The sequence below is a fragment of the Musa acuminata genome, chromosome BXJ2-6 (assembly GCF_036884655.1).
Source record: "Musa acuminata AAA Group cultivar baxijiao chromosome BXJ2-6, Cavendish_Baxijiao_AAA, whole genome shotgun sequence".
Lineage (NCBI taxonomy): Eukaryota > Viridiplantae > Streptophyta > Magnoliopsida > Zingiberales > Musaceae > Musa > Musa acuminata.
The window spans coordinates 37,314,916-37,433,402 of NC_088343.1; the positions used below are offsets into that span (position 1 = coordinate 37,314,916).

The 118,487-nt window shown below is 39.0% G+C and overlaps 12 protein-coding genes, 1 long non-coding RNA gene and 2 other non-coding genes across 21 annotated transcripts in view; 7 read left to right on the plus strand and 8 right to left on the minus strand.

Annotated features, from left to right (window-relative positions):
• The window catches only part of LOC103989073 (alpha-(1,4)-fucosyltransferase-like), a 1,457-nt gene extending 563 nt beyond the window's left edge, over window positions 1-894 (minus strand). Inside the window, exons 1-3 of the mRNA XM_009407824.3 lie at window positions 402-894; window positions 149-322; window positions 1-74 (exon numbers count right to left, since the gene is read on the minus strand). The exon at window positions 1-74 is cut by the window's left edge and continues 563 nt beyond it. Coding sequence (XP_009406099.2) covers window positions 1-74; window positions 149-322; window positions 402-887 — 734 coding nt within the window. The 5' untranslated portion in view covers window positions 888-894. The remainder of the gene's footprint in view (window positions 75-148; window positions 323-401) is intronic.
• Window positions 895-1,381: 487 nt separating this feature from the next.
• On the minus strand, window positions 1,382-3,039 carry LOC135613627 (alpha-(1,4)-fucosyltransferase-like). Its single transcript, XM_065110655.1, has 3 exons — window positions 2,455-3,039; window positions 2,181-2,354; window positions 1,382-2,089 (listed from the first exon to the last, which is right to left on the minus strand). Exons 1-3 carry the CDS (start codon window positions 2,995-2,997, stop codon window positions 1,526-1,528), a joined length of 1,281 nt encoding a protein of 426 aa, XP_064966727.1. The 5' UTR covers window positions 2,998-3,039; the 3' UTR covers window positions 1,382-1,525.
• A 34,078-nt stretch (window positions 3,040-37,117) lies between these two features.
• Window positions 37,118-41,737, minus strand: LOC103989075 (mitochondrial import inner membrane translocase subunit PAM16 like 2). Its single transcript, XM_009407826.3, has 4 exons — window positions 41,603-41,737; window positions 40,588-40,675; window positions 37,890-38,020; window positions 37,118-37,538 (listed from the first exon to the last, which is right to left on the minus strand). Exons 1-4 carry the CDS (start codon window positions 41,603-41,605, stop codon window positions 37,428-37,430), a joined length of 333 nt encoding a protein of 110 aa, XP_009406101.2. The 5' UTR covers window positions 41,606-41,737; the 3' UTR covers window positions 37,118-37,427.
• Window positions 41,738-42,489: 752 nt separating this feature from the next.
• Window positions 42,490-48,195, plus strand: LOC135615413 (calcium-dependent protein kinase 24-like). 2 transcript variants are annotated; one of them, XM_065113872.1, is made up of 7 exons: window positions 42,490-43,517; window positions 45,571-45,714; window positions 45,851-45,991; window positions 46,083-46,198; window positions 47,223-47,390; window positions 47,528-47,752; window positions 47,870-48,195. In XM_065113872.1, the coding sequence occupies exons 1-7, from the start codon at window positions 42,962-42,964 to the stop codon at window positions 47,996-47,998; spliced, it is 1,479 nt and encodes a 492-aa protein (XP_064969944.1). In that variant the 5' UTR covers window positions 42,490-42,961; the 3' UTR covers window positions 47,999-48,195. The 2 variants fall into 2 exon arrangements, with proteins under 2 accessions (XP_064969944.1, XP_064969943.1); XM_065113871.1 differs by having other exon boundaries at window positions 42,491-43,517; window positions 45,839-45,991; window positions 47,870-48,193.
• Window positions 48,196-48,869: 674 nt separating this feature from the next.
• On the minus strand, window positions 48,870-52,718 carry LOC135615414 (serine/threonine-protein kinase SAPK7-like). 2 transcript variants are annotated; one of them, XM_065113874.1, is made up of 10 exons: window positions 52,559-52,718; window positions 52,212-52,446; window positions 52,035-52,109; window positions 51,831-51,932; window positions 51,692-51,745; window positions 51,499-51,591; window positions 51,288-51,380; window positions 49,765-49,869; window positions 49,510-49,608; window positions 48,870-49,346 (listed from the first exon to the last, which is right to left on the minus strand). In XM_065113874.1, the coding sequence occupies exons 2-10, from the start codon at window positions 52,329-52,331 to the stop codon at window positions 49,005-49,007; spliced, it is 1,083 nt and encodes a 360-aa protein (XP_064969946.1). In that variant the 5' UTR covers window positions 52,332-52,446; window positions 52,559-52,718; the 3' UTR covers window positions 48,870-49,004. The 2 variants fall into 2 exon arrangements, with proteins under 2 accessions (XP_064969946.1, XP_064969947.1); XM_065113875.1 differs by having other exon boundaries at window positions 52,212-52,331; window positions 52,496-52,708.
• Window positions 52,719-52,878: 160 nt separating this feature from the next.
• Window positions 52,879-58,449, plus strand: LOC135615415 (uncharacterized). Its single transcript, XR_010488016.1, has 3 exons — window positions 52,879-53,740; window positions 57,194-57,343; window positions 57,952-58,449. It is a non-coding gene; the product is annotated as an uncharacterized LOC135615415 (long non-coding RNA).
• A 2,612-nt stretch (window positions 58,450-61,061) lies between these two features.
• LOC135615416 (filament-like plant protein 3) lies at window positions 61,062-69,289 on the plus strand. Its single transcript, XM_065113876.1, has 5 exons — window positions 61,062-61,296; window positions 61,804-62,034; window positions 65,324-65,519; window positions 66,825-68,629; window positions 68,793-69,289. Exons 2-5 carry the CDS (start codon window positions 61,924-61,926, stop codon window positions 69,126-69,128), a joined length of 2,448 nt encoding a protein of 815 aa, XP_064969948.1. The 5' UTR covers window positions 61,062-61,296; window positions 61,804-61,923; the 3' UTR covers window positions 69,129-69,289.
• Window positions 69,290-70,239: 950 nt separating this feature from the next.
• LOC103989081 (chlorophyllide a oxygenase, chloroplastic) lies at window positions 70,240-75,859 on the plus strand. The gene is made up of 9 exons (XM_009407834.3): window positions 70,240-70,410; window positions 70,862-71,107; window positions 71,563-71,667; window positions 71,771-72,052; window positions 72,150-72,297; window positions 73,289-73,473; window positions 73,599-73,711; window positions 74,305-74,599; window positions 75,311-75,859. The coding sequence occupies exons 1-9, from the start codon at window positions 70,336-70,338 to the stop codon at window positions 75,482-75,484; spliced, it is 1,623 nt and encodes a 540-aa protein (XP_009406109.2). The 5' UTR covers window positions 70,240-70,335; the 3' UTR covers window positions 75,485-75,859.
• A 538-nt stretch (window positions 75,860-76,397) lies between these two features.
• LOC135615417 (uncharacterized) lies at window positions 76,398-89,000 on the minus strand. Of its 5 annotated transcripts, none has more exons than XM_065113880.1 (8): window positions 88,580-89,000; window positions 86,940-87,138; window positions 81,042-81,141; window positions 80,837-80,957; window positions 80,209-80,330; window positions 79,969-80,090; window positions 77,852-78,011; window positions 76,398-76,853 (listed from the first exon to the last, which is right to left on the minus strand). In XM_065113880.1, the coding sequence occupies exons 2-8, from the start codon at window positions 87,019-87,021 to the stop codon at window positions 76,745-76,747; spliced, it is 816 nt and encodes a 271-aa protein (XP_064969952.1). In that variant the 5' UTR covers window positions 87,022-87,138; window positions 88,580-89,000; the 3' UTR covers window positions 76,398-76,744. The 5 variants fall into 5 exon arrangements, with proteins under 5 accessions (XP_064969952.1, XP_064969951.1, XP_064969953.1 ...); XM_065113879.1 differs by having other exon boundaries at window positions 87,755-89,000; XM_065113881.1 differs by having other exon boundaries at window positions 88,893-88,997.
• Window positions 83,256-85,036, plus strand: LOC103989784 (aldehyde oxidase GLOX-like). The gene has a single exon (XM_009408733.3). It carries the CDS (start codon window positions 83,303-83,305, stop codon window positions 84,977-84,979), a length of 1,677 nt encoding a protein of 558 aa, XP_009407008.3. The 5' UTR covers window positions 83,256-83,302; the 3' UTR covers window positions 84,980-85,036.
• On the minus strand, window positions 88,113-88,233 carry LOC135616023 (small nucleolar RNA snoR86). The gene has a single exon (XR_010488252.1). It is a non-coding gene; the product is annotated as a small nucleolar RNA snoR86 (small nucleolar RNA).
• LOC135616022 (small nucleolar RNA snoR86) lies at window positions 88,344-88,464 on the minus strand. Its single transcript, XR_010488251.1, has one exon. It is a non-coding gene; the product is annotated as a small nucleolar RNA snoR86 (small nucleolar RNA).
• Window positions 89,001-93,992: 4,992 nt separating the features above from the next.
• On the plus strand, window positions 93,993-96,450 carry LOC135615420 (auxin transporter-like protein 3). The gene is made up of 8 exons (XM_065113882.1): window positions 93,993-94,216; window positions 94,312-94,497; window positions 94,614-94,726; window positions 94,812-94,995; window positions 95,078-95,175; window positions 95,257-95,464; window positions 95,547-95,804; window positions 95,890-96,450. Exons 1-8 carry the CDS (start codon window positions 94,064-94,066, stop codon window positions 96,079-96,081), a joined length of 1,392 nt encoding a protein of 463 aa, XP_064969954.1. The 5' UTR covers window positions 93,993-94,063; the 3' UTR covers window positions 96,082-96,450.
• Window positions 96,451-99,851: 3,401 nt separating this feature from the next.
• On the minus strand, window positions 99,852-108,290 carry LOC103989086 (probable receptor-like protein kinase At1g49730). Its single transcript, XM_009407839.3, has 9 exons — window positions 108,041-108,290; window positions 104,967-105,518; window positions 103,438-103,728; window positions 102,632-102,893; window positions 102,490-102,542; window positions 102,337-102,404; window positions 101,341-101,430; window positions 101,177-101,258; window positions 99,852-100,689 (listed from the first exon to the last, which is right to left on the minus strand). The coding sequence occupies exons 1-9, from the start codon at window positions 108,120-108,122 to the stop codon at window positions 100,166-100,168; spliced, it is 2,004 nt and encodes a 667-aa protein (XP_009406114.3). The 5' UTR covers window positions 108,123-108,290; the 3' UTR covers window positions 99,852-100,165.
• A 5,456-nt stretch (window positions 108,291-113,746) lies between these two features.
• Window positions 113,747-115,697, plus strand: LOC135613628 (PI-PLC X domain-containing protein At5g67130-like). The gene is made up of 7 exons (XM_065110656.1): window positions 113,747-113,863; window positions 113,947-114,084; window positions 114,475-114,573; window positions 114,667-114,970; window positions 115,035-115,258; window positions 115,329-115,415; window positions 115,491-115,697. Exons 1-7 carry the CDS (start codon window positions 113,750-113,752, stop codon window positions 115,638-115,640), a joined length of 1,116 nt encoding a protein of 371 aa, XP_064966728.1. The 5' UTR covers window positions 113,747-113,749; the 3' UTR covers window positions 115,641-115,697.
• Window positions 115,698-118,487: the final 2,790 nt, after the last annotated feature.

Below are 118,487 nucleotides of genomic sequence, written 5' to 3' on the forward strand. Positions count from 1 at the left end.
TGAGCAAAGAACTTTTCTGCAAGCTCAGTTCGGTGTTGGTAGCACTTCGACGAAGACCAGTAAACAAGAACATCCTGAGAAGATTCATCATGAAGGTGAGGGGATATGCGTCAAAGCTCTGACAGTGGAGTTGGAAGCGATGACTTACGTTTCTTTTCTTGGAGGAGACATAGTAACTCCGGAATTTACGGAACATGGATCCAGCATATGTGCATTGAACATCATCCTTGGCATGGAATCCAACAAATATGTCTTCCGATCCTGTTGGTTGCCTGCTGGCTTCGAGATCCATGTAAACACGAAGTGGTTCACCCTTTCGCCTCTGTATTAAGAACAGGGTAGACGACAGAGGTGAGAGCTAGTCTGATTCCATTCTGCTATGTATATAAGTCTCTTCTTACCGTCTTAGGAGGCGTTTTCCACTCGAAGAACACGGCGTCGGGCTTGTCGGCTAGGGCGGCGGATTTGGTCCAGAGACAAGTCATGCCGCAGCGGCAGGAGTACAGGTTGTCCGTCTCGTCGGGAATCCAAGTCCACCCCTTCACCAGAACGCTGATGTGGGAGGCGCCGAGCGTCGAGCAGTCGCCTGCCTCGGCGTCCTGGATCGCCGACGGGTCGGCTGTCCAGTTGCGGTGCTTGTCGCGGAACCGATCGCAGCCAACCTCCTCGTCCCATCTCGCGAAGGCGGCCGCGAGGTCGGTGCGGGGCTCGGCCCGCCTCTGGAGGGCGGGATCGCCGACTGGCCTGGCTACGGCCATTGCGGAGGAGGAGGAGGTGGAGGAGAGGGATGAGAAGTCGAGGTAGCTGGTGACGAAGAGGAAGAGGAGGAGGAGGAGGGAGGAAGAGGGGAGGAAGCGGGCGAGCGCGTGGTGGCGTAGCGGCGACATGGAATGGGGTGAGCAGACACCGCGAAGAGTTTGACCCATATTCCCCAGTATTATTATTAGTCTACGGACAACTCATCTGTTTTTTAGGCACTAGTCTTCGTACACCTACCCTCTGTATGATTGGTAGAACGTTGGGTCCCGCAGGAAAACAATCTATATGTCCTCAAGTCAAATAGCAGGTAGGTTTCAAGGTAGCGTAACACGGGTAACGTGAAATGGTGGATTCAGTAGCATTATATATGGCTCGATATTAATTATACGTACGTAAATCTCAGCACGTGCCAAACTGACTCGAAACAATACAAGTATTTATTTATCTTAATTTAATGGTTTTTCCAAACGCCTCATCACGTGCAAAATCTAGGGATTGGTACAGTTTCTCTCATCGACCATTTAATGTTACTGGAAAGAAGAGCCCATAGATTTTGTAAGCGAGTCAGAGATTTGAAGTTTCGTATGATGAACATCATCTTATGATTATTATTTTTATTCCAATCAACAAATAGCTTCAGAATTCGATCACAGCAGATCGTCCCATCACAATTGAACAAAACGGTAAACAGCCAGAAATCCAACATGATCGACACCTTTCTTCCAAACTCTGAGCAGGACATGGCTCCGAAGAACTCACTCTGCCATCATGCAGCCTCTCTTCCACCTTTCCTGCTCACATGCTCGCACAGCCGGCACGGCAGCGCATCCAGGTTGGTGGCGCGGTTCTTCCCGTAGTACCCCATCACGCCGCACCTCCTCCAAGCATGGTACTCCGCGTAGGCAACGGGGTCATCTCCCACGGCCTTCACGTACGAAGCCAGCTCCTCCATTGACGCAAACTTGGATCCATCGATGATGGAATGCGGCGGGACGAAGCTGTCCACGTCCGGCGCCCCAAAGTAGATGGGCACCGCGCCGGCGTCGAGTGCGTAGTAGAGCTTCTCGGTGATGTAGCTGTCCGTCTTGGTGTTCTCAATGGCCAGGACGAACTTGTAGTGCGACATGGCACAGTGCAGATGATCCCACCAGTGTGGCTCCGCCATCATCTCCGTCTTGCACTCGGGGTAGAAGGCGAGCGCAGCATCAGTTCCCCCTACGCTGTTCAAGCACCCTCCGAAGGAGTGGTGGGAGATGTTGGCGAAGAATTTGGCGGCGAGTTCGTTCCGAAACTGGAAGCACCTTGAGGAAGACCAGTAGACGAGGGTGTCCTAACGAGATTCACAAAGGATCTTAATCATCTCAATCCGTCGAACACGTTTGAAGCATCGCAATCAAAGGAAGCCGGAAGAGATGGATTACATTTCTTTTCACAGGGGAGACACGGTAGCTCCGGAATTTGCGAAACATGGACGCTGGATATGTGCACTGGACATCATCCTTGGAATGATACCCCACAAATATGTCTTCGAATCCTGTTCTTTGCCTGCTGGCCTCGATGTCGAGATAAGCGCGAAGGGGTTCTCCTTTTCTTCTCTAGATCGGAGAGTAACAGATGAAGATATCACGAAGAACAGATTTCAATGTGTAAGGAGAAAGAAACGAGTTCACTTAGAGTCTACGTTTGATGGCTTACCGTCTGCGGAGGTCGCATCCATCCCTCGAAGAGCTCGGCGTCGGGCTTGTCGGCGAGGGTATCGGATTTGGTCCAGAGGCAGGTCAGCCCGCAGCGGCAGGAGTACAGGTTATCCATCTCGTCCGGAATCCAACCCCCTCTCTTCACCAGAACGCTGACGTGCCTGGCCCCGAGCGTCGAGCAGTCGCCGGCCTCGGCGTCCTGGATCGCCGAAGCGTCGGCCGTCCAGTTGCGGTGCTTCTCCCGGAACCGGTCGCAGCCGACCTCCTCGTCCCATCTCGCGAAGGCAGCGGCGAGGTCGGTGAAGGGCTCAGGGGGTTTGTCGTTGGCGGCGGCGGAGGAGAGGTTGGCGGTTGGCGCCTCCGGGGTGTCGGGGATAGGCCTGGCGGCGGCGGCGAAAGAGGCGGCAGCGGAGGAGGAGGAGGAGGAGGAGCGGAAGGGGGAGGAGAAGTCGAGGTAGCTGGCGAGGAGGAGGACGAGGAGGAGGAGGATGGACGAGGGGACGAAGCGGGTGAGGGCGGCGCGGTTGTTTAGTGGCGGCATCGCGCGGAGAGAGAAGCCAAGAGTAGAGCCGAAGTGGAGAAGACCGGACGTAGTCCACGAAGTTCTTATAGCGAGAAAGAGAACTCTAATCGCAAATCCTCGACTTCCCCGCCGAGTCACCAGCCTTAGTATTGGAAATGGAAGTGACAAAAAGGGGACCCACTAGTGGGATCCAACGGTACAATCAATTGCACTACTGGTTCCAAAATTGTCGAGATTATATTCAAATTCGAAGAGCTTAGAGCAAAGTATTCTCTCTCTTCTTTGAAGTAGTAGTGTTGGTGTAAACAACTTTTTAGCCGTGGCCTCGGGGCCGACGCGGCTTGGTTCAGGTCCGGATGATGGGTCATCGATTCCTTCGGGAGGGGGTTCCTTGCCAACGCGTCCGGAGAGAAGCGTCTCGCCTTCGTCCCTGCACATAGGTCGGGACGGGAGAGCTCGACCCGACCCCTCCGACGATCCAGTCAGTGAATAATCGTAGGGGGGTTATTATTTATATTGGTGTCCTCCCCCCCTTTCCTGTTTAGAATGCAAGGGTATTTATAGGGGGGTTCGGTGTTACCTGATGTGCTTGCCCGCAGGGGGTAGGATCGTACCTTTTGATGATGTCTGACATCGCTATTGGCGTAGCGTGCGGAGTCGAACCTGAGCGGTCGTTAATGGGCCTCGGTTGGCGTTACGACCCGTGTCAATCACGCGGTGTCAGCCTAACAGGGGCGCGGGGCGTCAGCGGGTGTCACGTAAGTCTTATCGTAATTATTACCCTCATCATACTCCACCCCCCAAAGGAAGCTATGCGTCAGTTGCCGTAAAGGGGGGGTCTGAGGCATGGCTTTAGTTTTAAAGAACTTTCTTCGTTGGTCGAAGGCCGGTACGTCGCCCTGGGCGTGAAACTCGTGGTGCTTGGCAATCGAGGAAGGTCGGGTGAGCCGTTACGGTGCTGGGTAGTGAATGGCCGAGGAACCTCGAAGAACGACTCGCAGGTCGGATTGGGTTCGGCCGTAGGGGCGGTAGCCCCCTCGGGTGAGTAGGTTGTGCGGGCGCGGTTTCGGACGTCATCAGGCCGAAGAGCACGACACAGGCGGCTGCTGTCGAGGAGCTGAACTCGGGCGAACGGGCCGTGCGGGCGTGGTTTCGGGCGTCATGAGGCCGAAGAGCACGACACAGGTGGCCGCTGCTGAGGAGCTGAACTCGGGCGAATAGGCCACGCAGGCATGGTTTCGGGCATCATGAGGCCGAAGAGCACGACATAGGTGGCTGTTGCCGAGGAGCTGAACTCGGGCAAACTGGCTGTGCGGGCGTGGTTTCGGGCGTCATGAGGCCGAAGAGCACAACACAAGTGGCTGCTGCCGAGGAGCTGAACTCGGGCGAACAAGCCACGTAGGCGTGGTTCCGGGCGACACAAGGACGAAGAGCACGACACAGGCGGCTACTGCCGAGGAGCTACTTCGATTGGATCTGTTACACTGTGTTGCGGGAGGTGCGGATGGCCGAGGATGGCATTGTAGGCAGCAGGAAGATCTACCACCAAGAAGGTGGACATCACCGTCTTTGTTCGGGGCGGCGCTCCCAAGGTGAGGGGCAAGGTAACAGTCCCCAATGGCGAGACAGAATCGCCGGTGAACCCCATGAGCGCCGAGCAGATAGGCTTTAGGGATTCTTTAGTTAGCCCCAACTTCTGGAAGGCGTCCAGATAGAGCATGTCGGTTGAGCTCCCGGTGTCGATCATGATTCTCCTCACCCTGGCGTTAGCGATTCAAGCCATTATCACAGGCGCATCGTCGTGCTCCTGTGGCTTGACGTCCTCAGGAGGGAATGAGACCTTGGGGTCAGGACCACGTTGGGGAGCGTCAATCCTGGCGGAACGGGCGTATGCCTTTCTTCCCGACATATTGGTTCCCCCAGCCGTCGGTCCTCCGGTGATGACATCAATGTGGTGCTCCACGGGGCCCTCCGGGAGAGGCGAGGGCTCCCCGTTATGTCGGATGTACTGACTGAGGTGTCCCTCGCGGACGAACTCCTTGATTTGCCGTTTCAGTTCGCGGCAGTCTTCGGTGTCGTGCCCGTTTTGCCTGTGAAAGCGATAATGCTTGGACTGGTCGGCGAGCTCTCGCGGGTTTTTCATCGAAACGGGAGCCCTGAGTAACCCTCTCTCCTTTATTTGGAGAAATATCTTCGTTCGAGATGCGCCTAGGGGGGGCAGAGGAGGCCTCGGAGCGGGTAGGTCGGATTGGTCCAGCCTGCGCTTAGTCATGGTAGGCTGTTGCCCGCAAGCCAGCTCCGGTCTAACCCTCGTGTGCTTTTCCTGCTTTCCGGCCATCCAAGCCTCAGCCGTGATGAACTGGTTCGCCCGCTAAAGCATCTCCGGTACCGCGGAGGGGGGTCTCTCAACGAGGGACCAGAAGAATCGGGAAGGTCGTAGTCTTGTCATGAACGCCTGCATCAACAGAGAGGGGTGAGCGTCGGATAATCCCCGAATCTGCGTGGAAAAATGGTTTACAAAGTGGGAGAGGGACTCGTCCTCCCTCTGGTGTAGTCCGAGAAGCAAGGCAACGGATGATTTCGGTCGTGCGCTAGCTAGGAAGTTGAGCTCGAAGTCTTTAGCGAGCTGGTCGAATGAGGCGACGGTCCTGGTCCTCAGGCCGCCGTACCACGTGCGGGCGGGTCCCCTTAGTGTTGTGGGGAACGCCCTGCACATCAGAGCGTCAGAAGTTCCATACAATGCCATTTGGGTGCGGAAGGCGGCTACGTGGTCCGCTGGGTCGGTGGAGCCGTCGTACGTGTCGAGAGAGGGGAGACGAAAGTTCTGTGGGACCGTCTGATCTTGTATTTCGGGGACGAATGGGGATCCCTGATGTATGTCCTCCCCGAGCTCTCCTCTCGACCTACGGACCTTTTTCTGTACCTCGTCAAGCCATTGACTGACGAGGAGCAACTGGGCTCGCAGGGAGTTCGTTGAGGCCGAAGGAAAGGCCTCGGGTTGGGTGTGGCCCCTCCGGTCCGTCGTGACTCGATCCGTGAGCGGGGACGACGGGATCCGAGGCGAAGTGGGAAGCTCCAAGGGCTGCGCCTGAGCTTGAGTAGGCGGCTCTTGCTGTCGCACCGGTTCGGCGGCCGGGGGGTGCAGCGTTCCGAAGACGAGTGGAATAATGGACTGTGTCATACCGGTTAGAACTTGGACCTGATAGGTGAGGTCGAGAAAGGCTTTGGACGAGACGGGCGATGGTTCGGTGGAGAGGGCGTCGGGCGGTAACAAGCCCTGGTCGTTGAAGATTCGCCAATAGCACTCTGGAGTTGCAGCGGGGTGTTCGCTACAGAGACCTGTTCGCGGGGGATGTTCCCTTGGAACCCCGACCGGATGCGCCCCCTCGACTGCGGTTTCGGTCGAGTTGGCCTGGCGATCCCTTGACATCGGCCCTCCTTCTAGCGCCATTATGTTGGTGTAAACAACTTTTTAGCCGTGGCCTCGGGGCCGACGCGGTTGATTCGGGTCCGGATGACGGGTCGCCAATTCCTTCGGGAGGGGGTTCCTTGCCAACGCGCCCGGAGAGAAGCACCTCGCCTTCGTCCCTGCACATAGGTCGGGACGATAAAGCTCGACCCGACCCCTCCAACGATCCAGTCAATGAATAATCGTAGGGGGGTTGTTATCTATGTTGGTGTCCTCCCCCCCCCCCCCCCCCTTTCCCGTTTAGAATGCAAGGGTATTTATAGGGGAGTTCGGTGTTACCTGATATGCCTGCCCGTAGGGGGTAGGATCGTACCTTCTGATGACGTCTGACATCGCTATTGGCGTAGCGTGCGGAGTCAAACCTGAGCGGTCGTTAATGGGCCTCGGTTGGCGTTACGACCCGTGTCAGTCACGCGGTGTCAGCCTAACAGGGGCGCGGGGCGTCAGCGGGTGTCACGCAAGTCTTATCGTAATTATTACCCTCATCAAGTAGTGTCCTTAAGCCCTTTGTAGTAGGTTTTTTTATCATTAACAAGAGTAAATGAGTGTTACTTTGACAAGAATGGATGAACCATCAAGTATTATAATTAGCATCATATCACATGATTTATTCAGTAGACATGTCAAATAATAACACCTTGTAGTAGTGGTTTCTGATCATTAACAAAAGTAAATGTGTGTGTCTAGCACAAGTAAGATGGTCAATTTATAGAGTTATAACACCTTGGAAAGGTCTTAGGCTGACATAAGCTTATCAAATAGAACATGGCCATTTGTGTTGACCAAAGGCTTGTGTAAGACTAACATTAATTTTAGCTGAGTTTGTATAGGTTCAAGTCATAGTCAAATAACGCAACCTTGTAATTGGTTATTCATTGGTTAAGCTCGTTTAACCATTCAAAAAAGACAGCGGTTTTGCAATGCCAAGCTCATTGTTTTACTTTTTTTTAATTTATCAAAAAGAATCCCATCCTTTTTCTTTAATATAAAGAAAATTTTTTTGAATCAGACTTTTACTTCCAACTCTCAATGTTTATATATATATATATATATATATATATATATATATATATATATATATATATATATATATATATATATATATATATATGTATAAACAAAGAAGAAAATAAAAAAAGTAAATCACCAAAAAAAAATATCAAGCTAATATTATCGATATTGAGTTAATAAAAACAAATAAAAGAAAACAAAATATAAATACAAAGTAGATCATCAAAAAAAATATGATGCTAATCTTATCCATATAATAGTGATAGTAACTAAAAGCTAAAAAACTATTTTATAAGTTTAATTAATAAACATAAAGAAGTATTGTTTATAATTAATTGAGTCAAACATAAGAAAAACTAAAGAGTTCCAAATGTCGCTCTTATTTGAATTTGCTATATAAAATGATAATGAATACATTACCGGTTAATCATCATTCGACACATACCCATCACATGGTATATAGAGAAGGAGGAGAAGATGAAGGCCACTCCTCTATCTATCTACCCACGTGGACAAAGATTTAGTGCAGATAATTTCAAACTTCTTTTTTATCCTTTATGACCAAAAAGATAATTACAGACTTTCTTCATGCCTTCTATGATTAAAAAAGTAATCTTTCGTATCCTTTATAACCGGTTATGAATAGTCATCTTGATTATGATAAAAGGGGACTTTGCTTGACCACTCATGCTTGTATTCACATACCTCAAGTTATTAACTTGGATGTTGGAGTGATCGGGTTAAGAAATCTCTTTCAACCTCGATCTTCGTACAAATGAAACCTCGAGAACTCAATATTTTCACCTCAGAGGCATCTCGGACAATCTCATGTATATGAGTCTAGACCATATTGGGTTGACTAAGACATCAATGACTTTTTCCCTTAACATTTTTATGCTAGAAGGAGGGCCCAATGTTGCAAGAACATCCGCCTACCAACCCTCCAAATGAATGCTCAAGCAAGGAGGCCCTACCCTTGATCTATAGTACTTTCATTCAAAGAGGGCACCAACCAATCTCTCTACACGTAGATGCATCCACCTTAACGTAAACACCGATATGATACTATCATTCGTTCAATGATCAAGGGGCGACCCTAAGTCACCTACTTGTCCCCATTGTGGCGTTCATAAACCTCACCTAATAGGTGCATTGCTAATGAATATGATGCAAGCTATTGCTTCACTCTTATCCCAGCTAGCCCAACAAGTGACATGATTAGTAGCTTAACAACCACTAGCACCCGATGCAATATCAACATCTCAAGAGCGCTTAAGGCCCATTGAATTATTGGTCGAGGGAGCACTCTAGTCCTTAACCAAGGATTTCAGTGGACCACTATATCACCATTATGCTCCACCTGAATCTTAAACCTAGTCGATATATTTGATGGATGATTTCTTGAGGATTCAACTATAGCAAATGGACCAAAATTTGTAGGACATGCAATGAGAATTCTAATACTTCAAAGGAGAAGGGCTAGCCAACACCATCTTAGGTTGGTCGTTATTCATCGAGGACATCCAAGAGGAGCTGATCTTGGCTAACTTCTACCTCTTATCATTGGAAGCTTTTGATGGTGGCATTGACCTGCTATAGCATATCTGTTGCTTTCCGTGCCCAAATGTTATTGTATAATACTTCGAATGTCCTGATGTGTTTGAAGCCACTCCCTATTAGTTCAATTGCTTAGCTCACCAGGGAATTCAAGCTTTACTTTCTCATGAGTATACGCCTGAAGCGATCGATGATAATGCTTCTTGAACTTAAGTAAACGGAGGAGGAAACACTTACCAATGAAATTCGAGGTGTGTAAGATTCTCATTCGTTGCATGTAATACAAACATTCATGATGAGACTCAAATCCTCTCGCTTTTCTGGTCATTGGTAAATAGGCCACCAGTGACGGTACCCGAGGCACTCTAGAAGGCCAATCAATATATCATCGCTGAGGTAATAGTTTCAGGCAAACATAAGAAAACATACAGACAGCCAAAACAAAAGCAGCGATAATCTGCCTCGACCCTAAGGTTATTACAACGAAGACAGACTATCAGATCTTGAATTTTTTTCTTTTTACGGGATCATAACATCTTTCCACAAGTATATTCAGAGCCAAATAAATGAATATCACTTTATTAATATAAATAATATTTAAATATTTATTATAATTTATTTATTCATCAAATTATTGGTCAAAAATAGTCATAAACTTTATTGAGAAACATAATAGTGTTAACTCGAAAATAAATCCAATTGACTTAACTTTTCGGTAAATGAAGATCATAAGCTTTATTGGGATTTGATCTAGTACTTCTAAGAGACTGCTCTGAAAATAAAAAATAAAGAAATTATAACAACGTTGAGTAGGATCCTTTATAAGTCAATTGTAAAATGAAAACATGACCAAAAGTCAATCAACCCACTGATGTATATCAAATATATGAAGGAACACTCCCTCAACAATGGATAAAGAAACTTTATCTTGAAATTAGTTTGTGCTTACCCAACAACGAATGGAAATAAACCCAAATCGCACTCCTAACAATGAATGTAGTGGTGTTCCTCACCCGCTAAAGTGAAAATACATTTATCCGAACAATGGATGGAGGAATTATCCACCCGCCATATTTGATGGCCTGCTAATCCTTGAAGGAAATCGCTCAACCTACCCTTGGTAGGAAAACAACATCATCTTATACTAGGCATATCTATATCAGGATGAAATAATATATTAAAATATTTCTTTCAAATATCATTAATATCAAATAATATTAATTAGCCCTTAATTGAGTTTAACCTAGTTTAATCAATCCAATTAAACTCGATTTAACTAGAATCTAACTAAATTGATATCTAATTCTCATTTAACTCTTGGATCTATTTCTTTAACTCCTTCAACTTAATTGATGCTATTCTTTAAGGGAGTTTAGAAATAGGTGTAGTGTGAGGTAGAAGATCAATTATAAATTAATCTTTTCTTGAGTCCAAGTATATCTTCAGAAAAAAACATTTGAAAAATCTTGTACAATGGGGATATTCTTGAATATTGGCTTTTTAGATTCTTGAATATTGGCTTTGTACAATGGGGATACTCTTAACATCCTTTTAATAATAGTTAGGTAACACTCATAGGCATATCTCTATACGAGTGAAAAGAGTCATGATTGATACAAGTAGCTCTGCTAATATCCACCACCTGAATAAGCTAAAGGTGGTGGTGTCAATCTACCATATGGTAATGAAATTTTCGATGAGGGCTGGTATTGAAGAGCAAAGAAGCAACCTAAAGAAGTCGTGCCAGTGCTATCTTATGGCAGTCATGGTCAAATATGTTCCTCTCAATAATAGATAGATGAAATATCCAGTTGTCACATCTGATGGCTCACTAATCCCCAAAAGGAATCTACTTACATTCGACAAAGAAATAACATCATCTCGTATTGATTATATCTATATCAAGATGAAATAATATGTTAAAATATTTCTTTTAAATATCATTACTGTCAAATAATATCAATTAACCATTAATTGACTTGGATCCTAGTTCAATCGATCCAATTAAAATCGATTTAATTAGAATATAGTTGAACCGATCTTTAATCCTAATTTAACTAGTTTGGAACCACCTTAAATCGATATAACTTGTACCAGATTTGATTTAATTTAGGTTAAACAAACTTGAATAACTCAAACTAATTTTGAATCGATCTAAACTATTCTGTTTGGCTTTAGATCAAATAAAATAAGGGCAATGAGCTAAATTGTATAATACTAAGCTAGGTGGTCATATGTACTATACATGATTATATTGTGCACCACATATGACTGCTTATATTGTGCTGGGCTAAGCTAGCATACTAGCTTATTTTAATTCAAATCCTAACTAATCACCTTAATTTTAAATTGTAAGATTATCAAATTATAATCCAACATCTATTCATTAGCAACAAGCCACTAAAATATAATAAATAATAATAGATTAAAAATATAATCTATATAAATAAATAGAAAATAACATTCTTAATAAAAATCAGATGTCATGCATTTAAGATAAAAATTATAGAAATATATATGACATGAATAAAAATTTTAGAAACTTCATATAATATGTTTTAATCTAAAAATATTTTTTTGACATTTAAAGGAATAAAGAATATTTTAGAACTATATATAATATATTTTAATCAAAAATAAAATTCTAAACATTTAAAGAAATAAAAAAATTAATTTTTAAGAAAGACATGAAAACTTATCTCTTTTTAATAAGATGCAACTCATTGTTCTTTTCGTTGTTAAGCTTGGATTGGTGAGAAATAATGGAGAGGAATCCCTCCTTTTAAATACGAGCTGGTGAGCCAAATAATTTTTTATTTATATATTAATTTAATATTTATTTTTATTTAATTTACTAATAAAAATGATATTAGCCTACTTAAATGTTAAATAGTTATTTTCTAAATTTTATTAGTAAGAAAAAAAGCCTAATTTGGGTATTTGATTACACAAAACGAATGACCCAAGTTGCCTAGCTTAAGGTCCGAGTTGACTCTTCTGAATATGACTAAAATTGAAATCTTCTTATAAATAAAAAATAAGAAATTCTTAAAAGATCCTCAATCAATGAAGACTCCATTAGTAAAGAGAGATAAATCTAAATGCTATCGCTTCTATCAAGATTATGGTCACGACACGGAAGATTGTTGTAACTTGAAAGAACAAATTAAAGAACTCATTTGTCGAAGACATCTTATACGGTTCACCCTAACCTCGAGGGCCTATAGAAAGATTAATGTTATCATTAGTAGACTCGTCTTAGGAGGAAACAACTCATCAGGTCAAAAAATTTACGCTTGAACTATTATTGAAAAGCACCCATAGATGAGGAATGGCCTGAAAATTATCTTCAAAATAGAAGAAACAGAGTATCTTGAATTAAACTATAATGATGCATTGGTAGTCTTTGTAAGGATAATCAATGCTCGAGTGAAAAGAGTCATGATTAATATAGGTAGCTCTACTAATATCTACCACCCAAATAAGTTGAAGGTGGTGGTGTCAATCTACCATATTGTCACGGACAAACTTTGAAACAGGATGTTTGATGTAATGCTTATATCTGTCCGTGTCTGTTGGCATGTTCATGCCTTGTACAACGTGTAGAGGGGCAGCCGAAGGCTTATAAGTCCCATTTTAGTTGGGTTGGTGGCCTCTTTAGGCTTGTAAATAAAGTAGTGTCATGTGGACACGTGAGAGAGCTTTTCGGTCTGTAATGGATCATTTTACCCTTTGTTGTGCCACTGTTCAGAGCTTGTAAAGTCTGTTTGTATTTTGCATTGTCTATGAAGTGTTTTTCGGACATGTTTGCTTGTGGATCCCGATTGAGGCGTTTTCTTTAACCCGTTCTCTCTTTTGTTGGTCCTAAGGGACAATGGGAGGCTTCGGGGAGGCTGACCTTTGCGAACGGACGCGCGAGGGTGCCGCACGACTTAGGCAAAACCAGCTAAGTCCGTGTCATATGGTATCAGAGCGGGACAAGCACTCATAGAAACACTTGACATGCAAATGTGGGGGACCTAGCGGGGCTGCGTTGAGGGCAGTCAGCACACGCGCGACCGTTTGAGGGAAAACGGGCATGGAGATGTAGGGAAAAGAGTCGCTCAGAGGAGCGGGCATCTGATCTTGGCATTCAGAGGAATGGCCAACTCTTCGCGCAAGAGGCACCACTAGAACAGGCTTGGAAGAATTTGGAGCGCACAAAGGTTGGGATGGCTGAGTTTGAGCTACGGCTCAACGTTGACAACTATACTTGATGGTGCTCTAGGCAAGCGAGGCGCTTGGCAAGAATGAGACCATGTAAGGTGGAATGAGTTGCTCAACGACCAAAAGAGTTATGCAAAGCTCACAGAGGTGAGGGGAATTGTTAACTCGAAGAATTTGGTACTCATGCATGGGCTTGTATGCGGACGACGGAATGTTCGTGGCCAACCCAAGGCGACCGAAACTCGGCGCCATGGAGCATTGAAACTTTCTCTTCGGCATGTGAAGGATACGTCCGTCGGAGGCTAAAGTGTGCAACGAGTTCAGCATGTTGCTAGGCCTTGAGGGGCGCAGCGGGGTCTGTATTGACGTGGAATCGCAATCTAGCAAGTGCGTTTGCAGGAGGCAGAACATGGCACAGTTTGTTCAGCAGATCGGAGTAGTCCAAGGGGATGGTGGTCTCCGAAATGAAGAGAGATGTTGCTCCAACGGGATAGTTATCCAGGGGGGATAAGTCCCGGCTCTCCAGAGGGAGAATCATGTGAGACGGACCTCACATGTTGAGGAGGAGTACCTCAACAAACAACAACTCCACGAAGCTCGATGGACTGAGCAAGCGGCGAGGAGTTGTCGCATGATCTCGCTCGAGAGACTGCATTGGTGGATGCATTGCGAGATCAAGTGGGGGAGCGACCTAAAGCAACTTAAATAAAGGCACACTTGGAGTTGATGTGGAGATTGAACTCAAGGGAGGGCTGACCCGTGGAATGGTAGGCACGAGGGCCACCATCGACTCAATGCAAAAACGAGGAGCGGAGCAACTTGGGTGTAACTTGGCGAAGTACCTAAGCCGCATGAAGGGAGCCAGCATAGAAGTTGGAATGTGGAGCAGAGGCACAGTGCTTTCCTTAGACAGAGGTCAAGGACATGAACTCTTGCAGAGGCAATAGTAGGATCATGTTGTTCCATGGGTCCTTCATTCTGATGGAGCGGACTCATCTTGCATGGTGCCAAAGACGAAGGGAGCTTCGGGGCACATGCACCTTATCTCGGAGAAGCATTTGATGGAGGAACTAAGGCGACTCAATTTGCGGAGGCGAAGTTGGGTTCAGAAGGCCTTAGCACGGGGCAAGAGGACACAGAGGTGGGTACTCTTAAAGAATATGCCACAGTGTTGCCATTCGAGTTGCTATGAAGGAAGCGGTGCGCAGCGGAGATTGTGCTGGTAGGGGCAGAGGCCTAGGATCCAGACAATGGTGCACAAATTACAGTGAAGTCGGAGGACTTCGGGAGCTACTAGGCGACGGACTGTCCTAGAGCGGTGCTTCATCTAGGTGTGACCCAAGAGTGGGTGGATGAAGGTCGATTGCCAAAGGAGCGAACAAAATCGAAGGTGGAGGAGACCCTGCGATGTATTGGCAGAGGCCACACATGGAGGGTTCACAATTCGAGTTTATTCCACAAGGATCAGAATGCAATGGAGATGTCACCAGGAGGCGACATGGTGCAGCGGATCGTGGTGGAACAGTTCGTGGCAATGCGATACACACAACCTTGTCCCGTGAGGGATGAGATCATATGGAGGTATGATCGAGAGCTACTGGAAGCTCCACTTTGGTGAACAACACGACGGCAAGAAGGGCTATGGATTCAAGAAGTGAAGGCCATGGTACCGTAGAGGCGGGTCTTCCGGGCGTGCACCGAATTTTGCATCGGATGAAAACCTTGGTCATCAGCATATGGGGGCTGGGTTCCACCAATGGAAAAGTTCGAATGCAAGTACCAGTGAGTTCCATGGGAGGAACTTGATCATGCAGAGGTATGATCGAAGCAGTTGGAGAGTTGGACTGCTCCAGAGCTCATATTCGCTTAAGGGAGCCCGGCAAGTCAGAGGACAAGACCGAGTAAGTGAACGTTGCTACCAAGGAAGCTAAGGAGAACAGAATCGGTGCAAACCCTACAATATGATGGCAGAGGCCATGCATGGGAGTTGCAGTCTGTCTTTCCATCGACCAAACAGACTGCTTGGAGAACACAGAGGTGTTGAAGCAGGAGGTCGAAAGGGGCGAGGAAGCGACGACGAGTCCAGAGGGACTTAGCTACCCAAAATCAAGCAATCAGTTAGAATGGAGGTGGACTCGGAGGAGTGTCACGGAGGCATATCTACTGATTGTGAAGAAAAGGGATGTAGATGCGAGGCGACGGATAGTAGTGCCATGGGCATGGCAGCGCCATGGTACCGCAGAGGCGGGACTTCCGTGAAAGTCATTGATCCCTTGCTCTCATGGAGGGAGAGCGCTTGGTCGTGAAAGGGGCCGAGGAGGTGGAGCATGCAGAGGCAATCTCCAAGTACTGAGACAAGGCTAAAGGGCAGAGGCCAAGAAACTTCGTAAGACCGGTGTCAACAAGTTTCTCATCAAGATAGCCGTAAGTGAAGGACTTCGGGTCATGCAAGAGTGCACGACCAAGGAACGAAGTAGGCAATACGTGGTGCTGTACCTTTGCTACTCAGTGGAGTAAGCGGCAGGGTTGATGGAGAAGACGGTACAATCCCAGAGGCGACCTCATCTATCAGAGAATTACTCCAAGTTGGGGTGAAAACTTCCTGCATTCCAGAAGTTCAATGGCATTGAGAAGGTGAATCACAGTAGCTAACTCAACGCAAGGAGTGCAAACACTTCAAGTGCTTCAGAAGTGTGAGCAAAGAGCAGGCGAAGGCCAGTAACCAGCTCGATGCATGAAGTACAACCTCGAGGAGGCGGGCGAAGTCAAGTAACCTTTGCCTTCTCAACTCTTAAGAGAATGGGCGAAACCGAGTACCCCAGTTCTCTTATCTATCCAGCAGAGGAGCTCTGCACAAGTTCAAAGACCCTTCGAAGATAATGGAAGACAATAGTTGTCAAATCCTCACCAATGGTGATCAGTGCTACTGAGAGTAGATTGTCCGCTTCATTTCCCAACGAAATGCCAATCGAAAGCGGAAGTGATGCGAACCTACTTGGATGTGACAACTAACTGAAAGAAGAGTCAATGAGCAGATTTTGTGGAGGAAGGACCCAAAACTTCAGAAGTTTGCGAGGCGATGCTCGTTAAAGCTCCAACAAGCATCCACCCAGTTCAAGCAGCATGTGGAAATTTTGAGAAACTGGCGCAGTAAGAATGGTCTTTTCCTTCATTTGGTGGATCCGCAGGAATCAACGAGGATCAACACAACTCAGCCAACCCCACACCAGAGTCAGAGTCATTGGCGAGTTGAAGCAGCATGGCGGATCAAAGGTTCGACTACTCAAAAACAGCAGCGGAGAGCAGCTGGGAGCTAGGAGGCGCATTGCAGCTGGAGCGGAAGATTGAAGACTCAGCAAAGGCGTAGAGTTGCAGTGTTCACAAAGGCTTCGACGAGGACGTCGAAGGGATAAGTGGGGGAGAATGTCACGGACAAACTTTGAAACAGGATGTTTGATGTAATGCTTATATCTGTCCGTGTCTGTTGGCATGTTCATGCCTTGTACAACGTGTAGAGGGGCAGCCTTCGGGTTGGTGGCCTCTTTAGGCTTGTAAATAAAGGTAGTGTCATGTGGACACGTGAGAGAGCTTTTCGGTCTGTAATGGACCATTTTACCCTTTGTTGTGCCACTGTTTAGAGCTTGTAAAGTCTGTTTGTATTTTGCATTGTCTATGAAGTGTTTTTCGGACATGTTTGCTTGTGGATCCCGATTGAGGCGTTTTCTTTAACCCGTTCTCTCTTTTGTTGGTCCTAAGGGATAATGGGAGGCTTCGGGGAGGCTGACCTTTGCGGATGGACGCGCGAGGGTGCCGCACGACTTAGGCAAAACCAGCTAAGTCCGTGTCAATATGGTAATGAAACTTTTGATAAGGGCTAGCATTGAAGAACAAGAAGTAATCCGAGAAAGTCGTACTAGTGCTATCTTATGGCAGTCTCCCTACTGAAGAAGGCATGATCCGAGGTAACTCTACTAATATCCTATATTTTGATGCTTTACAAAAACTCGAGCTCTCGACTGATGATCTCACCCCTATGACTTCTTCACTAATGGGGTTTACATATTACTCTTACTTTTCTCTCGGGACTGTTAATCTGAATATCATGTTTGGCAATAAATTATACTTCAAAATGATGATGCCTAGATTTTTGGCGATCGATATCCCCTTGGCATACAACGCCATAAGAGGTAGGCCTACACTGACTAAATTAAAGGTGGTAGTGTCAACTTATCATATGGTGATGAAGTTCTCAATGAAAATTGGCATTAGAGAGCTAAGAAGCAACACGAGGGAGTTATACTAGTGCTACCTTATGGCGTCTCCCTATCGAAGAAAGCATGATCTGAGGCATCACTTATGGACTTATAAAATTTCTCCAAGCTCCTCCTGCATATAGAGCAGTGGAATTATAGATTGAGATACCCTTGGACAAAGCTCATCTTGATCAAGTTGTTAAGGTCGAGGTGATACTTCACAAGGATAAACAAGTGCAACTCATCAAGTTTCTTAGGGAAAACACCGAGATATTCATGTGGTCACCAAGAGATATGACGAGAATCGACCCAGACATAACACAACATTAGTTGTTGCTATCGACTTAGCTATCAGCTCGGTGCTAGTTCAAGATGACTCAAGAGTTTCGAAGCCTATCTACTATATCAATTATGTTCTAAGTAGGCTCAAGAAATGATACCCCCATATTGAGAGGTTTGTATTTACACTGATACAAGTGATCACCGATCAACCACTTAGGCAGGTCCTTTCTTGGTTCAATGTCTTAGGGTGACTATTAAGATGGTTAATAGAGCTGGATGAGTTCAACATTCGATATATGCCAAGGATTGCCATAAAAGCTCAAGCATTGGCTGATTTTTTCTCGAAGTTAACTCCCTCACCAGAGGTCGACAATCACACCCCATTAGCATGAACATTATTCGTAGAAGGTTCTGCCACCTCAGAAAGCTGCAATGCCAAAGTTATTTTGAATGGCCAGAACAAACAAATGTATGAATAAGCCCATTAGTTTGAATTTAAGATATATAACAATGAAGTAGAATATGAAGCATCCTCTCGGGGCTTCAACTCACCTAGGAGCTTCAAGTTTATGACTTTGGTAGTGTTAAATGACTCGCAATTAGTCATGAGCCAAGTGGAAGGGAGCTACGAGGCTTGAGATGCGACCATGACATAGTACCTCAGCCAAATGGATATTAGCCCATTGTTTCTCTTAATTCAATATGCTACGGGTCCCCCATGAAGAAAACACCTAAGCTAATGCGCTCGCTAGGTTAGCATATACTCGAGCTCCAAGGGAGGGCTAGTTATTAGTTGAGATACTATCAATCTAAACCATTGAGATGCATGGTGTATCTATGGTTGGGGAGGAACCAATCTAGATAGACGATATCCTATACTATAAAAGAGATGGGATGCTCTTGATGGATCTCATAGTAACCCGAAGAGTCAAGTATTATTAAGCATGTTATTGCATAATTAACTACTTATATTACCGATCATTCAGCCAATCACCCTCAATTGCCTGACACCCTAAGAGGCCGAGAGGGTTCTCACTGAGGTGCATGAAAGTATTTATGGGGGACACATTGGTGGACAAACCCTCACTTTCAAAATGCTTCAACAGATATTTCATTGATCGATGTTGCAAAAGAATGCAAGAACCTATGCCTAAATATGCCATAGGTGCCCAAAGTTTACTTAGATATAATGTCAACCGATAGTCCCTCTAAGTCTGATTGATTGCGGATAACCATTTACTTGGTGGGGGATAGATCTCCTCAGACCCTTGTCGCCAACCTTGGGCTAATGGAGGTTCCTGATTGTGAGAGTACTAATTCACAAAGTAGGTAGAGGTTGAGCCATTAGTGTTGATCACTAAGAAGCAAGTTGAGGGATTCACATAAAAAATGTCATCACTCGCTTCGGAATCACAAGAGCCCTCGTCACCAACAATATGATATAATTCAATAATGCGAGGTTTAAGGAGTTTTGTTGATTGTATGATATTTAACTCGATGGCTTATTCTCAAACCAATGGTCTTACTAAGGCCACTAATTGAGTCATTCTCGAAAGGCTAAAGAAATGGATCATTGGGGCTAAGGATACCTGGGTGGATGAGCTATTGAGCATCCTATAAGCTTTCTAAACGACACCTAAGACTAGGTCGACAAAATAATCATTTAGCTTAGTCTTTGGGATCGAGGTTGTCCTACCTCCCAATATAGTTTTCCTAACACCTTTGGTTAAAAGCTTCGATGAGGAAACCTTTGAAGAAAGACTTCGAGTCAGACTTAACCTAATTAACAAAGTCAATGTAGAAGCACACCTACGGGCATTATAATATAAAAAGGAGGTGGCTAAGCTATATGACTAAGGTGTTTGCCTTCGAGGAGTTAGACTAACGGACCTGAAGCTCTGCAAAGTTAAAGTTAATAATGTGATTAAGTCTTTAGAGAAGCTAGCGCTAAATTGGTAAGGGTCATATCGTGTCATTGAGGTCATTTGAGACAAAACATATCACCTCAGCATAACAGGTGTATTATTGTCGAGAATATGACACATTGCAAACTTAAAGAAGTTTTACCCTTATGGCCTCCATTGGGATCAGGTCAGGGAAGACTACGTCGTGAACATTAGATGTTGGTATATGAAGCCTAGGGCATTAATTGTTAAGTGTATCTTCAAGATGCTAGCCTTGCAAATTTAGAAAAAGAAACTTTATTATTTTAAAAAAGATTACATCAGCTAGGTCGAGCCTCTACTTCTAAAACGAGATCCCAACTTATCAAAATAAAGTGTTAATGGGGCGGACACGCCCGACACAAGTAGGGAGTCAGGTAGATTAACCTGATAACAAAAAAAGAGAGACCAATGCAATAGGAGATGGTAGCCTAGGCATTAGCATAAGATGATGAGTTGAGACTATTGTCAAAGGACACCTCGGTCACCATTGAGACATTTTGATCCTCGGGGTAATCAATAAATGAATCTTCTTCGATCTCCAGCTTGGGCTACCTTGCCCTGAAATGGGCTAAGATGATATAGTATATGAATTGGTATGAAATGACCCTCGATCTCTCCAAACCCTTCCTAAACCCAATGGATGTCTTGTAATCGATGATTGTCTCCTTCCGATACTTTGGTATCATATGTCGCTCGACCTTCGGCATTTCCCTTAGATCTTGAGTCTATTTATTAGCTGTAACAACTAGCTCAATGAGCTTTGAGTTATGCGCTTTCATCGAGTCCAACTCTCGAGTAAGCTACAACAAGTCATCCTCTATGGTCTAGCTATTGCTCCAAACTTCCTTTAGCTACTTGGGAAAGTCAGTGAGGCATAGCTTGGCTTCCTTGAGTTGTTGTGCCAACTCGAACCCTCGAGCCTCTACCTCGACAATTATGAGGGTTTGTTGATGAATGGTAGAGCTTGCCATGAAGGTTTATTGATGGATGATAGAGCTAGTGTCCCATATACGATTGATAAGAGTCATTACATAGTAGTTATGCTATAAACTAAAGACAAATAAATTATCAATGTGAATCTGAAAGGGGCTAGCCATGATCTAATTTGCTAGCACTTCATTATGGAAGAAAGTATTGATTAAAACCTTTGGAGGGGAATGATAGATTTGCTTTGCCACTCTTGTTACAATGGTGCACTCGAGGTCAGATTTGGAAGGTCGGTTATTTGTAAAGTCGTGAAGGGAAAAAGCTTCCCTTACATAACTTGAACATCAACCTCAGGCTATCTTCTCTTTTCCCCAAATAAGATTGAGAACTTCGAGGATCCTCTTAAGGTGAACGCTGCGGAGAAAGGTTCCTTCTTTAGAATTGACTCATTGGGTTTCTCACCCCTTTAGGAGTGAAACACCTTCCTCACGATGACCTTTTGCTTTTTCCATGGCTTATTGGTGCTAGTATGATGGTCGAAATCAAAGAGACTACTATCATGCCCAAAGAGGAGCCAAGCAATTTTCACCTCAAAGAATGTAGATTCATGTCTATAGAGGATCAAAATAACAACACTATAGAGGATAAAAAAATTGTCTCGAAGAGTGATGGTTTGGGTCATACCCTAAGGAGTCGGGTTGAGACCTACATCGATCAATAGTTCTCATTCATCTTTTGGATGGTTTTAGAGGAAGAGAATATGTTCATCAGTCGAAACACTTGACATGTGTGACAAGTGCCTTACAAGCCAATCACGTGAGTAATGACACATGTGACATGATATACACATAGTTTGCTTATTATATTATTTGATATTTTATCATTTTATCTTGCCTATTGCATATATTATGATGTCTATCGATCTATGCAATGATAATCGAATTATGATAAGTTTATGATAATTATACATATTTGCCATTAAATACATACTATAAATAATCCCGGCCATAGGTCACTCGAGAGAGATATTGAGATGACCGAATAGATCGATATGTTGTATATCCATCCATATGATAGAGGCGATTGCTGTTTGTGTGGGGATATTTGGGATATCGCACATGTGTTCATTAAAGAATGAGTTCACTGATTGATCAACTCACGAAATGTTGGATGATTAATGATACCTCATTGTCAGATAGTAATTTCGCCGTCCCAATGGTATATCTGATCCTTAGACTTGAGACATTAAGAATGTCATGTATGAGTACTTACTTTCTAATATTGGACTTATAAACCTAGAAGTTCAAGATCTAATAAAACCAGCCATCGAGAGTGATAACCAATCTTGTGAGAGCTATTGAGTATCGATAGATGATCATCCTCTCTCGGTGCAATGAGATGAATATCTCTTATGTTATTACCTAAGCAAATTCCTAGCTAGAGTTATTCGGATTAAGAGAGAAAGAGTTCTCTGAGATAATCTGATTAGAATGAGACTCAAGTAAAAACCGTATGGGCCTAACAACATCATGTCGGGTATACGGTCTTTTGGATATTAGATGAATGAGAGGCTATAAATATATGATAATTAAGAATAGATATGTTTAATTGATTATATTCTCCTGTATCGTCTAGGAACTACGACGTAGTAGCCTAATACGTCCACAGTCTAACAGATATGACTCATGACCAGCTCGATATTGGGCTTAGAGGGTCACATACATATGGTAGCTATTGGAACGTGTAGAGATTCAGATATGAGATATCTATTGGAGCCTATATCTTATTGGATATCCAATAAACCCATAAATTATTGTATCATATGAATGATATATAATACGAGCCAATGAGAGATTATTAGGTAGATACCCATTAATCTAAGAGGCTTGGATAGTTAGATAAAGATCTAGTACCCAATAAGGTAGGATCCATTATGGTTAAGTTGATAAGGCGCCTCTATAAATTGGAGAGAACCAAAGGGCTATAGGCTATACCTCTTTTAGCTACCACCTCCTATTCTCCTCTCTCTCCTCTCCTCCTCAACCTATAGCAGAAGGGCCAGCTCTTTCTAAATTGTGTGGGGCACACAGCAAACAGATTTGAGTAGCGATTTGAGGAGCATTTTCGTAGCCCCTATCATGTAAATCACCGCTAGAGAGGAGAACATTTGATTTCCTTCATCATCTTCCATAAATCTATATAAATTTAGGGATATACGATCTCCCTATGTAACATAATAATTTTACATACATAATTTTTGTTTCACAGGTATTTATGCACCAATCTTTGCATGACGACAAGAGACTAATTTTTCTTATGAAAATCTTGGATTTTTATTTCTGTTCTTCTGCTACATATGTGATATTGCCACAGATTTCTCAATATTGACCTGCCCCCTTATTCGATAAGAAGGGCAAGTGTTATATATATAATGTGTTGACCAGGCAAGATCGAACCACTGATCTCGATCGAACCTACGAGGAAGAAATGCTTCTTCCAACCCTTAAGGTTAGAATAGGCTCCATTAAGTTTAAAGCTCCTCTTGAGTGACTAAGTAATAGACACTTCTCCTCTTGTACAGTTGAAAATAACCTGCAAAAAGTTTATAGGTGGGAGTAATGTCAGCATGCCAGCATTCTTCGATAAGGGCAATATCTTCCACTATTGCACGCCAGTATTCTACAAAAAGTTTAATGGAGCCTATTCCTACCCTAGGCTCCATTAACCTATTCCAACCCTAGGCTCCATTAAGTTTAAGGCCCCCTCGAGTGACTAAGTAATAGACACCTCTCCTCTTACACAATTGAAAACAAGCTACAAAAAGTTTATGGGTGAGAGTAATGTCGGCACGCCAGCATTCTCCAATGAGGACGATATCTTCCACTATTATAGAAAAGATAATATCAACGGATGGTGGGGAAGATGAAGTCCCACATAGAGAGCATTGTAGGATAAACAAAGAGACCTGGGCGTGGGGTCGATTGGACGTTAATCGAGTCAGGGAACTTGCAAGTCGAACTCAGTTGGGATGGAATACTTAACTCGTAAGTAATCTATAAGTGGTGCATTCACCACTAAATCATAGTCATATAGACTTTTCATGTACTCTAAGTGCCAAAGAACCTTTAAGTTCACAAAAACTATCTTCCCTAGCATAAGAGAGGTCCGGACCTCCACCGCCCTTGGATTGTCAAAAGACGGAGCACGGATCTTGACCTTTTAACCATTAGTAGATTGGGAGGAACTTGTATAAGAAAAAAAAGATATCCCAACCTAAGGAGGCAGAAGACCAAAATGGTAGAAGATCGATTTATTACATAATCGACGTCAAGACTATGAAAGACTCAAGGATCGACTCATCCTTCTAGGACTCAAAACGAAATATAGAAGACTTCTAAGGAGGCTCTAGAAGTTCAAATAGAGGAATGAACCTCACCCATATGGTGAGATGAGATTTATAGGAAGGGAGCTAATCTCTCTTCTCACACAGTTAAAACAAGTGTTCCTTCAGGACAATTCCATGTTAGGATCAAGAGCACTAAGAGGGGGGGGGGGGGGGGGGGGGGGTGAATTAGTGCAGCAGAAAACTTTCGACGATTAAAAAGGTGTTCGTACGATAAAAGCGATTTCGGTAGAAAAGCCGATTCGTAAATCTCTTTAACTTGTAATCAAGCGAGATGTAGTTAAAGGAAATCTATGAAGGCAGTTTGCAGTTATGATGAAAGTTAAAATGTAAGCGCAAATTGAAATATGATGTTCGTACGATAAAATTGATTTACGTCTAAACGTCGATTCGGAAAATATTGAACTTTAAAACACGATCGTAAATGTGCAGAAGGTAGTAAGCTATTGAGGAGGTTTGCAGTAAGGATAAGGTGCTCAAAGTAAATGCAAACTGAGATTTAGAGTGGTTCGGTCAATCTTGACCTACATCCACTTTTGGCTTCCTCCACCGACGAGGTCACCGACGTCTACTAGAGGCCTTCCTTCAATAGGCGAAGGCCAACCACCCTTTTACAGTTTCACTCCTTTTGACGGGCTTAGGAGATAACCCTTACAGAATTTTCTCTCCTCTCTTTAAAGATCAGAACTTGGAAGAAAAGAGGGAGAAGAACTTTTGGCCTTTACAACAATTTTGAGCTCTAAAAATCACAGAATAAGATCAAGATTTCGGTGTGTTTTTGGTGCTCTTTCAGTGCTGAAAGGGTGGGGTATTTATAGGCCCCAACCCAGTTTGAATTTCGAGCTCAAAACTGTCAATTCCTGGAATTCCGGGACCTGGCGGTTGCACCTCCTGACTGAGGCAGTTGCACCGCTTGGCAAAGCTCGAAGATTGAGCCTCTAGGCGGTGCCACCTCCTATCAGGGGCGGTTGCACCTCCTGCCAAAGCTCGAAGACCGAGCTCAGGCAGTGCCACCTCCTGGCTGGGGCGGTTCAATCGCTTGGCAGAAATCAGGGTCCGAATGGGTTGATCCATTCGGCCCAATTTGGATTTTTCAGCCCAATTGCCCCAAGATTAAGTTAATGGGATCACCTCTCATTTCCAACTTAATCATTGTGCTAACTACGATATTTCCTAAGACATTTACTACAACTTGCTCCGGTGCGTCAATCGCTTCTTCCGGCGAACTTCTGTCGATCATCCGATGAACCCTTGGTGATGCTCCTGCGGACTTCTGGCAAACTCCTGGACTTGCGACGATCCACTTGGTGAGTTCCGACGAGCTTATTTGGCAAGCTCATGGACTTCTCGGATTTGTTCCCGTAGAACCTCCGACGACTGTCCGAACTTCCGTCGAACTCTCGAACTCCCAACGTGATCATTGTCTTGATTCCGGCGCAACTCCTGCTGCATATCTTACTTTCATCGTAGTTAATCCTGCACACTTATCTCAACATATAGATTAGATAACAAATGACAATTGACTTCATCATCAAATTCCGAGATTCAACAATCTCCCCCTTTTTTATGATGACAATCAATTGATAATGGAGTTAACCTTAACTCCCCCTGTCTATATGCCATACTTGAGATAAGTCATTCTTGAATTCAAAACCTTTGAATTCAAGAGATATATTGATAAGTTAAAATCATTTAAACTTATCAATACTCCCATCATGATTCCCATCATGATGTTTCCCTTTGAAGATGATGTCAAGGCTTGACATTCATTTTCAAATTTTACATTACAAGTTTGAATGATGGTAATAGTAGCAATTCATCATATTGTAAGATGTCAACATGTAAAACTGCGAAGTAAGATTTTGATATCATTACATGATGCACACATTTCAAATGTTTTAGCAATTATTGCATTTCATCACATTATGATGTAAGTTTTTTGTTTGATATCTTGACACGATACAAACAAGGCATAGCATAGCATTAATACCCATATATTTCTCCCCCTTTGTCATCAATAAAAAGTGTGGTAATTGTGATACCAGGAGAATAATATAAGTAAATTTTGAGCATAAGTGTGATAATTGTTCATGCCTTTACTAGGTTCATGTTATTTTCCAATAGTGAGTGATAGGAAATCAATTATACAAGCATATAAAGGAAAGCATGATATGTAGATCGCTTTGAGTACTTCTTCCTTTTTATTTGTTATAATCTTTTTGCATGAAGGAGGAAGGCTATTTGTGAGTTTACTTTGAGTGAAGTTAAAATCGATGAGAGATTAAATCATGCTTCATTTTTACAAGGATCAAGATATGTATGTGAAACAAATCTTTGCAAGTAAAAACACTATCATCCATATTTCAAGATAGAATTTATAAGCAGGAATCATTTTATCAAATCCATTTCAGAAAAATAATTTTCATATAATAAGTGTATGAGAAAATCCGATTGTTAGGATACCAATTGTTAAGCGAATCCGAAAATGAAATTAACACTTTCATGCAGTCGGACAAGACTATGCTATGGATTTTCAAATACAATCATGAAGACAAAACATGCTTATTGTTATGGAAATTTTTGTATTCAACACATAATTTCCAACATGTTATTTAGGCATGTAATGACAATCAAGTGATTTGATCATTCAATAAAGTTCAAAAAATAATTTTAACTAGTTTATGTATTCGGACACATCAACATTCATAATTCTCTTCTTATGAAATCAAATTGTTCTTCACTTAGAGGTTTTGTAAAAATATCAGCTAGTTGATGTTTAGTATCAATGAACTCTATGATTACATCATGATTAGTAACATGATCTCGTATAAAGTGATGTCTAATATCAATATGTTTTGTTCTTGTGTGTTGTATAGGATTCTTTGTTAAGCATATTGCACTTGTGTTATCACATTTAATGGGAATATTTTTAAGATGAACTTTATAATCTTCTAAGGTGTTTTTCATCCATATAACTTGTGCACAGCATGCACTTGCTACAATATATTCAGTTTCGGTTGTTGATAGTGCAACCGAGTTTTGTTTCTTAGATGACCAAGAAACAAGGGCATGTCCTAAAAATTGACATGTTCCTGATGTGCTTTTTCTATCTAGTCTACAGCCAGCAAAGTCTGCATCAGCATAAGCAATTAACTCAAGATTCTTTGATTTTGGGTACCATAATCCTAGATTTATGGTACCATTAAGATATCTAAGTATTCTTTTAACTACTTTGAAATGAGATATCTTAGGGTTTGATTGAAATCTAGTACAAAGTCCTACACTGAACATGATATCTGGTCTACTTGCAGTGAGGTAAAGTAAACTTCCTATCATGCCCCTATAAGTTTTTTGATCGAAGCTTTCTCCACTTTCATCAATTTCTAACTTAGTGGAGGTGCTCATATAGCTTTTGAGCTATTCATATTAAACCTTTTTAGCAAATTCATAGCATATTTAGTTTGACTAATAAAGATGCCATTGCTTAGTTGTTTGATTTGTAAGCCTAAGAAGAATGTTAATCCTCCCATTAAACTCATTTCGAATTTAAGACTTATAATTTTAGCAAAAGATTCACAAAGAGATTCATTCGTAGAACCAAAGATAATATCATCAACATAAATCTGAACAATGAGAAAATTATTTTCAAAATTCTTGATGAACAATGTAGTATCAACCTTGCCTTTTGTGAAATTATTTTCAATAAGAAAAGAACTAAGTCTCTCATACCAAGCCCTCGGAGCTTGTTTTAAACCGTAGAGAGCTTTAGTTAATCTAAACACATGATTAGGGAGGCTATTATTTTCAAATCTAGGAGGTTGTTCAACATAAACTTCTTCGGAAATAAAGCCATTAAGAAAAGCGCTTTTAACATCCATTTGAAATAACTTAAAATTATTACTACTAGCGTAGGCAAGGAGCATCCTTATGGCTTCTAATCGAGCCACAAGAGTGAAGGTTTCTTCGTAATCGATACATTCTTCTTGGTTGAAACCTTTGGCCACTAATCTAGCCTTGTTTCTAACCACGATACCATATTCATCTTGCTTGTTTCTAAAAACCCATTTAGTACCAATAACTAAATGGTCAGTTGACCTAGGAACAAGCTTCCACACCTCATTTCTCTCAAATTGATTTAATTCATCTTGCATTGCGATAATCCATGAATCATCTTTCATGGCTTCGTCAACACATTAGATTCAATTTGGGAGAGAAAAGCGGCGTTGGCACTAAAATTTTTAAGAGAAGAACGTGTTTGAACCCCCTTTGATGTGTCTCATAAGATTAGCTCCTTAGGATGAGCATCTACATACTTCCAATCCTTGGGTAAGGATGTTTCGGAAGTGGATGCATCCAAGTTGCTAGTTGGAGACGGGGTTTCATTTAAATTCAAGGAATTAAAATTAACATCATCATCAAAATCATTTTTCCTGATTTCGGAAATCTCATTCAAAACAACATGAATGGATTCTTCAATAATTAAAGTTCTTTTATTGAAGATACGAAAAGCTTTAGAAATCGAAGAATAACCAAGAAAGATTCCTTCATCGGATTTAGCATCAAATTTTCCTAAGTTATCTTTTTCATTCAAGATAAAACACTTACACCCAAAGACTTTAAAAATATGAAACATTGGGTTTTTTATTGTTCTATAACTCACAGGGAGTTTTGGTGAGTAAGGGTCTTACTAGAACTCTATTCAAAATATAGCATACAGTGTTTACGGCTTCGGCCCAAAAATATTTGGGTAGACTATGTTCATTCAACATGGTTCTTGCCATTTCTTGTAAATTTAGATTTTTTCTTTCTACAACTCCATTTTGTTGAGGATTTCTAGGAGTAGAGAAATTATGGTTGTATCCATTGAGTTCACAAAATTCTTGGAAATCATGGTTTTGAAATTCACCGCCGTGATCACTTCTAATTGACGAAATCATAGAACCCTTCTTATTTTGAACAAGTTTACAAAACTTGGTAAAATATCTAAAGCATTCATTTTTCTGTTTTAAGAAGTAAGTCCATGTGTATCTGCTATAGTCATCCACAATGACAAAGGTGTATTTGCTACCTCCTAGGCTTGATGTAGAGATTGGTCCGAACAAGTCCATATGGATCAATTGTAAGGGCCTAGAGGTGCTTATTTGATTCTTAGATTTGAAACTACCCTTAATTTGTTTACCTAATTGGCAAGCATCACATACATAATCTTTGATAAACTTGATATGAGGAATTCCTCTTACAAGTTCTTAAGATGATATTTGAGTGATTAGTTTCATGCTAGCATGACCTAATCTTCTATGTCATAGCCAAGCATCCTCATTCAAAACCGAAAAACACATTTCATTACACAAATCATTGATGTCAATAGTGTATACATTATTTTGTTTTAATGCAATCATAGATGTATTTTTGTGTGGTTTTTCAATGATGCAAGCATTAGATTCGAATCTGACAATATATCTTTTATCACATAATTGACTAATGCTCAAGAGGTTATGTTTTAAACCATCAACTAACAAAACATCTTCAATAAAGAAGTTGGATTTGTTACCTATGGTTCCTTTGCTAATGATTTTACCCTTGTTGTTGTCTCCGAAGGTGACATAGCCTTCGTCTATGCTAGTGAGCTTAGAGAATTGAGATGGATCTCCGGTCATATGCCTTGAGCATCCACTATCAAGGTACCATCTCTTGCTCCTAGCTTGCGATGGTATAGGTTTCTACAAGAAAGGATGATCTTTAGGTACCCATTTGCTTTTGGGTGCCTCAAAAATAGATCTACATTGTTTATCATGTTGCATAGAATTTATCATGGTTCCTTTAGGAACCCAAATTAATTTGTTCGGACTAATTTTCTTGAATAGACAATAATGCGTTTTGTGTCCAAGTTTGCAACAAAAGTTGCATTTGCTTTGGTGTCGAACATGTAAGATGGGGCCTTTTATGAAGGTGGTTGGATTTTGGTGAGGACTTCTCACAAATCCGATTCCACTTCTTTTGGGAACGTGACCCTTGTTTGCAAGGATCATGTTCAAAGACTTGCTACCAACCTCGAATTTCTTCAAGGTGTCTTTAAGTAGCAAAATTTTCTTTTGGAGAGTTTCTAGATCATGGCATTTTATGCATGAACCTAAACTATCATGATATTCAGTTTTTAACTTATCAAAATTACAAGTAAGACTATCATGCTCCTTTTTTAACAATTTATATTTTCTACTAATAATCTTGCATTCATCAAATAAGTCATGGAAGGTATTTAATAATTCATCAAATGATAAATCTGCATCTATTAAATTTGTTACCTCCTCCCCGATGGCCATTAAGGCGTAATGAGCAACTTGCTCGGTGTTGGACTCCTCTTATTCGGACGTGCTCGAGTCATCCCACGTTGCTTTGAGCGCCTTCTTCTTTGATGTTCTATCTTTGACTTGAGGACAATCACTCTTGTAGTGTCCCGACTTTTTGCACTCATAGTAAATAACTTGGTCCTTCTTGGGTTCAAATTTATTTTTTGTTTCATTCTTAAACTTGTTTCTTTTAATAATTTTTTAAAATTTTCTTGTTAGAAGTGCCAAGTCATCGTCACAGTCCTCATCACTTGAGTTTTCTCTCAAGTAGTATTCTGAAGTTCTAAGTGTCATATCCTTCCTATTCTTTGGAAGGATGTCTTCTTGCTCTTCACGAGCCTTGCAAATCATCTCGTAGGTCATTAACGACCCGATTAGTTCTTCAAGAGGGAAGTTGTTTAGATCTTTTGCCTCTTGAATAGCAGTGACTTTAGGATCCCAACTCTTAGGAAGGGATCTTAGAATCTTATTTACGAGCTCAAAATCCGAAAAACTTTTTCCGAGTCCTTTTAGACCGTTGACGATATCCGTGAAACGGGTAAACATGTCGCCAATAGTCTCACTCGGTTTCATCCGGAAAAGTTTGAAAGAATGTATCAAAAGATTGATTTTTGACTCTTTCACTCTACTTGTGCCTTCGTGAGTCACTTCGAGTGTGTGCCAAATATCAAATACGGTTTCACAAACCGAAACACGATTGAACTCGTTTTTATCAAGCGCACAAAATAAGGCATTCATAGCCTTTGCATTAAGAGCGAAAGCCTTCTTCTCCAATTCATTCCAATCGATCATTGGAAGAGAAGACTTTGAAAATCCATTTTCGACAAGATTCCAAAGTTCAAAATCCATAGAAATAAGAAAGATCCTCATTCGGGTCTTCCAATAGGTGTAGTCCGTCCCATTGAACATGGGTGGACGTGTAATAGAATGACCCTCTTGGTTTTCGACGTATGCCATCTCTCTTGGGTTTTAATCCGTTTGAGAGTTAACCCCGCTCTGATACCAATTGTTAGGATCAAGAGCACTAAGAGGGGGGGAGGGTGAATTAGTGCAGCGGAAAACTTTCGACGATTAAAAAGGTGTTCGTACGATAAAAGCGATTTCGGTAGAAAAGTCAATTCGTAAATCTCTTTAACTTGTAATCAAGCGAGATGTAGTTAAAGAAAATCTATGAAGGCAGTTTGCAGTTATGATGAAAGTTAAAATGTAAGCGCAAACTGAAATATAATGTTCGTACGATAAAATTGATTTACGTCTAAACGCCGATTCGGAAAATACTGAACTTTAAAACACGATCGTAAATGTGCAGAAGGCAGTAAGCTATTGAGGAGGTTTGCAGTAAGGATAAGATGCTCAAAGTAAATGCAAACTGAGATTTAGAGTGGTTCGGTCAATCTTGACCTACGTCCACTTTTGGCTTCCTCCACCGACGAGGTCATCGACGTCTACTAGAGGCCTTCCTTCAATAGGCGAAGGCCAACCACCCTTTTACAGTTTCACTCCTTTTGACGGGCTTAGGAGACAACCCTTACAGAATTTTCTCTCCTCTCTTTAAAGATTAGAACTTGGAAGAAAAGAGGGAGAAGAACTTTTGGCCTTTACAACAATTTTGAGCTCTAAAAATCACATAATAAGATCAGGATTTTGGTGTGTTTTTGGTACTCTTTCAGTGCTAAAAGGGTGGGGTATTTATAGGCCCCAACCCAGTTTGAATTTCGAGCTCAAAACTGTCAATTCCCGGAATTCTGGGATCTGGCGGTTGCACCGCCTGGCAGAGCTCGAAGATTGAGCCTCTGGGCGGTGCCACCTCCTGTCAGGGGCAGTTGCACCTCCTGCCAGAGCTCGAAGACTGAGCTCAAGCGGTGCCACCGTCTGACTGAGGCGGTTACACCTCCTGCCAGAGCTCGAAGACCGAGCTCATGCGGTGCCACCTCCTCGCTGGGGCGGTTCAACCGCCTGGCAGAAATCAGGGTCCAAATGGGTTGATCCATTCAGCCTAATTTGGGTTTTTCAAGGGCCCAATTGCCCCAAGATTAAGTTAATGGGATCACCTCCCATTTCTAACTTAATCATTGTGCTAACTACGATATTTCCTAAGACATTTACTGCAACTTACTCCGGTGCGTCAATCGCTTCTTCCGGCGAGCTTCCGGCGAACTTCCGTCGATCATCCGATGAACCCTCGGTGATGCTCCTGTAGACTTCTGGCAAACTCCTGGACTTGCGACGATCCACTTGGCGAGTTCCGACGAGCTTCTTTGGTAAGCTCATGGACTTCTCGGATTTGTTCCCGCAGAACCTCCGACGACTGTCCGAACTTCCGTCGAACTCTCGAACTCCCAACGTGATCATTGTCTTGATTCCGGCGCAACTCCTGCTGCATATCTTACTTTCATCGTAGTTAATCCTGCACACTTATCTCAACATATAGATTAGATAACAAATGACAATTGACTTCATCATCAAAATCCGAGATTCAACATTCCAAAGGGACATTATTGAATAATGGACTCAAGAAGCATCTAATAAAAGATTAAAAAAATATCAAAATCCACTATGACGGAGGTGCAAGGCCAAATGTACATGAGATGCATGAGTTGGAAAAACTCGACTTATGTAATAAAAAAATCTACTACGGTGGAGGTACAAAGCTAATATGTTCGAGGTATATGAGTCAGGAAATCTCAACTCGCATAAAGAGAAATCCGTTATGATAGAGGTATAAGAACAAATGTGCTCGAGGTGTGTAAGTCAAGAAAACTTGACTTGTATGAAAAAAAATTGTCACAATATAGGCATAAAGTCAAATGTACCCAAGATATATGAGTTAGAAAAATCCAATCCATATAAAGAGAAATCAGTCATAACGGAGGCATAATGTCAAATGTGCTCAAGACACATGAGTTGGAAATACCTGACCTATGTAATGAGAAATCTGTCATGATGGAGGTACATGGCCAAATGTATTTGAGGCATGTGAGTCGAGAAAACTTGACCCACATGAAAAAAAATTCGTTATGATGGAGACACAAGACTAAATATATCTAAGGTGTATGAGTCAAGAAAACATAACCCATGAGAAATCCACCATGGTAGAGGTACAAGGTCAAATATGCTTGAGGTATGTAAATTAAGAAAACTCAACCTACGTGAAGAGAAATTAGCCTCGATAGAGGCACAAGACCAAATATGCTTGAGACATATGAGTCGAAAAAACCCAATCCATATAAAGAAAAATCCGCTATGAGATGGAGGCACAAAGTAAAATTTGTCTGAGGTACATAAATAAAAAAAACCTGATCCACGTGAAGAAAAATCTACCATGGCGGAGACACAAGGTAAAGTATGCCTAAGGCATGTGAGTGAAAAAATCTAACTCTTGTGAGGAGATCCACCACACTGAAAGCATAGGATAAAATGTGCCCGAGATACATGAGTCAGGAAAACCCGACCTATGAAAGGAGATCTCGAACACTCTTATGTCATATGAACTAAATATCATACTTTAAGTCGCACTTATAAGAGCCCCAAAGTATGCATTCGGGGGGAGTACGAATGATAAAGAATACATTATTAGTTAACCTTTATCCGATATGTAACCATCATATGATATCTATAAAGGGAGGAGGAGACGAAGGTCACCCCTCCACCCGTCTGCCCATATGGACAAAGATTCAAAATAGGTAATCATAAGATTTCTTCTTGCCCTTTATGACTAGAAAGGTAATCGCAAGCTTTCTTCTTGCCCTTTTTGACCAAGTACGAATACTCATCTTGAATATGATAAAAAGGAACCTTGCTTGACTACTCACATTCATATTCACGTACCTCGGGTTACTAATTTGGACATCGAAGGGATCAGATCAAAAAATCTTTCGTCTTCGGTCTTTGCGTAGGTGACATCTCGGAAGCTCCATGTTTCCACCTCGAATGCACCTCGAATAATCCTATGTATATGGGTCTAAACTACATTAGGCTAACTAAGATATTAATGATTTTTTTGTCCTAGCACAAAGATATAATTTTTTAAGTAAAAACAGTTAATTTATACACAAGGCATAGAGAAGAGTATCGTTCAACAATATAGTAAGCCAATGTTTGAATTGGTGGACACTCCATTGCTATAATGTTCTCATGTGAAATAAATGAGCAACATTTCTTGATGTGAGAATTTTGAAACTTGATCTTTGTATTTATTTTTAACCCTATACTTGACTTTATCTTATTATATTAAATGAACATGAATAAAATACATGATGATTTAGCAATTCGGCTAAGTCAGTGTATAAGATTAGGTCAAACATGGTGACACCCAAGTTAGTCCTATTGAATAGATTCTCTTATGGATGTATTATCGTTAACTTAGATTTAAATATTTTAGATAAAGAAAGATAAGTTAATTTTCTCACATGAAACTTTTTTTTTTAGAATGTGCCTAATTTTTAATTTTTTTATTTGATATTTTTTTCCTATAAGACCCTAAATGTCCATCGTCGCCACCACCACCTTCTCCAAAATCATTGTCATTCATCACTTTCATTCCACTATAGTTGCCTTTACCTTTCTACTTGACCTTGTCACATGTTTCTTCTCGGTAAGGTCCCGATAGATCTTTCATATCATCTTTTGAAAGTGAATTTAGAAAGAGGTTGGCACAGTGACAACCTTATAGGCCATCAATAATATGAAGGAAGGTCTCGAACTGTTCGCTCTCAAGAGTCCTTTCCGATGGTAATGAAGACATAAATAGGAACAAGTCAAGATGGAGCAAAGACGATGACCAATAATTCCCATATAAAGAAGGAGGTGTTGATGATTAAGAACATTTAGGGGTGCTAAAGAAAAAAGAACACCAAATGAAAAAAAAATTAAGAATTGAGATATATTTCGAGAAAAGCCAAAATAGATTTTTTTAAAAAAAAAATCATCCGAAGTAAAATACCAAAAATATAAAATATATAGGTAAGGTAGCATATAAAAATGGAAAATGAGAGTACAACATAATACAAATACAAAATAATAGTAATAATGAAAGAAAAGGAAACTTAATAGAAAACTTAGAAATATAAAATAGTATATAATCAAATGATATAAAACAAAATATCACATGGACAAGTAAAATGTTTTAAGTTGATAAAATTATATTAGCTACCTAACCATCTTTGATTTTGATTCAGATGTTGGAGTTGCATAAACTAAACATATAAAAAGGAGACCTACTCATTCCAATTTCCAGAACACATTGAGACTAAGAGAATCAAACACCAACTAAGGTACTAAACCAAATTGTTTACTGATTACTAGCTTCCTGTGGATAGATAGATACGCATATATTACACTTTCCAATCTGCTTTCCATCACATCGAAGCTGCAACGTGAGATACGAAATCGTTGCAATAGCTCGGTATGCTCTAAATGTCATTGTATCCTCCACTTGTGATAGATAGTGTGAGTTTGACTGATCGATCGATCGATCGATCGATCTGAAGGAGAAAATGATGGACGCATAAGTTTGACCCGCAAACTTTTGGCAAAAAGTCTTTCTCTATTTTTCCCAAGAAGCCTCCTCATTTTTAGAATTTTCGAACAGTATTTCTTATCTAATAAAAATAATATTATATTATTATTATATTTTATACTGTGATAGCATTTTCATCAATACCAATAAAATAATATTTTTATCTAAATTTTATAAAAAATATTATATTTATAGTGTTTTTATACTGTGCTATAATGTTTTTAATAATACTAGAAAAATATCATAACACATTACAAAAACACTGTAATGTAGTGCTTTTATTTTTAACAATATTAGAAAAATATTGTAATGCAGTATAGAAATATCGTAACATGATATTTTTGTACTATGTTATAGGATTTTTTTTTTATATTACTAGAAACACTGTAATGCAGTGTAAAAATACTATAACTGAGATTGTTCACCTTATGGATCACTTGATAGGAAAAAGAATAAAAATAAAGAAAAATATATTAGGCAAAAAGAAGATACTGTTTGGAAATTCTAAAAATGAGGAGCTACTCGAGAAAAAAAAAAATCCAAAAAGAAGTTTTTTTTTCTGAAAATTTGCCCAAGTTTGAAAGGATCAATACGCACTGCATCACAAAGAGCCAATACGTTCTCGTAATGGTCAGCGAACAGCTATAGTTCTTTCCAATACGTTCTCGTAATGGTCAGCGAACAGCTATAGTTCTTTCTACTACAGAACGATCAAAGCAGCAGAGTTCTTCGGTAATGATCGCCAACTCAAATCTTTGATTGGCTCGATTCACCGATTAGACGGCTTTAATCGTAAAAGAACTTAAGTATTCTTAACTTGTGTTTTTTTATCAAATATATTCAATTTTTTATTTCAAAAATGTTTTTGTCTTTCTCAAATATTAAAGATGACAAAATACTGTTAAATCTACTAATCAACCAATGATCAATAATCCAACAATTGATTAGATCTATGCCTGATGCAAATTCTATACATGAAACATCCAAGTAATGATAACATGTGACTGCCTCTACTCTTCAAATAAGCACCCAAAGGTTTTGAATACGGATCGATCGATAATATCGACATTTTTATAGCTCAATATCAGCATATTCATTTTGATTTCTTATTGTATTATTCAATAACGTGAAAAAATATAAATCATTATACAGTCTGACGCATAAGTACACAACATATCTGATTGAGGCGCAACAAACATCTCAATGGCAACCACAATGATGATACAAAAATAACATAATACTTTAGCCAAGAAGAAATAACTGAAAAACATTTACTCTTCAGGAAAACAAGCAGATGCTTAGCATTCAAACAACACGATCTAGAACAGAGAAGAGAGGTGTCCTAAAACAAGCATTTGGATCAGCTAGAAGTGTTCAGTGCCAAAACACAGCGTTCCAAGTGCAAGGTAACCTCCAAGGCAAATTTGTGTCGAAAGAGACGCATAGGCATTTAGTTTGCTTAACGCATGCAATATTGCTATAGAAAGCATTTATAGCTGTGAATAAGTTTGCAGACTCCAACATATCATTCACCCCTTCCCTTGGTAGGCTGCTTCCAGACACTCTTTAGCCCTGTGAACCTTAGACTGGAGATAGAAGCTTCCATGTTTAGCATTTCTCTCAAATAAGACATCGTACTTCTGTGTAGTCAGAATAATGAAAATTCAGACTCGACAAATATAAATATTTTTATAAAAAATTTAAAAAAGCTCGGGACCATAAAAGAACAACTATCTACATCAACAACAGAACTTTTTCTGGGATCAACTATGTATAATTGAGTTGGAGTAGGTAGACTACAAAGGTTAATTTTCTGAGTGAATTATCGGTAACAAACAATGTTATTTGTGTTAAATAAGAAAAATTCTTCACATATAATTTGCTACAAGTACCCTAAGAATAAATTAGAAAGCTTTATGCCATCATTACGGAGAGAACAGCATAACCTCCCATGATAACAATCATAAAATGCAGAAACTAGGATACTGAACCTTCAGGATCTCCTCCCAAGTTGACTGTTCATTGATTCCCAATATCTGCCTAGCTTCTTGTTCGGTCATAGCCTTACTAGCTCTCCGTATATTCTGTATAGTTTCATTTGCAACACCGGTTTTATTTGCATCTGCAGAAAACAATTCAAGAAATAAGTTAAGAGTTATTCATATATGTGCTCTTATATGCCAGTAGCAAGGAAGGACATATCTGTGAATGAAAAAAAAAAATCAAAGTAAAAAAACTATGCCATAATTACGAGGAGAAGAATGAAAAAGTGAAAATGAAGGAGAGAGGAGGGGGTAGGTGGGAATGAGCAGTGATCCTTAAAACTACTATGGATGCAGTATGCCCACTTTAAGATATCCATAAAGAAGACCCGTATGGATATATAATCAGCTGCTGACAAATCAGAAAACCATAGGCTTGTGTCGTAAATTTATAAAATAATTTTGATTACAAGACAATGACATCAAGCACAATAGGTACCAATTCTCAGAAAAGAAAATTGGCTAGTCTTTCAATGTAGAAAAATGATCTCATTTTAATCTGAAGAAATTTTACAGTAACTGAATTTAGTGCAGCACAAGAAACTCTCGAATCTTAAGCAATTTGAAACTTACCACATCAAACTTAAGACTTTGAAAATCTTTTACCAAAATAAATTCTAGAGATGGTCATTTATTGTTACAATAGTCTGTAAGCACAAGCATCAGGTCTCATTCATAGAACACATTCTTTTAATAGGGCAATTGCATATGTATTATCATTAAGTGGTTCATATTTACAAAGTCAATACCATATGTAAATGTCAAACTCAAGATAACAAAGACATGCCTATAGCTATCTAGTAAGTCATAACTAAATCATAAGTTGGCATACATTAGATCTCTGATACCCAAAATTAAAATTCATCCCTATCTTCATACCCATCCTCACCCCTCCACCCTCCATCCACATCCTTCTGCACCATAATTGCTTGGGTGCTCGTTCAATGCTCCTCTTTATTCTTAAGCTTCCTGGTTCATGCTCCAGTTGGCTGATCTCAAGCCTTAATCACGTAGTTTAGGCAACAAAAGGGGCAAGAGAGCTAATAATAGTAAGAAAGAAAAAAAAGAAGGTTAAAAAGTAAAAAAGGCAAGTTACCTGATAGTTGGGACTGAAGAACAGTTGACTGTCTGATGCAAATTAATGAAGTTTATCATGTTTACAAGGCCATACACAATAATTGCAATTTTTTGGAGTGAACATGAGACAAGGATTCTTACCCAAGAAAAAATGAAAAAAAATTATTTAAAAAGGAAAACATGATTTATTTTTCATTTTCTAATTCGATTTCAAACATTTCTCAAGTTGAAGGGTTAAATATCTATGACTGAATCCAGAATGCCAACGAAAACTAGCCCAAGCTTGAAGGACTTATCTATTAAACTTGCGACATATAATTTTAAACCTTCACCAAAATTCTTCATGGGTAAATGAAGAATTTTTGGCAAAATGAAAGACAATGCAAATAAAAAAGCACAATATGTAGAAGCAAAAAATTAACCAATAATAGTAGAATCTAACTATTTATCGTACTTGACAAGATTGGTATTTTATAAATGGATCAACTAAAGCAGGTCCTCGGCTTCAAGTTTCTTTAACAAAAAAAGTCTAAATATTTCAAAAACATATTCCACCTAAGTGAAAGATTGGATCAAATGAGTAGCTAGACTATAAATATCTAGAATTTAAATAATTAAAAATTTCACATAACAATGATTTCTAGGAAAATGTAACTCTAGGTCAATTGTATGTCAGGGTCAAACAACATTTCCATTTAAATAAATAATATTTTTCCTTTTATTATTTTCATCACTGAAGCCTTTTTGTTTAAACAGACTGTTCAATATGATGAACAAGATCATATATCTTAAACATAGTATAAAATCCTGGTAGGAAAGGAGTAAAGTGCTTCAAAAATTGTCGTCATAAGAGAAGAAAAATCACCAGACATGCTGATGCTTCCAAGTTTCAAAACCTTTAAAACCAGTGGCTTATTGCTCTTAAACACTGAATGACAGAGAACAATCACCAGAAATCTTAAAATTCCAAGATTAGAAACCATCCCCAAGTACAACCAATTAGTCGTTTATTGATCTAAGTTGGTAAACAACAATCATGGTTCAAGCATAATCTATATACAATTCATTATTTTTAATTATTTTACCAGACAACAGATATCAGTGTACGGACCGATGCCGGTACCATACTAGATGAATAGTTTAGTGAAACTGATATTGGACCCAGTATTGAAAACCATGATTGCGATCAATGAACATTTCATGCCTGAAAAAAAATCTTAAAATTTTCTCTTTAGAGCTGATACAAATAGATAAGGCACCAGTCCTACTGGTGCTGAACTCAACATCATGTCTTTCAGAACTTCAAAATCCTCTGCACTTGTTATGTATGGAATTCACATGTTTTGTCATCCATTGATTGTGACTTTCAGGTACTAAGTGACTATAACAATTGTAACTTTATCACTAATGACTCAGATACTTGTTTTTTGAATGGAGTAGAACCATCTAAAATTCAAACAGAAAATGAGAACATGACAGAATCTACAAATTTTTTCTCAAAACTAAAAGAAATTTAGCATTGCAAATCAACATCTATAATTTGATAAATCATATATCTCAGCAAACTTACTTTCAAGTGCTTTACGATATGCTTGTAAAACAGCCCTTCCTAATATCCCAGAACCCATAACAAGCAAGTTAGCAAGTATTCTTGCAGCCTGCATTGTCGAAGAATAAATAATTCATTAAAATACACTAGAACGGATCTATAAAGATCAAATTTCTTAGCAGACTGATTTTATAGTGTCGGAGGTGCCCCATAAATCGTAGTCTTTTAAAATATTGAAGTAATATCAGCATGATTTCCCCAAATAAAAAACAAATTGTTAAATACAAAAGGGGAACCATTTAATTTTCTATTAATATTCATGGCTATACAACAATATATGATTCCATGGTAGAAGAAATTCCTTAAACTACGTGATGATGATTGAGTGCCCTCAAGTTGGAATCATGCAGCGCAATGATTTGCAACATACTAGTGCTTCCTACCAATAACTAGTTCTTCCACCGAGACAATTCACAAAATCGATACTGTAATTAAGTCTAAGATTTAGGCACATTCTACCCGACCATTCTAAAACACGGTTGAGTCTCAATCATTGAATCAAAGCAAACGATATCATACATAGTAAAAGCATATATCTGAATCAGAAAACCCAAGAAAAGATTACCAAGAAAAGCGTAATCTTTTGCTTTCTCCCATGCCCATTAATAAGATTCATACCTATCTAAAGATCATGCATAATTTCATGTGCGCGCATCTAATAATCTTCTCGCTGTTTACCTATAACCCTCACTATTTTCTCCCGTTTCCCTCTCTTACTTTTTCTTTCCATGTAGTTGGTTCCTTACGCCCCAGATTCAAACATCAACTGATCCCGACGCCGACCAGAGCGCCAGTAGTCGACACCGAATGAGGTGAAGAGATGGGGCTGCTAAATTTTTATCCTTTTCCTCACCGCTACTGGCTGTAAAGGCGTCGACGCGGGTCGATTGAGCACGGGACAGGTCCTCCACATCATCCCGCGTCGTCTGAGAGATAGAAGAGGAAGAGGACACCAGGAGGAGGAGATTATGCTTACCATGCCGCCGCTCCCTCCGTCGCACCACCGCTTCCGTCGCCGCCGAGAGAGAGAGAGAGAGAGAGAACGCGTGTCATTAGGGTATTCCTTTCATACTTGTCTGATCCGACGAGTGGGGTCCACTATCTCGAATCACCAATCAGGTATAGTTAGGGTATCGGGTAGAGCAGTAAAAGATTATTTTGGGGATACATTAATATGATGTAATTATGTACGCATAAAAATATCTTCGAACAATTACTTGCATTTTTACTAATTAACAATCAGAAACATAATAAAACATTAACACATTATTGCATGACGGTAAGTACATACTAATAACAATTTTTTTCATCAATTTCTTTCTATCTTATATCATAGAAAATAAAAATAATTTATATTTTATATATTTAAATTTGATTTCATGAAATTGATGAAAAAATATATTTAAAATAAACAAGGCCTGAGATTATTACTATAAAAATATTTGAAATATTATAAATCTAAAATATGTTACCAAGTCAAAACAAAATCTCAAAAATGATTATGCATATGCAAAATCTGATGATCCCTAACATTATCTTTGACAAATAAAAAAGTACATAAAAATGGTTTTTTTTTTTTTCTTTCATTCATTTATGTTAACTGTTAAAAAATTCATTATGTAAGATATAAAACATAATATAAAATATTTTTGAAAATAATATCCTCAAAGAAAGCCTATATGTATGTATTAAAGGGGAAAAGAAGGCAATGGTGTGTTCGATAAGAGCATGAATTCAATCGATACGAGACAATTAGGCTAATTGACATTTCAAACATAACGACGAAGACTCCCAATGATATATTTGGTTGCATGGAGGAGATGAATACGTCAAAGCATTCATCCGCCCACCCGTACATTGATGCATGTATTTTGGGCTGTTGTGCGTGGGATCTGTGTGCCGCAGCAGAGATATCATCATCCTTGATGTTGAAGAACTTGGAGAAGACACCCAACGAGTTGTTGATTCGTTTTGCTCCATCTGTTTGGCTGATGGTTTGAGCCAAAAAAAGAAAAGGTAAGAGGAAAAGGAAAATGATACGAAGAAAGATCGATCCCACTCCTTTTCCCCTCTCGACTGAAGCAAAAGGAAAGACGACCCTTTAATGGTCTGTGCAGGAATGATGACCTCATTCCTGTTCTTCTTTCCTTGACTTCCCTCCTTCCTCGACTCCCTCCATTTGTCCTTTCCCTCTTCTATCAACGGAGGAGCTCACAGTCCGAAGAACACGTCGAGAAGATCGAAAAGATGCAATCTTTGTTGTGACGTGCCCATAAAAGTCCGATTTTGTTCGATTTCAGAGCCCAAGATCTCGTCTTTGCGCCATTTAGCACCCATGAGCGAGTCCTCGATCAACCGTCCTCCCCATCGCCCCTCCAGGCACTCGTCGGTCCTCCCTCACAAGACCCCAAACCTGCGGGACCATTACAGCATTGGGAAGAAGCTGGGGCAGGGGGAGTTCGGCACCACGTACCTCTGCGTCGACAAGAACGACGGGAAGGAGTACGCGTGCAAGTCCATCCCCAAGGTCAAGCTCTTCTGCCGCGATGACTACGAGGACGTGTGGCGCGAGATCCAGATCATGCACCACCTCTCGGAGCACCCCAATGTCGTCAGGATCAGGGGGACCTTCGAGGACGCGCTGTTCGTGCACCTGGTGATGGAGCTGTGCGCGGGCGGGGAGCTCTTCGACAGGATCATCCAGAAGGGGCACTACAGCGAGAGGAAGGCGGCGCAGCTAATCAAGACCATCGTCGGAGTCGTGGAAGCATGCCACTCGCTCGGCGTAATGCATCGGGATCTCAAGCCGGAGAACTTCTTGTTCGCCAGCGCCGATGAGGACGCCGCGCTCAAAGCGACGGATTTTGGACTCTCTGTCTTCTATAAGCCAGGTTCTTCTTGATAGCCCCATTACTGAGAAGAGAAAGGGTTTTTCTTCTTTAACCTTGTTTTATGTACATTAAAGAAATATTTCTTTTAAGTAGATTACTATTTGCAAACATTTTTTATTATTTACAACCCATTGAGAACTTTGAATATTCCTCAAGTTATTCCTTTCTAAATATGCTCTTAATTTATACCTTAATTTCAATAAAATCTTTTCACTCTTTACCTAATATTTCTTTCTTTAAGTAGATTACTATTTACAATCTTTTTTTTATAGCCTCGTTAAGAACTTTGAATATTCTTAAGTTATCCCTTTGTAAATAGATATATATGTTCTCAATTTATAATTTAATTCCAATAAAATGACAAAAAAAAAAAGAGTTGATGAAATGAGACAAACTGAAGATTAAAGAGAAAGTGAGAAATTGTTTTTGACATTTGTTGCAATGAGTCAACCCTTTCAGGATAATGTATATTCTATAATAGTCCAAAAGATATCATGTTCTGAGCCTTACAAACTGCTTAATAGTGCACACAAGTGGTGGGGAGAACCGGTGACAGTAGAGTGCATAAACAAGGGCTGTGAGGAAAGAAAAAAAAGAAAAAAATGAGAGTAAAAATGAAATTAGAGGGGTTGCAAATAATAAAATATTATTTTATTAATTTTTTAAGGGGTTGTGAATAGTAAGTAAGTGGCTCTAGCTCCTTTTTTAGTCTTGTTAAGATTGTGGTACTCATATTGTTCATGTTGCTCATTCAGTAGTGGAATCTTGTTAGGTATTCTTTTTCTTGTTTCTCAAACGTTACAAGCTCATTGGTTTGGAATTCTTAAAAAGCATATGCTATTATATGCCCTTGATGATATTTCATAAAATAAAATGTTCAGGTGATTGCAGGTTTATTTCTGCATTATTGTTGTTTTACCAGTCCATTTTACATTATTTTTTTCATTATTTTTTTTTCTTTTTGAAGTTCTTTGTACATGTCAAATTGTAGGACTTGTATGGTTATCATCATATATCATCCATGATCATGTTGGCTATCTCTAATATTTTGGTGATGTATCATATAGTTCTATTTTGTTTTCATGCTTTCTTGGTAGGTATTTTGATAATTACTATCAGCAAGATTCACATGTTTTGACCTTTTCTTTGTTCATTTAGTCTTAAGGAACACCATAACCTTCTTATGTTTCACATTTCTTCTGCATCCATCATTATGGAGTGAACACTCATCATCTTTTAACACAAACCAAGATTCCTGGACTGGATTCAGAAAATAATAGTATAACAGAGCTTAACTGCATGGATGTATGATACAAATGAAGTGACTAAGAGCCTGATATGCTAGTTACAAGAAAGAGGTTTCAGATCTTGTATGTTCCAAGAATATCTATATGATGAATTAAGAAATTTCTGTTCGATGAGATAGTTCATGGTAAAGCTGAAGAGGCTTGACAAGGGTAAGAGATGATATCCTTTTGGGCTATGGAAGGGGGTTAGGCAGTAGGTTTTCTATTCTTTTATTATTTAATTAGGTACAGGAACCAGTATTAATTGGTGAAAGAATACATAATTATTTGAACATCTATGAAGGGTAGAAATCAAAGTGGAGATCAAAGCATATGTAATCTTATGGGAAAATTCTATTCAGATTATGCTAATGTCATGATTTTGACTTACCATTTATTTCAGTTGATTCTACAATTCATTAGAGATCCATTATCCACTTTTTTGCTGGTTTTTTCTTGCAAATAAATTGTCAAAGACTCAAGTACATACCAGAAGAAAGACACACACAGAATACTTCTGATTGCACTATGATTTTGCGAAGAATAATACCCTTCATATCTTGCATGAGTTTTTTCGGAGAACGATAGAATTTACATAAATTCGCCGAAAAGGTATCTGAAGCTTGTCAATTTTGGTTTAGTGGGTTGTACAACTGTTGTTTTGGAGAGAAAAACTTGATGTCACAAAATGAGTCCAACTCTAGAGTTTATAGGAAACTTTGGTACCTCTATTGTTAATTGGAAGCCATCATACTTGAACTTTGCAGGTGAAACATTATCTGAGGTAGTTGGAAGTCCATATTATGTGGCACCTGAGGTATTGTGTAAACTTTATGGACCAGAATCTGATGTATGGAGTGCCGGAGTCATCTTGTATATTTTGTTAAGTGGCGTGCCACCTTTCTGGGCAGGTATATTGCTGTTAATTTTTTAGTTTTGCAAGCTAATAACGGATCACTGAGTCTGCTTTTCTTTTCTTATTATTATTTGTGGTATGTGATTTTGCTGTCGTACTTCTCTCTCACTCTCTCTCAGAAACTGAAGCAGGGATCTTCAGACGGATCCTACAAGGTCGTCTAGATTTTGAGTCTCAACCATGGCCTGGCATTTCTGATAGTGCTAAGGATCTGATACGAAATATGCTTTGTAGAGATCCAAGGAAGAGATATACAGCACATCAAGTTCTCTGTAAGCATATTGGTCAAGACCTTTGCTTTCAGAAATCAAAGTTCTCTGAAAAAGTTCAGATTCTCTATTGACATGAGGTTTTCTCTACCAGGTCACCCATGGATTCTTGATGACAATGTTGCACCTGATAGACCCCTGGACTCTGCAGTGCTATCACGTCTTAAGCAATTCTCTGCAATGAACAAGCTCAAGAAGATGGCTTTACGGGTAATCTTCTTTTACAATGATCGGTAGATGTGAGATTTTTCATCTTGGCATTTGAGCATACTCCAGAGTCCAGATTAAACTCAAGTCCTGTTTTTATACCTCATCCATATAAAGAATCTGATATTTTGATCAATTCCATAGCTTTGCCATTTTTTTTTCCTGCGTTAAATTTCTCAACTAATTAGAAGTTTTGACTGAACTTATCACGACCTATATGTTATGCTACTTAGAAGTGGGAGATTCTTGGTTATGTTATGGGTGCAGGGACAAGGTATGCCACTTTGTTGTATGTCATGGCATGAGACATTCACTTAGGTCAGTTGCAAAAACCAATAAGTAATTAACTGAAATCTAATTAAGTGAATAATGGTGGTAACTCATACTTAGATGTATAATTAACAGTATGGTGTATAATTCATAGTTTCCAACCATGGGTAGTTTGATCACAGAGTTGTGGTGATGGTTGGCAAATCAAAGTATCAGCCTTAGAAAATTAAAATTTCTCAAACATCCTGTTTGGAAATTTCCATGCTACAAGCTCAAGTCTTCTCTTATATGTGTTGTGGTGGAAATGCATTTAATCAGTTGAGTTTTACTGTGAAAGCTAGAAAATCTTCTCTTTTTTTTTCATTTCATCCTTTTAGTTGTTCTGAATTCAACAAGCTTAAATCTTTCTTCTTCCCTTTTTATGTTTCTGGTGGAAATGCATTTAATCACTGAAGTTTCACCAAATTGTGCTTTATGGATATCATATAGGTGGCATGTCTTCTATACTACACAAGAAAGATGTTATGCTGTTTTGCATGGCAAGACTAGGAACCCTGGAACTTTGATAGTGAATGATGCATTACATCTTATATCATGCAGTCTTGATATTCTAGTATATGCTGCGAGAGTCCAAATAATCAAACACAAATCATGAGAGCAGAATGAACCTTTGTCATCATGGTTGAAAATGCGCACCTCATATGTGCTCCCCTGAAAATTGCATGTTTGTAAGAGCATGCTCTTCTTTATTTTGCAGGTTATTGCTGAAAGCCTCTCAGAGGAAGAGATTGGTGGTCTAAAAGAGTTGTTCAAAATGATTGATACAGACAACAGCGGGACCATAACATTCGATGAACTGAAAGATGGCTTGAGAAAAGTGGGGTCTGAACTGATGGAATCTGAAATTCAAACGCTTATGGATGCGGTATGAATGACCGACATCGGGTGCATTCTACTAAATTATTCTGCATCATTAAATATTCTCAAGCAACTCTTCTTGTTCATTACTTTGGATTATATTTGCACTGGATCTCTAATTTAGATTGCTTGAAATGGCTGCAGGCTGATGTTGACAAAAATGGAACAATTGATTATGGTGAATTTCTTGCAGCAACAGTGCACATGAATAAGTTAGAGCGAGAAGAAAATTTAGCATCAGCATTTTCATACTTTGATAAAGATGGAAGTGGTTACATAACTATTGATGAACTTTCACAAGCTTGTAGAGAATTTGGTCTTGATGATGTTCGCCTTGATGAGATGATTAAAGAAGTTGATCAAGATAATGTGGGTGTTATCTTTTTCTTCTTTTCTTATTTACTTTTTTATTTTTTTCTTGGAACTGTAATTGACTTTTTTCTAATTCTATAAGCTGATTATTTTCAGTCTGTTTTGTATATGCAGGATGGGCAAATAGATTACAGCGAATTTGCAGCTATGATGAGAAAAGGCAACGGCGGAGTGGGAAGGAGGACCATGAGGAACAACATAAACTTTAATTTGGCCGATGCCCTCGGGACAGAAGAACACTAATGCAAAGCTATTAATAAGAGGCATCTGAAGGAACTGCAGTTTTTGGAAAGATTGTAGAACTAGATGTTATGATGAGAGCAAACAAAATGAGTCGTGAGAAGTCGTGCAATCATGTGATGATGAACTTTATGAGGGATTTCTTGAAAAGATTTGTTTCCATGTCTTATGGATTTAGAAACTCCTTTCAAGGATCATCTATGAACATTTTGTTGATGATGTCTTGAGTAAGCTTTTTGCAGAAAGAGTTATCATTTGCATTTCTTGGATTCTCTTTCTTTCAAGTACTTAATCTGAGGTTTTATTTGCATGCAATCATGTGATGAAGAGCAAGCCAGCTTTGTTTGCATGTTTTTAAACTCACTACTGAAGAGTTCATCATTTGTGATTCTTAGGTCCAAATTGTCTCCTGTTATTTTTATGAAATGTAAGGCTGCCAAATAAAAACAATTTAAGATTTTAGAACTGTTGAAATATTTAAAATGAAAAACTTTAACTTAATAAATTTCAGGGTGTTATGCAAATTTGCCGCAAAGAAGAAACTCAAATGGATGAGATAAATATTTTTTCTTTCAGAAGAGACATCCAATTTAATCATAGTGGCAGGCAAAAGACAATGTTAAGATTCATTATCTACTCCACATCACTAAACAATCGCTGTCTTCATCTCAATTTACAAAATATGTTTTCCTAATTGTAAAATGCAAGAGTAAGCAAAGTGAGTCCATCAAGGATTCTTAAGTTTCAACTAAAGAAAGAAAGGAACTACAAAGTAGACCAATGTTTCACTCTGTAACAATCAGAAACTACTTGGTTGTAAACCCTCTTTAACTACTTGTAAGATATCTGACACTTTTGCTACGCACACCAGCAGTCCAAGAAAAGATACACAGCATGCACAGAATTGAAGCACAGAAAAAGAATTCTACAGAGGTCCATAATTATCAATACATGGAAGAATGCAGTCTTTCTCATTTTCTAGTTTTCAATGTTTTGGCTCTGAACTTATTTAATCAACTAATGGATATTCCCCACTAGCACGGACTTCCTTGACTCTCTTATCGTACTCATCTTCTTCTTCTTCTTCCTCCTCCTCCTCATTGTTCTCCTGTTTGTCTTGCTTGCCTTCCTCCTCGTCCTCCTCTTCGGTCCAACCAAAGCCTGCCACTGGTGTTGTCGACGGTGGAGGAGTGCGTGCTTCACCCACAATCCTCATTATCTCCTCAACACTCTGCAGGGAGTAGGTAGGGGTATCTCTCTTATAGTACTGCGCTTGTTGTGCTTCAGTTAGCTCCCTAGGCAAGTTCTTCAAGAACCAGGGGTGGTTCCTTATTTCCCTTATAGTAATCCTCTGCAGATAAGCAAAGTCAACAACCAAAATAACTATAATACAAACATTAAATTTTCTTTTTATCTTTTAAAACGTCCAGCAATATTATATGCTGTCGTTAGATATGCATATGCAATTCTGAGAAGGTTTTCAGTTTACGCAAGTTCAGGTGTAAAGAAATTACCCTTGCTGGGTTAGCAACGAAGATCCTTGATATGAGTTGCCTGCAATCTTGAGAAATATGAACATATTCGGGTATCTTGTACTGTACTGACACTATTCTCTGTAATTCAAACAAGATACCTAAGTGATAAAATCTAAATAATAAACAAGATGATTTCCTGCTTCCTACTTGAGGAAGACAAAGGAGGTTGTCATGCGATAGAGTAGTAAGAGAGATGGGTGACTCGATAGGTTATGGCATACAAGAGGCTTTTACCCCAATAGTCTTCCTAAAGTTCTTGGGGTCAGCTGGATCCTCAAAAGGGTAGGCTCCCACCAGCATCACATACAATGTTACCCCACATGACCACACATCAGCCGTCTGCAACATTAAATAAATCACCTTGACAATTCTATGTATGATAGTTATGCGCATGTCAAATGACCAAATAAGAACAGATACATGACTGCAATGCATTCAGCAAAAAATGATCTAGTATTTATCTAGGAAAGTCATAATATGCCATGTTATTTCAACCAAGATACAGAAATAAGAAAGAGAAGACCATGAAGTTATTTCATTATTTTTAACCAAGATATCAATTAGGATGAAAGTTTAATCTGAAAAAAAGAACATATTAATGAGTAAGTGCAGTCTAGTCAATATTGGAAATACCCTCGAGGCATGCAACTGAAGATTACAACATAAATTGTCTTTTTGTCCAATATAGCTAATTGAATTGCATAACTCCTCAGTATCAGAGTAAGTTATATAAGAAAAATCCAATGTTAATTTCCAAGCATCAAATTGTATAACTCATTAAAAAGCCAACCGCAATAATCCATTCTCATGAGAAAAACTGTGCTTAATATGATACAAAAATTCATTACTCAGAGAGTGTGACAAGATACTGTCCATGGATATAGCACTTTGATTGCACAGAGCAAGCTAACAATTGTCCCTGGTACTACTCATTGGTCCACCAATACACTTGAGGGTTAAAAAACACATCAAGATTATATCTAATTCAGGTGTTCAGAGTTTAAGCATCACAAAATAGATGGTTCAGATCTCATCAAGGTCAGAAAGTAGACAAACATTGAAAAGAAAACTGAATTTTCCCAAACTGTCCTCGTTTTCCTTCTATGGCCAAATCTCTCCCCCTCTCTCTCTCTCTCTCTCCCTTCCACTTATATCCCCAGATGATCAAGGCAAACATCAACCTCTCAAACACCCTATGCAGGATAACATTATTGGAATGGTGCAAAAAGACGTGCCAAAAGGAATGGTGCAAAAAGAAAAGGAACCGATATATATATATATATATATATATATATATATATATATATATATATATATATATATATAGGAGCATCACAAGCATGAATACGGGGAATTCCACCAACGCAAGCGACATAGGTGAAAGCGACGCGGGAAAACGAACCCTCTTGTCATCAACCTCAAAGCAGTCCAACTTTGCTTGCTCGGTGGCAGCGCCCACCGAAAGCAGTGACAAGGACGCACCCACCAACATTGTCGTCGCTCGGAAACAACACAACCCTTATAAGCGCAATGATTAAAAAGATGGTCCCACAAATTGCCCAATGGGTTCTATAAGAAATCGTAGCCGCTCACGTTTAAAGCATACGTGGCTTCATAGGATCGGCTTATATTAACACGTGCCAGCCACGCGGGACAGAAGCTGTGCACGTACTCAGGACGTAGCGAGTCATTGCACGCACCCGGCTTCCGGCTTGCAGAGTGGATACGGAGAGGGAACCGGAGATTACGGAACTGACCTTGCCGTCGTACTCCCGTCGGGAGAGCACTTCGGGGGCGATATATGCCGGCGTTCCCACGGTGGATTTGGGCCGCGAATGAAGTAAAGATGACTGCTCACACCGACACAATAAAGAAAGGAAATAATAAAAGAATTAGTACTTGTTTTGGAGATTTTGAGCTAAAAATTTCTTGGAATTGATTGGAGGCGAGTATCGCGGGATGACTGACCTTGGAGTAACCGAAATCGCAGATCTTGAGGCGAGGCGCAGGGCTCCCGTCCAACAGGGTGTTTTCCAGCTTCAGATCTCGGTGACAGATTTGCTGCAATCATGTGGGTTAAGAATTTGGAGATAGGAATGCTTGTTAGCTATTAAAGATTGGATTTTTAGTATTTTGGGGGAAAGCAAGAGGGGAATTTTACCATGTAGTGGCAGTAGCTGACGCCGCAGATGAGCTGCTGGAAGAAATATCTGGCCTGGAGAAGTGATGATTTGAATTCAGACAAATATTATATTAACGGAAACGAAAGGGGATTTTTTGTTTAAATGTGCGAGATTAACCTCGTCCTCGCTAAATCTTCCGGCGGTGCAGATCCGGTCGAAGAGTTCTCCGCCGGCGGCGTACTCCATGACGATGCCAAGATGCGTCGGTGTTAGAACAACCTATATGTAACGAAGCAAGACAAGTGCTCTTAGCTCTCATCCGAGGAAAAACATGTTCTTTCGGGAACCTAAAAGGAAAGCGGCGACAAGAGTCTTTCTTGCCTCTTTGAATCGAATAATATTGGGATGGCGAAGCGACCGGTGGTTAATAATCTCTCTCGCCACATTCTCATCGATCTACATACACAGCAAAAAGTAACCAAACAGAAACAACAAAATTACGCTGCAAATCGAACGCAATTGGATCGAAATACAGCAAAAAGAGGAAAAAGATCGAACCTTTTGGCCTCTGGGGATGTACTTGATAGCTACGAGCTCCTTTGTCTCCTTGTTCCGCAGCAATCTCGCAACCCCAAAGTTCCCCGACCCCAGATCTTTCACCATCTCGTACTTGTCCATCTTCTTCCTCGCAAATCGGTCCCAAATCACAAGAACTCCAACGACAAAAACCTCCTTTTTTCCAACAGAAGATCAAGCAGCAGCCGCAAGCAAAAGCTCTTTCGAAGCTTCCGAGCTGATGAAGGACCCAAACCAAAGAAAAGAATCAAAATGAGGCAACGAACCTTTGGACCGCTCTTCTCAATAAAAAAGCAGAAGAAATCCCCAATTTTAATAGCCGGAATCACGTGACGTGACGGAAGAACTGCCCCGCGTCAGATCGGATCTCCTCCGCCTCCTCTTCCTGCTAATCGTATAATATTGCTCTCTCTCCCTCACCCCAATCTCTCAGCCTCAGTCGCCGCTTCTCGGGAAGCCGGAACAGAAGAACCAGATAACATAAACCAATGCTTCCACTGAGAGCAACAAAGCAATTAATTAGTCGAATCACGATCGTTCATAATATAAATCAACGGTGCGATTTCCTGGAACCAAATGATCTATGAAGTGGACGGTTAGATTAGAGGACCCCTTTATCTGATGGTGTAATTGACACGGTGGTCTCCCGGCTCACTCATGTCTATATCCAGTGACATTGTGACGGCTGTTCCATTGACTCTAATAATTACTCCCGTCAATTTCACATAAATACTCACAAACTAATAGAATAATAATAGGTCATCATTTCATAAAACATCTATTTAAGTACCTATATATATATATATATATTTGCGATATTCTATTTACTACCACTGTGGAAGATTTGACGCCCATATTTTAAGCTACAGTAACGTACGATGTGATCATATCATATAGCAACGTAATCAAGACATATCGTGGCATGTGATCAGGTGGAGTGCAGTCGCGTAGTGATTCGAAGATTGACGGGGAAGTACGTAATGTCATTTACGGGAAGACAACTTGATGTTTGTATCATTCAGCTGTAATGTGAAATAGGAGAGTTGAAATGAAAATGATTTTTAGGGTAAGATTGTTACATAATATTTCCTCATTTATTCTGCGACTTTGGATTTGTGTTGGTGGAAGAACTGATGATGAATTGACCGATTGGTTTAATGGTAAGAATTTAGTGAATTACTCTGCAAAATCTTTCGCCGGGGTTTTGAAACCCTAGTCGGAACAGCCTCGCCGGCCGCCGCGGTCAAAATGCCAGTCCCCTCGGAGAATGGCGACACCACCACCGTCGCCCGCTTCCGTTGCCCCCACCACCATCCCAACTTCGTCTAACCAAGCCTCGTCAGATTTATCGATTAGGAACTTGTGTGTCTGTTATTTAGGGGATTGGAATAGTGGGGAGATGACGGGGAAGAAGCTGAGGCTGTGGACAGCTTTGACTATCCCGGAGGTTGACGAAGGCCGCGCCGCAAGATGGACTCCCTCCGCCGAGATTGTCATTCGTCACGGATAAGGTATATCGAAAGGTGGATTTTGACTTACCTTGATAGTATTGTGTGCTTTGATTATGACAATAGTTTGTTCGTGTTTGGGGTTGCTGGTGTTTGGATGACAAGAACATTGCTACAGGGTTCCCTGTTCTGGTGGTGGTGTTGATGGTGAATTTGTGGGTTTATACTGACATATTTTTTTTGCTTCTTCTGTGCAGTGAAAAATGCAGAACTTCTTGACCGTCGTCTTATTTACTTAAGTTTAATGCATCTTTTAAAAGTATTCCAGAAGGAATTATGAATTTATAGAATTAAATACTGGGTTCTACAACGATTAGGGATCTTCTAAAAGTTTGTTGTAGAAGGATGCCATGATTAAATTTTATTTTTTTCTGTGAAAATGTTCATTTCTCCTGAATTTAGTGGTCCTAATATGGTTTATATTCCTCCCAATAATTCATGCATTGCTTGCCTTTCTGCAACAACACTGCTTGTATGAGTATCTTTGGATCACAATTCTGACATTCCCTCCTCCCCCTCCCCCTGTCCCTCTCTCTCCATGATTCTTATCTTACCTTGTTTTGTAACATAATCATAAAGTGAATATTATTCTGCGGTGCTTTAAAAAGGTTGTTATCTGATTTCTTGACAAAAGATAGTTATATTAGGAAATATTGACATTTAAAGCCTTGAAAGTTGACACCACAGTAGGACACATCCTTTGTGATTTGGGTGAAGGGGACTTTAGTTATTGAAATAGATCTTTTCTTTATAATGTGATGTTCTTCTTAATCTAATACACCTGGGGAGAGTTTACTTGTCTGTTTATCAAATGAGCTATTATGCTGGACTTCTATGATAATTTACTAAGCATTCATCATATTAAGATTCACAGTCCACAAATTAACATTGGCTAGCGTCATTAATAAATACTGTAAATTCTGTGGGCAGACATCCTTAAGAAAGTTTCTAGTGTCAACTGCATTTATAGGTATTGTTAATTAATGCTTTGGTTCTCTATGCTACAGCCAGGAGTAATAGTGGTTGATATTGCTAGGCAGATTAGTCATTGAACATATTGGATGTATCTTTAGCAAGATCTCATTCAGTGTCTGCTATAAGCAACAAGGAAATTTGCAAGTATCATTTGAAGACTGCACTAATTTTCTGTTTCTGCTAATGTTTGTGACAATATAGTTTGATACTAAGAGATTTTTCTGGCACTTAGTTTGGCTAATGATATTGCACTAATAGAGCTCAATGGCGGGAGAGAATTAACTGTTGTTGACCCTAAACATTTGGGATCTGCGGTTACATGCCATCGTTGTTGCTAGTGTTTCTCATTGTTCTGGCTTTCATAAGTTCAACTTCAATCACATATTTGCTCCTATGTTGAAGAGATTTCAAGTTATGCATTCATAGCTTGTTATCTTGACTTGGAATTGAGTTGGGTCTTTTTGTCATGTATTAACTGTTTTTTTCATGTCAGCAAGAGTTATGTGCATATAGTTGGTCACCATGAAAACCTCGCGGAACAATTGTAGGGTGTGCCTTCATCTGTCTACTTAAGCCATTATAATTATGAGCAGAGCTTGCTTTTCTTCCATTTCAATGTGCTTTTACACCTTTTTATTTCGTTGTGGACTTTGCCAATCTGCTGTTTAGTATGACAACTTTTGGTATATTATTAAGTGTGAATGCATTTTTGACTTTTGTGTTGCAGTCAGACCAGTATAAACAGACCTGTTACCTTAGCAAATTAAAAAAATCAGATCTAGATTCATGAAACTTCCATTAAGCTGCAGTGACTTTTTACATGAAGGGAAGTTTGGAAGTGAGGGAAGGATGTAGTTTGCGGTCAAAACGCCTAGTTGTCATTAGAATAACCACTAAAAAGAATGGGCAATTTTAATAGAGTTGAGTCTCAAAATAACTCGTAACCGCAGATATTAGAACTGCACTGATCATTTACCCTCAGGTTAGTGGGTTATTGGTCAGACATGGGTCAATTGATTGAAGTGCTAATCAAAATTATAAAAATAATATTTATGAAATAAATTTCTCTCTTTTTTTCCTCCTTTTTCTTTTCCTTTTTTTCTGTTTCTTTTCCTTTCATCTCTGCTTCACCAGCAGATTTTTCCTTCCTCTTTTGTTTTCTATCATCGCGGAGCGATATCTTAAATGCCTGAGCCCAGATGAGGGCCGTGCAATACTCTCAGAAAGACATGAAGGGATTTGTGGAAACTATTTCGGTTTTTTGGCCCGTAAAGCCTTGTCTGCGGGATCTTACTGGCCGTATACGATGACAGAGGCACGTAAATACACGAGGAGATGTAGTAAATGTCAGCTATTCTCACCTCAGCCCAAGCAACCAGGCCAACCCCTATCTTCCTCCCTCTTATTTCCCCTTCTTCCTTCTCATGTACAGTGAGAGACAACAAAAGAGTGAGAGATGGCAGTGGCTAGAGAGGGATATAGGGTGGCAACATGTGAGGCAGCAGGACATGGAGGTCTATGGTGAGAGATGGAGAGAAGGCAGCGACGATGGAGAGGGAGAATGTTTGGGCTCAAACATGAGAAGACTGTGTAGCAACAATTTTTCCCTTGGTATTACCAGAGAAGGAATGAAATCCCCTCAGTAACAATTTAGTCAATTGTGCATGGGTGACAAAGACAGAGTGGTTTACTTCACTTGGCTGGTTCACAAGTTCATCAAAAAATCGACTGGATCAGCCTGTTCAATCTGGTTTTTGTACATAAACTGAACCTGATGCTTGTGGCTTTCCAATAGCATCTTCGTTTTCGGTTTGGTAAATTTTCATCATTGAGAATATTGAAATGTGGTCTGTTCAATTGTCAGTAAATTGTTATTTACACATTCGTCTCTTGATTGGTAGGCTTCTAAATATTGCAGCATTAAAACAAGAACTAGATTTAGAATGAACTAATGCAGATTGCAGATGAGTTATTTAACGGATTATTTAACTTGACAGCATATTCATCATGCTCTCGAGTACATAAAAATGAAGGGTGAATTGGTGCTACAGAGTGCTTAAGTTTCTCTCAAGCTCTCCATACACTTTAAGTGATGTGGTTTTGCATTAATACTATGGGATATAGTTATCTTTGTTATATACATATACTTGCATTAGAAGATTACTTTGTTTCAGCAGCAGGGATGAGAGTGATTTTTATATGAGGCCATATCACCATAAAGATGTGCTATAAATTATTGAAGTTCTAGAAAGAAATATTCATCTTTTTATCCCTGTGATAAACGTTAAACTTCATTTTACTTGACCACTTTCCTGACCATACCTACTGCTAGTGGCAAGGTGTGATGAGATTGATGCAGATGTACATCTTTGTCCTCATGTACAAGTAGTGTCACAATAACAGTACCGTTTCTTGTCACTTGGACATGATATTTTTGTTGAATGTATAGCTGGCCCCTGATCTATTGTTTTCTTATTTCAGGCTCTAATGCTGCATACTGAGTCAGGAGCCGCAAACCAAGAGGGAAGCTACAGGATCATCAAACCTCACAAAAGTCCTAGGAGTGGTGTAACATCTTGCCAGTCTGGGATTTTGGCAGCTACAGTGGCACCGGCTAGCACTGGAATTATGGTAAACTTGAAACAATCCAGTGTGTCTCAATTCAAGTTGATAAGAAGAGAAGTGTTTATGAAGAACAAGCTCCATAAACCCAGAAATGAACAGTACAGCTAGAATGTTACAAGAACTTGAGCATGATCATAGGGTTGCATGAACCTAAAAACACAGTTCCATGCAATCTTGCAGTTATCACATAGTATGTTGTACCCACTCAGTCATCTTGCAAGGGCTAAGTAGAAGACTCGGTGATGATTTAGGTTGACTGTGTGAAGTAAGAACATGTTTTCTGCAAGAAATCTTTTCAGTTGCCTGCAATTTTTATCTTCTTTCCTATATCAAGCATGCTAAAAAAAAGCTTCATGTATCTTTTTTTTTCATCTTCTACATCGGAGCCTCGGTCTATACTTCAGTAGCTGAGAGATTCATGTCATACTGTTAAGCTACATTCCAAATTGGCAGTCATGGTACATGAATACTTTGATGTTCCAAATGATGTTATATCACTGTTCATTTGCTTGTTTTGTTCGAGCTTCCTATTATTATGAGTCCCTTTCATGCTACATCTATTATAGTACTTTGTCAGTACTTGTTTTTGACAGATTTTTTTTATGTTGAATCAGTGATCTGCTACCCCGTTCATGGCCCAGCTTGGTGACATGTCTTCTCTGCTTGTCAACCCTTCTCCACATCGAATTCTTCATGTTGGGTGAGTGGCTTACATGTCTACTGCAAGGATATAAAGCCAAGCGTCATTTCCTTGTCTGTAACACCTAACTAGGATGAAGATGCCATGGCGACCACAGAACAGAGAAAGCACAAACTGCTGAAAGATCAATGTCTCAGTCCTTTCCTGGTGTCTCTCTTCTCTGGCTTGGTTGTCCACTGGCGCCAACTTTGTTGTGTGGGAAATCATTCACGGGACTGCGTGCTGTTGCTGTCATGGTTGTTGTTCCTTCTTCCTCTTGGTACTGATGGCCGTAGATGACTCTCGAGGTCACTCTGCCCATGACCATTTAGCTTTTCTGGAAAAAAAAAGGGGCAGAGTTCTATTGTTTCTGTGCTGTCCTCAATGCAGCAAAAACTCATCATGTATTATTGATCCTGATCATGAACATATCATGTTGTTGGAAGCTGAGAAATCAATCATAACTGCATTAAATTGTTACAAGATACAATGCTGTGGTGTTGGATCATTCTGGTTGCTTAAGGTCTGACCAAAGAGATCCTCCCCTTGCTTGAATTGTTTTCTAGTGTCTGAGAAATCATTGTGTTACTGATGATGTTAAAGTTAATTCTTGAGCTACCCAGATTATATTCTTAATTTTAGCTTGCAAGTGTACTGTATCGATGAACAACATTATATAAGCTTGGAAAAGTTGCATTTCCAGAGTCTGCTGCATTCTTTACCCAAACTTCCATTGTCTCCACCTCATTTATAACAACACCTTCAACTCTAATCAACATATCGTGCAGATGTTCATCATTATCAATAAGAAACTTCTAAATGTAGAGATTTGATGAGCATTAACAGTAAATTAAGCTAGGAGAAGTAAGAAAATGGAAAATTGTACCAGTGGTTTGCAACAGTGCTGCCAACTGCAGGGTTGGCTCCACAAAGCACAATCAGCAGAGATGCCTGCACCACATGCACGCCATCTTAAAGCTGCAGTAGGTAGAATGATTCCACGAGGAAGAAGAGGACCATTTGCATTTCTTAGCTTAGGGTTTACCCTTATGCAAGTGATTGGCAGGTGGAAGATGGAAAAAGAGATGCCTGAAGCACCAAAGAGATACATTCCAAAAGATGCACCAAAAAAATACCAGGGAGAATAGTGCAGAACCACATCCACTTGACTCGAGTAGTGTGCCAAGAACATGATGAGCTTGGTGGAATGACAAATCTAGGCAATAGAAGAGGTGATTTGTCAGATCTGCAAGGTACCCCAGTCTGTAACAAATTAAAGAACCCTAATATGACATGGTTGTGTTGTTTGTGGTCTGTGTTCAAAGTGGCATCACAATTATGTGATGCTTAAAAGCATAGGTATCAAAATCTGATCATAGATCCTAGACAACATTAAGGAGATTAGAGAGCAATGAATATAATAGAGTTCTCTTTTCTTTCATCTTTATGATGATAAAATAAAGAGTTGTAAATAGTATGATCTTTTATAAGATTAAAATGGTGATGATCCAATTTTTTTTATTATGCCTACAAGTAAAATTTAGGGATGAAGAAGAAGCTTATAAACATCCAACTTCCATTGGTGCACTCAACTTGGCATTGAACTGTTTTAGAATGATCCAAGCACCAAGACCTTGAGATCTATCATACAAGTAAAGACTTGAAGAACAGCCAAACCTGACATGTACTGCTCCCTCTTTCTGGCATCTTTCTGAAATCTTGTCATCAGAAATGTGATGATGGCAAAAGCACAGAAGATTTGTAGTTTGGATGTTCATTAGATCCAAATACTTTCCCTTCATCTAATTCTGATTTATTTTCTTTGTCATGGTGATCAGTTTTTCTTATCTTATCCCAAATGTTAAGAATATATGTAATATCAATGACATACATTTACTTGTTCTAAAAGTTTATATGTCTAAAACCGGCTTGCGTAAGCTTATTAAGATTTATAAATATATCGAGTCTTTCTTAATAATTTTAAATTTTTGATAACCCAATTAAAATCTTTATCAAGTTATATTGGTTATTATTATTTTTAAGTATCGGAGGACGAGAGATAAGACGATGCATGATTTAGGACAAAAACATCGGTTCTTGTTAAACTTTAGGAATTCAAAATCGATCAAACCCAATCGCATTGGATCGACGTATTTAGTCTAAATTTTTTTATCTCTATATTATTATTATTATTATTATTATTATTTTAATGAGGATACATGACTCATTGATCCTTTCCCTTGCAAAGAGCTGTTTGAGAATCATGCTCAAGACACCTCCTATTGGTACCAAAAAATGTTTCTGAAAAGACATTTTAGTTAATAGAGATGGGATTGATTCCCTTGAAATCACATCCAAAAGGAACAGATGAGTTGAGGCATCATTACCTACAACAGCCAGCCATATGAGCGGTACTGCTGCAGTCATCCACGATAAAAGGGAACATCGAAAAGGTTGAGAAGAAACAGTACAAGAAAATATTACGTGATCTAACATAGTCAGTCAGTCAGTCAGTCAATCTTGACTGTGAGACACAGATCGATGCAGAACTGATCAGTATCAGGCAATTTACTATTTGGCCCCTTCTAAAATTCTTTCATATATGTCTTATGTAGCTATGTAGTCAGAACATTGCAGCAGATGGTCTGTCTGTAAGGAAGATTACGTTTATATGCTTGCAAAGATTAGAAAAAAAGTAGAATGTTTCATATTGTAATGTTAATATAGTATAAATCGAAGTATTTAAAGGTGTTATGCATCGTAAATGTAAACTAGAATTTTGGAATGATGGATATTTAACTCGAATTTTGAGAAATAAATATGAGAATATACATAGAGAGAGAGAGAGAGAGAGCAGTAGAACGGAACGAGAAAAGGAAGAGTGTTGAGGCTGACAGTGTCTCTCCTGCGAAGCTAATAATTAGTAGTAATGGCAGAAGGAGAAAGCATGCAGAGGAGAACAGCGCAGAGTGCGCAGCTGCAGCGCCCGAGGGCGGGAATGATGCCGGCGCTGTTTTGAAAGCGTTAAGAAAATGGAGCCCCCCTCGGAAGCAAAGTAAAAAAATAAAGCAGAAAAAGTGTCCCCAAGAAGGCGACTTTCTTCTCCCATTCACATGTGCTGCCTCAGAGAGAGAGAGAGGTGGGTTTTGGAGCTCGACTGAAGGGCAATGAACAGTTTTGTAGCCCCAGCATGTATAAAAGATAGGAAATTGAAGGAAAAAATGGAGCGAGAAAGAACAACCCACGCCGATTTCGTGTCTTCTGACATTCCTTTCATCCGGTATGAATGACGACTTCGTGACCCTCTTTATGACTCCAAGCAGAACTCGGGTTGAGTTGTGTTTTCCTTCTCTGTCTGTTTCTCTCTCCTTTTCCTTGTGTGACTATGTTCTCTCTCGTTTTTCATCGATGTGATGTAGTTGGTTGTAAGCGATGAAATTTTGGGATGATGGGTAGTTTCTTTTGGCTTTGCCGCAGAACTTTTTCTTCTACGTTTTCTGTGTTGGGGTTTTCTGGTTTCTAATTGTTTGTCATTTTGTTATCATTCTGTTCTGCTGTCTTGGAAAGATCGAATCTTGGATGATTCTGACTGTTTTATGTTGAAGTTAATGGCCATGGTTAACAAGAAATATTTACTTTTGCTGTGTTTTAGTAAGGGATGGATTATATTTGTGTCTTTCTAGCTGCATTTTGCTATTTATTGTGTTTTCCGTTCAATTTAGGTTTAATTATGGTCGGTGGAGTAACGGCTGTCCGATCCTGGATCACTGCTTCTGTGTGTTTGTAGGAATTGTGTGTTCTGCGAGGCGTAAATTTTTGGGATCTTGAGCTACTCTGGAATTGGGGAGGTGGTGGTGAACTATGCAAGCAAGGTGCTGTTGATTCATTTGATGCTTGACATTGTAGAATGGATCCTCGGAGTTGGCTGTGGAAGCGCAAATCACCAGAGAAGAGCCCTGGTGAGACCGAGAGTTCGGGATCAGTATCCTCTCATTCTGAGAGGTACTCGGATGACCAGGTTAGTCTTTGGCCCACTTTAATAATTTTCACTGCTTGTCATTTAAAATGCACTTATTTGTACTATTATCAGAATTATGCTGCTTTGGATTCTTAAATATCAATCAACTCAAAGCTTCGGAAAGAGACCAAATGAAGCATATGTAATTGCTAATTACTTGTTGGAAAAAGGAATTCCTTGGTTATCATGTTATCCTAAGAGTCTAATCCAGAGCTTGAACTTGTATTCATTTGTCTAATTTTTCTTGAGGATATGGTTGGTTTGAGTCAATCGACCTTGGAGCATACCTTTTTTCTCCCTGCACTGCAGAACTCTGAATTGTGAGTCAGGCAGGAACCATTACAGTTTGGTTAGTGAAATTACCTCGTTCATTTTGTAATATGTTTTCTCTTGATTTATAGCATGAAATTTTATTTCTTTTCATATAAAATCTAGCTAGTGTCCTAAATATCACAATCTAGAATCTAGTCTAGCTAGTTTTCTGTTGGCCAAGTGCTTACGTGAGCGCTCATGCAGTAGTAAGAAAATATTGTTAACTCTTACCTGAATGTGACTGATGGTTTCATGTTGAAAAATAAAGTCAGTTAGGTGTCTTTAGCAAGGAAGCCTATTCCCTATTGTTCATCATCATCATATCTGATTCAGAATATGAGGAAGCGGCAACCGCAGTGGTAGTAGAGAAGAAAAGGAGGAGGAGAAAGAAGAGTATAAGGAGGCAGAGAAGGAGAAGAGGTGGAGGACTAGGATAAATTAAAAACTGGCCTTCATTATACTCAGCCATGGCAGTTCAGGATTTGTACGTAATATCAAATAGTCTCACGAACCTAGAATTATTGCATTAATTGCTTTAGTTATTGAGATTTGTAATCTCTTACTTGATTTCGTGTCGGCTAGTATAGACTAGCATTTTACCCTCCTTGTTTCATGTATGTTTACACAAATTTGTTGTGTTTACTTTAGGGTAGATTTGACACCTAAAATTTTGTAAGCTTTTATACCTTGTTGGTTAGAATATTCCATGGTTTTCGATGACAATTGAAGCAATCCCATCATTTTTTATGTAAATGGGAGTGGCATTGTGATTGTTGTTAGTCGTGAGAGTGAATTTAGAGCTTTTGATCATGCAAATATCAGTACTAGTATATGATAGTGTAGATAGTAGGATGATATAGTTTTTTATTATTGGATTATTATTATGTCTTGCAACCTATAATGGTCCGAGTAACTGTGTATATATATTATGATGGAGTTGCATTACAGCAGATTTGTGTACACATTTGGTGATTGCATTAGTTACATTTTTGGCACCTGTCATACTGTTGCTTGGTGTTTTTCATGTGATGTCCTTTAAAACTGTGAGATAATTGGACAAGCCAAGAACTGGCTATCATATGATGTACTGCAATCGGACACCTTTGGAAAGATGATGATGGAGCCATCCATGGGCACAGAGGGTATATGGTCAATGATCATCCTTATTTTCTCTACGAGACATGATCCTTAGGTAGTCTTGGTCTCTTCGGTCTGGGATAATGTGCTCTGTGAGAAAGAAGAGATTCTTCAGAATTAACATGATTCGCCACAAGTGGTTAGATTAACGGACGAACTTCAGTGTCTCTTTTGATGCATCCTTGCAGGGTTAGATTGGTCAGTATTAGTATCTTGTTGGTATGTTTGAACTATGCTGTTTTTTCACAATTGTGAATCTTGATCGTTGCCTTCTTTTACTATATTCTGTGCTGTATCAAAATAATATTATTTAAGAGCTTTCAAATATATTCATGTTACATCATATGAAATTGTTTGAAATCCCGCTCATCTATAGTAGTGTGATACCCTACATCAGAATTATGTGATTTGGCTGATCCCATAGGTGACCCTTGACCCGTGTTATTTGCTACCATTTGCTAAGAGCAAATAATCAGTGGTGCTATCTTGATTTAAGCACCAATGGCTCTTTTGCAATCTAGCCAGGCAAGTGTATTTTGGAAATTGATTATTTTATTTTATTTAGGACATCAGTAGGCAATGTGTTGAGCCACTGATTATGCTTGTTACTCTGCACATAGACTTGTTTTGGTTCCTTTTCAGGTTATGATTTGCCAATGTTACAGAACATATATAAATAGAAAGTTAAATACTGTAAAATGTTTTATGTGGCAACTAGACTTGTGCATGTATGTTGATAATTGCAAATTTGGGTTGAACACTTTGGCTCGAGTGTGATCCATAGTTTTGGTACGAAGCAGTAGAGAGAAAAGCTTCATGTCGATCAGGTGGAGATTCAACTTAGCTTTTAGATTTTTCTGAAAGAAATATGATCAATCCTATCAGTTTGAGTGGGTAATGTTGGATACACCTGAAAATGAGACAACATTTTATCTGGATAGGATTTCTTGCTTATTGTCTTGGTACTTCTTCACCTTCTATATGTAGAATGTTGGGTGATTGATTTGAGAGAGCTTGAACACTTTGTTTTCTTTTTTTCTCAATCACTCCATCATCCATGAGTAAAATCAATTTCCTTTGTGCATTCTATTGTTTTCTAAACCCAAGGAAAGAACTATAGAACTGTTGAAACAGGGAGGTGAGAAAAGATAACAAGCTTACTACTAGTTGGTGGTGGACGGTAACTTCACTAGCCTTAATGATTTGTTTTGGTTGCCAAATCATATTCAAAGCACCAAGCCAGAGTTTATCAGATACTGATGCCTATCCTTTTATTCTTCTGGCATATCTTTGTCATGTGTGATGTTGTTCTGGCTTCTAGTTTTCAGTGATCCTTTCCTCTATCATTCTTTTTCAGACATGCAGATCATGATCAAATTGTGATGATTATCCTAGGCTGATGCCCATTATGACAGATTCACATTTCCAACGGTATGCTATTCCAGTGATTTAAATTTTGGTCCGATATTAATTCTAGTGACCTACCGGACCATTACAATTTTGGTGTACCAAATGGTATTGTATCTCATATAGAGCTATATATTTTGATACTGGAGCTTAGTCGAACTGTTAAATACCGATCTGTACAGGTCAATACAGTAGAGATCTTAAACCTTTTTCTACTCTAGGACAAGGTATCCTTGTCAACATAGGATGAAAAGTTGAGTTTTTATCTTCATGTTCCCTACATAAATATAAGTAAATTTCCACTGACCAGATGTTTTGATATGTGTTTCTAGAGAATTGAATGATGTACTTGGAGATAATTATAATTTAGTATACTTGGTTATATAATAGATAAGCTTCAAGACAATAACTAGGCCTGTTCTTTGTTAAGCAGGAAGGCTTAAGGGCTTCTCCAAATGATACTTCAATCCATGCTGATTCGCCAGAAATTTCATCCAATAACTGTGATGGTGAAATTCATGAAAGTGTGAAGAGATTGACCGAGAAACTGTCAGCTGCTCTTCTGAACATCAGCGCCAAAGAGGATCTCGTCAAGCAGCATGCTAAAGTCACAGAAGAAGCTGTTTCAGGTAATTGGCCCTATATGTCGTTTGTAGAGAGTGCTATGTTTTCCGAGTGGTAGAGAGAAATGTCATAACCCACATACATGTAGAATGCCTCCTTCAGCAGATACCATGTGACCGAGAAATCAAATATGCCTCTTGTTTGGATATATTTAGTATTTTATTTGGCTTCTTTCTTAACACTATATTAATTATATACAAGTTATGAAGATCAAACAGGTATAGACTAGACATTTTATTTTTCTTTGTCACTTACTCTTCTTAAGTAGGCACTCCCTCTCATTTCAGTTTTAGAAAATTAAATTCTCTAGCTTATGCAGATAAGTTAGTTTCTTTCAATAATTGTGCTTTTAAGATTTATTGTCTTTTACTTTCAGTTTTAATAAGGAAATAAATATTTTACATATTTCAGGATCTTATGATGTCAGCTTTTCTTTGTACATTACTGTAACTCTTCAACAGATAAACTGTTGCTACCTAATGATTAATAATAGTGGAGAAGGCTTTCTTTGACATCTAGGCTAACAGAGTTTGATTTCTTTCTTCACATGGCTATTTGATTTTTCTTCCGAAAAAATAATCTATATCAATCTTCTATATTTGAATGATGGTATGAGAATATCTTATTTGATCTGTGTCTCATTAAAATAACGGTATCTGTTTTCTATGATTCCACCAAGTTATCATGCTTTTATTAGATTGGGGCTCATAAATAAATTGTGCTGCAACTTGCATGACATCTCCATATAAACATAACTTTGCCGCTTTCTTCACAACTGGCGAGAATGATACCTCTAGTAACATGACTTCTACAACCAAAAAAAAAGATGACCTTCATTGAAGTATACATTATAGTTCAAAAATGTGGAAGAATTCTCTTTTTACTACGAACTATAAATATTTGTCATAATATAACCTTGTACTATCCTCTCTCCTATCTTTCCATCCATGTACAGTCTCCATGGAGACACAGGTATAAAGTGTTGTTGTCAGAACAACAATTATCTTACTATCATGCAGCTGCACTTGCTCTGTGCAGGCAAAGACTCATGGCTTGATGCAGTAAGCTGTATCGGAATAATGATCTATTAAATATGCACATTTAGGACTTCAGAGGGTACATTTAGGGATGTAACATGGAATGAACATTTAATGCTCTTTTGATCTATTTGGTATCTGAACTCTCTTACCCACTTCACAGATAAAATTCCAATAGATTTGGAATTTTCCAATTGTTCAATTACCAGGGCCCATTTACTAAATCCTCATGTTGATTTGTAGTCTAAAGCCTAAAAATCTGGAATTTGATAGGCTGGGAGCAGGCAGAAGCTGAGGTTGCAGCCCTAAAGCAGCAGCTTGAAACTGCAGTCCAGAAGAACTCCGCCCTTGAAGATAATATTAGCCAACTTGATGGGGCCCTAAAGGAATGTGTCAGGCAGCTCCGTCAATTAAGAGAAGAGCAAGAAGAGAAAGTTTGTGATTCCATCACTAAGAAGACACATGAATGGGACTCCGAGAAGCAGGAGTTTGAGAAACAACTCGTGGAACTTAAAACACAGCTTGAAGATGCAAAGACTGAAGCTGCGACACTTGATCATGAATTTCAGGCAAGACTTGAAGCTGTTGAGAAAGAGAATATGGCTCTGAAGACCGAGCTCCACTCTCGATCTGAAGATCTTCAGGTTTTATTGCTAGAGAGAGAGCTAAGCAATAAAGCAGCAGAGACTGCAAGCAAGCAACACTTGGAGAGTATAAAGAAGGTTGGTAAGCTTGAAGCTGAATGCCATCAATTACGGAGTATAAACCGTAGGTTATCATCTGTAAGCAATCACAAGCCAATTGCTAGCTCAGTTTGTGTCAAATCTCTGACTGATAGTCAATCAGATAGCAGTGAGCGGTTGATTGGTATGGATAGTGAACATGGCTGCTCAGACTTATGGGCATCTGCTTTAATTGCTGAGCTTGATCAGTTCAAGAATGAGAAGGGTAGTTCAAGAAACCTCACCACGTCTGTAGAGATTGAGCTTATGGATGATTTCCTTGAGATGGAAAGACTTGTTGCTTTGCCTGAGATTGATCATGGAAGCTCTGGCTTTGGAGCAGAAGCTGATTCCTTCCCAGTTGTCAGGAGAGACAGCCCTCCGAGGGTTGAAAATGAAATTCTGCATCATAGATTGATTGAGTTAGAAGAGAAAATCGAGAGACTGGAACATGAAAAAGCGGAATTAGAGATAACTTTGGCTGACTCACACAATCGGCTGGATATGTCTTGCAATCTTCTGACAGCAGCTGAGGATAAGATAGTTGAACTGCAGAGAGAGATAGATTTGGCAGATGAATCAAAAGAAATGGTCAGAAGTGAAGCTATGAATTTGGAGGGAAGGTGGAAAGAATTGGAGACTCAGCTAGAGTCAGCCTCCTCGGAAAATGTAAAGCTCTATGCGAGGGTATCTTTGTTGGAAGAAAGTTTTGAGGCTGAGAGAGCATTGTCTGATGAACTTAAATCTACGATAAAGATTTCTGAGGATGCTAGACAGGCACTGGACTCTCAGCTCAAGTCAGCACATCTGGAAGCCAGAAGTCTAAATGAGAAAGTAGGACTATTAGAATGCCAGGTTAAGGAGGGAAGGGCATTGTCTTCAGAATTAGCAGCAAAAGAAGAGGCTTTGGAGGCAACAAGAAAGGCATTGGAATCTCAGCTTGAGCATGCAAATTCAGAAGTCCGGATGCTACAGGAAAAGGCTAGTTTCTGGGAACTAAAAGCTGAGGAGGAGATGATATTATCTGCTGAATTTGCAATTAAACTAGAAGCCACTGAGGCAACAAGAAAGAAATTGGAGCTTGATCTCAAGTCAGCACACGAATTTGCCACCGAAGTAGAGGCTGCGGAGACAGCAAAAAAGGCACTGGAAACTCAACTTGAATCCGCACATATAGAAGTTGTGAAGCTGAGTAAAAAGGTAGTCTTGTTAGAAAGGCAAATTGATGAGGAAAGAGCAATGTCTGCAGAATTTGCGTCCAAGTGTCATAAATTGGAGGATGATTTGTTGAGGATTAAAAGAGAAGCTGATCTTTGGAGCGTTACAAACTCCAACCGAGAACGGAAGATAAAACAGGTGAACCTTCTCATATATTTGGTTTTTCTTTACCTTGTACTCACAGTTAATCTGTCATTTCTGTCTCCTTTGTGCTCCATATCACTGTTTCGCTTATCCTTGTCTGTCACTTGTTATGCACAGGTCAAAGTTCTATGATTCTAATGTGTTGTCTGTGTTGCAGGAGAAAGAACTCGCTCTGGCTGCTGGTAAATTGGAAGAATGCCAGAAGACAATAGCCTCTCTGAATCAACAGTTAAAATCATTGACAACTTTGGATGACTTAATGTTTGAGGCTGTGCAGCCCGAACATAACATTGGCTTGGCAAATCTTAGTGGTACCGAAGCCGATGATCTCTATCACATCGATTCTTCAGAGGTAATTGACAGTTTTACTATTTCCAATGGCAGAGAAAGGAGCTCACCTCAATCTTCTCCACACTCTTTGCTTTCTCCTTCATCCTCAAATCTGTCCGAGTTTATGAGAACATTGTCTTGTAGCAGAAGCACCACTCTTTAGGTCGAATAGGAGATGAAAATTTACAAGTTTAAACAACTTTGCTGTTCAATATATAGCAAATGTACATCAAAGAGCTGGTGGTTACTGGTTTTTTAGGATGCAATCAGAAGTTGATGGTTCTTCCTTTTTATTCGGAATGCAAGTTAATTAGTTTGCGGTGATTCGAGATCTACTTGTGTATTATTGGTGTATTACACAACTAATGAATGTCTCTCTTTCGAATGGTTCATGAAATCATTGCTTTAAGACTACTTTCAAGTCGACTACATATTTGTTCCTTTGCATTGTTGTTAGATTCTTGATTTCTATCAGAAGGGAATATGAAGAAATTCACATTATTTGATTTAAAGATGGAATTATTATGGCTTCAAGAACTATTGTTTGAGACACAGTTCACAACATCTCCAAGACCATAATTACTTTATTTTTGTCAATCAATTAATGGAATCAAATCTGACTGTTCACTACTTCGAGCTTGGGTGATTTGGTTTCGATTCTAACTATATAGAACTAGAATTGAATCGTAAGTAACAGTTTCAATTTGAATTTTTTCTGCTTTAAATTATTTTTTTAAAACATATACATATAATAAAATCAGAGAACCACCTATATATATATATATATTCTTATGAAAGCATATTCTTATGAACCACCTATATATAGACTCTTCCAAGAGCATATTCTTATGAAAGCATGATAAGTACAGATCCAAGTGGACTTGTGGCCAATATCTTTCCCACCCACAAAAGGAAGAAGCATACGTAGGAAAATTTATCACACTCTTTCCGACGAAACCCAAATAAATACCTTAACGCGCTGATTAGATCACCAATAGAAGAGCGGGTGTAGATTTGGGTGTCGAAATGGAGTCTTTTGTTTACTTCCGCAACTCGGGCGTGATCCGAAACGAAGTTGGCTGAGATATCGATTGCCCACGTGGAGATGGATTAATGGTCCGTGGGCGGCGAGCGTCGCCACGTGGAACGGCGAGCCCGGCCTCCGGACGTCACGTGGCGGGGAGGGGGAGGACCGGGGAGATCGCGGGCGACGCCCGCCTCTTATCGGCAAAGCCATCGAGAGCCAACAGATATTATATATTTTCGCGTCAGTTTCCAATTTCCCCGCTTAAATTCTGGTGGTCATCCTCGTTTGTCTTTTGCTTTCAATTGCTTTTCCTCCTCCTCCGCCGCCGATCCTTTGGATCTCTATGACCATGGTGGCAGCTCTGTCTCCGCTTCCGATCTCGCACTTCCGACCGTCCTCCAGATTCTGCACGCAAAAGGTGCGATTTTTCTTTTGGTTCTGGTCCTAGTTTGATGGATGATCCTTTGATATCTCAGTCTCTGGTTAAAAAAAGGAGCTTTTTTTTATCTGATTTAGAAATCACGGTTTCACGATTAGGAGAGCTTCTTGATCAAAAGGTTGAGCTTTGAGGTTTGGTTCCAGTTGCCAAGAAGGTGATTTAAGCAGTTAAATTATCCCTGAACGATCCATTTCTCCAAGTTAATCGAGAGTTTCATAAGCTTAGGTCAATTAAATGGATAGTTAAGGATCCCAAAAAAATCTCGCAATTTCGTGCTATTCTATGCTTCAAAGATATGCTAAATGAGCTTAATTTCCGAATTTTCACCGTCCTGTTCTGCTTAATTCATCAGCAATGTTGAGTTAGGAGACACCGACTTTTCCGGTTCTCTTCGTGTGTGATGTTTTGCTAATGATCCATCGAATTGCAGAGTGTTGGTGGTCGAGGTGGATTCAGAGTGTTGGCCGTGTTTGGGGATGGAGAGGGCGGTGCGACGGACAAGAAGAACACATGGGGAGAAATTTTTGATGTGGAGGTTCCTCGCCCCAGGGTGCAGCCATCGAAGGGCAAATTCTTGGATGTAAACCAAGCTTTGGAGGTGGCCAGGATGGACATTCAGTATTGTGACTGGAGGGCGCGGCAGGACGTGCTTAGCATCATGCTGCTTCATGAGAAGGTACTGTGGTAACAACCATGTCCAACCCTTGTTGTATGCAGAAAGAATGCTTTTCTAGGGAAAGATCATTCTCATACTAGTTGAGGCTACTTGAATGAATGACATATCCATCAAAATTATTTTTCATGTTGTTGTTATAGATGTAGAAACTAGATTGTGTTTATTTTCGGTTTAAGGTCTGACTATGATGAACTTTTGGATGTTTTTCATCCCAAGATCATCTTCTTGTAACTTCCAAGTGAAAAGTGTCTTGATAAATCTACAAAGATGTGATGTTTGATCGAAGAGAATTGAGCGGAGGACAATTAGAGAGATGAACTTTGGGATTTAGCCCTCCAATTACGATATGATGAAGAATTTTGGCTGGCTAACTCTGAGTTGTATCAAATATTTCATGCATGATCAGTAATTTCTAAAGCTATTTGCTAAGATGCTTTTTCCTCTTTCTGTTTCAGGTGGTAGAGGTTCTTAATCCATTAGCGCGTGATTTTAAGTCGATCGGAACCATGAAGAAAGAGTTGGCAGAGTTGCAAGAAGATCTAGAACAGGCCCATAGACAGGTAATCTTTTAGGTGAAAGAGGTCACTGAAATTTCTTGCTTCAGTTTTTATTCGATCACACTTATACGAAAACCGACATGACAAGCTTTGGACTTTGGTATAGGTCCATGTATCAGAAGCAAGGGTAGCTGCTGCTCTGGACAAGCTTGCATACATGGAATCACTGGTGAGTAACAGACTCTTGCAAGAAAAGAGCTCATGTGATTCCAGTATCGAGTGCATCACACTTACTCCGAGCACTTCCTCAGCATCTAAAGATCCTGTCAAAAGTAAGTCAAGTAGAAGAAGTCTAAATGTTTCTGGTCCTGTTCAACCATACCATTCCAGCTTGAAGAACTTCTGGTACCCAGTAGCTTTCTCAAAAGACCTCAAAGATGATACTATGGTATGGATGCCCTTTTCTATCTCAAAAATTATAAATTCTGTAGATTTTAGTATGCTGTAGATTTGTTCGACTTCATAATCTGTTCTCCTGAATTCAGATTCCCATCGATTGTTTCGAAGAACCTTGGGTGATTTTTCGAGGAAAAGATGGTAATCCAGGCTGCGTTCGGAACACATGTGCTCATAGGGCATGCCCTCTACATCTTGGATCTGTTAATGAGGGCCGAATCCAGTGCCCTTATCATGGTAAGTGCAAAATATTTCTAATAGTAAGTACCAAATCCTTTTCTGAAATGAGTTGATTTCTAGGAAAAATAAAACCATGTCAGATAAAGGCAAGATTCGGAAGCAGTAATGTGAAAAATGCTGCTTAGGTGATTACTCTCTAGCGATAATTATTAATTACAATTTTGGCTCCCTTCACTTGCACTACCAAATTATTCATGTTGGATAGTCAAAAGTCTATGAAGGCTTGCATATTAAATGTACTTGTTGATCTTTCCAGTCAAAAACAAAGAAGTAAAGGAATTGCAGTGTCATTGAGATAATTCCATTGGGAAGTCAAACACACACAAGAAGAGAATAATGATACAACATAATATTGTTTACCAACAGAGTGAATTTTACAAATGTTTGATATACAGAAAGTATACAGAAAGCGAAAATTACATGCTTACTCAAACCTTTTTTGTTCTACATGATAATCTTTGATTTTGTTTGGCTTATGAAGACTCTCTACTTTGTAATATAAGAGAATACAAAGAGGCAAGACAAGTTGCGTTAACTTATCCAAAAACATTGTGGCTTATTCGACGAGAAAAAACTCCAAATTCGCATGAGCTTAAACTTAATGAGAGCATCAACATTATCAATCATTTGTTGTAGATTATCCTTTGATTATCTGTCAGACCATGTCTCCTAGAAGTATTGAGATTTTCATATAACTAGCAAAGAGAAGAAATTAAATTTCAGCATTAGGTAGACATATTGGGAATAACTATCAAGCATAAATGGTTGAAACTTTCGGTTGATATGGATAGTTCCTTTTGAAGTGCTTTTGTTTGATAGAATGCCTTTCTCATTATTAGATTCTGCTACACGTTCTCTTTTAAAAGCTTAATCTATATTTTCATTTTACTTCTGACCACCATAGCATCTGCAAATTAGCATGCATGTTGTTTCAAGAGAAAATACATAAAAATACGTAACAATGACTTAGATGTTGTGACATTTTCAGGGTGGGAATACTCAACTGATGGTAAATGTGAGAAAATGCCATCGACCCGCATGCTTAATGTCCGAATTCGGTCATTGCCATGTTTTGAGCATGAAGGGATGATCTGGATCTGGCCTGGCAGTGCGCCTCCAACAGATACACTTCCATCTTTGCAACCTCCTACAGGATTTATGATTCACGCAGAGGTAATACTAAACATCAGTGGCATAAGACGAATGATAAAATACCAAATGGATACTTGAATTGCAGAAATTTTACTGCAAAACGATCATCTAACATTCGGGTCTGCTCATGTTTTCCATGTGGACAGATTGTCATGGAGCTGCCTGTGGAGCATGGCCTACTGCTGGACAATCTTTTAGACCTTGCCCATGCTCCTTTTACTCACACCACCACTTTTGCGAAGGGATGGAATGTTCCAAGGTTTGTACCAAGACAAATACTGCATTCGATTTGCTAGTTTCTCTATCTGCACACTGACGAACAAATAATATGATAATATCATGTAACATAGGTAGAAAATAATGAAAGTATAAAACATAATCAAGTTTCTACAGATAATCCCTGTTATATCATCCTAGCGTGACGGCTTCTCGTACCAAGTTTGTCCAAAAAAACTCCAAATTTTGTAAAAGATGGGGGCAACTGAACTTACGTCTGATCCTGGAATTCCATCTTAACAGAGCTAAACCATGCCTTATCAATACATCAAAGATACACCAATGGAGTGTGATATGTGGAAGGTGACAAAAAGGATACATGTTGCTTTGTGACAATAATAAAGCTGTTCGAATTTATTAAAGAAATAGAAGTATACCAATTGTTAAAAAGCAGATGCATTCAATTGTACAAATGTTTTCTTGAAAACCCTAGGCATTATCAAAGGCCACGTGTATCATTTTTCCTAATGGATGACCTATCCTCTTCATGGAAGGATACTTAAAAGCCTACTCCCTGGTTTTCGCATATAGTGCTAATATTGCGTGTGAAATTTCTTTTGTTGCTTTTCTTTTCAGCTTGGTGAAGTTTCTCACACCTGCATCAGGCCTTAAAGGATACTGGGATCCTTACCCAATTGACATGGAATTCCGGCCGCCCTGCATTGTCCTCTCAACTATCGGGATATCTAAACCTGGAAAACTGGAAGGAAGGAGCACCAGGCAGTGCTCAACACATCTACACCAGCTTCACGTATGCTTACCATCCTCCAGACAGAAAACAAGATTATTATACAGAATGTCATTGGATTTTGCTCCGTTGCTTAAGCACATACCTTTCATGCATATCTTGTGGAGACACTTTGCAGAAAAGGTGAATCTTATAACCTAATAAAAACCTCTGATTCCTTTTAATTTGCTGAATTTTCATTATCTTCACGAACATAAGATAGTGTCGTAGCCGCAGCAAGAGTTGCATATAATTTTTACTAATTATTGTGGATAGTTACTTAGAATGTTCAGAGAATGCACCAAATTTAACGAGTGTAGATGACATTTTCATTGCTAGTAAGAATAAACATGAAGCCATGAAGGCTTTTCTTCTGTTTCAGCAGTGCAAACTAAAGACATGAATGTTTAGGAAAGTGGAGCTGTTATCTAGTCTTATATAAAGGTCAATCTACAAATTCATACTCTTAGCATTCATCTTTATGTAGATTTTATCGATCATCAGTATCATATTTTAGACCTACAACTCGTCTCATTTTGTCATCCTTGGTTCTGTTTCACTGAAAGGTTATATATGATACAACTCCTAGTATTCTAAAGGGTGTGATCTTAAGTTAATCAGCATTTTATGTCATGGTATATTTACCTGATGAAATAGAAGCTCCACATTAGTTTCTTAATTGCTTAAGTTATATATATCGATTAATCGCTTAAATCAACAGAAATAAACATATCATAAGCAGGTTGAAATAAGAAACCCTTCAAAACTGTAATAGCAGGCTAGTATCTTACCCAATACAGTAAGCTTCTACTGTGCTCTTTCTTCTAAATGTGCTGATGGGAGTTTTGCCAACAGGTGTTGAATGAGGACCTAAGGCTGGTGGTTGGCCAGCAAGATCGCATGATCAATGGAGCAAATGTTTGGAACTCACCGGTCTCGTACGACAAGCTTGGTATAAGATACAGATTATGGAGAGATGCACTTGAGAGAGGAGTTGATCATTTTCCATTTACCAAGCAAGACAATTAGATGCTACTCTGCAAGCAGCACAAGTCACCTTTCAGCTCATGTGTCATTATTCTTTGGGGGATAAGCAGATGGCGATGGAATCCAGTGATCTGCTGAGCTCCTACTGTTGCAAAAATTAACCATGAATTGAAGATTTCACTAGTGAAGGCAAGGTAAGGACGAAAGGAGGATCATTTCTTGTGACACTAAATTGTGCAATAGCCAGAAGAATCTAACATACCTTCTCTTGCTGTATTGATTTCCATGTACAGAGCCAATTCTACTTTTGCTGCTGCATCATTTTTTTTCCTCCTCTTTTTTTTTTTTTTTTGAGCTTTACTGAGCTCTTGTATGTGAAACAGAATAATAGTAATAGTAATTATTATTATTTTTGAATTTCAAAAACCTGTTATGGTGTGTAGATATCAGAGGTCAAAAATTTCTGATTTATAACCCTTGGATTCATGAAAACAGAGGACTAACAGGTCGCAAGAAGTTTTAACCTGCCACAGGATCAGCAAGCAGGAATGCTCACACTGGAAAACAGAAAGCCTCGGGAATCAACAAGTTGCTATTGGTTCTTAAGCCTCATTTTGTTTGCAGGAAAACTGTCAAAAGAATAAACTGTTCAGAAAATAGCAGATAAAGAGTATCAATCTAGTTGACTTTTTCTTGAGAAGCTTTCAGAGCTTGTATTCTGCATGCATAAAAGCAAATTTGATATTCCAGAGAACCTGCTTTTCTTGTGGTCTGAATTGCAAATGAAGCAGCTTAACACAATCACCATGTGGTATCCAAGATGCATGAGCAGAAGGTCAGTTGAGTCATATATTTCTGCCCCATTCCGAAAAAAGAAAAAAAAATCCAAACAAGGAATTTGGGCAAGCTTAATCTGGAGACCTATTAGACAAAACTCTATCAACCATGGTAAAAATGTCTGAATAGTTTGAACTTTAACATTGATCAACGTTACAATATTCTGACATTAGGAACTGTTGTACAATAGGGTAAACAACTGTACAAGATCAACTATGTCAGTGACTGGTGACACAGAAGCTTGTGGCAAGTTATTTTGGGTGACATAATAATACATGTTCCAGGGGCATAACATGTATAAACCAGCTTTCTGTACTGTATACATATTGAGTACATTACAACAAATACAACACAATGTTGTCCCAACTATTTGAGGATACATATGACTACGCTCAATGGGGGATTTCACATAACAAAGGAAACCACTTTGTCTATGACTGTCAATGACTAAACATATTTTTACCATTAGACCGTCGTTGAAACTTCAGAGTACTCGCATTCCAATCTTTCAGCCTTTAACCCACTTTCTTTTATTCTGATCCAATAGATCTTCCATTTCTGAAGCAAACTCCTCCTGCATCATATAAAAAGCATGAGATGACAAAAAGAAATAAAAAAGAAATCAACTATCTATTTTTAAAGTCCAAAGAAAGAACAGCAGGTTCATCACTCAATATTCATGTGTATTTCCTTCTTTTTCAGGTACATGAGATCAATACACAGTGCAGAACTGCAAACAATACATGTTTCTCGGGTTATATAAGTTGCATTCAGGAAGTCTGGTCTTCATGTCCAAATGTGATCGTAATGATCATTCCAATTTGCACTCTAGAATGTGCTTCAGAAAAGTACTTTGCCTATCCAGAATTTGATAATGCATGCTTTATTAAATTGTCAGCCTATATTCTAAGTCAGTCTTACATAAGCCCATTTGTTTCATCTATATAACAGCCCATTTGTCATTCCTGTTGGATCTCAGTGAAAAGATGGAATGGTGTGACCATTAGGAATATTTGACCCACAACATTGAGTATGGCAGAGTAGAGGAAAGAATGCAATAATATTGAACTTTACCAGACTGGAAAGGAATGATGGCACAAAACAAGAAGCAAAAAGGTAACAAAGACAGAAATTGATACTAGTAGTCCAATGCAAGAAAATATTCCACTTCCAAACAATAATAAAAATGTTCTAGTACCATTTATTTGTCAAATCAAATTTATAATAAAACTAGAAATATTGTAGGCTTAATCTTGTATCACAAGTTCAGAACAAATGTTTGGTTCCGAGCATTCCTTATTTCCATAAAAAAATATTGCAGTATGCTTTATAATAAAAATAGAAAAAAAGATATGCCTTATACATCATATCTCATGTCAGTACTAAGTAATGTTCAGCCAAATCAGTGCAACTTCATGCATGTTTCACATAAGTATTCTGAATAACCTAAACTCTCGGTAATGACAAACACTGAATGAAGCAATCAATAACAATGGGCACTTCAGAAAATAAACAGTATTAGACTTTTCAGTATGATCATCACAACTACAATGATTGGCAGAAAATTTGTACCTCTCAGGCTCAATGTCTCTTTTTGCAAGCATGAGTGTCAAGAAAACTGGAACCATTGCCGCAAAAAGATGCTTAAGAGTATGCCCACTGACAATGTGATTTGTCCATTTGTAAATCTGTTTATCTTCAGCTTCTTCTACTTTAGCCAAGAGATAAAATCCTGCATTTCTAACAGTCAATATTGTTCTTTTTCAGAGTAAAAGATCATATTGCCAAGATATGATTGGTAATTATAATTAGCTGCTTGCTCTGCAAATCTCATCTTTATGATTTTAAACCAACAATCCATTAAGAAAAAGAACCTCCATTCAAAATATGTGTTTATAAATTTAGTGCTAACTCATGAAAATTTATTTGGAGGCTTCTGTGCTTTGCAATCAAAATAATTCCAAAACTTGCCAAAAGTTAGAAGAATGAGATGAATAAGTCAACTTAGATGTTCTACAAAGAACGATTGTAAAATTTATTTTTCATGTCAAATTACTGATTCATCAAATGGGATGAAGACAGGAGCAAAGCCCTGCAATACTGACATTTTATCATATTGTAAATAACAAATGATGAACCCAAGACCATAAAAAAGGTAATTTCCCCATGAAATTCTTTCTTCTATTTTAATAGATCAAATAGATTCTCAACCGATAGGATCGAATCATAGAAAAGCATAATCGGTATCATCATAGAAGATACAGAGCCAAATACTACAAAGAAAGAATTGGATCTTGACATGTGATCAAATTCAAATAGATGCAAGCTGAAAGTAAAGGTGAAACACGGACTAAGGGTATCTAGAGATTAATCATCAGGATCTTACTATCCCTTCTTGGAATTGCAATCTGTCTCATTCTCTTAATTCAGTGTATTTTTGCATCTTAACCATCTGTGGTTGAGATACAGAATGCCAAAATTGAGAGTTGGATCTCATTAAGATCATTCGGTTTTGGAGTTCATTCTCATTTACATCATTCAGTTTTGCATACAAAATCAATAAACATAATTATACATTTTTTACTTGAGCTCAGAGCTACAGAAGCACTAAACAAGAAGAAAAAAATCAACGAGTGTATAGCTTTTGGACTTCACAACCATTACTATTGACCTAATAAGATGAATAGTTAATTTGCAAGACTACATTATGTTACGAATGTAGTAGAGAACTTACATGATCCAAAATCTCCCACAACCCATAAAGTAAGCCGACTAATCTAATACAAAATGTCCCACAACCTAAAAGGTAAGCCAACTAATCCAAAACCTATCATTCAGGAACATAACCAGATGGTGCATCACAGATATCCACACCTGTACCATGGTCTAAAACGATCCACATTACAATAGATATGATTTGACCATTGAACTCTTGTGAGGACAGCAAACAGTAACTAATCTACAGATAACAATGCTTGCCAGACAGATAAAAAGTGGTGCAAGTAAAAAAAGTAACACTATCTTTTAGAAAGAAGAGACTCTACTCGACTCACTTAAAACAAAAGTTATGCATTTAGAAGTGATGACATGCATGAATTAGAACTTATATCAGATTTCAGCTTATGTCAGGAGATTCCATAGAGATCTGCTTAAGTTAACTTTTGGAACTAGCATAGTGGCAGTTAATGGCATAAATTAGAGAACAGAAATCAGGATATAATGGATAAAATGGAAGAATTGAGAGGAACAAAAGTGTGTGTGTGTGTGTGTGTGTGTGTATCTACAGAGAGAGAGAGAGAGAGAGAGAGGCACAAAAACAGAGAAAATAAATGGTTAAAAAAGAAACAAGAAAGCCTTTCATTCTCACGGCCAAAATCAGCTGTATTTTGTTTTGAGCACCAGCAAGTAACATCTTATAACTAAATTTAAAAAAAAATCAAGAATAACTATGACTATCTAATTATATAGGATAGATAGGTTTCAGAAAGGTTGTTAATGTGTCTCGTGAATTTTGTTTATGACATAAGAACCTTTAAAGCAGCTGGTACACCAAAATATAAAAGATGTATCCTGTAAAGTAACCAAACAAAGGTAAAAAAAACTAAAACAGCTCACTTGAACCATCATGTGAATATATAGAGAAAAAAGGAAAAATCATATTGTGACTAGGTGTAAAGCTAAACACTGACCTGCTGCCCATAGCCAGTACGAAGAATGTGTATACATTGGTGGAATTAGTATAGCCATTAAAGGTATAATGATGCAAGGAAGGAACTGGATGAGTGCATAAGGGCGTAAATCATCGAAAAATCTGCATTTATCAAACAAAGTTTAATGAAGATGGATGATATTGTTGTGAACTAACTATTGCACAAAGCACAGAAACAAAAGAGAACAAAGGAAAGAAACAAGAAAAATCGCATGCTTGCCTCCAATACAAGATGGTAAGTATACCCGCAATAACAAGGGGTGCAATTGATGTTGTTCCAGTCTTTTCATCAACCCTCTCAATGATGAAGATTGCCATAATAGATGTAAATGCTACAGTCATCTGAGCAAATGAAAAGATGTGACTTTTAATAGTAATGACTAGCTCAAAACATCGAAGTGTAGACTACGCAAAACACAAGAGGAACCAATTGCATACAGTAAGCTTACAAAACATGATATTTTTGCAATAAAAATATGACTACCAATATGACATTCTAAAAAGCATAACAATAATATCAAACAGATGTGCCGATAAAAAAGAAGACTAAATAAGACAAATCTGACAAATTTTTGAAAAATTATGTGTTCACACAGGTTTCAGTCCTTGATGGAAGGTAAGTGAGCTAAGAAACTTATAAAGCTAACTCTAGCTAGATTGCATATCAAATACAGATAGTTGATCTTCCAAAAGAAAAGGCTTAACCTCATCAATTTCAACAACGAGTGAGACTCATCCATGGGAAGAACAAGCAATTAATTGAGATTGTTTATACTAGAATATTGCACTAGCTTATATGAGCAAACAATAAAAAAATACATAAAAACGAACAGATAGAAATAACCAACAGGTAGCCGATCCCAAACAAGCCGAGCATCGTTTGGCTTGAGGTGGTAATAGGAAGAACCAAATGCAACAGCAGTCACACCAAGAAAGAAAATTGACCAACCCCAAATTTCACCTTGCAATCTGTATGAAGAAAAAAGGATGATGTTCATTGAAAAGCAATCCATTTCTACACAACTGTTCACAGATCAAGCATCACAACATCACCTTAACCTAAAATAGTTTCTATAGAAGCAGAGTGTAAGCCCGACAATGCCAACGAAGAGAAAAGGAATATTTGAAATCACATTTAGTGTATTAGGTATACCTGCAAAAGAATATATGCAATATTAAGCATAAATTCTCCAATGAAACATGGAAATAAAGGTTACAAACTTTACAATCACACTACAAAAGTGAAGATTACATACCAAACTGGAAGCATGGGACAATATGATAAGATAAACAAACACTGATTTCAATATACAACTCAATGAGTTCTAAATCACTAAGATTTACGAAAGCAATATGAGAAATGTTTTTTACACTCATCATCAAACACCTGGCTCAGACACCAATCCATACAGCTATAGTTAAGTATAAATTATCCAATGAAACATGGAGAAAAAGTTTACAAACTTTATAATCACACTACAAAAGTAAAGATTACATATAAAACTGGAACCACAGGGACAGTATGATAAGATAAACAAAAACCAACTTTAATATGCAGCTCAATGAGTTCTAAATCACTAAAATGTCTAAAGCAATTAGAGAAATGTTTTTTACACTCCTTGTCAAACACCTGGCTGAAACACGTAATCCATACAGTGCAGTCAAATTTCCTTCTGAACAAGCATCCCATCCTTTTTATGTGATCAAAAGACATTCCAAACATCATCGACCAATCATGGCTGTGTCTGTGATGTTATCAAATAATTCTTTGTTAAATTTGTGAGTATTACAAGTGAGATTTGGAAGTAATTATCGAGCAATAAAAAGTAAAGTATGCATGTAAAACTAGCCCTACTTGGTTTCCCCTCATTAATCTTTATTCCTTTTTTGTACAATCTTTCAAAATTGACTCTTTCATATAGAACTTCTCTTCATGCTCAGCTAAAGTTGATGTACAATGTGTCAATTAAAAGGAAATAGCAAATCCTACTAGACGAACATACTAAAAGTTGTTAGAACCTAATATAAATTCAGCCCTTCCCTAAAAGCTTAGGCATAAAAATACTTATCATAGTATCAAAGCAGGGCACAAGAGTACAAAACATGTATATGCTCCTCTAATTCATCTGATGGTTAATCAAATCAGTATTTGTGCAATGTCCTTCCCCCTATTTGGCTTGCACAATGTACTTAGGTATTGTTCATGTGTCAAGCTTACACGTGAGAGGGAACATTAGACTTAATAAATATATTGGGCCCTTTCTTATTAGCCTAAGTTGCTATTTATCTACATTATAGCAAATTTTACTCTCCTACACACTTAAACTTGAATAACAAGATAGATCTCATCCGAATAAGACATAGGTTGAATCAATTTGTCCTTATCAACCAAATAATACCCATCAAAATTTGACTTGCGTTGCCTAAACGTTATCTAGACCACCTGTAAATCCAGACGCCGTGCTTAAAGCAATTATATATGAAACACTCATGAGCCAAAATAATCGAAATAAAGCAGTCAGATGCAACATTTTATCGTAAAAATTGCTTCCTCGGTAACAAGATAAGAATTCATCTAGTGAACAAATGAAAACAAGAATACTAGTAGTTGGAAATCCCAGTGCTAGAAAAGATTTCAATATGCAGAAGAGCACGAAACCCTCCTGAATTGCGACAAAAACATCGAATCAAACAGGAATGGAAACCCTAAGACGGATACGGCGTTCACCGAGGAACAACTCGCGTTGGTCGGCGAAATTGTGGTACTCCTCCGATTGCGGGATCGCCGGGGTGACGACCATCAACACGACGAAGATCAGGACGGCCGCTCCCCAAGCGGACAATTGCTTCCCCCTCTCCATAGGCTCTTCCTTCTCTTTCTCGCTGCGCTGGGACGACTTCGACTACCGCGAAGGCCTAATTATCCCCGCTGGAACGGTCACTAATGGGTCAAGTATAAGACATAAATGGGACTTGAGGAAACTTTTGTCATCCGTACGATTATGGGTGAAAAGACAACAGATTAGATTCAACTTAGACTGAGATCGGCTGACACCCGAAAGCACTCGCCGTCACGCCCGGCCCCGCCCTGCCCCAACATCCCTAGCGTGACATCCCCTTAGGCGATATAACGGATCGGATTGAATCCGTTACCGGATCCAAATCCTCGAATCCGCAATCCAAACGGATCCCTTGTGATGTTTTTATCGTTGGGGTAATTGGACAGCAACACCAATCTAAAAGAGATCTTCTTCTTCGTTACGATGTCAAAACCATAAGCCCGTAGAGAAACCCAAGAAACCGAGTCCACCGTGATGACCCCGAGTGCAAGAACAACAAGAACAAGAAACACCACCATCGCCTCCTCCTCCTCCTTTGTTCTACCTTTGCTTCTCGTTCTTGTCGGGCTTTCGACGGTGAGAACTGCGGCACCTGTTAAAGGCAGAGGGGAATGGCGACTTCTCCGCGCGAGCATCGGCATCTCCGCGATGCACATGCAGCTCCTCCCCGACGACACGGTGGTGATCTTTGACCGCACCGATTTTGGCCGCTCCAACATCTCCCTTCCCGGCGGCAGATGCCGCTTCGACTCTTACGACCTCGCCCTTACCACTGACTGCACCGCCCACTCTGTCCTCCTCCTCCTCCCCTCCGCAGCCGTCCGCCCCCTCAGTCTCCTCACCGACACCTGGTGCTCCTCTGGCGCCCTCCTTCCCAATGGCTCCCTCCTCCAGACTGGCGGCTTCAACGACGGCGACCGTGTCATCCGCCTTTTCTCCCCGTCGCGTGGCGGCCGCTCCGACTGGGTGGAACGGCCCTTCTATCTCAGTGTCCGCAGATGGTACGCGTCCAACCAGCTCCTACCAGACGGCCGCGTCATCATCCTCGGCGGCCGCCGCCAGTTCTCCTACGAGTTCTTCCCCCGCGAGTTAGCCGGCAGCAGAACAGTCTTTCAGTTCCCGTTCTTGTTGGACACTTGGAACCGCGAGACCGAGAACAACCTGTACCCGTTCCTCCACCTCCTCCCGGACGGGACCCTCTTCGTTTTCGCCAACGACCGTGCCGTCGTCCTTGACGCAATCCGCCATCGCGTTCTTCGACGCCTACCGCCCGTCCCTGGCGGCCCACGCAGCTACCCAAGCTCTGGCTCCTCCGTCCTCCTGCCCCTCCGCCCCGGCGCCGCCCCCGAGGTCCTCGTCTGCGGTGGCACACCGTGGGGATCCTACCGGGCCGCGCTCAACGGCACCTTCCTTCCGGCACTCCGCACGTGCGCCCGTATCAAGCCGGCCGACTCGGACCCCGCCTGGTCCTTAGAGGATATGCCCCTCCCGCGCGTCATGGGCGACATGCTCCTCCTCCCCACCTGCGACGTCCTCATCGTCAACGGCGCCGCCGCCGGCACCGCCGGGTGGGAGCTAGCGCGCAACCCCGTGACAAGACCGGTCCTCTACCACCCGGACCGACCTGCAGGGAGACGATTCGCGGTACTGAAACGTTCGCGGATCCCGCGGATGTACCACTCGACGGCGATCCTGGACACGTACGGGCGGGTGCTCGTCGGGGGGAGCAACCCGCAGGCGCACTACGCCTTCGCCAACGTGATGTACCCGACAGAGCTGAGCCTTGAGGCATTCCACCCACCGTACCTGGCGGCCCGGACTCGTCCGCGCGTGGCGGCTGCGCCGCGGGAAGTGGGCTACGGCGAGAGGGTAGCGCTGAGGTTCGAGGCGGCGGGGCACTACGGAGCGTGGGAGGAGTTGGTGGTAGAGGTGGTAGCGGTGGCGCCGGCGTTTGCGACGCACGCAGTGGGGATGAACCAGCGAGCGGTGGTGCTGGAGGCATCGCGGGCGGTCTGGGCGTGGGGGAACTTCGGGTACGTGGCCGAGGTGGTGGCGCCGCCTTCGCCGAACGTGGCGCCGCCCGGGTACTACCTCTGGTTCGTGGTGCATGCCGGGGTGCCGAGCAACGGCGTTTGGGTCAGAATCCGGTAGTCCAATCTTTTCTTGTTTGTTGCGTTGAGTTCGGAGCCCAAACTGCAGAATCAATTGAAAAACCTTCTTTTAATACTTTCGAAAAATATTAAAAATGTAGAGATCATATTTTGGAAACTGAGATTGGGTAGAGATATCAAATTTTTGTTTTTTTTGGAGTTGAAATGTCATAAAAATTCGAGGAGGACGAGCGTTAATGTGATAGCAGTAGAGACCGAAGTTTGCTTTGCTTGCATGCAAATTCTCTTCGTAATTTGCAGACGGTAGCAGAATAGACCTCCTCAATATGCCTGCAAACCATCACCAATTTCCCTGCTGGAGTCAACACAGGTAAGGATGAAGGTGAGTTGTGAGGCAGTTATGAGCAAGCACCAATTCAGTTTACCACTCTTCAAGACCTAACGCTGCACCTCAGAACACATTAATAATAAACAGATTCGATGCATCTCGGGTTGTGTAGTTCAACATCTCACAAAGCAGGATTGTCTAATGCAAGACTTTGCAGATAAATCAGAAGAGAACTCGTCCATCCAACAATGTTCTGGAGTCAGAAGAAACGTAGGAATAATAGTGGCTAACAAAATGTTCCGGTAGCAGTGGACATGGATAGTTCCACAGAGTCCATGCTTAGCATCTCTTTCAAGATCTTAATTGTCCTACGGGATGCATTAATTTTGAGCCAAAACTGTAGAATTATGGGTGCATCAAAGACAGAAATTACCGGAGCTGTTACTAAAGACAAAGGAGCAAATTGTCTCCACATTTTTACAAAAAGGAAAAAAGAATTCATCTAATATTTAAGTTGATCCAGAAAAATAAAAGGAAAAGAAAAGATGTAGGCATGATAACACAATTGACCAAACTCCATGTTTTAACATGCTGCTGATTACTAGTATAGCTTCATACACAGACAAAAAAGTCATAAACCATTGCCAGATGATGGACCCAGCATTTTTCTGCTGGAACTATTCATGTATCGGTGGTAAAGAGATCTAAGCTCAAATCACACTAGAAGTGAAGAGCCAAAATGAGCATGTTTTAAGATATTGTGATCTTTAAAGATCAGAGTTAAAGCTCCAACATTCAATGATTATTAGCATGGTTAACGATGCTTTTTGAGTTCACTGTTGAACATCTGATGCAATATCCAATTGGTAGATGCTCATGCTCTAGAACTCATTGGTTGATCTTAGCTCTTCCAAAGAAGAGCAGCCCATATGATTACCCATTTTCATAAGTTCCTCTCTTGCTAGTAATTCAAGTTATACTATAATGAAAAGTTTCTCTTGCATTGCTTCACTTTATCTCTAATTTTCAAAATAAATATGATGTAAAAAAAAAAATTTGCATGTTACTTTGATATTGTAGGATCTGCTTCTTATGAAGGTCTAAGAACACTGTATACAAGGGAACTTTACAATATGCATCAAACACATACAGTTTAAATCTTGCAATTTAATCCAACAGCTACCTTGAGAAATCAAACGTTCTAGTTAGATGGTTACCCCAATGGTATTAAACTTCTTGTTAGTTAACTTAATACAAACTAAGAGATATAATGCACCAAATTAGTTTCCACCTCAATAGTAATTCTTTTATTATTACAACTAAAATCTGGAATTGAACCAAGTTTCAGTGACCACATTCCAAATGAAATCAATTTTACATCTCGACACCTACAGCATCGAGGAAGATTATAATATTAAAATAAATTTAATATAAGCAAATAATCTGAATCAACGCTATTTGTTACTAACATGCCTTGTATGATCAGGACTTTTGGAGGATTTGTTCCATTCTCATTATGGGTTATTTATACAACCAAGAGGAGAACCTCATTTCTGCAATAGATCTTGTAATCTGCCCCTTGTCTAAACTCTTCCCATGTACAAGTTTATCTTGGAAGGTTGCTTTATAATTGCATGAATTCAAACTAAATCCAAGAGATGAAGATTTGTACCTAGCTGAAGTTTATGTAGTCTCTCAAGAAAGTTCTCCTCCTCCCTAATTTTTTGCATCTCTAAGAACTTGGTACTCATCATTAGCAAGCTATTGTTCAGGTGGCAGTTGATAGTGAAATCTCATCAAATCTTCCATTTGAACCTTCTCAATTTTGGGCGGTCTCCTTTAGCCATCAAGCCTATTGTTTATTTCCACATCTGCACATAACAAAAAGTCACCATAAATATAGGCAAAAAAATAACTTCCAATTACAGGTTTCAAGTGAGGCCCAAAGTCATTACAAAGATATCAGAACCAGACTAATCACGTGAGATTCAGAGGTATTGCAAATTCCTATTTTTCCAATGAATATAGAATGATTTTAGTGTTCACTGGAATTACTAAGTATGAGGAAATGGCATTGTCCGCCACTATATCCTCAAAAAGGATGTAAAAACTCAGAAGGGAGATGTTAAGAACTAAGTTTGATGGACACATCAGATATTTGTGGAAAAAGGGTCAAAATAGTAAGTTCTGTCTATTACTTTGAACCTAGGTCACTGATAGCCACCACTTTCTGATGGATAATGAGTTGGATAATCATTACAAGGATGCTCATGATGTAAGCACTGTGTGAGCAAGAATTATGAAAAATAAACTAGAAAAAAAGGCAGAAGCAATAGATGGCATAGGAAGACATCTCCAGGATGAACAGCACTTGTGACTAAAAGAGTAACTACACCAATTAGACTAAAAAATATAACATGGTCCAGAATGTTGCCGCTCAATCAAAGCCTATCCAAACAACAGAGTTCAAGAGGCTTAGAGAACTACATTCTTATTTTTGCAGCAGGTTTGCTGTACCGCCCGAGTCAATATGGTACGGATGGTACATATCAGTCCGAGTCGCCATCGAGACAGCTCACCCGAGTCCCCTTCGGCATGCCACAGCATACCATATGTCAGTACACTGGTACAGACCAATATGTATCATGTCGACAAATCTCCAAGATGGACCTGGTATCCGAAATGGCCAACAATCATCCAAAGTTCACCATTTGAATCAGATGTATTTGACCTGCAAGTTGGCTTCTTGACTTTCAAAACAAAGCATAGAAACAAAAAGATCATATGCAGAAACCTCCACAGTGGTACCTACACCAATTACTCTAACAAATCTAACATGGAGTAGAATGTCACAGCTTACTCAAAGCCTATCCAAACAAAAGAGTTTTAAGAGGCACAGAGAACTGCATTATTGTTTTTGCCAACAGTCATCCAAAGTTCACCGTCAAAATTAGATGACTTTGACCCGCAAATTAGCTTAACTTTCAAAACGAAGGATATAAACAAAAATAAAATATGAAGAAACCTCCAAAATGGTACCCACACCAATCACTCTAACAAATCTAACATGGAGTAGAATGTAGCAGCTTACTCAAAGCCTATCCAAACAAAAGAGCTTTAAGAGGCATAGAGAACTGCATCCTTATTTTTGCCAACAATCATCCAAAGTTCACCATCTAAATTAGATGACTTTGACCTGCAAGTTGGCTTCATATTTTTTTCCAAGAAAAGAATAGAAACAGAAAGAAAAATAAAGGCCGCACAAGAGTTAAATATGTAAGTCCTAAAACCATGAAGTTTAAATTAAAGTACATTTTCAACAAGATTGACCATGGCTTCTCAATCACATAGATACTTATTAATCAATAGGGTCCTCAACCTGCATCATCAGCCGCTTCTCTGCAACCAGCAGCACCAGTTTAATCAGGGGAATCATTTGCAGCACGAAGTAATGATCATTCTAAATAAAATCTAATTAATGCGTAAATGTAGAAGAGCAGATTCAACCCAAAAAGGTCGGAGACCAAATTTACCACCGCAACCAAAAGGCGCCGCCTCCGAGACGACGAGATTCGAAGGAATCAACCTTGAAAAACCCTAAACCAACGGATTGATGAAGGCTTACATGTTTTCGTGGTGTAATTGAATCGGAGATCAGGATTTCTTGGAACGACGGCTTCCCTCCGCCCGGAGTGCAACGCTCGCATCTCATCCTCACCCTGCGCGATAAGTTGGGATTGCATAGGCTTGCTTGCTTGCTGTGTCATATATAACGATGTAACTATATCATCTCATCCGTCCGTCTCCTTTCCTTCATCTTAAATCTGAGCCATCCACTTGTAGGTGAGAGGAGCGAGGCGTGATGGACGGAGCTAAGATGAGGAAATTGATCATTGAGATGAGTGCAACCAGCGATCGAGGGACGATCCGAGACGATCGATAGTGATGGACGGACGGATGGACGTCATCAGTCGTTAGAAGGATCATTCAAGTATATAGTGGATTTTATGTTGGTGTTCTTAAGTCAACCAAATTAAACTATTTTGACGAGAATAATTCAAACCCTTATTTAACTCTTGCATGCTATGGTAGGTTAAATCATTAATCATCAAGTTAATAAAAGAAAAATGAATAATCCTCTCCCATTCTCTTTCCCATTGATTTCAATAATCCATCATGTTGGATTAAATTGTAAGAAACACAAAATGGTAAAAATTATTCGTCTTAAATCTTTTCCCCTAAACCTCCGAGAAAATTATAATGTTCGAACCTCATATTAAAATGACCTTTACGAGTTCTTTAACATTTCTCAATAAACTTTAACGATTCAAATTATCATAATTTTAATTTTTGATGAAATACGAGTGAGGATTTTGTTAGTGAATCCAATGTTCGGAGGAAAAATTCGTACTTAAATCTATAGGACTCTGTGATAAGATACTGAAAGAACCGGTTGCTTTCTTATCTTAGTTTCTAACTAAATTAAATATATGATAACGTATTAGATTTGAGATCGGGATAATTTTATTAAGATTTAAATATTTATCTTTAACAAAGAAAAAGATATAAATTATTTATAATTATTAAATCAGATTACAAGTCAAAGTACATTAAGATCCAACTTGATCTTTTTTTTTACTCGAATTCAAGTCAAACTTCTTTAATTATCAAAATCCTAAAAATTTATGTTGGGTGCTCCCGATAATATACTTAAGTCAATAAGCAAATCGAACAGGTCAAATATAATCTGAGCTTATGTGTGTTGGGATATATATGTAGAATCTTTTTTATAGTGAGTTCTCAAAACTATTACCTTCGTATGGTATGTTACTCATGGGAATTGTGGCATTGTTCTTGAGCATAACTACTGCTAGCCCGCACCATCCAGGGTATTATGTTCTGTCACGTGACGTAAATCGAACAATAGGGCAACTAGTTAGCTAGAGAGGGTGGTGCTATGAGATGTTAGTATGCCTACCACATGTGGTCATTTGGCGTTGGGGTGCCATCCACACAAGACTTGAGCTTTGACCACATGGCATTGTGGTAATGTTGATGTATGGCTTTGGCATGTCAACCACATGACAATACTATGTCAGATGCATGGAGCCAAGGTATCAATCGCCTAGAGCCGAGGTGTCTATCATATGGTGTCAATGCGTTGGCTAAGTGGTGATGACGTGTCGACCACATGGTAGCGAATGTTAGGCACGACGAATCAAGGCATTGGCTATTTGGTCTTGGTGTGTCAATAATGTAGACTTGATACGTCGATCATATGAAGTCGATATATTAGCTACATTATTTTACTCATAACACATGCATCTCCCACTTACAAAGTTGTGGAGCAAAGTGGAATCTGATCGTGAAGTGTTGCTTGGGTGGCTATTACGTCAAGGCCTAAAGGAATTTCTATAGTCAATAGGGGCTATGCTATATGAGGCGATGCTTGATAGGCCACCAAGGCCACATGCAGTGGAGCTCGATGGGTTGATAAGGTCATGCATGGTGCACTCGATGGGCATATAAGGCCATGGGCGATGGAGCTCGATGGGCCAACAAGACCGTACGCGATTGCATAGTCACATGATGTGGGTGTTCCCTCCCTTGATAGCTGCACAAATCCTAGCATGTTCTAATGCCTAATCACGAATCATAATAGCCTACGATTAAATTGATATGGCAGAATCCAAAGTCGTCATATGGTGATTATGTAGATCATGATAGATTTGATGATATTATAATGATGGCGACCTGAATAACCTCTTGGTCATTTAGATTATGCCATGTGCCCCTTTGTGACCTCGATCAAACCACTTTGTCTTCCTTTTTCAATGTGTTCGAGAGTTGAGCGGGCAACTAAGGAAGCATTGCCCTTGGCTCCTATAAATAGTGGGTTGATCGATACTCGCTCCCCATAACTATCTGCGATTCAGACCTCCTTAGTCAAGACATTTGGCTTTCGACTTCCGAATGCAAAAGATTTGTAATATTATCCTCCTTAACTTTCTCCTCTAGTTCTATAGACTTGAATAAGTCATCAATTTTGTTACCACCCTTTCTGTCAGTGACAAAAGTTTTATCCTCAGAAGGAGTCGAGTCATCCACGCTAATGGAGGATGCCCCTTTGAAAACGAATCCATCGAGTGGTGTGGCTCCATCACCTATAAGCAAAGTCTTTCAATTCGGACTCAATTTTGTTAGCCTCCAACCTAGATATCATCCAAAAGGTTTATTACATTTTGATCGAGTTTGAGGTAGCTTATGCTTGACTAAATTATTGACCTTATATGTCATGTCACTAGGTTGTACATGAACGGATGCCTATGCTTCTTATTTCATCCATAATATTAACTTTGATCAAATTGAATCCTCATTTACATAGCTCTAAAATGATGGATAACCTCATGTAAAGGAGAATCAATGATGAAAATTGAAATAGAAATTAAGAAATCAAATGTGCCATAAGACATAAATTTAGCTTAAATTAATGTCCAATCTCATTTACGTTACTATTAATCAAACTCACATAATTAAAATTTTAACACAATTTTGGGTATTGTTATATTAAAAAAATACATTAATCATGAGAGCCTCTACAAGAAAATTTATTTTTTTGGTACCTTAGTTTCATACTATGGCAAAAAAATAAATATGTTTTTGTTTATACAGCATAGACAGCATAGACTGTACAACGTTCCTTTCTTTCTGTCATATAGCTCAGAATATTCTTGCAAAATAGGCCAACAAATCACTAGATTCTTAAACCATTTATGACTGATTATTATGTATCTCCAATTTCTCTTTAAACAACATAAATTGTAAAAAGTATGATCCATTAGAGCATTGTAGAAGGCACAGAAAGACACAAGAAGGGGATAAATCCATTAGATAGCTAACAAAAGATGACATTAAGTACATATTTTAGAAAAAAAAGGAAAAAAAAATACTTGCAGTAACTTTATTGATTACAGAAAAAGAAGAATATTATCTTGTATTTTTCCCACACATGCTGCAGGTTTCAGACTTATTCCTGTTGTCTCTGAATGAGAGAGAGGTATACTTTTAGATGCAATAGACTTCACTGGAAGTAGAGACTGTGCCCTTTACAGTGGGAAGCTCATTCTACATATGGATTGTATATTGTCAGGTGGACTGAATCACCCCTGAGAATTTTCAGGGGTGACGTACATGGGTCCCGCATGACCCCTTGACGAGCTTCTCCAATCCAAGACCGCCAACTGTGGTGGAACAATCTAAGGGTGCACACCATGATTCTAAGCTCATCTTTAATCAGCATGCCCATGTTCTACCCAGTGGCTCTGTGGCCCACACGCCCCGAGCGTTCATGGAGTGAGCTCAGAGACCAGTGGAACTGAGCATGTTTTCCTGCCGAAAAAATCAAAGCAAACGAGAACTGAGCTTACCGAAACGAGTGATGTTGAGATGCGAACTGCCTTGACGAAAACCCATAAAGCTATGATGATGATGAGGAGGAGGAGGATTCATTTAACCAAGGAAAAGTGTTCTACGACTAAAGCATGCACATAGCAGTAAAGGTGCCGCAGGCCAGCTCTCCAAGAGCTACATCTCATCTTTGTGCGTGGTCTTGCACAAGGAAAAAAGCTTCACCTAACAGATAGTTCTCAACACCAAACCCTGGTCCCAAACAGATATCAAACCGCGTGTGTTGCTTCACAAAAGCAAAAGCTGAAAGAGATAAAGGAAGAAAGCAGCACTGGCCGAAAACATGTAATCATTTGTTCTTCCGCACAACAACATTAATTCTGATTTATATATATATATCATGTAGACTTTCCACGAAGACAAGAATACAGTACTGCTGTTCCTTTATGTTCTGAGAGTTCGAAGAATCGATCGAAAACTTGCATATGTTTTGCCTTGTGAATCGATTTCGAGTGGAAGTTGAGGGAGGTAGGCGCATGTGACTAAGAACAATGGTGATCATCATGTTAAGGTCATGATGTTGTAGGGTTACGGGTTCACTCATTCTTTCCTTTTCTTAAGAATGCTCTTTGATGAAGAGGTAGTACTGATGTTTGTGTGAGTGAAAGAGAGAGAGAGAGAGAGTTGCTGGCTCATGATAGTCTCACCAACCCACCGATTGAGATGCAAGTCATAAGAATAATGTTGATAGTAAAGCATACAGTACAAAGTGAAGCTTGGATCCCTAGGAGATATATAAAGAAAAGGATGGTTGCGTCCTGGTTGAGCTCCCTGCAGATACCCTGTACAATCCCCAAATCAACATGGATATAAGCACCTCCCTTACTGTTCCTCACAGCTTAATCTAATGGAGCCTCCCACTTGTACAACCTGTGCACTAATCATGTGAAGCACCACTCTCGCTCTCCATCTCCACAACGCAATGATTCAGCCCATCTCCGAGAACCAACCTTTTCAGTGACTGTTGGCCAACCTCCATGAGTGTTTCCAGCTGCTGGCCAATGATCCGGTGCTGAATGCTGGAGAATTCACCCATTAGAACCATGCGAATGAGCATGCATTCTTCCTACAGTCCGCGGATATATGCACATCCGGGAGGCTAAATCAACCATCGCTTCACTCCATGGCTTTGGTGGGCCAGTCCGCTCGTGTGCTGCCTCGACGGCTCGGCCCCAGTCTCCACTTCGGAAAGAAAGGTGGAGGGAGGAAAGAAGCCGAGGAGAAGAAAAGGCCGGAGGAGAAGATTCTTTATAATCACTGAAGGCTCCTCTTTAGTCCCTCCAACTCGCAGCCAGCACGTAGGCGAAAGAGAGAAGAGAAGAGAGAGAGATGGCTTCCGAGAAGGTGGAGACCATCGTCGCGGGGAACTATGTCGAGATGGAGAGGGAAGGCGAGGTGAAGGCCTCGAAGAGCAAGCTCTCACGGTACTTCTGGCATGGCGGCTCCGTGTATGATGCTTGGTTCAGCTGTGCTTCCAACCAGGTGCTGGTCATGGCTCCAAATGCTATCGCTGCAGTCACATGCATGCCCTGTTTGCATTGGCTTAACATGAGGGGTGTCTGTGGGTGTGAGTTCAGGTGGCTCAAGTGCTGCTCACACTGCCATACTCATTCTCCCAGCTCGGGATGTTGTCAGGCATCCTCTTCCAGCTGTTCTACGGGCTGATGGGAAGCTGGACTGCGTACCTTATCAGTGCGCTCTACGTGGAGTACAGGACTCGGAAGGAGAGGGAGAAAGTGGACTTCAGGAACCATGTCATTCAGGTATAGATCATTATCAGCTTCTCTGCAAAATTAGCAGAATTCATCAGATATAGATCTTCGGGTAGTTTAAGGTGAGAGGAGAGTAAACATCATCTAAGTTGTTCACTTCTCTTCAGTGGTTTGAAGTCCTCGATGGGCTATTGGGAAAGCACTGGAGGAATGCAGGTCTGTTCTTCAACTGCACATTCCTTCTTTTCGGCTCAGTGATTCAGCTAATAGCATGTGCAAGGTGATGATGAATACCTTTCCACGATCTTATTTCTGATTCATCCTTCTACGAAGACATTTTTCCCACTTGTTCTTCTTTCTTGCAGCAACATTTACTACATCAATGATAACCTCGACAAGAGAACCTGGACCTACATCTTTGGGGCATGTTGTGCTACAACAGTCTTCATCCCTTCCTTCCACAATTATAGGATCTGGTCCTTCCTAGGCCTCCTGATGACTACGTATACTGCGTGGTATCTAACAGCAGCTGCCTTGCTCCATGGGCAGGTAATGATCCGAAGTCCCACCAATATGCTTCTTCGTCCCTTTGTTTCTCATGTTCTTGATGAGACTTGTAATCTGTTTCAAGGTGGAAGGTGTCACCCATTCAGGCCCATCCAAGTTGGTACTGTACTTCACAGGCGCTACCAACATCCTCTACACTTTTGGAGGCCATGCTGTCACAGTGTGAGACAGCCACCCTACGATCTATATGGTCTACGGATTCTATATGCTTAGCTTCCTCTGACAAGAGAACTTTTGTTGCAGAGAGATCATGCACGCCATGTGGAAGCCGCAGAAGTTCAAGCTCGTGTACCTGTTTGCCACGCTCTATGTGCTGACTCTCACCCTTCCGTCGGCAGCTGCAATGTATTGGGCCTTCGGCGACATGCTGCTCGATCATTCCAATGCCTTCTCTTTGCTCCCGAGGTCTGGATTCAGGAATGCTGCAGTCGTCGTCATGCTCATCCATCAGGTACCAACGCCAGTGCTCTGCTCGATGCGTCTCTGTTCATCTTGTGCTGATGCATTCACGAACTGATCGATGCTGCGCACAGTTCATAACCTTTGGATTCGCGTGTACGCCTCTGTACTTCGTGTGGGAGAAGGCGATCGGCATGCACAAGACGAAGAGCGTCTGCAAGAGGGCACTGGCGAGGCTGCCCGTAGTGATCCCGATATGGTTCCTAGCAATAATATTCCCCTTCTTTGGTCCCATCAACTCCACCGTCGGCTCCCTTCTCGTTAGCTTCACGGTGTACATCATTCCAGCCATGGCGCACATGATGACCTTCGCTCCCGCTTCTGCCAGAGAGGTAAGCGTTCTCGGAAGCCACACCACCATCGACTTTTCTGTGATCTCATCAAGTACATACTCCTAAGATCAGTCGATCGCTGCAGAATGCTGTGGAGAGGCCTGCATCGTTTCTAGGAGGCTGGGTTGGCCATTACTGCATGAACGCGTTTGTGGTGGTGTGGGTGTTGGTGGTCGGCTTTGGATTTGGGGGGTGGGCGAGCATGCTCAACTTCGTACATCAGGTGGATACATTCGGCCTCTTCACCAAGTGCTACCAATGCCCTCCAAGGCACTAATGAGTCGAGGGGGAAGCAAAGAGAAGTGGATTACGTATGTGTGTGAGTGTGGAAGGATTTGGCTGCTTAGATTGTATGTATGCTTAATGAGGTGCAATTGACCTGGAAAAACCATGTGTTTGTCGTAGCATCATTCCAACGGGGGTACTGTTACTGCTAATACTACTACTACTACTAATATTATATTGGGGCTTTTACATGAAGGAATCAAAATCTCTTTGTAGTTTCATAGGAAAAAGTTGGATAAAGTTGAGCATGCTTATGTTTCAAGAAAGAGAGATGGTGAGCATTAAGTTGTACTGGAAGCCAAAAGCTTTCTTCTACATTCTCTTCATCCAGAGTTAAGAGTCTAAATTGCAGTTCTCTCTCTCTCTCTCTCTCTCTGTTCTTCGATTCTGGAAAGATTGGAGCAAAACTCCCATCTTCTAATGCTGAAACAACTAAAAGCCTCGAAATGCTCCTCCAATGGTTTATCACTACATCTGTACATGATCACAAGTTGAAATAAGTTGGGCAAGATGTTGTTCACATTCACTGCACTTCAATCGGTTGATTCTCTGCACTTGATTTGATTGAGCATGAAAATGTATGAATGCTAAAAGAAGATAATAATGCTGCCTGCATTAAACTGCGTGGGGGCAATGAGACTTTCCTTCCCATTGGACCAGAGGCTGTGACATGCTGCCTGTGCAGACACTGAAGACCCATATCACAAGAAGAAAAGGGTGGAAGAAGATGGACTATGACGGGCACAAGGCCAAGAAAGAGAAAAGCCCCAAGGAGTTGATGCCAAATCTACTTGCTCTCGAGTTGCCATCTCATGTGATCGTTGTAAAGGAAGGTGGAGCCTCGGAAATGAGGTCTCATCTCGGTGTCCCCTTTTACCAAAAGCCACTTTCCCCCTTAGGAGACCTCCACACAAAGAGAGAGAGAGAGAGAGAGAGAGAGAGAGAGAGAGATCATGTTTCCGCACCACCTACCACTTGAGTACTTGTGATCTCGAAGACATGTACTGCTCAAAGAAAACCTCATCTTTCTCAGCAAAGGACGATTTAGAAGTCGCAAAGCTATTCATGTGAGGTTGTCGGTGCCACATCAATCAGCCAACTACTCATGCAATAATCCGAATCACATCGGATCATAGCGGTTGTTCCAAGTTGATGATGGACTTCAAGTACTACCAGTGTTGTGTCATATTGGATACAGTTAGAAATGAAAGGAAGGTGATGATGGTATATAATCCAAATAAATCTACTTCTAGTCCACTGATATGCTGAATCATCCATACTGTAAGAGGGCAAATGTACTGTCTGCTAAGCCACTCATGGCTCACTGTTGTGGAGTCGGAGTCACAAAGCTGGCACAGGTTTCTCCAATCTTATCACAGAATTGAAATGGGAGGAACATGACAAGCAAGTACCTGCTTGAAGAGAAGAGCCAAAATTCCAGGAATCAACCTTCTCTTCTCATCCAAATCCAGATGTTCTATCTGCACTGTTGCCAGCTCTGGTTGTGTTCTTGCCCTGCATCACATGATCAGCATCTACTCAGACAGTAAGAATTGGAAGGGTGAGGGCAGCTGAAGGCAATGGTTGGAATGTAGCATGGTGCTTGACATGCCTGCAAAAGAAGCAGCTTATCTTCTCATCAGTGATTCATCCAAGGAGTGTGTGAACACATGGAGTCCCTCTTCCAGGTTTGAGGCATGTCATTCCACTTTGTTCTTTTCACTTTGTGTCCCCACTTGGAATCCTACATCTTTATTGGCACTGGTAATACTCAATCCATCATATGGGATAAGGATGGAGCTCTGATATAGAAAGCATCATAGAGGCTGCAATGTCTTCTATGTGGAACCTGGTTGTCATGATCAATGAGCTCGGATGAAGTGAAAGAAAGAAAGAAAGAATCTATCAGGAAAAATCATGCCAAAACAGAAAATAACATTATTATGAAACATTGCCAAAAGGAAATTAAATCTCTGGAAAAAAAACACTTAGTTCATATCTCACTGTCTTACTACTTATCAAATCAAGGAAATCAATTTCATACTTGTGCTGGATTTAGTGATTAGTTCTATCACAGTTTCTGGAACTCGTATGAGAAAAGATTCAGGTATCAAAAAATCATACCTGGTTGATCTGGCTCCATTTAGAGTCCTCTTGGTTACACATAATCGATAGCATGGCTTCAAAGGCAAAGTTTCAGTTAACTGGAAACTCAAAAAGACACTACATAACAAGAAGAAAAGAAAACAAAGCAATGAATGGTACAAGGATTTATACAATTATTACTATGAAGTCTAATTTACTTCCTTAGGGTATACTCAACCTTACAGAACAGAAAATATTCACAGACAACACAGACTAAACAAGTTGGATGCAATTGGCAATGTGTTGATTCAGATTGCATGTACCTCTAACTCAAGAGTACTGAATGCAAACAGTAAGTATGTTATGAATCCAGCTATATAATCAGGTGTTGAGACTGACAAACAATGGATGATTTCCAAGACAAGATTCAAGCTATTTTGCAGCTCAGATGATAATATAAGATTTTCTACATGGAAATGCTATGAAAGACAAATATGAACAAATTTACATTCAAATGAGCACCAAGAAAACATGTAAAATTCAGCATGTTAGCTAATTTCTCCTATTAAAAAATGAGTTCCCATGGTCATTAGAGGGGTGAGATCAGAAGATGATCATGTACATATCAAGAAAACCTCAAACTCGAAAGACAAAAGAGAATCCTTTGGGTGTTTTCTACTAGCATGATTCATTGTGATACCTGCAAATTAGAAGTGACAAAAATCAACCACATACTGATGTCCATATTAGTTTGTCCTCCATGAACATGATTGTGAATGACGGGGGATGCAGCACAGGGAAAGAGTCCAAAGGAGAACAGTTAGCCAAAATTACACAGCCTTTGGATCTTCAGATCAAGTTTTTTTAGGGGTCTTCATCACTCAATCTACAGATTCAACTTTTGAGCTGGCAGAGACTGGATGTGGTGTGGCTTCTGCTGCTGGATAGATCTGATTTGCTGTAGAGCAAGGTCCTGATGATATGTGATTCCAACTAAAGCCAGGACAAAAGAAAGCCAGAAAGAAATCCCAGTTGTATGCATAATTCAGATAAGAAAGAAGTTGATGTTCACTATAAATTCTCATTTCAATCCAGGAGCACACAAGAAAGTAGAAAATGCATCTAAAATATAAGGTTTTTTTTTTCATATTGATGATGCCATATGTGATGCCACTTCCTAAACTGGTGCTTGCACTTCATAAACACGAGGCTAATGTCTCTTTAGCAGAGCAGCAGGAAGGATCAAAAGATTAATGCCTCAATTGTTGAATCTAAGAATTAAATCAATGTAAAAAATTATTAGCAACCGGTATGTATTTATATAACTTTCAGCTGTATAACTGTTGTTTCTTGTAGGTACATGTGCAATCTAAAGCTTTCCTAACATCACTGTAATCCCGATGTTTCTGATATCAACACAACTTAATGGTTCCATGTTCTTGTAAACCAGAAGTCTTGATTTTGATGCTCATATTTTAACAAAAAACCTTGAGTTAGAATATTCAGGAGCTAAAAGAAGAAGTAACCATATACAACTTGGATGAGCAAAGTTTAACTTTGGGTATGCATCAGCTGAAGTTTTCAACAGGATGATAACACAGTACATCTGTAAAGAATCAATCACCTATCAATTTTTGCAGCTTCTTTGACAAGGTCCACATAAGTCATCCAGACAAGTAATGGAAAAGGACATCTCTGCTCAATGATGATGAAACACTGGATGTTCAATAGCATTGTGTAACAAAATTCGTACAACAAGAACCAAGGTTTGAACACATTACTAGGAACAATCTGCCTCAACTTCGGAATTTTGCACAAGGGTGAGGAAACAAAAGAACATTGTAGAAGCAATGGTGAATAGAGCTCCTGTCAATGGCATTAGACCCACCCACTCTGATTCATCACAGTCACTTGGATTTGTCGTTCTCTCTGGTGCCTGAAACCGAAGGCAGCATAAACAAGTTCATGTGGCTGAAACAATCTTAAACAGACTAAATGCCATGAGGGGACTGTGGCGAGTTGCACTCGAGCAAAATGCTTCGACTGCAGTAGGATCTCGAAGTGCTTGAAGAAGACTGAAGACATCTCGCATCTCCACTCAACGTGATAACCTCATTTTCTTGTTGCTTCTCGGTGAATAACCTCCCATCATCATGACAGCCTTCACCTTGTACAGCCTTAGCAAAGCCAGTGTATGAAGGATCCAATCTCTCACGTAGCATTCTGAGAATTTGTTTGATTGATGGTCTTTCCTTCACTTCCCTCTGAGTGCACAACTTTGCTATCCCCACCACCACATGGAGCTGCTCTAAATCGACTGCGTCTGCAATAGCTGGGTCAACCAATTCTGAGAGCCTAAAACTGTCTGCTAGTTCCTGAGACCATTGAAGCAGATTTCTGTGACTAAGGCTTGCCTGCTTTCCAACCACAAGCTCTAGCAGCAGTACCCCGTAGCTGTAGACATCACTCTTATCAGTCATCATCTTGGTGACCATATACTCAGGATCCAGATAACCTGTACAACAAGCCACTGATGTCATTCAGTCTTGTGACATCCTCTAATCACAAAGGGATCATAATTATTTCATTGCATGAATTAGCTTACTGTTAGCATGCACTTGATAATATTTCTAAGGTGCTATGAAATCTCATATATTACAGTTTCCTCATCCATGTTATCTGACTTTTCACTGTAATATAGGCCACATGTCTATAAATTAACAACTGTCACTCAACAAAGGTCAACTAGTATTCTGTATGAAAAGTATCAGCATGGGCCATGCTTGCCTCCGCTGAAGGCGCTGACATATGATTTAACCAATATTGGCCTATGCTAACTGGTACAGGGATGTGCCAGTCAGTGCAACATATAGCTATCCCAGTGTCATGAAATGGAAACCGTTGTTAAAGCCATTGGAAATTTCAAGAAATGATAATAGTATTTTAATATGGTGCCAATTACCAACACAGAAATCATGCACAGAATCTAAGAGGACTCTAACCTGAAGTTCCCAATGCATTACCATTATGCGGTACATGTCTACTTGCGCATCTCGTAGAATGCTCCAAACCAAAATAAGCAACCTATTAAAAGTCAGTATTTGTTAGCTCTTTGCACGAATAGAGAGCAATAAGGAATGTATTCATTTTTGCTCATGTAAAGTACCTTTGCTAAGAAATTCTTATCGAAAAGGACATTGCTTGACCTTAGGTCCCCATGACAAAGAGTGTTATCACAATAATAATGGAGGTACTCCTGCATGCTCAATTTAATAAATTAAAGAGCTTCATAACCCTATGCTAGACATTTGGACAATCTAATTGAAATAAGTTGCTCGATTTCATAAAATTTAGAGCTTTGTCATCATATGGACACAGTTGGTCAATCTGAAGAAATAATCTGCATATTACAGAGCTTTCATTCTATGCGGATTATAGGTGTTTGAAACCATCAGTAAAATATATAATATGGATGCAACTGCAACGTATCTTCTTACTTCCAACTAGACCTCATGATGCAAACCAACTGTAAGAGGTTATTTGAGGCCTAAAACAGTCCAAAATTCAAGTAATGTAATACATGTGACAACATGGACTTGAGATGTGAAAATGCATCTAGAATCCAAAAACATGCATACTTTTCCCTAGATAGTTCAAGAATAGATGAGAAAGATTGCTGGATGCCAGATCAAGACTTAAGTTAGTTTGGTGAAAAGACCTAGATACCAGCTATTTAATAATCATCAAAAGCTTTTATGGAGTAACATAGATTGATTAAAATTGATTAATTTTTTGCATACAAAAATAAATACGCACTGGATAAGCACATGAACAGCAGACATAAGACTGCTCCTGAACATGCAGCTAGGTGGACATGCATAATAATTAAAGAAACTAAACTGCACGAATTTGGAGGTAAACATTTGAGATAGTTTGGCATGTCCACTGTTTAACAGATTGAAGTTGTTAACTGTTAGAAAACATAAAGTTAACTTTTTAGACCAGGATGGTAGAAGTAATTTCATAATAACAAATATACCTCCCTGCTCAAAGAGGTTTCCTTTACATGAAACTAATACAAAGTTTACTTAAAAAGCTTTCTGATAAATGAGTTTGATGCACTTTAATTATTATGGCAGTAGCAAGTTTTGCAATGAGTTACCAGAGCATTAGCAACATCAATGGCTATTTGGATCCTGGTCTTCCATGGTAATGGAGTTCGTCCAGATGCTGCAAAGATAAAAGAACAGAATTTGCCTAACTTGAATTGTAACACCAAACATTGGCCATGAAGAGAAGATAGAGCAGAGATTACAATAGAGTTGATCTTTTAGGCTTCCATTTTCCATGAATTCATATATCATAAACCTGAAAATAAAAAAGAAACTACAGTAATCTGTATCTCAAAAGCACTTTGAAGTTTGAACTACTATATGATCACATAATGAGGTAACTACCTATCCTGTCTAGAAGAACAGAAGCCTCTGAGAGTAACAAGATGACGATGATGCAGTCTGCCAAGAATTTCCATTTCTCGACAAAAATCTTCCTCACTAAGTACTGACATGTTCTTAATCTGTTTCACAGCAGCAACGAACCCATCATCAAATTGAGCTTTGTACAGGATTCCAAATTCACTTTTTCCTAAAATTTTGCTAAAATTGCCTGACGCCTTCTTTATTTCCTTGTAACTGTACCTATGAAACATGGTGGAAGCACCTGTAAAAGGTCAAGGTAAGACTGATTATTCATTTCTTTAATGCACCGTTGCTAATTAGCTTACTCCATTCCTAACAAATAAGCCAAATAAAAAAAAGTGACTCGAACAAATATAAGGGAATCACTTTGATATGCCAAAAATCCAACAGACCATATGGTCAGCAATATTCTCAAATTCATAACTAATTGTTAGTTTAAAATGGCCTAAAGATATCATTGATCTGAATAGAAGTTCACATCCAGTAGTCCAAGTCAAGACCTAAAATTGTTCATGAAAAGAAAAAGGAAATGAAAGTCACCAAACGTTGACCTAATCCGCCTCATCTACCATATATATGTTTCTTTATTTGTAAATATCATGCTAAGTAGTAATTTAACCAATAAAATTTTAACATCTTCCCTTAGAATATAATTTTCTCAATATTCTCTTTCATCTTGTGTATTTTCCTATCTACGAAACCTTATCAAGAGGACTTAGTGATCTACTTCTAATGACCATTAGTTAGATTGCACCATTAGCAACCACATTTTAGAATTGGCATACCTTTCTTATTCTTCCAGACATGTGGGAAAGAGGAGGCATCCGATGTGCTCCTTGTTGGATTGCTGGCACTTCTTAATTCTCTATTTTTCTTATGAATGAGAAGTATCAGGATAATTAGTAATAGAATTGCTGATCCAGTAATCATAATACCAATTCCTGGTATTAAAGTGAGCTGGAATGGATGGTGATGTTCTCTAAATGGTTTAACAAAAAGATCATGCGCACGAATTGGTGCAGAAGCTGGAGAAGTTGCTGGGGCAACAGGTGAAAAAAATGGCTCTGAAGAATTCCCTGCAATAGAATTTCAGTTCACAGAAAATTGTCATGACAAACAAAAAACAATATAAGTAAAAGCGGTTAAAGCCCACTCCATATATTCAAGAAAAAGATAACTAGAGTGTTCAACATTTCCCTAGGTCACCAAAATAAAATGGTTAAAGAGAATAGACTGCTTGAACATAAAACCAGAACAGCTTTAAAAGCATAAAAGGATATATACCTGATGGTTATCATTCATAGCTAGTTCATACAGATTAAGTAGACCTCATCAATGTATTAAGCATCCTATATAGGGATACAAACTATGTTGACACAAAAAAAAATAATCGGTGTGAACTAAAATAACACCACCACTGATAACTCAGTCGAGCAATGTTCATACTTTAACATAAGCCAAAACATAAAACTTAGTTGAAGCATGAACATAGTACAAAACACGAGCAATGTTTTCTTATACGAAGAAATTGAGCATCACAATTAAAAGTTACAATTGACTCCAATAGATTAAATCAAAGGTTTAATTGCATCAATGAATTAAAAACCACGAACCCAGTGCATGAAGCAACCTACGCCTATGCAGGCTCACTTCTATAGTCAGTTGCATTAATGAATCACTACAGAAAATGTTGCTCTCATTCAGAAAATAACAATTGGCCCAATTGACATGGGTATGATTATGCCAGCACACTGCATGAGGTTCTGTCTGAGCAAAGGACCAATATTGGACCATATGATCTGGTGCTAGTTGACATTTGACTTTTTTAATATTTTCTGGTGATACCAAGAAATACAGGTCATATTGATATTGATTATTGTCAAGACACCACTAATCAAAGCATGTATTATGTTGATGTTTGTCATATATGCATTGATTGGACTAAACTTTTTGCTAGATTCAACAATAAAATATCATACACACCTTAATTTCTTTGTTTGCCTTGTTTTTCAGTTACATTTCAAAATTTTAAAATCTACTTCATGACAGAGTAAGAAGTCTAATGAACAAAATACAAGATACCATTTTTGATATATTTGCTTGATTTTCAGCTTTATGATTTTATACAAAATTAGTATTTCATGCGTCAGAGGCTTTGAATATCACTTTTGACTTCATCTTAGGCTACTAGCTTCCTCCATGAATATAATGTGCCATAAAGTGCCAGCCCTACGAAGTCTGAAAGGGAAAATAAATAAGCTCTTTAAGCATAAATTCTTTTTTTTATATGACAAAAAATCTAAAATGGACACACCTTGATGAATGCTGAGCCCTTTAACACTGAAGAAGCAAGTTGCAATATCAATTATTGATGAGTTCTCCCCCTGGTTTGCAAGTGCAACAAAAGCTGCATCACGGCAGGTATTCAAGGTAACGTTATCTTGGTCTCCTACAAGATGGCGAAGGTATGACAAACCAGAGTTTAAGCATCTCTTGCAACTATTATCCAGTGATAGTGGCAGCTTGCAGTTTCTGATGACATCATAAAAATTTGGAGAATGCAGCATATCTGAGATAGTTACTCTCCCCTCACATTGATAGGAAATATGAATTTTAAGTCCCAATCCACAGAACATAGTTGCATTAGAAGGTATTCCACTTAATTTCAAGGTGTCAGAAATAGAATTATAGCAGTCATCAGAAAATGCTGATGGAACCCCCAGCTCTCCTGTTGCATTTGCATAATAAGCAACAGAAACTGCAATGAAGGCATTGATATAGCGGCAACACTTAGCTCGTCCATTTTGATCTGAGCATACAGAAGCTGCTGCCGTTAAATTCCACCAACTCATATCCAGGGGACAATCTACGTAAGAAAATACGGTTGTTATCAGAAATACCAACATATTTTCATCGAGGTGCATCATTCATGTAGTGCTAATGGTATGCATGAAAAAGACTAACTAAATCATTACTACAAAAAAATCCCAACCATGGTTAACATCACATTTTCTTATATGTGCCAATACTGAGAGAGAACTGCCAATGCAAAGCATAATTTGAAATTCTGTATGTAGCACAGAAAGTCTCTAATTCCCATCTTTTCTTAAGCAGCAATAATCCTGACACTCCAATAGTGGTTTTCAATGGACTTATTATTTTAATATTCTAGATTATATGCTATTATATCTGTAGCTTCAAGAAGATATAAAGCTTCCAACAGCAACTTGATTGTAGGAAACATATGATATCGTTTCATCAGACTGATGACATTGATAAGAAGTTCTTGAAAGCAAGGTGCTATATAAACTATATACTATTCTTCAATGACACAGGTTACCAAAGATTTCAGTGAAGCAACATTTTAACCACAAAGAGGAAACCAATGTAATGTGATTCTGGACCAGACCAGCCGGCCAACAGGGAAAACCTGAACTGGACCCTTGGCCAATGTGGTTCACTAATTCGACAGTTTTTATCAATATTGACAATAATACCCTTAAATAAGTACACATATTTACTTATTGATGGTATTTTAGTCCTTTTTGCAAAAAAAAAAAAGAGTATATAATTTCTCAAAGCACACATTATCCACTTCTCTTTCTAGTTGCCCCCTCTATCTCTCTCGTCTATCCTTCTTGAAATCTATCATCACTATCATCGGTAATTCTTTTCTTGTCATCCTCCCTTATTCTTTTTGAAATATATTCTCTTTCTTTTTTTTTAACCATTGTCTTTCTTGCCTTCTTTCACAAACATTTTTTTTCTTATCATGACGTGTCATTTGCTGACCTCTTTTTCCTGTCAGCTAATTCATTAGAGTTTAGATTTTGATTTGTTGATCATCAAATTTTATCAACTCATTCTCTAACAAAATAAAATTTCATAAGTATATTTTCATTATATATCTTAATATATTTTTAATACCAAAAAATATTTATCTCTCAAATATATAATAGATACATATATTTATTTTTAGATATTTTATATCGAATTAACAGCCTGATTGCTTAAGCCACCGGTCCAACCAACGATCGAGTGACCCAAGCAAGGCTTGCTCAAGTTGTTCAGCCAGACATAAAACTATGCTCCGTAGTTTATGTTATGGATAAGATGCAGAAACTTTTGCACCAGAAACAAAGTGAAAATTAGCAAATGCTGCAACATAGCAAATCCTCAAAAGCAATTGAAGTCTTCGGGCTCAAAAGAAAGTATGCTCTTTATAACAGAAATCTTCTAATTGCAGAGCGATCACAATATTGTTATGGATCAAAGAGAAAGTGCTTACTTTTAAAAGTGGGAGTAACACTAACCTCCGAAAGGTTTGATAACTCTCACGTAAAATAATGAGAACAAAAATGTATCAATCGTTAAACAATTAATGGAAGTAAATCTATTCAGCTAAGCCATACAATAGCATTTACACCAAGGCCAATACCAAAAAGGGATTCACAAGCTGTCAGAGAAATTATACAAAAAAAAAATACTAGTTGTATACTTGTATGATACATAGGAACGGCTGGGCAAGGCCTCTTAAGTTAATTGAACGAGGAAGGACAACAAATATTCAAGGAAAAAAGAACAAACTAGGAACAAAACTGGGCCCTTCAGTTTCGCTTGCCAACCAGGTGAACAGAAGAAAAAGACAAGTGATGATTAATGCTTGGTGACTGTGTGTCTGAAACAACTGGCATGAACGAGTTCTGGACAGCTCAGGCTCCAGGCTATGCAGAAACGCATGGCAGACTAGAACGATAACAATAGTAAAAGATCAATGACTAGACGAAACCTAGTAATTTCTCCTTGGTCAATCCGTATTACTCCAAAATATGGTTTCATTACTCCACTTAACCGTGTTCCATCTACTTTGCCATGCAGCAATTACCTTGTTAGGCAAATAAAAAGGAAGGAACTCGGCGAAAACGACACCTTTTAGAATTAGCGTCGAGTCATGAGTCGTTTGTTCAAAAGACTCAAGAACATGAGACCAAGTATGCTGCCAAGAAAAATGCAGCAGCTATAAGTCATTCTCACAATGAACATCGACATCAAGCCGTGATGCTAACGTTTGAAAATCCATGTGATGCCCTAATCTGGAAGTAAGGAAAAGCTTGCCCACCAAAAGGAACCATTTTGAGGAGCAAATGCTGAGCGAACCGAAGCCTATCTCGGAAAACAACAAATGACCTTGGACCATTCTCACAACAAACCCCTACATAACAAAATGAGCTCGCACCGAAAAGATGAGAAAGAAACAAAAGATCATAAAGATAGCCATGAGAACCGCAAAGAACCAAAGCCAGAACCCACAAATCGTCAGAAACAACGACAGCCGGCAATAAACGGAACTTCGACATGGATCCATCGACGAGAGCAAAGGAAAAGAACCTCCTGCGGTCGCCGGCAAGAAGCTGGGCCCCGCAAACACTAGCGCTACCAGGAAGGAGGATAGCAAGAGGTACGGCCGCATCGGAGACCAGCCAAGGAAAGCAAGAAAGGCGAACAGGGCAAGCGAGAGAGAGTGGGAGAGAGCAGTGGGTAGCGAGAACCACACTTCCTGCCTCCTTGCTCTCCTAATTTAACAACTCCACCAAAGTCCTCCTTTCGAATCTTCGCCTCGTCTCGGTCCGTAAAGCGCGACAAGGGAGGGAGCGCGGCGGAGGTGGCGACGAGTGGGGGTGCCTTAAATGGTGCCGAGGGTGAGCGGAACCGGACGCGACAGCCACGGCACGTGCGGTGGTCCCGTCTGGTGGGGCCAGCGGAACCGCGGGCGTGGGGCCCCAAGCATGTCGTGCGTCGGGAGGAGAGGTATTATCGCGAGCAATACGTTGTTGCGTCCCCGCCTACGCCTTACCTATCACTGCCCGCCCGAAGTGGGACCGACATTCTGTCCAATGAAAAACTAGGTAAATTTGAAAGGTGCGACGCAAGAGTTAAGCGTGAGCTCGTCGACAATGATTCCGCCGTGCGCTGCAATCAAGTTTGATAACGGGCTTTAAGTCAGGCCTCAAGTTAAAGTACGATCCAAGCCGTTTACAGAAGTGCAGCCCGTTAAGGGTCAAAATTGACTGAGACTCGTCATACGGGTCAAAATAGACCCAAAGACTTTTAGTGTGTATATATACTCTGTTAATTGATAGTCGATATAATGATGGTAAATGTCGATTGGCGATTTTTTTTGGTATTTAAAATTTAATTTTTTTAAAATCCATTGATAATGGACTGTATTGGATGGAAGCCAACGAAATTAACATATATATATATATATATATATATAATAAATGTGTGAGCCCAAATGTTGTCATCATACATGCGATTATTGAAGGGGGACTTAACTAACACACTAATCTAATCATACATTTGGCAAATAGACTTATTGTCACTCATGCATACACATACTGCACAGCACAGATATTAACTTATCGTTCCTATCATTTAAGCGAAGCATAATTGGGGACAGGCAGTGTAGAGTCACATGCTATTTTAGGGCATCGTGTGTCATCCCACCTGTGTTGCATCTATCAACACCGAGGTGGCGCCACCTGGTACATCCCCGGTGCTACAGTAACTTTCGTCATCTCTCTCCCCCACGTCATCGTCCGAGATAGCATTGTTAGTTTAGATGATTTTATTTAATTGAATAAATTATATTATATATTTAATTAAATTTTGATTATGATTATCCTCGAATCTTCTTTGTCGTTGTATTGGATATTATTTTATCGATCATTCTTTTTATCAGATAAGTATTATTCCTTCCAGAAAGAATAATAATTTTGATAGTGTTAAACTTTAACACTATCAAAAGGAATAACATTTTTATTAGTAGGAGGTTTGGGTCTAAGAAATAATTATTTCCATCTGTATTATCTAAGAAAACCTAATTTCTCTTTCAAAAAGATCTATTTCTAAATTCAATAGAAGTATAAAAAATGAAGTGAATAAAGTATGGTAGATATGTCAAAAGTACGTTGGATTACACTAATTTATATAGAAAAAAATTTAATTATGATATAATTCCTTAGGAGATGATCTTAACGAGAAAGACTTTTCTGATTAATTATTCTAGACCATCTACTCTCCTTATAAATAGATAATGTCTCATAGGACTAAAAACTTAATATTATTTAGAAATTATATATATTTTCTTATCTCTCCTTAATCTTTATTTCATCGTTTATAGTGATCTTATGGAGGATAGGAAGAGAGAACAAGATGACTCTAGTTCTCCATATAGATTGATATTGTTGATCCAACGATAGTACACTTGCAAATCAAATAAAGGTTTTTCGAATAGCATCAAAAAGTATATAATCCTAATCTTAATCTATCGTTATTTGATTTTGATTTTGGAGTTAATATTTTTTCACATAATAAAAGCATGATTATAGTTTTCATGCTTATAATTAATATCAATACTATGTTTTAAAATCAAATACCTTAGATTATAAAAGTATATCATATCTATTTTCTATTTAAATCTATTTATTTATACCTTTCGCTTGTGAAAAGATATTATCCAACTATGATTGTACTATGCTTGAACAATCCATATGTATTGTCAATCTACTTTCCCATCTTGTTTATTTTGTACGGTATCTAAATTTATTCATTTATGCTCCTTGCCTACTTGCAAGCATTATAATATGGTGGAACCATGGCAATGATTGTGCATATGACAATTGTCGACCAAGTCATGGGTAATGATTGTGTATATGACGGTCATCATTTCATCGTTGTTGCTAGTGTGCAGTAGCTTAAGTTTCACGTCGCTATAGCCTATGTGCTACAACCCCACCGAAGCATCACAAAAGCCTATTGTGATCGTTAATGCAACATATGCAGTGACTTTGGCTGGCATCACTATTATCTATGGTAGTAGAAATTGGTCACATGCGGCGCTGCACGACACTGATAGTGGTAGAATGAGCTTGGGTCACATTGAGAGGGTTCTTCATGTTATCGTTAGAGGATAGGCAACATGTGCGATGGAACGGTGATAAAGATGTCATCACAGCAATCAATCGATCACATACACATACACTACCAGAGTGCAGGTCACGTCGTAGGGCTCGTCGATTGACCGCGAAGAAGATGTGTGATTGATGAGACTCGCATAACCATGATAGTTGCACACGTAGACATGATAGAATGTCATAAAGACTAATCAACTGCAAAAATGGTCCAACTAAGTGACGCACAAGCAACGGACAGTCGTGCCCCATAACGATCGTATACTACACGTAGGTTGAGAAGGGATTAGTGTTTTTACATATTAAAGGAATACTTTGTCCTTCTAATTTTTTTAAATTTTAGTCTAAGTCCTCTTGATAGTTTTACCTTTTAAAAAATAGATATTTATAGTATATATATCATAACAAAATTATAGTTTTATCCTTAGGAAATCAAATATTTTTGACTTATGTCCCCAATTATAAAATTGACCATTTTTGACATATTACTTTGATCGGACTTGATTCTGATTGTATATTGATTGCTTCATTAGATTTAGATTCGATCAATCTCATTTTGACTAAATTTGATAAAAATTATATTTTGACCAATTTTTTACTTTGATCAATTTTAATTTTGATTGACCAAATTAGGTCAATGTTTACCCAAATCTATTAGCTTAGTCTAATCTTAGGCTTGCCCAATTAAATAAAGTTAACTAATCTGATTTAGGATTTCATACAAAATTAAGAAAAAAAATATAAATTATAGCTTTCTTTTATAATTTTCTTAATGGCATGTTCATAAAATTTTGCTAATGATAATTAAATTTTATTTATTATTTTGGATATCTGTTTAGTTATTCACTTGTATATATTTTAAAATTATAAAATAATATTTATTTTCACATAAATGCATGCGTTGATTTATGTTTTATCATAATTATAATTATCATATGAGTTTTATTTTAAGTTGATTAATGTTCAATAATTATTATAATTATTATAATTATTATTTTTATTATTATTAAACTAATTCTACTAAAGTGGCTTAAGATAGTAGATTTATAGGATGTGAATTATAATAAAAATTTTATCATGATATTTTTAAACTATATTTATATTATTGTATTGATTTTGTATCCATCAAAGTGGTTTAGACTAATAACTTTTAAATTTATATCAAAGATTTTAGTCTTAAATAATATTAACAAAAATAATATTTATATTGATACATATAGAAGATTTAATTCTAAATTAGAATTTATTTTAAATGATCATGTGATGGAGTAGGATGATATTATTTTGAAGGTTGTATACCTAAATATATTAATATTATTCTACAAGCATAATATTAATCCTTCATAAATAATTTTGAGTGTATGCTTAATATGTCAATATTTCACCATATTGACGATATCAAATAATTCATCATATTTTAAAATTTTAATATATTAATATTATTTTATATTTTATAATGGTACTTCCTTCCCTGTACTCTTATACTTCTAGTATCTTTATAGTTTCTGGATTAATTGATTTTAAATGGCTTGAATATATACAATTTATAGAAATAAAATATAAAGTAATATATTATTACATTATCAATAATAGAAGTTGAATTTGTGGTATACTTTGATACCACTAATGAAGCTTTATGACATCAAAATTTTATCTTATGACTCAATATGATTAGACTTAATTACTAAGTCACTGAAAATACTTTATAACATATCGTGATAGTTTTTTTCTTTAAGAATGACAAGTACTCTAGTAATTCGATACATTATAATATAAAAGTACTTGATGGTCAAAGAAAGAGTCCATAAATAATAATTATTATTATTAATTAAGAACTTGAGTTACATTGTATTGATTATTAATTTATTCACTAAGGTCTTACGTAAAGTGTTTAAAAGAACATATTCTTATAATTAAGTTTTTGAACAACCTATGAAAGATATTATAAATGATATTTTTACTTACATAATTAAAGTTATTTGTTTCTACTATCCTGTTCATATTTATGTATATACATATTATGATTAAATATAATAATAATATGATATTAATATAATAAATTATAAGGGTCATTTTGAACTACGAAGGACTAATAATATTATGATACATAAAAAAAATATATGACATTGATAACATATAGTCACTATGACCTGCATTGATAGTCACACTTAATGTGTTATTATTATATTTATTTAACTTATTAGCATGTTTTATAAAATTCATGCATATGTATGCATGCTTTTTTTTTTTTAAGCTTCATAATCTAATTAAGTAAAATTATTCTCAAATAATCTTTTTATTTTTTTTATTTTTATTATGAATTCTTTTATATTTTACCAATTAATAGACTAAATTAAAGATTGTTAGATTATTTTGGTAAGATATATTATAGATTGGATTGGATTCTCGTTATAATTATCGACTAATAGAAAGAAAGTTGAATTAGTATGATTCCTTAGGAGATTACTATGATCGGAGGGACTCCTAATTATTTATCCTGAACCCTTTACTCTTATCAGGACCTCCAAATGACTCAAGACATGTTATTAACATATCATAGATATTCTTTTATTTTTCATCGGTCCTTGTTTCAACACTTATAGTGGTTAGATAGGAAAAAAAAAGAACACAAGTATGGTTCTCTTTGCTTGTAGGTTGTTATCATTGTTTACTTCGGATCGGACCATGGTATGTTTCTAGATCATATAAAGAATTTTTAAATAATATTAAATTATAAACAATCTTGATCTTAATCTATCATTGTTTGATTTCGATTATTATATTAAAAAAATTTACATAATAAAAAATTGATTACAATTTTTATATTTATAAGCATCATTATGTCCCCCGTATTCCTAACGATACAAGACAGGTGGCGGAGAAGGTCACAATGAACAGACGCATTGCTGCATACATGTTTTTGAGAGTTATTAAGCCACAGGGAGTTTGCTTGCTGCTTCAGCTGCTGTTACTGCTTCAGCTATCAGTGCTTACTTCTCCTGCTGCTGCTGGGAAGGTTCTTTCACTTGCTCATTTCGATCTCCCTTATCATGGATTGTTTGTGTTTCAGTAGGTATAGGTATCATTTCTTCTTTTCTTTGTTCATCAAATTAAGCTTGGACACATGTGCATGTCGAATCGAAACTGCGACGCCGGGCTGCATTGCGAGGCATGCATCGCCAGCGGCGACGGATTGTTCAGGTGCACGCGAATTCAGCCCTCCGATCCCAAATCGAAGGTCTTGATCTCCTCTCTATCTCTTTCTCTCTCTCTCTCTCTCCCTCTCGTCTTCCCTCACTGCTTACCGTCCCTCGGCAACAGGAGACCGGTTTGCCGTTTAATAGGTACTCGTGGTTGACGACTCACAACTCGTTCGCGAAACTCTGTCCAGAATCGCGCACCGGAATACCCGTGGTCACCCTGGAGAACCAGCAGGACTCCATTACTGATCAACTCAACGTACGCACTTAAACACTGACACCATCTTCTTCTTACTCCTTCTCTACCATTCTGTCTGCTTAACTCGGCGGAGGACCGTCGAAGATGGGTCACCGTCGACCCGCCTTACCCACCGAGTCGTCGCACGGGAAGCGCTGAGTCGAGCTATCTCGGCCCACCGCTCACGCACCGTGCACGAATCTGGCAGCCATGTGTTACACGTGTGGTAGAATTTTAATTATCTCAATTAAAATAAAATCCGATTTGGACCAAAAACTTACTTCAATTATTCGTCGATATTTTTTGGCAATGAGTAGCTTAGCTATATAGAAAACAATGATATAAAATAGTGTAAATGAGATTGATTATTAGACACATCACCTGATTGTCCATTTGCTGCAATGAGTGTAGAATGGCGTAAGGGGGTTGATGTTGGACATGTACGACTTCCTGGATGACATCTGGTTGTGCCACTCCTTCGGTGGCAAATGCCACGAGTTCACTGCCTTCGTAAGCCCCGCTACTGTTACATTACCTGCATGCATCATTCGGGTCTTCTTCTTCTTCTTCTTCGTTAAATCACTCCATTTCCTGGTTCTTCAGCAACCGGCGATCGATGTGCTCAAGGAAATCCAGGTTTTCCTTGAAGCAAACCCTTCGGAGGTCGTCACGATAATTATCGAGGACTACGTCACGTCCCCCATGGGCCTCACCAAAGTCTTCAACGCTTCCGGACTGTTCAAATACTGGTTCCCGGTCTCAAGAATGCCCAAGAATGGCGGGGACTGGCCGCTGCTCAGCGACATGATCAGCCGAAACCAGCGCCTGCTGGTGTTCACCTCCAAGTCCGCCAAAGAAGCATCCGAGGGCATCGCCTACGAGTGGAAGTACATCGTGGAGAATCAATGTGAGGAGAAGGCGTTGCCTACGGCTCACCAGCTGAAACCTCAACCTGTTTGATGTTATTGCAGATGGAGACGGAGGCATGGAGGCAGGCGCGTGCCCGAACCGAGGGGAGTCGTCGCCCATGAACACCACGTCGAGGTCGCTGGTGCTGATGAACTACTTCCCCACCATTCCAAACCCTGTGACGGCCTGCAAGCACAACTCCGCCCCGCTTCTGAGCATGCTGAACACCTGCCATAACTTGTCGGCGAATCGCTGGCCCAACTTTATAGCCGTCGACTTCTACAAGGTCAGTGATGCGTTCCTTCTGGAAATTCTTGTAGAGGTTAGGGATGACGTCCTCGTGATCTCCGCTGCAGAGAAGTAATGGAGGTGGAGCACCGGAAGCCACGGACGTAGCCAACGGGCACTTGGTTTGTGGATGCGACAACATTGCCTACTGCAAGGTACGTCGGAGATCGTATGACACGGTGATCAAAGCACTAAAATTTCATGGATCACATGGCGGTTCTTTGTCACAGGTAAATGCCTCGTTTGGGGTCTGCGAAGTTCCACCTCCGCCGGCGCCGACGGGCGACTCTTCCGGCTCGTCGATCGCTTTGCTTCTTGCACATCAACTCCGATACTTGTGGTTGGCAGTGATCATCTCGATCTCCGTCAGCATTAGATAGTCTGGTTTTGGATGTGTGTGGATTCGAAGGCATTGTGTTTGGCACAGAAATTGTTTCTGCCCAGTGCGGGTCACCCAATGGTTGCGCGATGGTCGAGAGCTAAGCAATGGCCGTAGGGCTCGTCGGTCAATAGTATATGAGATATGTGGCCGATAAGACTTGCATAACTATGATAGTCGTACGTTTTGACATGGTGGAAATGCCATAAAGATTAATTGGCCACAAAGGGAGTTCGAATAGTTGGCGCATAGGCAATAGATAGTCACGCACGGTGTCGACCGCATACTACGCGTAGGCTGAGAAGGGATTAGGGCTTTTTGACCTATTTAAAGGACTATTTTGCCCTTCTAAACTGTTTAAATTTTAGTTGATGTCCTCTTAACAATTCCACCCTTTAAAAAATAGATATTTTCAATATGTATCCCAACAAAATTATAGTTTTACCCTTAGAAAATTATTATTTTTTTACTTGGGTCCTCAACCATGAAATTGATCAATTTGACCTACTATTTTGATGGGACTTGATTTTTAATTGTTTGATTGGATTTAGATTCAATTAATCTCATTTTAACTAAATTTGAGAAATGTCAAATTTCAACTAATTTTTTACTTTAATCAATTTTTATTTTAATTGACCTAATTAGGCTAATGTCTATCTCAAATCTATCAGTTGTCCAATTCTTGGCCTACCCAATTAAACAAGATTGATTGGTCTAATTTAGAGTTACATACTAAATTTTAAAAATTTATAAATTATAATTTTTCTATAGTTTTTTCATATGGCATATTCATAAAATTTTACTTGTAATAATTAAATTTTAATTACTATTTTAGATATTTGTTTAGTTATTTACCTACATATATTTTAAAATTATGAAATAATACCTATTTGTCACATAAATATTTTATTTATATTTTATCATGATTAAGGCTATCATATAAGTTTTCTTTTAACTCGATTAATGCTTTATAATTATTATAGTTATTATTTTATTATTATTAAACTATTTATGCATAAATTAGATTTAAAAATCAATGAATTTTACTATTGAACTATTTTGCCAAAGTGACATATGATGGTAGACTTATGGGATGTGAATTGCAATAAATATTTTCTAATTTATAAGGTATTTTTAAGCTATATTTTATATTATTGTATCGGTTCTATAATAATCAAAGTGATTTCAACGATAACTTATAAGATTACATTGAAAGAATTAGTTCTAGATAATATTAATGAAAATATTATTCATAATAACATACATAATTAAGATATTTGGATAATTGTATATGAGAATCTATTTCGAATAATTATATAGTAGGGTAAGATAATATTATTTTTGATATCCTTATAGTTTAGGATTATATACTCAAAGATAGCATACTATTCAACAAATGATGGTATTAATCCCTCATAAATAATTTTGAGTAAATATTGGATATTTTTAATTTTTTTTCTTAAAGTGAAATATTGATGATGTCGATCATTCATCATATTTTAAAAATTTTGAAATATTAATATTATTTCATATTTTATAATGATATTTCCTTCTATATACTCTTATATTTGTAGTGTCCTTATCATTAATTTACACTAGATGTGTTAAGTCTTGATCCGACTAGTTGAAAGAATCACAGTTATAATTATTAAAAACTTTATGAAACAAATAATTATGATAAATGATTTAAGAATGGTCTAAAAAACTTAATTTTATTATAATTGTTAATAATATTTAAATTTCATTATAGTTTACAACTAACACATTAGAATATTTAAAGATTAATTTAAATTTATTAATAAATTATTAGTTAACATATTAATAAAAGAATTGATTAAAATTCAATATAATATATTTAAAAAATTAAAATTATATCTTCTATATAGCTAACAAAGCTGAAAAATTGAGGACGAATGTAGTTGAGTGTTATTTTTTTACAATTTATTCTTAATTTTATTCTTTTTAGTTTGACTCATTTAAAATTTACTATAATAAAATTAAAAATAAATATAACTTAAATAAGTTAAATATTATACGTATTTAGGAATTATTTAAATTAAAATATGAAAGACTTATAATATTTTAGGTATTACTCAAAGAGTAGATAATAATAAAAAAACATAAATCTTTTGAGTTTATAAATACTATATAAACTCATAAAAAAAAATTCTATAGTAAAATGTGATATGAAGGAAGACTATAAGATTTTAAATTAAAAAAAAAGTATAAATATGATATTTGTATGTTTCGAATTAAACGTTACATAAGCCCTTTTCTAACGTGGCGAATTAATTATTATGTTTCAACTTATATTATTAATAATAAAATTTATTTTAATATTAAAATTAAAAATATATAAAATATTTATTATTATAAGAAATAATCTTAAAGTGAAAATAATAATAATAGATATTTATCACCTATGTTTGGATTCATTTGATTAATATTGTACGTACATGCATGCTGAAGCGAAAACGAAGCATCTCGTGCTACTGCGAGGAGAGGTATTATCACGAACGATACTCCACGTCCCCCGCGTACGCGTTACCTATCACTGCCCGTTCAAAGTGGGGCCCACATTCTGTCCCACGACAAGCTTGGTAAATTCAAAAAGGTGGGACGCACGAGTTTGTCGTGACCTCATCAACATTGATTCCGCCGTGCGCTGCAATCAAGTTTGATAACGGGCTTTAGTCAGGCCTCAAGTTCAAGTAGGATCCAAACCGTTTACAGAAGTCCAACCCGTTAAGGGTCAAAATTGATTGAGACTAGTCAAAATTGAATATAAGTTAGGTCTTCTTCCTACATGACTTATTTGCTTGTATGAGCTTAATTTATAGATTTTACT

What these genes read in the sequence shown, in the direction of transcription:
- LOC103989081 (XM_009407834.3), top strand. Translation starts at nt 70,336, where the DNA reads ATGACCATGGTGGCAGCTCTGTCTCCGCTTCCGATCTCGCACTTCCGA. An exon ending in CCAGATTCTGCACGCAAAAG is followed by an intron (nt 70,411 to 70,861) that starts GTGCGATTTTTC and finishes ATCGAATTGCAG; the next exon opens with AGTGTTGGTGGTCGAGGTGG. An exon ending in AATCCAGTGCCCTTATCATG is followed by an intron (nt 72,298 to 73,288) that starts GTAAGTGCAAAA and finishes TGACATTTTCAG; the next exon opens with GGTGGGAATACTCAACTGAT.
- LOC135613628 (XM_065110656.1), top strand. Translation starts at nt 113,750, where the DNA reads ATGTGCATGTCGAATCGAAACTGCGACGCCGGGCTGCATTGCGAGGCA. An exon ending in GCCACGAGTTCACTGCCTTC is followed by an intron (nt 114,574 to 114,666) that starts GTAAGCCCCGCT and finishes CTGGTTCTTCAG; the next exon opens with CAACCGGCGATCGATGTGCT. An exon ending in GTACATCGTGGAGAATCAAT is followed by an intron (nt 114,971 to 115,034) that starts GTGAGGAGAAGG and finishes ATGTTATTGCAG; the next exon opens with ATGGAGACGGAGGCATGGAG.
- LOC103989086 (XM_009407839.3), bottom strand. Translation starts at nt 108,122, where the DNA reads ATGCGGCCGTACCTCTTGCTATCCTCCTTCCTGGTAGCGCTAGTGTTT. An exon ending in CTTGCCGGCGACCGCAGGAG is followed by an intron (nt 105,519 to 108,040) that starts GTTCTTTTCCTT and finishes TTTCTTACGTAG; the next exon opens with ATTGTCCCCTGGATATGAGT. An exon ending in TGTTCTTCTAGACAGGATAG is followed by an intron (nt 102,543 to 102,631) that starts GTAGTTACCTCA and finishes TTTTATTTTCAG; the next exon opens with GTTTATGATATATGAATTCA.
- LOC135615413 (XM_065113871.1), top strand. Translation starts at nt 42,962, where the DNA reads ATGAGCGAGTCCTCGATCAACCGTCCTCCCCATCGCCCCTCCAGGCAC. An exon ending in TTCAAACGCTTATGGATGCG is followed by an intron (nt 47,391 to 47,527) that starts GTATGAATGACC and finishes AAATGGCTGCAG; the next exon opens with GCTGATGTTGACAAAAATGG. An exon ending in AAGAAGTTGATCAAGATAAT is followed by an intron (nt 47,753 to 47,869) that starts GTGGGTGTTATC and finishes TTGTATATGCAG; the next exon opens with GATGGGCAAATAGATTACAG.
- LOC135615414 (XM_065113874.1), bottom strand. Translation starts at nt 52,331, where the DNA reads ATGGACAAGTACGAGATGGTGAAAGATCTGGGGTCGGGGAACTTTGGG. An exon ending in GAAGATTTAGCGAGGACGAG is followed by an intron (nt 51,746 to 51,830) that starts GTTAATCTCGCA and finishes TCACTTCTCCAG; the next exon opens with GCCAGATATTTCTTCCAGCA. An exon ending in GCGATTTCGGTTACTCCAAG is followed by an intron (nt 51,381 to 51,498) that starts GTCAGTCATCCC and finishes CGGTGTGAGCAG; the next exon opens with TCATCTTTACTTCATTCGCG.
- LOC135615420 (XM_065113882.1), top strand. Translation starts at nt 94,064, where the DNA reads ATGGCTTCCGAGAAGGTGGAGACCATCGTCGCGGGGAACTATGTCGAG. An exon ending in TCAGGAACCATGTCATTCAG is followed by an intron (nt 94,498 to 94,613) that starts GTATAGATCATT and finishes ACTTCTCTTCAG; the next exon opens with TGGTTTGAAGTCCTCGATGG. An exon ending in CAGCTAATAGCATGTGCAAG is followed by an intron (nt 94,727 to 94,811) that starts GTGATGATGAAT and finishes TCTTTCTTGCAG; the next exon opens with CAACATTTACTACATCAATG.
- LOC103989075 (XM_009407826.3), bottom strand. An exon ending in ATATCGTAAAGCACTTGAAA is followed by an intron (nt 38,021 to 40,587) that starts GTAAGTTTGCTG and finishes TGTTTTCTGCAG; the next exon opens with ATGCAAATAAAACCGGTGTT. An exon ending in CTTGGGAGGAGATCCTGAAG is followed by an intron (nt 37,539 to 37,889) that starts GTTCAGTATCCT and finishes CTGACTACACAG; the next exon opens with AAGTACGATGTCTTATTTGA.
- LOC135615417 (XM_065113877.1), bottom strand. Translation starts at nt 82,849, where the DNA reads ATGGAGAGGGGGAAGCAATTGTCCGCTTGGGGAGCGGCCGTCCTGATC. An exon ending in GTACTGGCTATGGGCAGCAG is followed by an intron (nt 78,012 to 79,968) that starts GTCAGTGTTTAG and finishes TTAGAAATGCAG; the next exon opens with GATTTTATCTCTTGGCTAAA. An exon ending in AGAGACATTGAGCCTGAGAG is followed by an intron (nt 76,854 to 77,851) that starts GTACAAATTTTC and finishes TATATGATGCAG; the next exon opens with GAGGAGTTTGCTTCAGAAAT.
- LOC103989784 (XM_009408733.3), top strand. Translation starts at nt 83,303, where the DNA reads ATGACCCCGAGTGCAAGAACAACAAGAACAAGAAACACCACCATCGCC.
- LOC135613627 (XM_065110655.1), bottom strand. Translation starts at nt 2,997, where the DNA reads ATGCCGCCACTAAACAACCGCGCCGCCCTCACCCGCTTCGTCCCCTCG. An exon ending in GGATGCGACCTCCGCAGACG is followed by an intron (nt 2,355 to 2,454) that starts GTAAGCCATCAA and finishes TCTCCGATCTAG; the next exon opens with AGAAGAAAAGGAGAACCCCT. An exon ending in TCTCCCCTGTGAAAAGAAAT is followed by an intron (nt 2,090 to 2,180) that starts GTAATCCATCTC and finishes GAATCTCGTTAG; the next exon opens with GACACCCTCGTCTACTGGTC.
- LOC135615416 (XM_065113876.1), top strand. Translation starts at nt 61,924, where the DNA reads ATGGATCCTCGGAGTTGGCTGTGGAAGCGCAAATCACCAGAGAAGAGC. An exon ending in AGAGGTACTCGGATGACCAG is followed by an intron (nt 62,035 to 65,323) that starts GTTAGTCTTTGG and finishes TTTGTTAAGCAG; the next exon opens with GAAGGCTTAAGGGCTTCTCC. An exon ending in CACAGAAGAAGCTGTTTCAG is followed by an intron (nt 65,520 to 66,824) that starts GTAATTGGCCCT and finishes GGAATTTGATAG; the next exon opens with GCTGGGAGCAGGCAGAAGCT.